This window comes from Erigeron canadensis, chromosome 1 (assembly GCF_010389155.1).
Source record: "Erigeron canadensis isolate Cc75 chromosome 1, C_canadensis_v1, whole genome shotgun sequence".
In the NCBI taxonomy this organism is placed as follows: Eukaryota; Viridiplantae; Streptophyta; class Magnoliopsida; order Asterales; family Asteraceae; genus Erigeron; species Erigeron canadensis.
The window spans coordinates 38,842,835-38,964,939 of record NC_057761.1 but is presented as its reverse complement, the minus strand read 5'-3'; the positions used below and the strand labels follow the sequence as shown (position 1 = coordinate 38,964,939).

The 122,105-nt window shown below is 33.0% G+C and overlaps 14 protein-coding genes, 3 non-coding genes and 2 pseudogenes across 27 annotated transcripts; 7 read left to right on the top strand and 12 right to left on the bottom strand.

The window, feature by feature from the left end:
• Positions 1 to 823: 823 nt before the first annotated feature.
• Positions 824 to 4,591, bottom strand: LOC122585616 (putative U-box domain-containing protein 42). The gene is made up of 4 exons (XM_043757738.1): positions 4,346 to 4,591; positions 2,996 to 3,997; positions 2,602 to 2,911; positions 824 to 2,524 (listed from the first exon to the last, which is right to left on the bottom strand). The coding sequence occupies exons 1-4, from the start codon at positions 4,397 to 4,399 to the stop codon at positions 945 to 947; spliced, it is 2,946 nt and encodes a 981-aa protein (XP_043613673.1). The 5' UTR covers positions 4,400 to 4,591; the 3' UTR covers positions 824 to 944.
• A 4,511-nt stretch (positions 4,592 to 9,102) lies between these two features.
• LOC122610382 (amino acid transporter AVT6A-like) lies at positions 9,103 to 11,398 on the top strand. The gene is made up of 5 exons (XM_043783377.1): positions 9,103 to 9,667; positions 10,003 to 10,155; positions 10,264 to 10,467; positions 10,548 to 11,016; positions 11,100 to 11,398. The coding sequence occupies exons 1-5, from the start codon at positions 9,202 to 9,204 to the stop codon at positions 11,236 to 11,238; spliced, it is 1,431 nt and encodes a 476-aa protein (XP_043639312.1). The 5' UTR covers positions 9,103 to 9,201; the 3' UTR covers positions 11,239 to 11,398.
• A 1,184-nt stretch (positions 11,399 to 12,582) lies between these two features.
• On the bottom strand, positions 12,583 to 19,471 carry LOC122584108 (DNA-directed RNA polymerase 1, mitochondrial-like). The gene is made up of 18 exons (XM_043756406.1): positions 18,612 to 19,471; positions 17,997 to 18,212; positions 17,787 to 17,914; positions 17,634 to 17,700; positions 17,502 to 17,560; positions 16,530 to 16,647; positions 16,006 to 16,119; positions 15,763 to 15,894; positions 15,260 to 15,676; positions 15,084 to 15,134; positions 14,846 to 14,916; positions 14,393 to 14,477; positions 14,138 to 14,290; positions 13,949 to 14,023; positions 13,786 to 13,875; positions 13,538 to 13,700; positions 13,343 to 13,446; positions 12,583 to 13,244 (listed from the first exon to the last, which is right to left on the bottom strand). The coding sequence occupies exons 1-18, from the start codon at positions 19,386 to 19,388 to the stop codon at positions 13,134 to 13,136; spliced, it is 2,931 nt and encodes a 976-aa protein (XP_043612341.1). The 5' UTR covers positions 19,389 to 19,471; the 3' UTR covers positions 12,583 to 13,133.
• A 1,946-nt stretch (positions 19,472 to 21,417) lies between these two features.
• LOC122597459 (putative pentatricopeptide repeat-containing protein At1g13630) lies at positions 21,418 to 26,285 on the bottom strand. Of its 2 annotated transcripts, XM_043770051.1 has the most exons (5): positions 25,825 to 26,285; positions 23,402 to 25,352; positions 23,104 to 23,302; positions 21,956 to 22,016; positions 21,418 to 21,823 (listed from the first exon to the last, which is right to left on the bottom strand). In XM_043770051.1, the coding sequence occupies exons 1-5, from the start codon at positions 26,216 to 26,218 to the stop codon at positions 21,783 to 21,785; spliced, it is 2,646 nt and encodes an 881-aa protein (XP_043625986.1). In that variant the 5' UTR covers positions 26,219 to 26,285; the 3' UTR covers positions 21,418 to 21,782. The 2 variants fall into 2 exon arrangements, with proteins under 2 accessions (XP_043625986.1, XP_043625992.1); XM_043770057.1 differs by lacking the exon at positions 21,956 to 22,016.
• A 2,944-nt stretch (positions 26,286 to 29,229) lies between these two features.
• Positions 29,230 to 32,181, bottom strand: LOC122605107 (phosphatidylinositol 4-kinase gamma 7-like). The gene is made up of 2 exons (XM_043777991.1): positions 31,993 to 32,181; positions 29,230 to 31,471 (listed from the first exon to the last, which is right to left on the bottom strand). Exon 2 carries the CDS (start codon positions 31,259 to 31,261, stop codon positions 29,426 to 29,428), a length of 1,836 nt encoding a protein of 611 aa, XP_043633926.1. The 5' UTR covers positions 31,262 to 31,471; positions 31,993 to 32,181; the 3' UTR covers positions 29,230 to 29,425.
• A 7,519-nt stretch (positions 32,182 to 39,700) lies between these two features.
• LOC122592044 lies at positions 39,701 to 40,913 on the bottom strand (annotated as a pseudogene).
• An 18,206-nt stretch (positions 40,914 to 59,119) lies between these two features.
• On the top strand, positions 59,120 to 63,283 carry LOC122609289 (annotated as a pseudogene).
• A 968-nt stretch (positions 63,284 to 64,251) lies between these two features.
• TRNAM-CAU lies at positions 64,252 to 64,337 on the top strand. The gene is given in 2 exon segments: positions 64,252 to 64,289; positions 64,302 to 64,337. It is a non-coding gene; the product is annotated as a tRNA-Met (tRNA).
• Positions 64,338 to 68,814: 4,477 nt separating this feature from the next.
• Positions 68,815 to 74,856, top strand: LOC122597473 (ABC transporter F family member 4-like). Of its 9 annotated transcripts, none has more exons than XR_006323436.1 (6): positions 68,815 to 69,011; positions 69,389 to 71,578; positions 73,721 to 73,819; positions 73,956 to 74,046; positions 74,275 to 74,335; positions 74,679 to 74,856. XR_006323436.1 is itself a non-coding variant. In XM_043770086.1 (3 exons), the coding sequence occupies exon 2, from the start codon at positions 69,409 to 69,411 to the stop codon at positions 71,572 to 71,574; it is 2,166 nt and encodes a 721-aa protein (XP_043626021.1). In that variant the 5' UTR covers positions 68,815 to 69,011; positions 69,389 to 69,408; the 3' UTR covers positions 71,575 to 71,578; positions 73,956 to 74,271. The 9 variants fall into 9 exon arrangements, 3 of the variants coding, with proteins under 3 accessions (XP_043626021.1, XP_043626027.1, XP_043626001.1); XR_006323433.1 differs by having other exon boundaries at positions 74,634 to 74,856; XR_006323438.1 differs by lacking the exon at positions 74,275 to 74,335.
• A 1,647-nt stretch (positions 74,857 to 76,503) lies between these two features.
• LOC122592033 (receptor-like protein EIX2) lies at positions 76,504 to 78,019 on the top strand. The gene is made up of 2 exons (XM_043764249.1): positions 76,504 to 77,885; positions 77,932 to 78,019. Exons 1-2 carry the CDS (start codon positions 76,504 to 76,506, stop codon positions 78,017 to 78,019), a joined length of 1,470 nt encoding a protein of 489 aa, XP_043620184.1.
• A 1-nt stretch (position 78,020) lies between these two features.
• Positions 78,021 to 80,173, top strand: LOC122597505 (receptor-like protein EIX2). The gene is made up of 2 exons (XM_043770097.1): positions 78,021 to 79,663; positions 79,906 to 80,173. Exon 1 carries the CDS (start codon positions 78,160 to 78,162, stop codon positions 79,657 to 79,659), a length of 1,500 nt encoding a protein of 499 aa, XP_043626032.1. The 5' UTR covers positions 78,021 to 78,159; the 3' UTR covers positions 79,660 to 79,663; positions 79,906 to 80,173.
• Positions 80,174 to 81,366: 1,193 nt separating this feature from the next.
• On the bottom strand, positions 81,367 to 85,267 carry LOC122579362. The gene is made up of 6 exons (XM_043751531.1): positions 84,765 to 85,267; positions 82,661 to 82,758; positions 82,174 to 82,271; positions 81,888 to 82,078; positions 81,746 to 81,807; positions 81,367 to 81,594 (listed from the first exon to the last, which is right to left on the bottom strand). The coding sequence occupies exons 1-6, from the start codon at positions 85,054 to 85,056 to the stop codon at positions 81,574 to 81,576; spliced, it is 762 nt and encodes a 253-aa protein (XP_043607466.1). The 5' UTR covers positions 85,057 to 85,267; the 3' UTR covers positions 81,367 to 81,573.
• A 1,671-nt stretch (positions 85,268 to 86,938) lies between these two features.
• Positions 86,939 to 88,601, bottom strand: LOC122584681 (mediator of RNA polymerase II transcription subunit 20a-like). Its single transcript, XM_043756726.1, has 5 exons — positions 88,479 to 88,601; positions 88,189 to 88,331; positions 87,896 to 88,074; positions 87,541 to 87,633; positions 86,939 to 87,315 (listed from the first exon to the last, which is right to left on the bottom strand). The coding sequence occupies exons 1-5, from the start codon at positions 88,490 to 88,492 to the stop codon at positions 87,082 to 87,084; spliced, it is 663 nt and encodes a 220-aa protein (XP_043612661.1). The 5' UTR covers positions 88,493 to 88,601; the 3' UTR covers positions 86,939 to 87,081.
• Positions 88,602 to 91,223: 2,622 nt separating this feature from the next.
• LOC122586211 lies at positions 91,224 to 91,385 on the bottom strand. The gene has a single exon (XR_006321917.1). It is a non-coding gene; the product is annotated as a U1 spliceosomal RNA (small nuclear RNA).
• Positions 91,386 to 92,092: 707 nt separating this feature from the next.
• Positions 92,093 to 93,296, bottom strand: LOC122597931. The gene is made up of 4 exons (XM_043770527.1): positions 93,188 to 93,296; positions 93,046 to 93,101; positions 92,780 to 92,840; positions 92,093 to 92,314 (listed from the first exon to the last, which is right to left on the bottom strand). The coding sequence occupies exons 1-4, from the start codon at positions 93,294 to 93,296 to the stop codon at positions 92,172 to 92,174; spliced, it is 369 nt and encodes a 122-aa protein (XP_043626462.1). The 3' UTR covers positions 92,093 to 92,171.
• Positions 93,297 to 94,933: 1,637 nt separating this feature from the next.
• On the bottom strand, positions 94,934 to 99,889 carry LOC122582421. The gene is made up of 5 exons (XM_043754812.1): positions 99,669 to 99,889; positions 98,522 to 98,613; positions 96,839 to 97,947; positions 95,352 to 95,719; positions 94,934 to 95,261 (listed from the first exon to the last, which is right to left on the bottom strand). The coding sequence occupies exons 2-5, from the start codon at positions 98,538 to 98,540 to the stop codon at positions 95,153 to 95,155; spliced, it is 1,605 nt and encodes a 534-aa protein (XP_043610747.1). The 5' UTR covers positions 98,541 to 98,613; positions 99,669 to 99,889; the 3' UTR covers positions 94,934 to 95,152.
• Positions 99,890 to 106,530: 6,641 nt separating this feature from the next.
• On the bottom strand, positions 106,531 to 110,747 carry LOC122579014 (D-aminoacyl-tRNA deacylase). Its single transcript, XM_043751096.1, has 9 exons — positions 110,488 to 110,747; positions 109,467 to 109,647; positions 108,766 to 108,908; positions 108,442 to 108,505; positions 108,156 to 108,208; positions 107,502 to 107,557; positions 107,254 to 107,328; positions 106,911 to 107,099; positions 106,531 to 106,832 (listed from the first exon to the last, which is right to left on the bottom strand). Exons 1-9 carry the CDS (start codon positions 110,587 to 110,589, stop codon positions 106,745 to 106,747), a joined length of 951 nt encoding a protein of 316 aa, XP_043607031.1. The 5' UTR covers positions 110,590 to 110,747; the 3' UTR covers positions 106,531 to 106,744.
• Positions 110,748 to 112,792: 2,045 nt separating this feature from the next.
• LOC122584945 (translin-associated protein X) lies at positions 112,793 to 116,090 on the top strand. 2 transcript variants are annotated; one of them, XR_006321620.1, is made up of 9 exons: positions 112,793 to 112,964; positions 113,122 to 113,255; positions 114,357 to 114,436; positions 114,528 to 114,669; positions 114,756 to 114,905; positions 115,014 to 115,215; positions 115,385 to 115,486; positions 115,572 to 115,641; positions 115,802 to 116,090. XR_006321620.1 is itself a non-coding variant. In XM_043757034.1 (8 exons), exons 1-7 carry the CDS (start codon positions 112,868 to 112,870, stop codon positions 115,480 to 115,482), a joined length of 903 nt encoding a protein of 300 aa, XP_043612969.1. In that variant the 5' UTR covers positions 112,793 to 112,867; the 3' UTR covers positions 115,483 to 115,486; positions 115,572 to 115,796. The 2 variants fall into 2 exon arrangements, 1 of the variants encoding a protein (XP_043612969.1); XM_043757034.1 differs by lacking the exon at positions 115,802 to 116,090 and having other exon boundaries at positions 115,572 to 115,796.
• Positions 116,091 to 120,639: 4,549 nt separating this feature from the next.
• TRNAR-UCG lies at positions 120,640 to 120,713 on the bottom strand. The gene has a single exon. It is a non-coding gene; the product is annotated as a tRNA-Arg (tRNA).
• Positions 120,714 to 122,105: the final 1,392 nt, after the last annotated feature.

The window sequence follows — 122,105 nt, the reverse complement described above, 5'->3', positions numbered from 1 at the left end:
AATTGCGCTCATGTCATCTGCATTCATTATCTTCAAAGTTGGAACATCATCCCAACCATCATCTAACAGTTTCGGAAGAAGTTTTTGTAGAGACCCAGTTCCCACAAAATCTTCCATTGAGAAAGAAGCCATATTTCGGAGCAAAAAAAGATCAGAAATGAACTTTTGTTGTATCTGATTTGCTCAAATAAATAAGCTTATAAATTTTAGTTAATAGTATCTAGACACCTAATTACATTACATATCACTTGGAAACAGCCACCAACTCCTGTCACCTTGACAATATCAATGGTTGTTTGGTTAAACAATATCTTATGGATGAAAAAGACTTGATCTTTTAATAAACCATACGTTTCTTTGTTGAATACGTCAAGCTTGACTAGTTAAAACCCTCTACATATTATATTGTAGATGTGCCTGCATCTATTTGATTGAAGTAGCTTTTCCATTTTATATTCCATCTCAAAACCACTTGGCAAGTATTATGTACTCATTAGGTATGTTGTAATTCTTGATGTTGGTCATCAGGCTAATATTATCAATAGTATACACCGATAATGGAATCTAAATTTTGTGTGACAAGCCAAAACTCCCAATGCCTGTTTGGTTTATGCTGCCGGCCAATTAGACAAAATATTATAAATTTTAACACATATCTGTGTTTAGATGGCCGGCACTAGAAGGTAGGATGCTGACAGTTTCTGCACTCTGCTTGTTACTTCATGAAATCGAAAGAATGACTTTGTTGGTTTTAGAAATTGATCTGTAACAGGCTATCACAAGCTATTGTGTGCCAGCGAACAATATTGCTTATTTACTTGGAGAAATTAAAAATGTGTATTCATATAGATAATCCAATATAGTTTATATGATTATCAGACTTAGAAACTAATCTGCTGCTGTATACTATGTACAAAGTATATAAAACTGCATACTTGCTAGTATTACTCAAACTTAGGCATATTATTCAAGTGCCTCAAGATTTTCTCAGCCATCAACCTGGTGTCACCATTACCGTAATGCAAAACGTTGATTAATGTCGCACGCAAGAATCTGTCTTGTGATATTTCTGAGTTCGAATTATCATCACCTTCCTTAAGCAACTTATCTAACATCCAGAATGTTTTTCGCCTCAAAGATTCATCTTTATGCTCTTTCACCACATTCAGAACATGCTGTATGGCCTTTTCTTGGATCAAAATACTCACACTTGTGCCCAAATCGACTCTTTCATCTAACAACGTGCATATTGCCGATAATGCAGCCTCCACCACTTCAATATTCTTATGTTCAAAGCAAGTCAACAGCTTTTTGACTGCTTTTGCTTCAAGCAAACAAAAGGTCTCTTGAGAAGAGCATACTCCTTTATGAAGTTGGCATAGTGGTATGACTTCAAGATCTCTTGAATCAAATGAGAAACACTTTAGCAAATATAAGAACTTTCTGACCCTGAGTTTCTTTATTTTTTTAATTGGTGCGGGTTTGGATAAAATAACTGTTTTTAATGACAAATTTTCTAACCCTTTTGCCGAGAGCTTCTGAATTTCGTCGCTAAATGTGTTCATAAGCAATTCGGTGAACACATTTGTGAAAGTGAAGTTCTTTGCTAGAATCAAAAAGTGGTTTTCGTAGAGTGTTGCAGTGAACCGAACAAGAATACCCACAAGTCCTTCCAGATAAACAATTCCATATTTGCTCATTCTCATGCCAGACCTCTGAATTTGATCGATCTTTTTCAGAATTAAAGGAACTGTATGATATAGAGCTAAATTAAGTGAAATATTTTCATGGGGAAGTTTGGCCAGGAAATTGACAGAAACTGCTTGTTTTTCAGTTGGTGGTGTCATTTCCGGAAGCTCTTTTAGCAATGCTTGAGGTTGGCCTCTAGTTTTGCATAGTTTATCTGCCAATATTTGGCCAAGAAACGGTGAAAGAGCTATAGAAAACATGATCGAAACCACCTGTAGTTCCTCATTTGGGTTGTTCAAAAGCTCGATAATGTTTGCACAGGCATCATTCTCTTTTACCACCGATACGATAATCGTAGATGTTTTCAGGAATTTCATGAGGCATAAAAGGATTCTCACAAAGTTTATGTTCATCTCATCTGGCATTGAATTCCCAACCCTTTTGACAATGTTGTATATAATGTAATCCAAGGACATCTTGTGATCAACTTGGAGGTCATTTAACTCAACAGATCCTGATTCAAGTATGTTTGCAAGTATACCTGCAGCTTCTGCCTTTGAATTCATTGGTTCATCGTAGATCGTTCGTTTGAACACTTCATTGAGCATTTTACCAATGGCCCCCGTTTTCACAAGAATCTTTCCATTTTCGTGGTGAGATGAGATTTGCTTCAATGCTGTAAATGCGACATTTCTTGCCAGAGAGTTTCCATGAAACACCATTTGAAGCAAGGCAGGTGAAGCCGTCTCTGCGACATAGTTTTTAATCTCATGATCATTTCCAAGAAAAATTTCTCCAATGTAATCTGCCATCTCCATCTTCATATCTTCATTACCTGTTTGATTTAATGTATTATGAGATCATTTTTACAAATTGTGTTACCAATTAAAGTTTTGTCTTAATAGTTTATACCTTCAAGAAAGTGATGCAATAGAGGCTGCCAATATCCATTTTCTGCCATGATCTTGATGTTATCTGGCGATCTCTCTAAGTTTTTCAAGATATAATCGACTTTTTCTACCAAAAATTCATTATTCGATTGTTTGTACTTTAGAGTAACCAGCATCAGAACTCCACCACTAACAGAACCAATTTGATCACAAAAAACCTTACTTTTTGAAAGCTCAACTAGAAGAAGCAAAGCCGAACGCCAAATGCATTCATCTTTACTCGATAAAATTCGTATAATTTCATATAAGTCCACTTTCCTGACAATCATTTCCTGCAAAACAGATAAAGTTTTTCTTCAAATCTTATACAGTTAAACAGTCTATTAACAAGTTCAAAATTTGAGATAAAAATATACCTTTCCTTCGTTTTCATCATCATTCTCAGTCAACTGTCTTAGTAATTCAAGAGTTTCAAAAATCAAATCTTTATCTTGATGCTTCAATATTTCTCCAAGAAGTGGTATGACACCGATTGTACGTATCTCCACCACATTATACTGCCTTTTTCTGCATAAATTTTGCAAATTGTGCAGTGCCTCACGAATCATGGGCTTATTACTGGTTAAAGACAGAGCTGATACTGCAGCCTTTATACTTGCTTGTTCATTTCTTTCCTCCCAATGCTTGATCGTTTCCAACAGAGCGATATTTCTGTTGAAAACTTGATTTGTTATCTTCATGCCTGTCTTCGGGCAAATGATATCAGCAGGATTGCTAAACTTCTTGAACCAGTTTGTTATTGCAACCCTTTCGTATGTGACACCTGTTTCTATTGTGACCGGATCCTCCATAATCTTATTTGTCAATGGACAAAAGAAGGTTTCATATAATGGTTCTGTATATGAACCCAAATCTGGAAAACTCATCACAAGGGGTGTTTCTGATTCATCATCTGTGGAGCTTTCAAAATCATTAATCGTGTAAAGATCGTTCTCCTTATGATCATAATGAATGCCACTGGTTTCAAAACAAAACCCATTGATGTCTTGTACTATGGACTGAACGGCATAATGGAAATAGCGCCCTGATGATGATCTCATCGAGTTTAGTACTTCACCCATGTGTTTGACTACCCTTTCAAGCTGATTTGTGATGCGTTCGACTTCTAAATTTTTGTTGCAGTTTGACAGTAGGTGTTTTGCTATGTATATGCATTCTGAGAGTGCCAGTAAAATCTCTGCTGCATTTTTTGGTTTATTTTCCGACGATTCCAATTCCACGATGACTGAAAAAACACGGTAAAAATAGCATCCTATTGTGATGAAGTTATCGTTTTCTGTCACAGTTGATAGTTTCATGATCTCTGAAATAACCAGTAGCAAGGACTTCACATCAGTGGTATCTGACATCTTGTTGACCTTAAACAAATTAATCAAAAAAGGAGAAATACATCCTTAGTTAGCTCACTATAAAAGTTATATCGACAGGCCCTACTTCTTATCAACGAATTAATTACAGTTTTGTTACATGCAGTTTTTACTTTTTAGTAGTGTCACTATTAATTAGTCGTGATCAAGAAAACATATGGTGGTCAACTAGCCTATATGTGATGAAGAATCATTTACCTACAAATGAAATACTAGTACTATAAAACAAATATTGTAAGTTGATCAAAATATTTATCTTTTTGTGGCTCTAAGTGAAAATATTGTTAGAAAATGGATGAATACGATATAAAAATAGAGGCAGGAACGAAAGAATCATACCGAAGAAAACCAATCAGAGCTGCTACTACTCGACATAGTGTTTTCTTTCTTCATATGCAGAAACTTCTGAGCACCACCGCCTGTCGAATTTTGTAACTTTGTGTTGAAACTTATGTAACTTAAAGACGATCATAAACATGGTCATAACGACCATAGAGCTGCGTTAGTCACCTGTAATATGTTTTATTAACCACAACACTATGCTTGAAGTTGATGTATACTATATATAACTATAAATAAATATAAGTTTCTGATGTCATGTGAGTGTGATCCTTCACCAGTTTTGGGTATAGATTGAACCAGTAAAACTTGCTGCATATTGAATGGGTCAATTTGTGGTTCTTTATTATTTATCCATACACATCACTGAGTAATGCCATAAATTTGAAAGTCCCAGAAGATTGACTATTTATGTTTTTTGTCAAGTGACATATGCTGACTTTGGGTGCACAAGCTCTTCATAGCTTTTCAACTTTTCATTCATGTTTACAAGTATAATGTCGTTATGGACATCAATTACTAATTATGGTATGATCATTATATATACATGTAATTTATTATTGACATGAACTGATGAAAGTAACATCCATGGAAAAAACATGTTTTGTAAAAAAGCTCTACAAAGGATACCTCCTGATCTACATGGAGAAAATCGAGCCCTTGATTTTAACAAATAACTCGAACGAAAAAGATTGTTATTAGCCAAAGATTGACCCTTCCTGGCTATGCACCTTGAATCAAACACCATATGTGGGTAGGTAAAAAAAACACAATAATTTTAATCCTATATATCTACATGACTTGGCAGATGAACCTTTTCCATTGAATTAAATCCATTTCATTTCTCACCAACTAGAGTTTCATATATGGCCATCATTCAAATGTAGTAATTATGTTAGAAAGCTAGTATAAATTTCTAATATATAATAATAAATTGTATATTGAAGCGTTGTTAGTCAAGTAAGGTTATAAATGCATAGAAATGCAAGTTAGACTTGAAAGTGTACTCGACTAACAACGGGTAACCGGGTGTTGGACGCTAAAGAAAAGACTAGAAATTGTACTAAGTTTGACTAGATATTATATCATCCTCGTACAATACAAGGAGGTTCGGAAACATGACCACAAGGTGTTTTCGGTAAATTTTGGAGCTGGAGTTATACTCCATATTTTTTTCTATGTGACTTGTTATCTTTTGGGCTTAATCAATTGGACAATTTGGTTCAATTATGGGCTTAAAATTGTAAGTTGGGATATGGCTAGGCCTACCTTGTAAGTTATATTTTTAATTTTCCTCCCACCGATCCACCATGTCTTTTTTTAGGACTTTTGTTAATTAATCCTGGAACCTGCTTGCTAACCAAAATTGCCTACCCAGATTTACAGGAAACAGTCTCATTATATTTTTCAAACGTCAAATAATCATAATTTTTTAGAATAGAAAAAAAAATTAATGAAAAAATTATTTTACGTGTATTTTAAAAAAGTTATTTTATGTGTACTTTAATTAATTTATTATTATTATTTTTTTTTGGTAAGATATGTTTTGAAGTTTTATATATAACCAAAGTATAAAAAATACAAGTTATATATATACTTAAAAAAAAAAATGAGTTAATTAAATAAACAGAAAGTTGTACCAGATAAGATAGGTATTAATTACGATGTAAGCTAGGGTTATATTGGGAATGTATAACTAAATATAGATATATCAAATCTTAAAAATAGAAACATAAGATAATATAAAATATGCTAAGATCATGGGTTTAACATAGTTAAATTTGTTAATATTTACGAAATATCATTTAAATTACAGAAATATAAAAGCTCCAATCCAGATTTTTCATGGCTAAGCCACATTTACTACTCGTACTATTCAGTCTATGATCTGACCTTGTTAAAGTCAAATAAAATCAACCTATAGCACATCACCTCGAAGAAGCGGAGAATACATTCAAGTTTGTCCCCATTTACCAACAAAAAATTTATTATAAAAAAAAAAAAAAAAATCATTTAAACCTGTTTCTAAAATAAGTATGAAGTATGAACCAGAAAGTTTCGGACCCCGCGTTGCGGGACCTCAATTGTCTTGTTACAATGGCTACGTTATTTTAGTATATTTGGGTTAAATCTTCAATCGCTTGATTAAAAATCAATATTTCATAAATGTGTTTATTTAAAAATTCGCAATAAACCAAAAAGTAAACATGTAGTAGAAACTCGAACAGGATATGATACGGCAAAAACATCAATATAGAAGTCCACAAGTCAATCGGATACAAATGTAGCAAAATGCAAGTAAAATGTAAAAAGTCAGGGTTATATATGTAAAATATAGATAATTAAAAATGTAAAATGTAAAAAGTTAAAAAAAAAAAAAAACTAAAAAATGAGGGTGGAGGACTTGAACCCATGCCATTTACAAGTTAAGTTACACCTAAATCCAGGTGATTTAGCTCAATCTTTTGTTTATTATTTCATTTATCAAATATATATCTCTGATTTTTGTTGTACAGAAAAAGCCAAAAAATATTTATTTATTTTGACTTTAGTGATATTCTAATATACTCTTATTCTAATATATGAGTATATGACTAGTCATAAGAAAAAACTAATTAATATTAGTTTTAGCATTAGTAGGCCCTATCATCTGTTGTAGCGACTCGCAACAGCTAAAATATATAGTTGCTTTGAGAAATTGACAATAGGACGAAACTCGACGCCGTACCTAGCTTCTTCTTCTCTTTACCTGTATAATAAAATAATAATTACTTTATTCAACTCACCAAGTGTTATCGAGAAAAAATTATGATCATAATCATTATTGTATTTGTACTGTAGCATGTTTGTGGTAAACATAGAAAATCAGGAATACGATGAACCATATCAATTGTAGTTGTCTTTAATATACTACTAGAAAATTTTGGTTGCGGGGTTTCAATTCATTTGTTGAAACGGTTCGTTATTTTAGTATATATGTCTTGAACTTTCGACAGTTTAATAGAAATAATTTTGTCATTAATATGTTTGTTTTAAAAGTATGCAAGAAAACAAAATGTAACCCGTAGTAGAAACCTGAACGGGATGTGATATGACAAAAATATTAATAATTTAATATATTAATTCAGATATCAGGTGGATGCGATATAGCAAAATGCAAGTAGTGGTACGGGGTGTATCACAATAAGGTTGAATGACAATTAAAAAGTGTGGAAAAAACAAAAGAAGTAACCCGTAAAAAAAAAATCCGAAAAGGAAAAACAAAACTAAAAAAGAAAAAGACGTGACAAAATCCGAACAGGATGCAATGTGGCAAAATCCAAACTATATGAAACGTGCGATGTGTCACTTTATAGCCGATGCGACGTGTCAAGTTTTAATAAGCATGGTGACTATTGATAACCATGCCAAAAAAAAACGAAAGAAAAAACTCAAAATGGGATCCGTAATGTCAGAATCTAAATAGTGATGTGGGGTATATGATGAACCAATAAAAGAGATCATATAAGCAAAAAAAAGGTATCAAAAAACCAAAAGATAAATAACCTTAACAAAAATAGAAATAACAAAGGAAAAATTAAATTTTGTGTAAAAGTTTTCAATATATTAATTCAGAACACAAAAGCCAAAAAACTATGATGAACACCAAGAAAAAACCCCAAACGGGATCCAAAATGACAAAATCTAAATAGTGATGGGGGGTATACGATGAACCAATAGAAAGAAAACACAAAAGCAAAAAAACTATGTAATAAACCAACAAAAATCGAAAGAAAAATAACCTTAACGGGATCCGATATAGCAAAATCCGAAAAAACGCGGAGTATAGGTAGACCAATAGAAAGAAAACACAAAAGCAAAAAAAAATATTTAGGAAACCAAGAAAAACCGAACAAAAAATAACCTTAACGGAATCTGATATGACAAAATCTAAAAAAAACGCAAGATACAAACGAGACCAATAGAAGAGCGCCCCACCCTCGCCATTAATGACATAGTAATACGTTGTAAATATGTGGATTTGTATGAATTTGTTGTAGTTGTCTTTTTCTAGTTACTTTACCATCTCTCTTTTTCTTTTCGTTCTAGAAGATGGTGATATTCTTTTTATATTATACACAACTCTTTAGGAATATAAATTTTGTAAAAAAGTTTTAAGTTTACATGCTAAAAATAAACACTTATTTTGTGATAAATAAACGCAATTAAAAAAATCCTACAACTTAAAAATGAAAAAAAAAAGAAAATACGACTTTTACAATGTGAGTAATAAGTAAATAAAGTTTCCGCTTCATTACAGAAAACTTTTCCTACAAAAAATCTATCTTCAATTATTTTATTATATCATAATCATAATAATTCGAGTAATAAAAAGAATAGGAAAATGATTAATGAGACTAATTTGTATGCTTAAAGATAGACTTAAAAAGGAGATCAAACCATGTGGCAAGATCAAAGATAGAGATAATGAAAGAGAATTAATGAAAAACGTGTCATGTGATATATGAAATAGACATATTTTTAAGCATATGAATTAGGTATATGTATCATTATCCAAAAGAATAACATTTGCTGACCATTCACGTCTCTAAAACGACTTTTCTCGTGTGTACCAATGGCCCACTCTTCGATAAGAATGCTGACTATGCACATCCAATAATTCATTCATTCATTCTCTTGTGTTTTTTAATTTTTTTTCAAAAATATATATAGAGATTATTTTTTATTAATAATTATTTTATCATAGATTTGTTTTCGATTCCGACACGCACTTCAATCCTTTCCTACATTTCACCAACCATATAACAAGCTAGCCCAAAAACGTTTTGTACATTTATTTCAAACAAAAAGAAACCATGACAATCTTAGCAGCAGAAACTAAGAAACAACACAAAAACACATCATCAAGAAATAAACACAAAAAGAAAGACAGCACCCATGTATCAGTTTCAGTTAACGAAAAAACCCCTTTAGTTTCAAAGAATTACAAAAAAGGTGGCCATAATAATAATGAGTTCAACAATGCATCGATGTCGGGTGCGGTTATGAACCTTTCGACAACGATCATAGGGGCCGGTATCATGGCGTTACCGGCTACTATGAAAGTGTTGGGACTAGGTGTCGGTATAGTTGTGATTGTACTTGTTGCGATATTATCGGAATCAACGGTTAGGATATTGTTGAAGTATAGCAAACAAGGAGGTGCAGAATCTTATGGTGGGTTGATGGGGGATGCATTTGGTGATGTTGGAAAAAAAGTGTTGCAAGGTTGTGTGGTGGTTAATAATATTGGTGTTCTTGTTATCTATATGATTATTATTGGTAAGTTAGTTTACTTCTTTTCTTTTTTAGTTTTTTAGTTACTGTATTCTTTTTAATTTTTTTGGATATGTATAGATATGTCACTTTATTTTATTTTAATAGAGAGTTAGAATAAATGTTATTTGAATATTAAAGTATTATATGTCACCAGTATGCGTATCAATTTGATTTTATAAATTACTATATACATGTTCCATTTTGATAATCTTAACATATAAATTTCACATTTTGCTCAAATGGTACATTTTTGGCCCAAAAAGTTGATGTGCGTAATTATTCAATGTTTGGATTTTTTTGATGGTTGGATTTGTGTTTTTTGGAGTTGGGATTTTTAGGTGATGTAGTTGCGGGATCAACTTCAAATGGGGTGCACCACCCTGGTCTATTGGAAGGCTGGTTTGGACCACACTGGTGGACTGGTAGAGTCTTTGTGCTTCTAGTCACAACACTTGGTGTGTTTGTTCCGTTAGCATCCCTCAAGCGTATGGGTATGTAGCACGTTATTTTTACTTCTTAAACACACGCATATCAATCAGTCTCTTATAATTGCATCATTTTTAGTTAGATGATAGATTTGCCAATATGATGATTTGCAGATTCACTAAGCGTTACATCCAGTTTAGCCGTCGCACTAGCTGTAGTTTTCCTTATAATCACTGCAGGAATCGCCATCTATAAGATCGTAGATGGTAGTCTCCCAATGCCAAGATTACTTCCAGATGTTACAGATATTAACTCTGTTTGGAACCTATTCACTGCAGTCCCTGTTCTTGTGACTGCTTATATATGCCATTTTAACGGTATGCCTAAGTACCAAATTATACATAAATTTAGTTAGTTTCTTGATAGTTAATAGCTTAACTTTTTATTTCATGGGCAGTGCATACTATTCGCAACGAGCTTGAAAACCCTTCACTTATTGAACCAATTGTACAGATTTCATTGGTTTTATGTACATTTGTGTACATAATGGTTAGTTTCTTTGGTTTTGTACTCTTTGGTGACTCTACGATGGGTGATATATTGTCAAACTTTGATTCTGATTTGGGTGTTCCTTTTAGTGTTCAACTCAATGACATAGTTCGTGTCAGCTACGCCCTGCATCTTATGCTAGTTTTCCCTCTTGTATTTTATGCTCTACGTCTTAACACAGACGGCCTGTTCTTTGAATCATCCGGGCTGCCTTTGGAATTAGACAACAAGCGGTTTGCTATTGTTAGTGTAGGTCTTCTTTCGGTTATATACTTGGGTGCTAATTTTGTCCCAAGTGCCTGGGATGCTTTCCAGTTTACAGGAGCAACTGCTGCTGTTTGCATTGGGTTCATTTTTCCTGCTTCTATTGCTATAAGGTTTGTAGCCATTATTCTTTACAGATTAGTGTACCCTGTGGTTGAATATATGTTTAATTGGTCTGTTTTTGTGTGTTTGTTAGGGATGTTCATGGGATTGCAACGAAAAGCGATAAAATGTTGGCTGTTTTGATGATTGGTTTGGCTGTGTTTGCAAATGTTGTGGCTATATATAGTGATGCATATGCCTTATTCAAAAAAAACCCTTCTACGCGTGCTTGATTTTGTGATGGCACGAGACAAATCAACTCGGGTTTCTTTGGTCAAACCGAGCCAAATTTTGTATAAAATGATTGTGTTTGATGGTGTATGTGGAAGTGTATAAGAACTCATTTGAAAGGAGAATTTGTAATAATATTGTCGTACTATGATATTGTTGTCAGACTGAAAGCTTACACCCGTGTACAATGAGATGAGTATTAGATTCTTATCAAAGTTCATTTAAGTCGGCTAGCCATCGCAATCTTCTTATTACGGCGACGACCCCCCCCCCCAAAACAAAACAAGAAAAAAAATCCTGCTCAAATTTAGATGGCTATGGATGAGTGCTAACATGTTTACTAAACGGGTCATATATAGGTTAACACAAATGAGACATTTGTAGAATGATACTAGTGAATAGAAATAGAGAGAAAGAGAATAGGCTAAAAAGAATGAAACCCATTCTCTTGTTTGAAGCCAACAAAGAATTGACATGAGATATATGAAGGAGAATGAATCTCCATTTTGCTACTTGTATCACTTGAAGAATAAATGAATAAATACAACAAACAGGTTTTATCTAAAGCATTCATTTGATTATACTAGATACCCAATATTAGTTTATATGGTTTCACAAAAATTAGCACAAAAAAGTAAATTAAATATTAATAAAACATAAAAAGAAAAACATTGAAATAAACAAATTCCAGATCTAGCGAGATTGAAAGTTCAAATCAAAACACATATATATATATATAACACACACACACATATATATATATATATATCAAATAAACTTACTAAATAAAATAAATGAAGAAATAGAGATACTTGAAAGAAGGAAATCATCGACGACGGAGTATAAAGCTTTAGTTTGGTTAAATTTTGCAAAAAAAAAAAAAAGATTTGTAAAAATTAATGATTATAGTGAAAGCTATAACGACTTCTTGAAAAGCAGGCTTTTAGTCGGAAACATGAGGAAAGTTTATGAAAGTTGCTTCTTTGATTCCATTCTACTCCATTCTTTACTTTTTGTGAGGAATTAAAAGTAGGGAAAGAGAATGCTACATTGACCAATCTTTTCCATTCCTCAACAAACAAGGGAAATGATTCTCATTCCTTTTCTCTCTTTCTCATTCTCTCCTACCAAACACCCCCTTAATACATGGGTTGGGTTTCCTAACCCGTCACAACCTTGTTTTAAAAACTAGCAAAAAAAAGTTGACTTCTTGAATATACCATAACAGTTTTACCATTTCTTTTGTTTTCTGAATAACAGGTAGACAACTATATTGAAAACATATGGTGATATGTACACCAGAAACAATAGTATCAACACCACAACTGTACAACTGCACACAAGAATGCATGTAATGGATCATGAATTAAGCAAAATGCCGACAGGGCGACTGATACAAAAGTTTCTTTCCTATAGTTAAAGAATGCTAGCTCCTCCAAGAGCAAACTACACTCGAAAAGTCAACTATAACGGTATTGCTCAGGAAGGATCTACCCTTGGAAATACTATAACCTCCTATCTCCTTATTGGCTCATACCACTAGATGAACAATGGGACTAAGACCAAAAAAAACTAAAACTAGAGTCCCAAATAAATAGAAATTGTGTATAAATTAGTTACAACTACAAGCTTCAATGCACTAATGACTTGGACTTGCTCTTCGCTAGAATTCAAGTCGATTGTATTGGGTTGTTAGGAGCATAACCTCGAGTAGTTCCTTCATTTGATATGCTTAAAACGCACAAGATGTCACCAAATTTACAGAGGTGCGTGTTGAGAAGGCAGACCCAAAAGGGCACGAAACTGTGATTCTGAGAGTGTCGGCTGCCACTCTACTAGCTACCGCAAAGCCGATCATAACAACAAATGGAGGCAGCCATGAAGAATGTGGCTAGTCTCAATTGAAGAAATATGGGGACTTTAAAACCTCCTTAAGGTCAAAATCTCCTCTCTCTGGCAATGGAGGAAATTCCAACTTTGGGAATGACTTTTGGAAGCTCTCCAACAGCTGTGACAAAACCAAATCCTTACAACATGCTAAACGAATATATGCAAATAACAAAATGGGACAGCAATAGAGCTAGGTAATTAAACCTACGCACTTACATTTTCTAAAATTGGTGCCTCATAAAGTTCAACAAATTTTTCTCTAAGAATCTTGTTCATCTCATCAACATCACACGCATGTGTCCAAAATGAATCGTGCACGCCTGCAACAAGATATTTATATAGCATAAGGACTTAAGGAGCCATATTTTTGATAGATATGTAATGTGCAGCAAAAGACAAACACTAGTCAACCTGCAAAACTTAAGCCAGCCTCTTTACAGGCAAGGGCCGTCATCATCATATGGGACCCATCAAGTGAATGCACAAAATTAGGAGGAAAAGCCGTTCTTTGACGCTTAACCATGACCTTATCAGTTTCTCTTTGCAGTGTCAAAACTTGAAGAGATGTCTTAATCTGCATTTCAAAGAATGGAAACCTTGGTCAAAATTATAATCCCTAGAAAGCCAAATCATGAAAGTTTTGACTTTGAGAAACTCACAAGGTGCCTTCCTAATTTACGGTAGGGCTGAACAACAGGAAGTCCAAGAGGAGTAGTCCATTGTACAGGATTGTTTTTCATAGCTATAACCTGTAGAACATATATTAGACTCCGTAGATGAAAAAGATAATAAAACACAACATGAACTTTGGCTAAGATATACCTTTGCACAATCACCAAGCCAGCTCATAATACTTCGTGCAGCTTCAAACATCTCCCCCAAAGCAGTTAGCGTGGTCTACAAAACCATGAGTATGATTAAATATAGACTGAAGTTATCCCGTGGTATTTCCGTTATGTTATAGGTCATGTACCTAGAAGAATATAATGGATTGTGTCCATATTGACTTACTTTTGCAGCATAACAAGAAGCAGCAAACAACTCTCCATCATCTTCGATGGCACAACGTTCCTTTAATCTCCTCTTGATTTGGTCACGAGCACCAATATATGTGACACCATACACTGAGGTCATCACTGTTTGCTTAACCAACTTCCTGTCAACCTAAGCATGGCCGTCATTAAAATAACATGTTACAAAATATGTATTACCATCAAACGCACATTTTAATTGATAACTGTATTAAAAAATGAAAAAAAGAACTACCTGGTCTACTAGCAAGCGTGCATGCTTAGCATTTGGGTCAGTTGTGGGATCTCCCTCTGCATCTCTCCGCATAATCTCAATCACTCTGATTGCAGCAAGATTTTAAATATTAACATCAACTTTCAGAGTTAAAGATATTTAATCTGTTAATCATGAGACATAACATGGTTGGACTTAAAGTGGCATACATTCCATTACTTTCTGATATAGTGTACATACAGCTGGTATCATATCAGCAACCCATGCCACACACTTCACATTGTATAGACATGTGTTTGACCCCTCATTGATCCATGTAATGTTAGATTGTATATTTAGGTTCATATTTCAGTATTTTCTACATATATTGTATTGTCGTTCAACTGAATGACAGATAACAATCTGCTTTTTCACTCTCAAAAATAATTCTAAACTTCAGCTAATGTAAATGTACAACATTTTAATTGAATAAACCTGGCAGCAATCCCAGAGTAGACATCGGCTGGCTTTTCTCCCTCAACCAGATTGACAGCAGCTGCTCCCAACTAAATATGTGCGAGAACATTTAATAAATGCATAGTAAATTACTTATCAGCAAAAAAGCCAATAAACACTAACAAAGTGTATATATATAGGTAATATTTTTTTAAACTATTATCAATTTACTATCTTGGAGTGGACTAGAGGAAATGTAAACGTGAGTGAAGACTACCTTGTCCCTTCCAAGTGCAGCATAGTGTTGTAATCCATTGCACGAACCATCCTACATAATTGTTTTAAAAAAATATACCTCCGACTTATTAAATTTGAAATATATATTACAGGGCCCGATTTCTAGATATCCTTTTGTAAGATATAAAAATTATTATAAGTAGCTTAAACTATTACCTGATGGATAGGTGTATGGGATATGGTAGTCTCGGGAGAGGAACTTCTTAATGCTTCAGCAAGGTTCATGCATGTGGCCAAGCATTGAAATGGATCCTCTGCCCGCAACCACCATCGTTTACCTTCAAGAGGTCGATCTGAAGAATCAAAAATATCATCCAAGTGTTTCTGGGTGAACGCCACTCGACCCTCATAAGATAACTTATCTACACCACCACCATATACATTTGCTAAATGTATCTTCAGCCATCTTAATCCGGACTCCCCAAGTGGCCGGCCCTCAGCAAACTCAAGAATACCTCGACATAAATCAGACCCTAAATGATTTAAATAGGGGTGCATAGGGTATGCACGACCACGAAAATCAAGATTGTGGGGGTAGTAAAATCCTTCCTCATCTTTCACTTTTCTAGCAACCTGGTATTATATAGAAGTAATGAAGTATTAGAATGTAAAGTATTTGAAATATTTTCTTCATACAGAAAATAGAAGTGAACACTTACAGCAAGTTTGAGTTCAATATCACATCGCTGTGAATGCCGCTCCCTGTTTTCCTTTCTAGCAGTTTTAACTTTCCATTTCCATTTTTTAATTTCGGTTTCATCATCTGTATCCGGTTCTTCAGGTAGAGGAACCTGTGTATTTAAAATACTACTCATAAAGCAAACTAGTAACATAAAACAAGTTGAGAAAAATATAGACATTCACTCCTTATTCCTTAAATTGCACTTTAAGATATAACTCACATCATCACGGTCAACCAAGTCGGCTAGACGCCCTCCACTAGCCCAAATTCTGTCTACAACGCCAAGGACTTTTCTGTTCACCCTCCATTTTGTAGCACCGAGTGTATTAAGCGCCTGAATAAAAAAACTCAGTATGAAAAACTGGAAGTATAGAAAGAAAGAGAAAAGATAATCTTAACAGTCATTGCAATATCTTTTCTTGTTGGATACAAAATTGTGATTAGGTGTGGCAAACTTGACCCTCATATTTTAATGGTCAATTTGAGTGATTATTAACAACACGTTAAGAAGGGATAAGCAAGAAGCTTAGCTGAACTCAAAATTAGGTCAAAGGAACCCAAAGTGTAATTGTAACTTCTAATAAATGAACCTCCTAAAAGATTTTATTCAGAGTATTACTATGATTATATTCTATAATCATATTCGACGTCTGGGAAAATAGCATATTAGAACCTTGCCATTTTGACCCATTACCTAACCTGCCCATTTTGTAAACTAAAAAATAATATAGAAAGCTTGCGTACCCCAAAAACAGGATCCAATTGCCTCTTTGGAGTCTGCTTAACTACATCACGTTGTTGTTTTGCTCCATGTGTGCGCATTATATAAGAGGGTAGAAACAAGTAGCCTCCTCTATTATAGCTGCCCCAAAATAAAAAATCAACTAAAAGTCACAACTCACAAAAGTTAACTATTCTATGACAGCCATCAACTTGATTACAATAGTCATGATACAAGAAATATAAACCTTAAATATTATAAAGTTAAATAAGTTCTAGAAACTGATTTCATGGGATAACCTACCACACTTTTCTTTAGACAGATTAAATTGTTGATCAGAATATCATCATTTAATACCCTAAATCACAAAATATTAGGGTGTTTGGATGTGCATTTCGAACTAACCTGAATATACAAGATTTCACTCCTGATTGACTGAGTTGCACACTTGCTTCAAGACTTCAATATAACTGCTTAACTAAGGATAAACTTGTTTAACCTATCTACTACTTCTTTTAACCTAAATTAAACTGCTTAGCTAAGAATAATATATAACTAGAAAGTACCTATTTACCCCTTGTATTAACCAAAAATGTGAGAGACTCTTACTCTCATTTTACAGGTTGTCTCTCTTTTCTTATTTGACCAGGCATACTCTATAATATGTAAACATTACTCTATGTATTCACTTAGTCATAACCTCATAATACAGACCTTCAATAAACAATTTTTGTTAGCTTCTACACCCTGTTTTGTTACAGATGATCATCTTATTCTGATTATTCAATATCACATAATCTCTTTCACAATGTGCATCCAAGCACCTTCTAAATTTGGAAAAACATAAATGAACATGGTTCCAAATACTTAAATCTTTGTTTCTTACTAATGCACAATGAGAAACCAAAGTAAACAAAACTATAGGAAGGAAAGAAAACCCATCCAAGTTTATCGAAAAACAAACTTTGCGATAAAATTAAACCCGAAATGCATACCCAGTCCAATTAACAGGCGGAATTAGCATCGGCATATATGGAATCACCATGTGCATAGCCTGATTTTAAGATACAAATTAGAAAATAAGAAATAAGTAAACAAATATATAAATATGGAAGTTTATTACTTACACTTTTCTCAAGACCTTTTCTAACTAGTGGATCACACTCGATAACTCCATATCTTCTGCTGCCTCTCCTGTAATTACACAAGACTGATGATCAACAAAAGGAAATTAGAATTATCACAGTTATGTCACTAAGCATAAACGAGGCCATACTTACGGGGTTTCCACAGTTTTGAGAGTATGCACAAATGCAGGCCGTATATCAGGTGGACAATCTTCATATTGGTCAACAGGAGGTTGTATATAAGCAGTTTCCATTAACAACTGGATTAAACGAGAACCAACCTGGAAAAACAGAAATTAACTATCTTTAAATCATGATAATGTGATTTTTTGTTGAAAAAGGTCACGCTTTTGCTTTACAAACCTTAACTTGTGCATCTTGTCCCCATGGCTTCATATCATCTTGTTGTTTCACGATATGCCTTACTTGCTGCAACTTTTTCTTTTTGACTAAAACATTCACCTTTTTCCTCAATTTCTGCATCTGTTGCTCACTATTAGCAGCTTCAGAATCATCATCGGGGCTCTCGTTTAAAGAAGCTTTTCGCTTAGATTTCTCCATGAATCTATGTATTCTTGCCTGATTGTCAGAATATATTGATACTTAAGTCCTTGTGTTTTCTTTTAAAATTGATAATTGTTGTGTTTTCTTTTAAAGTTGACGATTAGTGTGTTTTGAAAGATCATCAGTTCAAGAATTTCAGTAGAACGAAACTGATTCTTATCAAATATCAATCTAGGGGTCAAATAATAAATTTTGATTATATTAGAAGTAGCTGCAACAAAACTTATTCTGATAATAATCTAATTATTCAGGGGTCATTTTACTTCTAAATGCTTAGATGACCAAAATTAGAACACTTCGACAGCTGATTACTTAAATATCGCAAATTAAACTAAACACACCCAAACACTATTTCCTGATGCAATGCCAAACTAGCTATAACGAATTAAACAAAAAAGTATGAACATGACTAACCTCATGCTCAACGGCTTCACCGATATGTAAAGCAGCCTGAACCACTCTAGCACCACCCTGACCACCACCAGTCATCAACAAACTCATCAACTTATGCATCGTAATAATCGTCATCATATCAGCAGGCAGCTGATCAAACTGTGGAGCATAAGCCCCTCTATTTTTCCCTTCCTTACACAAATCCTGCTCAGCCGCAATCACATTCTTCAACGGCTCAAACCAACCAAGAAACAACGATTTCACATAAGGCAAATTCGGAGCCAGTTTCTGCTCACACATATCCACTAATAACTCCTGATACTCTTTCGCAGCGTTCTCCCACGCTTCCGTTTCTATCTTAACCTGTCGTCTCCTAAGCGCAATGTACTTCCCTTGACCAATCCCATTAACCATTTTCAACTGTTTCCTATGATCCAAACCATTCGACCTCGATTTCCTTTCAACTGACTTAATCTCTTTATTCAAACTATCCACCATTTGGCGAATCTCATCACTATCTTCTTCTTCAGTAGACACAGTCTCTTCAGCTGCAGCAGCTGAACTACTAGCATAACCCTTACACCACCCATTCCGAAAACCGGATGAAACCCTTGAATTTCCACAATCATAGCCAATACGCAAAATCAAATTTTGACATATACCCTTTTCTCTAAATGATGAATCTTGATATGGGTAATTCTCAAAAGGTCTAATTTTTGTAAGAATTTTCGTTTCTTTAAAATTAGATAATGCTTTAAGCTTCTTGAAAGAAGCTTTGTTACATATGTTTCTCCACATGCTAAAGTGGAGAGATTTATTGAAATTTTGAAAGAATACAACAAAGACGATTCAGTTATATGATCAGTGAATTATAGATGTACAGAATCAGGATTAGGGTTTTGTGAAGAATAAGCCGCCTTAAACCCTTAGTCTTAATTTTGGATTTTGGTCTATGCTTGCACCAAAAGATATTTTATTCATTAAATCTTTTTTTTTTTACCTTTTATTAAAAGCACCTATAATTTCATGTAAATTTTTTCGGTAAAAAAATATTTTTAAGGTATAGACTTTACATTACTTGTTTTTAGCCGTAGCCATACTTCAAACTTCAAAGTCGTCGTATAATACTACTCCGTATAATATAGCACTGAACACCCTAAAGACTAAAGTACATATGATTAAATGATTAAACCCCTTGGATATCATATACAAAGCACATAATTTAACACATCATACAGTATATAATAGTTTTGAAGCATGTTTAGGTAATATTTTAGAACCAGACTAAACATCGAATTATAATTGAATATGCAAAACCGGCTTAACCTTTTTGGTTGTTTTAGACGACACTAATATCTGGGGCCTTTATTTGAAGTCCGTGACAAATAATCTTCTCTGTTATCAGATATTGGGATCGGAAAATAAATAAAAACGCTTATAAATGAGAGGTTTAAAAATTTTATATTCCATTTCTTAAAATAAGTCTTTTAACTTCTAGCCCAAAAGGTAGACATAAGACTAAAACTGAAATTACCCATACTTGAGGCCCTTAACATATGGATGCCTTAGGCAGCCAGCTAATCAATTGAAACATTGAGCCAATCATGTGAACATGTTGGACTTGACAAGAATAATCAGACACTTTATTTTATACTTTTAAATTTTTATAAGTTTGATGACTTCATGTGTTAAATTAGCGATATATTATCAACAAAAATAGACAAAAAAAAGCCGGTGGCACTTAACTCCTTATTTTGTATGTCATCAGTTCCACTCCATCTGGATTCATTTTATTTTAATTACTTAATTTATAGAAAAAGAACATGTGTGTAAAAACATTTCATTGGTTTGAAACGGGTACAAAAAACCAATGACCCACTTGGTCTTAGTTCGAACAATCTTGTCGGTCGAGCCAGTTATTAAAACCATGGCTTTGGGTATGTCATTTTTTTTATCAACAACACTTTGACAGTAGATATGGTATGGTTCATTATAAATTATGAATGTAGTGTGATTTTATAAAAGTTATACAAGTTTAATATAACATGGTGTCTCTCCATTTATCAGCGTAATGTGACAGAGTAGATGGGGGTGGTGGTAGCAGCGTCGTAGATTGTGGTATGGTGGTCGCGGTTTTATGGTGGTGGTAATGTAGAAATATAATAGTGTTTTTTGTTTGAAACGGATTTATGTTTAAGCATAGACAATTGTAGAAGGGTAACTTTGGTATGTCATTATTGACTTGTTAAGAATAAATAGTTGTAGAAAGATAGAATCATACGAGTAATATTTAAATAAAAATTCATTTTTAACATTGGCCCACTCCTTGTGTGAATTAAGATAAATTTATGCATTTCTGTAAAAATGTCTCTCTAAACATCAGATGAAGATTACTAATCTCCAATGATAAGGGACATTTAAAGGCTGATCTCCTAATGGCACATTTAAGATAGTCTTAGTTTTAGTCGACTCCCCTACCAACATCTAAAGGTTGTTATTAGACAAGCATAGCACATGCTTTGTTCCACACCCGTTTAGGTTTGTGTTTCTTTCTCTGACAACTCGAGTGCGCTAGGAGGTGTGGTGTGACCACATTGCAATTTCAAGGATAAACCAGGTAATGATGATCACATACATAGAAGATTAGAACCGAAGAACCCTTCTACTTTGCATAGCTTTTAATTCTTCACCATATCCTTTCTTTTTAAAGAAAGGATTCTTCATATTCACAATACGAATGATGCATAACTGCATTTGCTCATGGTGTATTCTTTCGACAACCCTTAACAGCAGCAGTAACAACCACCAACAGCTAACGCACATAATATATACTTCGAAATATACATTTTTCACCAATTAGATAATCATAGTTCAGTAATCAGTACTACACATCTCTTTCTTGTTCTTTTCAAACTATACATCTCTTTAAGTATCACACTACTACACATCTCTTTCTTGTTCTTTTGAAACTATACATCTCTTAAGTATCATACTATCTAAATCAACATTTCTTTGGCTCTGTCTCTTCTCCTTCTACTGGGAGAATGATACAAAGAATTTTCTGGCAACATTGGCAACATTCTTCTATCTTCACCCCGTCATCTTTTCAACAAAATCTCAATACTGGCAAAACTTCTTTTGGTGAAGTTGTAAGGGTTAACTCATTTGGAAGAAGACATCATACCCCACAGGTCATTGATTTCCATCATTCTCAAAACAGTTGTTTGTTTGTTCTGCAAAAAAAAAAAAAAAAAAAAAAAAAAAAGACCAGCAAAACCAATTTGATCAGTATGTATGAAAGATATACAAACTTAAAAAGTTTAAATAGGCAAAAAAGAAAAAAACAAAAGTTGGATATAACATACCGCTTTCGGTGTCTATATTCCTAGGGTTCAGTGATTTCCATCTTTCCTCTTTTCTTCTCTCCTATGATTTTAATTTTCAATTTAGATTTTGATGTTGCTCTAGTAGAAAAATATAATACTAGAGATCTATAAAATGAACATAGAAGTTTAATGACTACAAAGCATATGATCATTATTGATCAGGTGTATCACATAAGTGTATCACTCAACTCATGCACCTGATGAGGTAACACTAGTTTATATAGGTATTTTGTGAGACAAGTTAAGCTGTGTGTTACTATACATATGGATCCTGAATATGGAAATAATAGTGTTGTGTGATTTCTGTCTTAAATCTTTTGATACTTATTTGCTATATAGTACACACTTATATGAATACATATAATAATGTTGTTGCTTAACTATTTCAATTTGCTAATTATATATGATGCAGCAAGCTATATAGTACACTTTATATGATAAAATTGTTCACCTATAAACCTTTGTTTTATGAATAAAAGTTATTTTGATATTAAGTATTATTTATACTTCGATAACAATAGCCATTAAAAGGACCTAATACAACTTTAGAGAAAAAGTTATGGATTTCCTTCTGTTATTTTTGGATAAAACAAAAACTCCATTTCTGATATTTTTATAATAATAATAATAATTTTGTTTCTGCTCATTTATATTTCAGTCACTACAGTCAGTATTGTTGCTTCACCATGTGCCTGCTTGCTGCAACTTTTCTTTTTTTAAGTTAACTTTTTTAACTTTGCTCAGTGTCTACATCTGTTAACTTCTGAACAACATCAGAGCTCTCCTTTGATGTAGCCTTCTAATTAAATTTCTCCATAACTATTGCCTAATTATTAAAAAAATTACTGATACATAAGGCCTTGGATGTCCCTTGCAAGTGATTATCTAATATTTGCACTGATAATCAGTTTCTACTATTTTGGGTATAAAGAAAAAGTGATTCTGACATCAATATAATTGGGTCATTTTACATGTAAGTCCTTAATAATCCGAACTTATCAAACGCTCAAAGCAGCTGATTATTCAAGCAAATCAAAACGCTATTCTGATTCTGACTAATCCATATCAGATAATCATTTCGAACACAATGCCAAATACGGTAAAGATAAACGTATGGGATAACTAACCTCATGCTCAATGACTTCACCAATATGTAGAGTCGCCTGAAGTCCTGAACTACCATGGCACCTCCTTGACCACTTCTGTTCATTAGCAAACCCCTTGTACATTAGCAGTCCATATAAACCTTCGTCCATTTGCCAGCTTGATTGGTATTTTTGCCAATAAATCACCAAGGGCAGTAACCCTTTATAAGCAAGATCTTTCCTAAATTAGATTCAATAAGCATCCAATAAGCCACATTTGACCATATTAGGGAGTAACTCATGTATAGTATGTACATCACCCACAAGTCGCAAAGCATACATCATCACTGTATAAATATCACGGTCAGGAAGAATGCCATCAAAAAGCATCATACTGAAAAAAACCTTTGCTTCGTTTGTTAAAGATCTTTTGCACAATCTATTAATAAAAGCACTGTAGTCTCTGATTGTTACTTGGAATCCCATCGTGACCATATCAGAAAACACGGCCATTGCTCGAGTTGCATCACCCTTTACACAATGTGCTTTTATAAGTATTGTATAAGCAGTTTTCTTTAATACAAAATTATGCTCCCGCAGATATAAATACAGCTTATCAGCATCCTGTACATCACCATATACACATAAACCATTAATAAGAATATTATATGTAACTGCATCAGGCTTCAAATCACGCGATACCATTTCATCATGTAATTCAAACACTTGTGTAAATTTACGTGCTTTGCAGAAACGTTGAATGAGGATATTGTATAAAACTACATCAGGATACAAACCCTTTGAAAACATGCTATCAAGTTCTAGCATTGCTTTTTGAAGATTCCATTGCTTACAAAGACCCTTTATAATTACAGTATATGTGACATGTGTTGGTTCTATACCACTAGCTTCCATTTCCTCCTTCAACGCAAACATTGATTTTATCTTTCCCTCTTCACATAAGAAATTCATAAGAGTAGTGTATGTTATAACGGTAGGAGCTAATCCATGATCCCTAATGTTATCAAATGACCTCTTGGCCTCGGTTAGTTGTCTAGCTTTGTAGAACCCGTATATTAAAGAATTAAATGTGACAACCGTTGGATCGATCCCTTTATCTTTGATCTGATTAAATAACTCTACACTTTCAAATGTCATCCCGAGTTTTGCATACTTGTTGATCATAATATTGTAAAGAACAATATCTGGACTCTCATCACTGCTAGTTAGCATATCAAAATACGTCCTTGCCTCCGATAGTGTTTGGTTCTCACAAAGACCCAACAAAATCGCTCGGTGAGTAAAAATAATCGGAAAGATTTTCTTGCTGCACAATTCCGTGTATAGTTGAATTGCCTTTTGTATGTTGCCTTGTTTGCAGAGACCATGAATGATGATAGAATAAACAACATCATCAGATTTTAAACCAACTATTTCCATCTCATAAAGCAATAATAAAGCTTCGTCTACACGCTCACTCGTGCATAAACTGCTAACCAAAACACTATAGGAGATATAATTTAACTGATACCCACGAGAAATCATCTCGTCCCGCAAACGGAGGCTTTCATCCACTTTGCCAGCCTGGCAATTCCCACATATCAGTAACGTATATGTGATACTATCAGGATTCAAGCCTTTTATAAGCATCTTCTGAATTGAATCTAATGCCCCATTAATCATACCAAGTACACGAAAACCTTTAGAGATTGTGTTGTATGTTACTGTATCAGGCTTGATTCCATGTTTGTCCATGTCAAATGTTAACTTCAATGCATCTTCAATAGAACCCGCTAAACACAAACCATTAATAAGAATATTATAGCTATATGCATCGGGATGTACTCCAAATTTCAACATCAAACAGAAAATGGATTGAGCAATATCTACAAATCCCATTTTAGAGAAACTCGACATGATGGTATTAAATGACGCAACCTGATCAGTTCCATGAAGACGGGTAACTGCTTCTTGGATCATAGACTGCTTACACAAACCATCGATTAGAATGGAATTTGTTTGTTTGCTTTCATGGATTCCACTTTCCTTGATATCATTGTACACATCCCACATAATACCAGAGTGCCTTAAATTGTATAATAAGCTGTTGTACGTTAATATCGAAGGTTGAAAATTTAAATCTTTCATCTTTGCTATAACAAAAAGGGCATCGTAAACCATCTCAGATCTAGAGTAACCAAATGCCAGCATGTCCCAAACGATTTCATTCGCCTCCCAACCCTTGAAATTCATGGACAGAAACTCGCAAAGAGATGGCCCAGAGCCAGAGCCTATCACAGTAGATACATACATACATGTATAAGGATACCATATAACAAGTGTTCATGCTATATATTAAAGACAAGATTTTGACAAGTTATTCAATAACGGCTAAACAGATGACATAACCAACGAGGCTTAACTATTATTTAGCGCTAATGTCATAAATTAGAAAGAATATGAAAAAACTTCTGTACCAATATAGTCATTAAACTTAGTATAACTTTCCATTTATCATCATTTTTCAATTGTATAACGACAAACATGGAACATCTGAGAAAGCACATTGCTAATTTATGACGTCAAAAACACAAAAGCATAGAACTTTTACTATAATTCATGATGAGTTGGCCCGATAATTAGTACAATGACCAATGTATAATACCAAGTTAAGTACTTCACTCTAAAAGCAACTTCTCTTAACTTGCAAGCTCTTCCTAAATTTCTATATATATGTATATATATACAACATCATAAAGCTACCTTCTTCCTGAAGCATTTGCAGAAAAATCGACCGCAACAACTTCAACCGTCGTTGACCAGCCAAAACATGAGCAACAACAAAGTAACAAGCTTTCGAATGCCGAAACCCATACTCATTCTTCAACAACTCGACAGCAGAATCCGGGTCACTCGTTCTCAAATACCCGATAACTTCATCGGCCCGACTACAACTCAAACCCAAATGGGTCAAATCTTTTTCAAAAAAAGGTGGGATCTTTGGAGAAACGATTGCGGGATCTTCTAAAGGAAGGGGTTGGGATGAAATTAATGATGTGGGGTTTGTTAAAATTAGGGGTTTTTTAGGGTTTAATTGTGTGAATGGATGGTGAAGAAATGATCGAAATCGGTGTCTGATAATGCTGCGATTGAGCATTAATTTTATTGATTGATTGGTGTGATTTTATTTGGTGAATTGCATTACTGAATTGCATTAATTTTATTTGGTGTGAATTGGGGTTTTTAAGAGGGTTTAAGCTTTTTGTGTCTAAACTAAACTATTTTTTTATTTTTGAAAATCCTAAACTCAACTACGAAAGTCAAATACTTGTATTTCTTGGGCATTACTGTTGGGTCAAATAATTTGATTGGGCTTCATTTATGTTGGGCCTATTTAAAATAGCAAAGGTTGATAAATCAATCCTTAATGAGTTAATCTTGAATATTAAATCATGGTGGTTCAAGCAAAGTGAAAGAAAATAATAATAATAATAATAAATTTGGAAATCAAACTCAAAACATCCAGGGGATTGATTTTACTAAGTTAGCAAAAGGATGCTTATGATATTTTAGAGACCAAATAATATTACTATAAAAACAAAAAAGTAAAATATATAGGGAAAAAAATGATTTTTTTGGAGTTAACTCAAGCCATTATATACTATTGAACCATGATCGATGAGTCGCATCTAAACGAGTCAAGCTACTTGTGAGTTATTTGGGCTGAACTCGTTAAAAGCTTAAATCAAGTTGATCTTAAACTAGCTCAAACACCAAAATCATGTAACTTTGCAAGTGTAAAAAAAAGACATAAAAGAGTCTTTGTTTATCAAGAACATAATGAAACACGTATCACTGCCAAAGGACATTTCGTCAAATTTTAGTTTCTGGTTATAGTCTTGTAGAAGTGAATATTTTTGTTAACAAAAGTTAGAAGGAAAAAAAAAAAAAGGTAACCTTATTTGAATGCTTAAAACTTAAAGTAAAATTGCAATGACATTGTTTAAGCAATTTTCTCTCGTAAGTAACTTTTGCCTAGCATGACCTTAACTATCATGAAGGGATGTATTATTTGATGTCATGGCATTGAATTATTGACAATGATATCAGGATTTAGACAGAAGTAGATGACCTGATATGAAATAATATAATCAAGATAATGCCCCACACTATTTGCTAATGTCATATTCGGTCCCTCATATCATTTTCACTTGAATTTTAAGTGAAGCCCCACCTGTTAGGAAATGGCGAAATGTAACCTGACCACCCCTACCAAGTTGCACACTTGCACTAAAATACAAAAGCATGGCATTTAAAGATTAGACTGCCACCCAATAAACCCATATTTTCTGATACATATATCAATTTACATATCTAAACCTTCTTTCACAAAATATGCATCAAGTATTTCAAACATGATAACTTGATCATATCATCTACTATTTCAATAGTTTATGAATGAATGTACATATTGTGGAACAATATAACTAATAGGAAGATTTTAAATCCTTTTAGTTAATTGTACGATTTAGTTCCAAATGACCCAAAAATCCATGACCATTTGGTCAACTTAGCAACACCATACATATATGATTATGATTATGATGTGTTTTTTGGCTTTAAATGTGGTAATATGTACTCGAGGGGTCAAGCCAAATTACTTATGTTTATCCAATATCCAACGTAGACTTGACTGTATATAATCACCAATCCACCAACCCATTTCTTGTTAACAACATTTCTTCAACAAATATGTCACCATTTCAACGATAATACATATATATAGAGTATAATGGAATCCTTTCTTCAACAAATATGTCACTATTTCAACGATAATACATATACATAGAGTATAATAATTATATTGTTTAATTACATAATTTCAAAACTCGTAACTACATTAATAATACAAATTGGTCAATTCGGAATAAGAAATCAAAAGAAAGAACATTCTAGTGTACATATAGTTCGGCTGATGTGCTAGAATACAATATGGTCAATGGACCTTATATAAGCTGTTAATATTTATCAAAGTGTAATCTGCTTTAATCCTTGTTTTTGGTTAAAGAGTTACCAGAATTTAAAGTGGCAGCTTTTATTTTACCTTACAGAGATATAAGAAACTATAAACATTGAATTTTGTTGCATGTAATTGTTAATTAAAAAATAACCTGCTAATGACTAGGTGATTGTTCTTTACCACAATTATTCATCTTCCTGAAGGATTGTAAGATTTAGGCGTTTCTAAAAATCGAGAATATGATCAATCTCAGTCAAAGGAAGCCCATTCAGTTACCTATATCTACGTAACGAATCAAGACTAAAAACAATGGACACCTTATAAGTTCAAGATCTTGGTTTGTCTCAAGAGTGAAAGCAAAATGCCGGCTTCCCATTATAATTGAAAAGCGCCGTTTCATGTCATTGTATGTTTCCATTAGAATCTGTAGTGTTGATACACTATTATGTGACAGTTTTCACTACTTCATGTATGTTTGTCAAAAGTTACTGGACCTAAAGTCAAAACAAAAGAAAGAAGTTGAAGTTTTCTTAGAAATATGGCCACCTTTCCACTGTTTTAAGTGCAGCTTATGCATGATGAGATACGATTGTAGCATATTGTTAATTTGTTTTATGATGATATTCGCTATGACCTACATATTGGTTTGATTCATAAAGAAGGATGAAACATCCATACACCCAACTTTGAAGCTATTATTTATAGTTAGTTTGTTGCACTTTTAGGAGTCAAAGTAAAATCACTAAGGACCACAATAATTCTGTTAGGTTTCTCTTTACAGCTGACTACTAAAGAATATTAGGTTAAAATAAAGAAGAACACGTTACACTTGAAGCACACACTCATGGTTTTAATCAAAACCATCCATGTGCTTCATTATATATATTTGCCTGCCGAATCTATATGTATCTCATCTCATCATATTCCTTCTTTTCCCATTACTTAAGACACTTGTAATCCATCCAAAGGTAGATACACGATTAATTACATCGCATCTATCTCATACCATGTCTCTGGCAGAATTGGGTATCGTCGTTGTCTTTGTTTAGAATTTTGTACCTAAAGAACAACCTTAAAAAACGAGTTCGATTCTTTTTGGAACACAAGTATTGTTTAAGAAAGAAAGGCACCAAGACAAAAGTTTCAAATATTTACAATCTTAAACTAATACTTTCATTCTCTAAACTTTTTTTTCTTTCTTTTTGCATACATTACAAGTTATTTATGTAACACGGCCAAAAGGACTGAAACAAATAAAGAAAAACAGCCAGATCGAGCCTAAACGCTAAACACTAAATACCAAGTCAAACTCATACAACCAGTAAACATGATTAACCTAACCTCTCAAAACTGACAAGAAGTCCCCAGCCTCTGCCTCTGCCTCTGACCAGTGCCACCGGACTTACGCTGCACGAAAGCAGGGTGCAACAGATCCTGAAACTTCTCTAAAAACAAGCCCCATTCTTCGTCGTTCATGTCTGCCACCTTCACAAAGCTTTCACTTGTCGGAAGCTGCTCGCCTGCACTTCTGTGCCCAGCAGACGAGTCGCCTAGACTTAAGTTTTTCTTGAGTGACATTGATATATTCGACACAGAAGGTATATTTCCAAGTGTAGGATACACTATGTCTTCTGTTTCGCTTTCTTCCTCTTCGTTTTCTTCTTCTTCTTCAAGTTTAGAAAGCGGGTTTCTCCCCATCCCAAAGTGAAATGGAAAAATCGGGTTTGGGGAACTTTGAGAATCATCACAGTCGATTTGAAACTGGAAACCGTCTTCCTGCATTTCTCTTTTAGGAGATAACGCAAATATTTCTCTTTCCCTCTCAGCTACAATCCGCCTTGCTTCTATGCACAAAACCTCGAGCTCACTGGGTTCCTCTTCACCACGCCTAAACTCACGGGTCATCATCTCACCAATCTCAGCTAGACACAGCCCAAAACAAGCAGCTTCTTTAAGGAAATTAGTGCAGAGGGTCAGAACACGTAGACAGGCTTCACGAATCATGGGAAGCTCCTCTCTTAGCATCTCTGAGTCATGACTCGGGTCAAGTGCTTTAATGTACTCAAGCTCATCTTCTGAAAATGGAATTGAAGCTTGTGGCCAATGGATCCACTCAAAATATGGATCCTCTAAGCTTTCTGGCAGGCACAGGCCATGGTCAATGGGAACAAGTTCAAACTGTTGACCAAATTTGCCATCATTATTAAGCTTCTTGACAAGCAGATTCCCGCCATGCCGATCAGTGTTAAAGATCCTTATATCTAATATACCAATACGATGAACAGAAGAGACCGGGAAACTTGATGTTCCATGGTCACTAGCATCAAAATCATGAGGGATAAACTGTTGAAATGAAGCAATCTTGCTAAAACTTTTATTCTTCTTATTGTTATTCCCACTTACACCATCATTAACATTAAAAATAGAGTGTGTAATCTTGACTAGTGCAGTAGAAGGTACATTAGCAAAATGGTCATGATCAAGAAGGTAAGCAGCCACTTCACGAAAGCCCGTTTCACCAACACGAACCGATCTCTTTAACCCTGGTTGCCCAAGAGTTTTACCCACAAACCCTTTCGGGTTATTAGGGGCAAAAGGCTCCTCATCAGTCGGTTTCACAATTGCCACACTTTCTCCTCTACTGTTTCTAAAATAATAAGCACCTCCAAGCCCACCATGAACTTGGATCGGGTCAACACCTGCCTTCAAAGCCATCACAATCTCGTCAACTAGCTCTTTTGTTGTTGAAAATCTTTTCGAATGCCCCAAGATCTCAATAGGCCCGCTACGATCTCTCTTTTGTATATCCCTCCCAGAAGGCGACAAACAAGGAGTCGAAGAGCTTCTATGCATAAGGTTTCGTGTCAACAATAAAGGGGAATGGTTACGAATAGCACTAAGATCATTCTTCAACACCATATCACCAAATGTCAAAGAACTCTCTTCAGTCGAAACATTAAGAGCAATCTGTAACCTTCGTTTAACCATATGCGCATTATCATTTCGATCCAAATCCATTCCCAAAACACACCCGCTTTCAGTTTGAACAAAAACCCGTCTTCTCCCTGTTTTAACCCCTTCCATCCTCTCATTCCCATGATACTCCCTCCCAACAGGACTCTTAAAAACCGCTGCAGCCATTTGCGTTTGAACCGGGCTGCTGTCTATGTTACGAGACATACACCGGCTAATGAAATGGCTAAGAAAGACAACCAAATCTTTCTCTTTTCACACTTCAAAAGTGAGCCAAACTCAAAAGCTGGTTCCAAAGATTTTGTATTGTATGGTTCAAACACAATCATCAAAGAAATTAATTTTGATCACCACCCATCTGATCTATATATATATTTATATCTGTATATATATCTAATCAGTCCACTTTTCCTTAATCTGTACACAATAACATCCACACACACACAAAAAAAAAAACATACATCAATTAATCATTCCAAATATTAATAATGCCAATCCAACTGGTAAACTTTGTCCTCTAGCATAAAAAAAGCAAATTATCTAATAAACTAGACTAAGTTATATATACCCACAAATATTGATCAAGTAAATATAAAATGATAACAATAGATCTTACGTTAACATTTTTTGGGTTAGCAGTTAAAAATCCGTACATCTGAGTAAAAAAAAAACATATATTAAGTTGCAATATCAGCAAGACTTAAAGTAACTGTAACTGAGTATAGAAAAACATAAGTTTACAAAAAAAAAAATATGGAAGATTAACAATAACATGTTAAAACAGGTCAACATATTAACAGTGAAAGAAACTTAGGATAATGGTTACTTTATACAAACATAAATAAATTTGTAACAAGGTTTGAGATCCATAATAAACATGAACATTTATAATGAAGTAAAATGATAATAAATATATTAAAATATATACAAAAACTCACCAGATCTGGCTAATATAATCACTTTTAAATGAGGAAGAGAGAAAACATGAATGAAAAAAAGGGTTTTGTTACTGTTTAGTGAAAGATTTGTATATATAGTAATTAAAACCCTTTTTTACTTGTTAATCAAGTAGAGTCACACAGTGCGTGTGTGTGTTCTCTCTCTAGAATGTTATATCTTTGGTTTAGCTCAGTTTTCTCTTACTATATCTCAAGGTGTATCTATATATCTATATAGAGGGGAGGGGAGGGCGGTCATACGTGAATGGTGAATGGGGTACAAAATTCCTTGTTTTTACTTCGGATTACGAGGAGTAAAAAACCTTATTAAAGTCGCCTTTTACTATAAATAAATTGCATTGACATGGTTTTCAATGTTAAGTTTAAATTTTGTAATAAAAGTTGCTTGTTTCATTTCATTTTTAAAAAAATTACATAGGAAAAAAAAAAGTTGAATATGCAAAATAAGTTATAGAAAAAAAATAATTTTTGTTAGGCCTTAGGCTGTAAATAAAAATTAATTTGATACATTAAAATTTGTAATTTAAGAAATGGTTCTTAATATATAATGTGTAACTATTTAAACACTTAATAAGTTGTTAGTGACAACTTTTAGAACAGTCATTATAACTTTCTTAAAAATAATTCGTATACAACACATTTTTGTTATAACGTCATTAAAACGGATAATTGCTTGAGGATCAATGTGAAGACATAAAGCTTTTTTTTTTACTGAACATGGTTGCCGAGTCTTGAGTCTTGTGAGGTTTTCCCATTAAGATTAATAGAATAATGGTGTATGATTTTATTGTATTTTAATAGAAAAAATAATATAAGCTTTAACAATGACTATATATAGAACACCCTAACACAATGTAAACAATGGAGACAAGATTTAAACACGGTAAAACTAGTAGGCAAAAGTCTATTCAAGTAGGCTCATCTTCATGTATTTTACGAGTGAGAGCACATACTCATAAGTGAATAAATTAAATTAGATTTTCCATGTTTTATATTATTCGAAATTAAGTAAGTCGATATTTGTCGACAAGATATTCTATACTATAAGGGGCTTCTCAGTACCAGAGTGCCACATTGGCAAAAAGCACTCTAATGACTAAAGTCCCCAAAACATACTCAATGCAAAAGACTAGTCTTGTACCCAACTATATATATATATAACTCATCCCTGAAAGGATTAGTCATCCTCGGACTAGTGAAGGACTAGTTCAACCCAAATGGTGTGGATATGTCATTGGGACTGTAAAATATTATTAGCTAAATTGTAATACATGTAGGATTAGTTTTAGATTAGGATATGGGTTTTATGTAAACTGATTTTTAGGTAATACTTGGAGTCCAAGTTTAAAGCTAAAACCGGGTAGTTTTCATATCCTAGACAAACATAAACTAGGTAACTTAATTATATAGAATTAGGAAACCTAAGATGTCCCCCTTCTCTATATATAGAGGAGGGGGGAGGCTGATTTGAGATAACCCCAATCATTACAATGTAAGCCGAAAATCACTTGGTTAATAAACAAGACTAGTTTTCGGGAATCTTTTTCTTCTTGGTTTTCTTTGTAGTTTGATTTGCTTTAAGGTTTGTTGGTTTTTTTATCCAACAACTGGTATCAGAGCCTCGTTACGTTGGTTTCTTGAAGCTAGATCGACTCAAAGGTAGACAATCCCTACAATTTGTATTCTCTTGTTTTGGTTCGTCGGTTTCTGCGCAGCTGCGGGAAAATCGCTTTTGCGACTTCGTTAACCGTTGGATCGCTATAAATTTTTAATTGGAGGTTGAAGATCCATAGATCTAGATTCTGACCGGAGGGATTTTCGATCGGAAGTTCTAAGAGAGAGATACAAGCTATCGAAGTTGCTGTCCAGAATCTGTGAATTTTAGTTTAAAGCAGATTTTTGTCAAGGGTTTGAAGGCTTATGTTTGTCGGGGGTTTTTGCAAGATTCTTGGGTTTATCAAGGTTGTTATTGCAAAGGTTTAGTACGACAAGGTTCAAGCTTCAAACGGATTTGATAGGTGAAACTTCAAGCTTCAAAAATATGGGTTTGAGAATTTGGTATATAATCCATCTTGAAGGTGATTTTCAAGGTTTTAATTGATTGTAGAGTTCTTGGTTTCTTGAAGGTGTTTGTGGGGAGTTGTTAACTTGATCCGCAAAGTACAAGAAGGTGATTGGGGTGCTTGTATAATCGTTTTTAGGGTTTTCTAAAGGTATACGATTTACAAGGATACTGTGAGGATGCTAGACGACATGTTACAGGTGATCAAGAGTTTCTTGGTTGTGATAATAAGAACTCTAGAGAAAAACAATGTGTATACATTGGATGGTAAGGCACTAGCGTTTGGTGTACATGTGAATGATACAAGAGTTCAGAGTGTGCGCGGTAACAAACGTGTTCAGCTTGAGGTGGAGCTGCCCGAGGTTGACCATGGGTTGAATCATGATCAAGAAGTGGTAGGGTCGAGCAAAAGGCATCTCAAGGTCGTCGGAATCAACTTGTTTTGAATAGATGAGGAAAGCAAGTGGTGACGTTTACACGGTCGGGGAAAACAAGTATTGATGTAGCAGCTTGTGACGTAGGAAAAACAGAAGGTGTGCGCAAGGAGAAGACTTCTAGGGATAAACACAAAGATACAAAGACTACATTGGACTTGATTGGAAGTGGATGGAAAGACAAGGGACAAGACTTGAAGAAAGGCATCTATGGGAAACAATCAAGGGAAGCTAGACGTGTAGACGGGATGGGTGTGACTGGAAGGTTTTTTCCAGGGTCCAAGGGCTCGTGTTTGTCGAAGATGCGAGGTATTGGAGTCACTTGTAGCTACACGGAATTTTACTAATAAGGTGGAGATTGTAAAATATTATTAGCTAAATTGTAATACATGTAGGATTAGTTTTAGATTAGGATATGGGTTTTATGTAAACTGGTTTTTAGGTAATAGGAGTCCAAATTTAAAGCTAAAACCGGGTAGTTTCCATATCCTAGACAAACATAAACTATGTAACTTAATTATATAGAATTAGGAAACCTAGGATGTCCCCCTTCATTACAATGTAAGCCGAAAATCACTTGGTTAATAAACAAGACTAGTTTTCGGGAATCTTTTTCTTCTTGGTTTTCTTTGTAGTTTGATTTGCTTTAAGGTTTGTTGGTTTTATTTCCAACAGGGACAAGGACGAGTGATGAACGAATAAAGAACGAAGGTATTGGGGAGCTTCTAACCGATTGCAATATGACCCAATAATATTAGGATGCGTTTGAGTAAAAAGGAACTCATATTTAAAAACATGAATCCTTTTACCTATTTAAGATACTTTTAACTTTCACTAAAGCATCAAACAATATATATTTGTTGGTATCTCTTTTATTATACCTTTTTACCGAAATTATAGATATTTATGTTTCTTTTTCTAGTTTGGTAATATGCTTTATCTTTTATCTTAGACGTAAGCTCGTGTTTTCTAAGGGAAAACAAGAATATGAGTATCTAAAAAGAAGAGAAAGAAAAGTAATGTTGACATGTTTATTAAACAAATACTTAACTATGGTAACTAAATATTATATAAAGATCTACGGTTACTATTATTTATGTATAAATTTATTAAAGATTAAAGATTAAAATACTAAAGAAAGATTTTTTTAAAAAAACAATATTAATGATGGATCCCGAATCGCTAATATAATACTAGGTTTAATATATATTAAATAAAATGTTTTAAAGTATTTTATTTGTATCTACGATTGTTTATATCGTCCGGCTTAATTTTACTTGGATATTTGGTTAGAAGGGTCTGGAAGAAGGAGAATCAGCCGTTGGATCAGAAAAGAGATGGTTTGATAGATAGATTTGAAAATGACGTGGCCAAGTCAACTCTCAATAGCAGAACACCAAATGTTTGTGTTGCATAGGTTTTGTGCCCACCACTCGTATTATGTGACTTTTACTACGAGTACATGATTTTGACCACTCTGGTTTAACCAAATATGATATTCCATTATACTCGTATCTATATCATAAATATGGTTAATTAAACAAAGTAATTAAACATATTTATCTGTTGTATATTTTAATTAAATTAGTTACATTATACATTAATAAAATAATTAATCTACTACATCAAAATTATACGTGGCGCCGTACGTTCACATACAATTATATACAATATACATATATACTTCATGCATAATGTTCATACACATAATTCCTTCACAAGTGAAAATATCTTTCAACCTTTTACTATTTCAAGTAAAGATCATATCTAACACATGGATCACAAGTTGCGAATGATGAACTAACAAACTTTTCTAACCTTTTTGTAAGTTAGATCTTTATATACAGGGATTAGTTTCCTGAAATGTAACTATCTTTGACCGAATGTCTATAGTAGGAAAAAACTAAAGTTATGTGTATTGTATGTAAGCAACTTGAAAAAATGTTTATTGTATGTAAGAAAACATACGTGGCAACCATATACAGGTGCCACTTGTCAGATTGTAATTAGTTGAAACGAAATTCTTACATACAATAAACATTATTTCAAAGTTGTTTTCATACAATACACACAACTTTAGTTATTTCCTACTATAGACATTCGTTCAAAGTTTCTTACATTCGAGGGAACTAATCCCTTATATATATATTTAAAGTCATCCATCCTGCTTTACACTATAGTTTGTATATACACATATATATATAATCTAAATTGTTGTTACTAGCTTGTAATTATTGATGATATCGACGTTTAATTATAGGAAGGACACCAAGGAAAGACATGAATTGAGAACAATTCGATCCAATAGTTTGTGTTGTACACTTTTGAACGAAGTTTGGCAATGTTAATATTTTGAGAAAGTTCCGTTTTTTATTCTCATTAACATTTAATTCCATGCACATTGCAAACGTTTATATGCTATCGTCGCAGTTGTTTCTTTATAGATACGTATGGTTTGGGAACATGTTGAAACTATGGCCCCAATAGATGGATATACAATTGTAATGTACTTAATTATATACGTCTCATCATAATCATGGATTCATGGTATCAAAGATATTCTTTTTAATTAGTAGATCAAAACATTGTGTAACAATAATATATAGGCCAATATCAAGTTGATTAACACGAATATATCCTTAGTAGATCAAAACATTATTATCACCTAATTAAGTACCGATCTAGCTCTATAACTATAACTTGTTCTAAGTTGATTAATTAAGGGGAATGCATGCATGCGAGACTAGCTAACATTATTGTAGGTACGTGATACATCGATCCTGATATCTTTTGGGAAGTCGTGTAACATTATTATTATTTGGTCACTGACGAGTACCATTTAGCGTTGTATAAAAAATATATATATACATAAAGTGACATAGTCGTTAAAAATAATAGTAAAATGTTTAGTCAATATATAGATCTTTAATTAATAAGTGATGAGAAAACAGTCTTAAGATAACAAGAGTTAAGTTTTAAGTTCTATTAATTATATAATATAATGAAAGGGACATGACTTTGAAATTACTACAATAATAATCATGATTTAGTTTAAGCACTGGGGATTACATTAATCACAAGTAGGAATAAAATAGTACTGTAATAATCAAGGGATCATGCAGCAGCAGTAGATTATGGTTGTTTCTAGTCCCCATTCTTATCCAAAAGAATCATAAATTAGTTGAAAACATTTTCACATGACATAGTTGTTATTATCTTAATTTTAGGACGCATGCAGATCTATCAGAAGTAGTTCATGTATATTACATGTTGATATATAGGATTATTTAGCTATGATCCCGTATTACTTTGCATTCTAAAAGCTAGACAATTAATTAATTAATTAATTAATGTCTTGAGTGTGAACCAAAAAAGTTGTCAAAATGGTCACCACAATAACCCCTGAGGGCTGTCGCCCGGCCTGTTATATTATATATAGACTTGGACAAGGTTGCAGAACTCGTACATACCTATGATACTAGCTAATCCTTAATTTTTATCAGGCTAATTGAAATCAAATGCAGTTTAGCAAACATGGGTTATTGGGTTTGGCAATCTATGATCTTGAGATCGAGCAATTAATTAAGTGCATCTTCATGTTCAAAGTTATATCATATACTAGTATTCAAAGTTTGACCATTGACCACACATGCACTTAAATGAGTTAAATTCACCCTCACGTGAATCCTGTCAATTTTTATGTTTCTTAGTTATAAAAAAGATACGATCAGAATAATTCTGAATTTCTGAGTAACGAGATTTAGTACCCGCGGCGGTGAGATGGTGGGATAATAGGTCATAAAGTGTGATCGCCAAAGGCCTAAATCGTACGGGTTCTGCTCTCAGATTTAAAAATTCGTCGAAAGTATATCGAATGACATCTCTAATGAAAGAGCATGAAATTTTAAGAACACCCATATAATTTTTATAATTTATCGATGTACAGTTTGTGAGATAAAAGATTTTGAATGAATTGGAAGAGTAAATGATTTATGGAGGAGAAAAAAAAATGATTGGTTGAGATTTGAGGAGAGAGAAAAGATGTTTAGTAATATAGAATTGATAGAAGAGGTATTTTGGGAAAGTAAATGTTGAAACTTAAAATTTTAGACAGGGGAATCTGCTTTATAATATAGTATACATATAGATAATTGTTTAATCTTAATTAATTTTCTACGGAATTCACATTACATTATACGAGTAAGTTATAGTTTTTTTTTTTACTTTTGGTCCGGTTGTAAAAATGATATATACTTCCAAAACAAGATTAATCAATCTCCAGTTTACTTTTAATCATCTAAATGATAATGTTGATGAAGTTAACATGGTTAGTGGATGCATTTAGATCATGGGCGGTTCAATCTTTAAGGGTGACATGTTTGTAGATTTTTTTTAATCATTATGGCAATTTTTGTTGATACTGACTCGATTAAAACAATATATAGTCTGCTACTCTGATTGGCATTTATTATTGTATAATGATTAAAACGAGTTTAAAAAAAATTAAATTAATAATTAAACTTGTTATTTTTTTATACAATTTCTTTTACTTATAAAATACGTGATTATTAGAAGAAAATGTTCTTTTAAGGTGCATGTTCTTGTTATTCTGATAGATTATATTGTAAGCAACATTTTACTAATTACCTAAGTTTTGTCTTCAACCGATAAACAATAAATAGTGAATGAATAAAGGTTTTTTTTTTTTTTAATTTGGGAATGACAAGTTATCTTTCTTAGTTTCCTCAAATGTATGTGGCATATAACCAGAATATCTTTATGATAACCGTCTCCGACTCTCTGTGTTGGGCTGTTGTAGTGTTGGCCATCAATCTCAAGATGTTTACAAAAGAAGATTTTAAATATACAATATAAGATATCGATGTTGCGACTAATTGCAAGGAAACAAAACACTTCACTGCATTCTCGAGTTTAATTTAAAGGAAAAGAAAGGAGAAAATTGGATAGGGAAAGAAAAGAAAGAAAACTATATATCAAAAAGGCATTCTCGAGTTGAATGAAAAATTAAAGAAAAGAAAAGAAAATATAGAGTTACTTACGTTCTCGAGTTAGAAAGAAAGGAAAAAAAAAAAATTATAAATTTAAATAAAATGGAAGCCACTAATAAACACAATATGCTCTTTTGAAGCTAGATAAGCAATTAAACATATATCATGGTCACTTTTTCCAATTAAGCTTGTAAAACTGTGCAAAGAAATCATAAAGCCAATATCTAAAAAGTTAAGAATCTTAAAAAAAAAAATTCATGATGAGTCGGTATTGCCTTTTTTTTTTACTTACAGTCCAGAGGGTACATGAACCACAAGTTTCCTAATGAACTTTTGTTTCAACATATGGAGGCACTAGAGATGATTTGCAGGCAAAAGTTTTGAAGTAGATCCAACTTAAAAATTGCCAAAGTGTTCTATGAGACTAAGATTGTTCTCGTTTTCTATATACTAGCAGGTACCACTAAATAAAAATAAATGATTAATTATGTTATATAATTCATAGATACTCTAAATAAAGATAAAACCTGTGTATTTTCTCGAATAGCTTGAGCTACATCCTTAATGGAAGTCATAACCTGACCCTCAAATTCTTCCTCTTCTTCCACTTTTCTTTTCTTTTTACTTTTTGCTTTTGTTTTCGTCGGAAGCTTCTCTTGAGAAGGTGTTGTGGTTGTTGCAACATGAATATCATCTACAATAGGAGTCTCCAAAACAATCTCATCGGCTGCTAACAAGTGATCAACCTCTTCGATTGTTTCTACTCTTTTCCCGTTGTTCATCTTATTTTTCCTTTCTTTTGCAATCATAGCAGATGAATCTGTTGCTCTATCTTCCGCAAACAAATATAACAATTCTTCATAATGACATATTTGCTTATTTTTCCACTTGCAGCTTGAGGCTTTTCCTGTTACATATTAATAAATAAAAATCATTTTAGATTGATAAACATATGAAGGAACTATATGAAAGAAAACAAACAAAAGTTATACTTATATAAACAAAAGATAGATGTATTAGTATTATAAACAAAATTACAGCTCTTACTTTTATCAGTGTTTCCCAAACTTCTTCTTCGGCCTCGATCAAGTTTGTCTCAGAGTTCCATGCAAAGCCACTTAACATAACTCCACGAAACAGATCATAGCATTGGGAAAAATGGAGTTTTAGAGTTTTGAGTCGGTTCATTAAATGTTCTTTTGTAAACTCCCTTTGAAGATGTTCCCTTAGATAGTTCACCATATTACTATACGCCTTTGAAGTGAATGTTCCACCAACTCTATTCCCACCATCATATTCCTTTCTCATAGCTTCAATGAACACCTCATCCATCCTAGAAGTCCATTGAATCCTCTCTTCCTTCACGCTAGATCCATCATCAACTTTTTTCACCATTGTAAATCTCTGTAAAAACCAACAGTATAAAACTTAATTAGTTAGTCTAACTATACAGAAACACTCATTAATATACTAAACCTATAAAAAAAACACAAACAATTATAATGCAAGTTTTTGACCAATCCATCCAAACATCTACCATTTATGCATAATAGAACTTATTCATAAACTAATAAGGTTCAAACTACAAATACATCAGAAATATTAAACAACTAACTAGACATATTAAATACATCGGAAATATTAAACAGCTAACTAGACATATTGATTTCATTGTTTGGGTCCGACATATATTCGTTCCACATTTCATTTGCTATTGAATTTCTTAACTTGTCTCCACTTTCGTCTACTTCTCTTGGAGCATGAGGTTCCTCGTCTTGTGTTTCTCTTAATATCTTGCGTGCCACTTTTTCTTCAAGTTCTTTGTTACAATCTACTTCTTGTAAAAAGTTGTGTAAAACACAACACGCCAAAAATATGTCAGATTGTACATCAGGTGAGTAGAAAGACTCATTTGAACTTTTGAGTATTGCAAATTTTTTCTTCAAGACACCAAATGCCCGTTCGATGGAGTTCCGTAACGATGCATGACGAAGGTTAAACAACTCACGTTTATTTCGAGGACCACGAGCAGAGTACTCCTTCAAATGATATCTAACACCTCTATAAGGTGCTACGAGGGTGCTTCTATGAGGCAAACCACCATCAACCAAATGAAACTTACCTATAAACATAGTATAATCAGTATCATGATAGATAATTGTTAATCCAACAAAGGTTAGTTTAAGATAATACCGTTAGGAATAACTAACTTATCATCTCTAGTGAGTGCATCTTTTATTATTCTCGAATCAGAAGCTGTTCCTTCCCAACCACTCAAAACATATGTGAACTTTAAATCAAACGTACACACGCACAATGCATTAATCGTTGGATATCCCTTACGACCACGATATCTAGGTGCATCTTTATTAGTCACTCTCACACGAACATGTGTTCCATCGATTGCCCCAATACAATCCTTGAAAAACGGATAAAATCTCTTTTTTTTCTTGAATCTCTTTTGGAACTATATCACCAGTCGGTTGTTTAATATATTGATCTTCTAATAATAATATTGCATTCAAAACTCTATGAAAATGCCTATTTGTGGCAGATTCTGATCGACGATATAACCAAGAGACGGCGCTAGTTCTCATATCATGTCCTACCAAATGTAAAAGTCTAACAACTTGTTCTTCGACACACATACGTTGAGTTGCTTTAAGACCACATTCATTCTTCAACTTTTCACACAATATAATGAAAGTATTCTCACTCATTCGGATAAGTTTACGACATTTTCCACTTGTGGCGAGATTGTGCAATATCTCTTGCCGCACTTTTTGATCATGCAACATCATCTTTGGATCAATTAAACGTTTTCTAATACGTCTCCTACGATGTATAATGAGAGCCGCCACTAAACAAACCAAGTTAATTGCAGCTAAATGTTGAGTCCCTAGATATCTCGGTCCATCCATGGCAAGTCTATCTATGTATCTGAATGATTTTAGGATTAATTTACAACATTATATAAGTTTACAACAAATAGACCTTTATCAGATTATACAACTAAACCACGTGTTCTTGCTTCTCAAATTATACAAGTATAGTTTAATTCTTACAATATAGACCATTAACAAGGCCAATACATAGTTCTGTCTGTAAGGAAAATGGCTAACTTTACATCACGAAGAAAGATTTAAGCTTATTTTCACATGTATCTTTCTACAGTTCACATTATCCAACTAAAATCCATAATAACTCGTGTCTAATGCTATGACTTGCAAGAATAAATTTCAGTTAGCCTCTTACTTCACAAACTATCTGATTAGTAGAAGCTTTCAAACAATAAGCATATATCAAATAAGTATATAATAGGTGTATATTAGATTTGGTTCAAACAAACAAAATTTGTTAACTAACAACAAAGAAACTGATATATATATATATATATATATATATATATATATATATATATATATATATATATATATATATATATATATATATATATATAGAGGAAAGTTAGTTTGAGAACCCTTCAAAAAAAAGAACGCGAGAACCAATCCTGGCCATTGATTTTGATCTTGATGATATTTAATTTTCTCTCTCCTCATTTTCACCCAATTCATTCAAATGGTTTTATCTCACAAACCGTACATCGTTAAACGAAAAAAAAAGCATGGGTAGTCTTAAAATTTCGTGCTCTTTCATTAGAGATGCGACTTGATATACTTTTGACAAACTTTTAAATTTCGATTTTTTTTTAATTTTTTTTTAGCGATAATCCTACACATGTGTAGGATGTATATCTTACACATGTGTAGGACGTCCTACACATGTGTAGGTATGTCCTACACATGTGCAGGTAAAAAAAACAATTCGAAAAAAAAAAAAATTTTGAAATTTAAAAGTTTGTCAAAAGTATATCAAGTCGCATCTCTAATGAAAGATGACGAAATTTTAAGACTACCCATGTTTTTTTTTTCGTCTAACGATGCACGGTTTGTGAGATAAAACGTTTTGAAAAATTTGGATGAAAATGATGAGAGAGAAAAAAGGAGATGAGATGTGTGGCCCAGATTGGTTCTCGCGTTCTTTTTTTTTTTATGGTTCTCAAAATAACCCACCCCTATATATATATGCTTTATGGATAGTGATCAGTTAACAAACATGGGCAACACAATAACAAATTTATATGAAAATTATTTGTAATTAAATAAAATCAAAGTAACATGTATATATAGATATATATAGATAACTAGATATATAAAATATGTTGGCTGAAAGTGTATACCTTTATTAAACAATAGGCTGTAAGGGTCGATCCACCTGATGAAACCTAAATCCCCTGTACCCAAAAAAAATAAATAAATAAAATCACAAATCTAAGAATTCCAAAGATCAAAAATCAAGAATGCAATATCCAATAAACAAAAGAACAAGATTAATCTCACTGTTAAAATATTATAAATAAAAACATACCTGATAAAAGTGGCAATTTATGGAAGCGGAGAAATTATGAAGAGGATACTGTGGAGATCATTGAGGAGAGATATATATAGAGAGAAGATTATGGCGGGATTACTGAGAGGATTATGGCGGGATTATTGAGAGGATTATGGCGGGCTTTTGGTGTAGTGGGTAGGGGAAGAACCGTGTGTTTGAATGGGTAGATTAGTCATTTTTTATTGGCATAGACATTTTTCCTTCACAATCTGGCCAATTATGGCTGAAAAGTTTTGGAAAAAAAAAGCCTCATTTTTTCCTTTCTTCCCCTTTTTATTCTTTCACAAAAAAACCCAAAAATGCAAAATTAAAAGATTTTTTTGTCCTCTCTTTTTTTACCCCTTAAAAAAAAACTCAATAATGCACTTTTAACCACCTAGCTATAAGGATATCTTACTTTGTACATCAAATAATGACATGAATGTCAACCTCCACATACAAGCTGCGCCAGAGATAATTAATGTGAAACTCTATATATATCATGAACATCATATTCAAAAAGAAAAAAATAATTATGGTTTGATAAATAATTTGACCATTGTGTGAATAATCAACCGTATATACAATGAATGAACGAATTTCGTTATAACATGGAATTAATAAACATGTTCAAGAACTAATCATCACAATTATTTCCTATGGAGCTAGCCACATTTTCTAGAGCAACGTTGCAGTACGTGACAATATCATCCCGAACCTTAAACAAGTAGGTGTTTAGCCGGCGACAAACAGGCCTCGGTACATGACTTCGACACAATGGACATGTAGAATTGTCTTTTAACCATGACTCAATGCAGCAACGATGAAATTGCACTCCATGGTCGCAATTTGGCAACATTTTAGACCCATCCTCTTCGGATGCTACTTCGCAAAGGCACACTATACAATCAAATATGTTCTCACCATCAGCACAGTTTTCGGTATCTCTTTTGTCTTCTATAGTCGTTGTGTTGCCATGAAGGTTGATTAACATTTTTGATGTTGCACATGATAACCAACTCGAGTGTTTTTGTTCTGCCATTGATATTAATCAACCTGCTTGCACTTTTTTCAATTAACGGTCACTGTTTTTTTGTTGTGAGAATAAGATGTTCACGTCGTATGGGTATATATATGTAAGTATTATAATAATAGTGAGTGTGACAAAATATGGGCTCTTCAAGTGTTGATTTTGATAGCAAGTGCATCTTCAATATTCAAAATTCTACCCAGGATTATTCAAAGTACGACCTTTGACCAAACTTGCTTTTATTAAATCCACCCAAAAATGAAAACTCATATTTTCTAATTACTGCAATCTTTGATTTTAATTACTATTGATTAATATATATTGTACGAGAGGGTATCCGTACAATGCGAAGGCGATGACGGTGACGGGTGGTGCCAGTGTGGTATCATTAACGGTGTAGTTATTAACGTAAAAGTAATTGATGTAAATGTTAGTGTAGTTTTTATTTTTTAATTTGTCAAGGATATATATGTTGTAAATTATTTCATTAAAAGTTTTATAGGTATATTATGTGTTAATATTAAATTAGTGAATAAATAAGAGAAGTAACTTGGATAGATTTGGTTGGAAAATATTTTAGAGACATTTTGGTAGATGTAATATGTGGGTTGCAATGTTTTAAAAAATCAAAGGTATTTTGGGTTTCTTAAAGATAAAGTGTTAAAAAAAGGAGGAGGAGTAATTTGTTTATAAAGCAATAAAGATAAACAAACATTGTAGAAGTAGAACAAGATTATTTTTTTCTATAAATTGTATTTACATCTTGATAATACATAAATATACTAGATTATTAACCTGCGTAATACGCGGGAGAACACATAAAAAATATAAAAAGTATATTAATGTGAAATCAGGAATCCACCCGATCATCTATGTGATTACTAAAAGAGGAGGTTGGGGGTACTTAAACATCTCTCTAGGCCTAAAAAGAACTTTCTCCTTTTTTTTCTACGTTTTTTTATATTTTTTTAGTAAAATAAACTATTATGTTTAAAACTCTATCATAAATTTTTTCTATCAATATAAATCTTTTAAATTTTAATGATATATAATATTCTTTAAAACTCTTAATAAATTATTATATGTACAACCTAATTTTTTATTAATCATTCTCGTTCATATTATTCATCTTCATCCTAACTTTAATAGACAAATCAAGTTCAGGAAATTTCACAAAAAAACAAAAAAAAAACATATGGTTTTTTTATATTCCATTAACTTTATTTTTGATATTTTGTTCGTGTTTATTTATCATTTGATTAATTGGTATGTTATAATTATTTTTCATCTATTTTAATTTAGTTTGTTGTTAATTGTAGTTTGATTATAACTTCTTCTTCTACTACAAAAGGGTTTAATCTTTTAAATTTGTTTTGTTCATGCTTTGTTATTTTTCACATGTTTTGTTAATTAATATTTTGATATTTACCTATGATATATATATTGAGACTATCCGTTCATCGAACAAGACTGGATCTATACTATAACTAAAAGAGGATATTGAGGGTACATTTGACACCTCTTAAACCTCTTTTTAGGCATAAAACTCTAACTTAATTACTCTAGAACTCTCTTCTTTTTTCCTAGATTTTTTTATTTTTTATTAAATTGATAACTATATTTAAAACTCTATTATAAATCTTTTTATATCAATACAAATCTTTTTAAATTTTAAAGATATATAATATCCTTAAAACTCTCCTAATAATTTATTATATATACAATCAAATCTTTTATTAATCATTCTCATTAATATTATTGAAGTTCATGAAATTTCTCAAAATATATATATATATATATATAAGGGTTTTTTTTATATCTTTTTAATTTTATTTTTGGTATTTTTTTCCGTGTTTAATTATTATTTGATTAATTACTATGTTATTGTTACTACAAAAATGTTTATTCTCTTAAATTTATTTTGTTATTTTTCACATGTTTTGTTAATTAATATTTTGATATTTACCTTTGATATATATCTTTTGAGACTATCCGTCTATCGGACAATATAGAAAAACAAACTAGATTAATCGGTGGATTTATCCCACATGTTTTAGACTAAACTAGATTATTGTCTCGCGTAATACGCGAGAGAACATATTTAACTAATGATATTATTATCGTTTCATAATTTCATAAATTGACAAATATGGGTAGATTAATTAGTATCATGATGCAAAAGATGTAAATTAGTACTTGCAAAATGAGTTAATTTACAAATAAACAAAGTTTCATTGAAGACTATTGTATTTATAATCAAAGTTAAGATAAATATATATAATTTCATGATTTTATGTTTTTATAAACAATTAGTAAAACTTAAAATGAATATATCAAGTGATAATTTAAAATTCAAAAATAACCAACTTCATTTAGTTGAAAATAATTAAGAACTAAATATAGATTCTTTTTCTTTTTGAGTCGTGTAACTAATTAGACATTTTTACAATATTTTATGTAGTTTAATTCTTAAACAAATACACACATAAAGAAAAATTAACAAAATAAAAAATAATCTTATATAAAATATATGAGCATCATATAGTAATATCTAACCATTACACTTACATCAAATATTTAATTGATTACCACTCAGGCGAACTTGTATATACATATTTTGTGAACAGATATATCATCTTTTTAAAAAGTACTAAATGTATGTTAATTTCCCAATTAGAATTACATATATGTTTCCCCTATATCTAATAATATAGTTTTTTTAAAAAAAAATTCTTAATATTTAAGTCTCAAAAGTCTACTATTTGTTTTTATGGTTACTTTTTAAAGAATTTTTAAAAGTAATTTTACATCGATATACTGAAATTTCTAAATCATGTACTTATAGTTAATTTATTTGAATTTTTGAATTTTGAATGGTACAAATAATTGTGTGGAAATTTTCTTTTAACATATCACATAATTATCAAAGATTTCATTTTAAGTTATACAAATAAACTTTTACACTACATTCTTGAGTTAATTTTTATATGGGAAGAAAAAGAAAAGAAAGAGAAATTAAAGCCTTTTGCATTTTTGAGTTTTTTACGTAAAGAAAAGAATGGAGAATAAAGGGAATTTTGAGGGGTTTTGGCTCAAACACTATGTTATCTAGTTTGGTTTATAAAAGAAAAGAAATAATTGAAAGTTATATTATCTTCCTCTCAAACCATCCTATAAATAGGGAGAAAATGTTTTAGACAAAATCAACTAATAAATCACTCAACTTCTTTTCATTTCACTTCCCTTCCACCCTTAAATTAAACTAAAGAACACAACTTGTTTTGTAATCATTTGCTTTCCTTTCTTTTCATTCCATAAAAAAACTCAAGAACACAGTGAAAATCTTTCCACCCAAATTTGGTCAGATTGTGTAGGAGACAAACATTTTGTTTAATGTAATTACCATCATGCCCTTTTACACCTAAGAATCCAGTTACTTCGCAAATATTGTTACTCAACATGTCTCTCCACCGTTCATATCTACTATGCCATACATGAGGGACTATTAATTGTATAAACTAATGTTAACATTGTGATAGTGGAATTTTTAATATTATGTAACAAATATTAAATTAATTGTAATTAAACTAATGACTCTTTTACCATGTATTAAATATATATATATATATATTTAAAACGGCTAGAACTTTTTTTCGTAACAGATTTAATTTTTATGAAATCATGTTTTGAAACTTCCAATTTATATTTATATTTATGTAAGATAATAAAGTATAAGATATCAAACGGGTTACACATATTTTACTTTAAATAAAAAGGTATCTTTGTAAATTGTATTGTTATATATTTTTTCTTTCAAACTCAAACATGCAAATAACACTTTACTTTCCTTTTGATTCTTGGGTTTTCAATTTAACTCAAAAATGACTTTTACTTCTTAAATTTGTTTTTCTTTTTATCTCTTTTCTAATCTTTTCATTTCTTATCTATATAATATAACTCGAGAATAGAGTGTTGGATATATATATATTAAGAGTTAAATCCTGAAATGTTCTTAGACTATATTATTTTAATATCCATAAATATTAATATATTTATTATAAAAGTTACATTTGGTTAAATAAAAAGGTGTTTAAGATTGACAATGTGAATTTTTATATAGACAAAGCGTAACTAATTGTATTATAATAAAAGTTACATCTGGTGAACTAAAAAGGAGTTTGGGAGTTGGGATTGCATATTGAAAAAGTTTATTTGATTACTGTGTTTAAAAAAAATTGATTATCTGATTTTTCGTATAGAAAAAATTTAGTTTTGAAAAAGTAAGTTAATGTATGATTTTTCAATATGCAAGTTTTATTGGCAAAATCTATTTTAAAGACGCAATTCCAAAAACCCACTAAATAACTATTAGTTATGTTATATTGAAAACTAATGTTTATACCGTGTATTGGTATAAATATATGATATAATCGTAATCAACGTTGTTTATTGTCTTCGTCGCATCTTGTGGGTACGCATCTAATTTTATATTTTAATATAGAACCTTATACAATTGTTGTATAGTTTTCGTTTAGATGCATTATTGTTTTAACAAAGTTTTATCAAAAATCATTGAGCTATTTGTAAAGGTTTTTAATTAATGTTGTACACACTCATGGTCATATCTTGTGAAATAAAAAGGGATTAATCACGGGAAGACCAACGTACTTTCCCATTTGTACACGGTTGTCCATTATACTTCTTTATTGATAAGGTTTACTCACATACTTTTCTTTTTTGTACACGGTTGACCAATATTACCGACTATCACAGGTAAACCGGTCAACTTTGGGTCAACCGTGTACAAAAAAAAAGTATGTGGGTAAACCTTATCAATAAAAAAGTATAATGAGCAACCGTGTACAAATGGGAAAGTACGTCGGTCTTCTCATGATTAATCCAATTTTAATCGACGTTCGTAAACATGTACTTTTTAATCAACACAACTATATATTATATTGTCAATTGTTTCCTTACATTTTATCTTCATAATTATGTTCATATTATAACTATACTCTTACACACAACTCAACATCGTTCTAATATAGATCATTTTTAAACCACATGTTAAAAATGAAAATAATATAATTCATCTCGGACGTACAACGCACGGGTCTTAAGACCTCGTTACAAAGAAAAAACAAGTTTTGAGGTCGGGCACCAACATTCATTGTTATTGGGTTGCAATGATATGCAACATCCACAACGTCAAAATGTTCAAAATTTTTGTATTTTGGGTTTCGTATGAAATATTTGGTTGTTATTCATTTTTTAGTAAGAAAGATTCGCATGTATTAAGTATGCGGGATCATCCATAAGATATTTTTTTTAGCCATACATCACTGCTTATTTTTTTTATTAATCACGAAAAGACCATCGTACTTTTCCATTTGTACACGGTTGCCCATCATACATTTTATCGATGAAGTTTACCCACATACTTTTTTTTTGTACACGGTTGACCCAAAGTTAACCGGTTTACCTGTGATAGTCGGTAATATTGGTCAACCGTGTACAAAAAAGAAAAGTATGTGTGTAAACCTCATCAATAAAAAAGTATAATGGGCAACCGTGTACAAATGAGAAAGTACGTTGGTCTTCCCGTGATTAATCCCAAATAAAAAAAAGTTATATAATATTTAATCAATTGATGGATCACATATGATATAATATTTATTGAACAAACATATTTTCTCTCTTTATGCATAGGTAGATTCTAAAAATAGTAGATCCAAAATACATATATATATATATAAATATAAATATAAAAATAATCCACGTTTGAAATCTTGAATAATTTGTAAAATAATAAATATAATATCACAATTGTGAAAGAGATGAAGAATCCGAAAAATGATCTATATCTATGTATATTATTATTGTTATGTTATGTTATTATTTATGATATATTATATTAATTAAAAATGGTATATTTTGACAAGACATATAAAGTATAAGTATTAATATCGTCATTTTACAAAGATGAAATAGTTAAATTTGATCTAATGGTTGTAAATCAAAGTTGAAAGTCATCTAAGGGTCTTTGTTTGTTTAGGATTGAATTAAGGATCTTGTTATATATATATTGGTAGATCCTCTTAAAATAAGAAAGGTAATATAAATGTAGGACATGTTATAACAAAATATATTAAATAAATGAGTTTTACTAATAAAACTGTAATTAACGTGCATAGCGTACTAATTTGTATTTTTATTGTTGAAATTCTTTTAAATGTCTTTCTCATGTATTGAACTCGAAACCTTTAACATGTAAAGTTGGTACTCAACCACTGAGCTATGAAGGGAAATACAATTTGTATTTTTTTTATTATCAATTTAAAGTAGTGATCAGTTTTTGATATAAAAGATGCAAGTTTTTTCTCTTTATCTTTAAGGGAATGATTAGAAAATTTTCAAATAATATTAAATAATATTTTTGTTATTAGTGGTTCTTGCTAGTTGCTACCAACATGTGTTTGGTTTAAGATCATTTTTAACCTTTCACTCTCTATATTTACACTTTTTCATGTTACATCAATATCACATTCTCGTCATCATCAATTTCTCATTTTTTCCTTAAACATTCACTTTCAAATTAGAAAAATTATTGATCCAATTATTAATACAATACCTCACAATATACCCTAATAACCAATCAAAATAAAACAAAGACGAAGGGTCCATATCTAAACCTTCACCTACGTGATCCCAAGACCATTCGAAAACGTTCACCCTTTTCACCTACACTTTTTCTTGCCACATCAGCATCACCTTCTTACCACTCTTTCACCTTTTCATTTTTCCATTAACCATTTACCTAGTATTTGGATCTCACACTTATTTAATTAAAAGCACAATACATTTAAACTAACAATAACATATTTCATTAATATATAAAATAAAACACATATATTAGAAAAACATTAATAAAAAATACATAATGTATTGTGAAATAACTATAATAGCATATATTATTTATTCGAATATATAGTAAAAGAAATAAGAGAATGAAAGAATTATTTTCATTGATCTGATATTCAATATTGAATCATTATATATTAGCTGCATAATATTAATTAAGTTAATACATAAACAAATGGATTTCTATATGTGATATTTAATATTGTATCATTATACGAGATGAGTACCCGTGCAATGCGGCGGCGGTGGTGGCAACGGGTGGTGCTAGTGGTAGTGGTGGTAACGCTGTGATTATTAATCTAAAAGTAATTGACGTAAATGATAGTGTAGTTATTTTATGGTTAAAAGATGTATCTTTTATAAATAACTTTATTAAGAATATATAGAGATATTAGGTGGAAATATTTAAATTCATTAATAAAGAAGATAGATAGTTTTGATAAATATGGATGTAAAATGTTTTAGGGATATATTGAGTAGATTTAGTGTGAGAGTTAGAAATGTGTTGAAAGTTAAGGATATTTTGGGTATTTTAAAGGTAGAGAGTTGAAAAGGAAGAGGGTAGTTTGTTTATTAATATAGCTAAACGGGTACCCGCGCGATGAGGCGGTACCTTTGAAAAGGTGATGATTAATTATATCACCTAACCGATTGTAGAGTTCATAAGGAATGGTGATTTGTGGTGGTGGTGTTAAACAGAGAGAGCGAGAGAGAGATGAAACCAATTTTTTTGTAGGTTGATGGTGGTTGTCGTCGAAATAAAATTAATTTTTATATTAGGCTTCCGGCGAGAGCAAGAGAATAAGAGATTAGGAATTAGGGATAGACATTGGGAAATACATGGAAGGGTAGAACAAGAAAATCACTTAAAATATTGGAAAGGATATTTGTGTGTAGGAGGGTACAATAGGTATTTCAAAGGTAGATTAGTTGGAAAAAAATAGGCAGTTTGCTTTAATATAGAGTATAGATATAGATAGATATCAGCTCCATAATATTAGTAAAGTTAATACCGACACTAACAAATATTAGCACTCCCGTGCAATGCGGCGGGTCGTAGTGGCGACGGTGTAGTGGTGGGGCGATGGTGGAGGCAGTGTCGAGTGGTATAAGTTATTGATGTAAAAGTAATTGATGTAAAAGGTTAAAGTAAATATTTTAAAATATAAATAATTGATAGTATAATTTAATTATTAAGTTAAGTGAGTAATGTAAATAAAAATGTTTTAAAGAGTACTATGTGTAAATATTACACAAGTTTCAACATTTCCATAAATAAGAAGTTATTCATTTTATAATATATTATAGATTATAGATATAGAAGATAGAAATATGTGATATTCAATATTAAAACGTTACATGCCAGCTATATAAGATTAGTAAAGTTAATATGATAAATAAATGGATAAAAATACAATTGGTCATCAGTTAATGGTTAATCAATTGTAGTTTAGCTTAATGTTTTTTAAAAAAGTAGAACAATCAAGAAAAATAAAAGGAAAAAAGAAAATATAGGTGAGAAACTAATAAATATAGTACTAAGTAGGCAAAGGATATAGAGGGTGTTTGGGAATGCGTTTTGAAGTGATTATCTGATTATTACGTTCGTAAAACGCAAATAATCTAAAAAAGTGTTTGTGTGAAAAAGTGATTATCTACTATGAAAATGCAGTTTTGAAGAAGCATGTACCTATCTGCTTTTTCAAAACGCAGTTTTGAAAACGCATAATTTATTTTAAAAACACAAAATCTGTTTTATAATCACAATAACAAACACCCTCATAGAATGAGACTTAAAAAAAAAAGAAAATTACATTTTTGGTACCTCAACTTGGTAACTTTTGCACTTTTAGTCTCCAACTCAAAAAATAGCAGTTTTCATACTTAAAGTTTTGTGTTTTTTTCACTTTTGGTACCACGTTCATACGACATTAATTTTTGCCGTTAACTTCCTCACGTGACAAACACGTGAGGGGTATTTTAGTCTTTTGAACCCATTTCTTTTGAGAAAGTTACACTTTTAATACCTCAAGTTGTTAATTTTTTCATTTTTGGTATCTCAAGTAGACAACATATTTTTATTACACTCTTCAATTTTCATCTCACATATTAACATCTGTCAAACAACACACTTAAAAATCAACACACATGATATTTATTATTTATTATTTTTTTACTTTTTTTTATGGCTCTTAAAAAAACACCCAATATTGTGTATACATTCTTGAAATATTATATGTTGTTGGTGTAATTACAGGTGATGGTGGAGGAACTGAATGCATTGGTAGATCGATGGCCGGTAAAAACTCATGTCGTCGGAAAACGCACCCACCATCAATCTCTTTTCTTTATATTATTGAACACCCTCTCACCCCTAAATTACCCCCTTCTTCGATCGGAAACGAAACTTGTGCGGAATATGCTACAAACGAGATCTGAGCGGAATCTGTTACAGATGAATATATTTGCTACAAACGAGATTAGATCGGAATCTCTAGCTAAGGCGGAGGTCGTGGTGCCTGATGGGGAGGGAGATAGTCGGCAACCCTTTTTGGTGGTATATGATTCATATAAGAGATTTGAACTTATTTATGCATGTTTATGTATTGGGTTTGGTATGCTATAGAGATATAGGTATACATGGATATATGGATGATCGCAATGTGTGTTGATTTTTGAGTTTGTGTTGTTTGATAGATGCTAATATGTGAGATGGAAATTGGAGAGTGTATTAAAAATATGTTGTCTACTTGAGGTATCAAAAGTGAAAAAATTGACAACTTGAGGTGTTAAAAGTGTAATTTTTCAAAAAGATGGGGTTTAAAAGACTAAAATACCCCTCATGTGTTTGTCACGTGAGGGAGTTAACAGTAAAAATTAACGCCATATGAACGTGGTACCAAAAGTGAAAAAAACACGAAACTTTAGGTACGAAAACTGCTATTTTCTGAGTTGGAGACTAAAAGTGTAAAAGTTGCCAATTTGAGGTACCAAAAATGTAATTTTCTCAAAAAAAGAGTCTACTCCATAAAAAGGTAACCTATTTACACGAAATTCCTATTAAAGGTAACCTATTTTGTTTTCGTCTATTTAAAGGATTCTATTTTCAAAAAATTCCTAATAAAGGGTATATCATTAGTTTTTGACAGACGGAGCTCGTTAAGTGTTACGTCACCGATGCCACGCCATCAGTTTTGATGAAGTGGCACTTGACTTTGACCGGCCTAATTTCGATACCGACTCATACAGTTTTGATGAAGTGGCACTTGACTTTGACCGGCCTAATTTCGATACCGACTCACATATATATATATATATATATATATATATATATATATATATATATATATATGAGTCGGTATCGAAATTAGGCCGGTCAAAGTCAAGTGCCACTTCATCAAAACTAACTGATGGCGTGGCATCGGTGACGTGACACTTAACGAGCTCCGTCTGTCAAAAACTAACGATATTCCCTTTATTAGGAATTTTTTAAAAACAAGATACTTTAAATAGACGAAAACAAAGTAGGTTATCTTTAATAGGAATTTCATGTAAATAGGTTACTTTTTTATGTAATTTTCTCAAAAAAAAAAGTAAGTTTTTTTTATTTCTAAATAAAGAAATATGAGATTTTGTTTGCTTTCTGTGTTTTGTTCTTCAACCCATGTGTTTAACAAAACAACAAAACGAATATAACAAGAACGAGAGAGAAAAATAGCTGGTGAAACATTTCACCGTTTGATTTCACCGACCACCTTACTGTTTGCTAGCTTTCGCCTCTTTTTCACCGACCTCATTTCACCCATCCTTACAAATGGTCGATCAATTAACTTTCATTCTTCACTTGGCATTTTCACTTTAGCCCATTGTTAAGGAGAGGGTGAAATAGGTAAGTGAAGAGAAGTGACGAGTAAGTGAATAGATCAAAGGTAAGTGAAAGAAGAGGTTAAAAGGAACGTGAAAGGGAGATAGGTGAACCATTCACCTAAAGTAAAAAAGTATGTATGAGTCTATTTTTATTTGTTTTATTTTGTATGTTTTATTTTGATTGACTTAACCATTTATCTAGCTTGCTTCACCCTTCTTTCACACATCATGCATGTTAACCAACCTGGTCTAAAAATATAACAGTGATTCGTTAACAAAATGATAGGATGAGTTATTACACCGAAAAGAAGAAGTTTGGTTGTTGCTCTACGTATGTTTTTGGTTTATAAGTCAGCCTTTCAAGTTTTTACCCTTTAAAAAGCACTTTAAATTAATTACACTTGAATCATATAATTTGTTTAGTGAAAGTTAAATTTTGATGAAGTATTAGATTCTTATTCTCACTAATGACATTCTAAGAGATCATTACAATAAATGTAACCAAAATCTAACAAATGTATTGAACAAAAATGATTTTACTGTCCATTTATAAGTGGTCAATGAATGAAATAATCAAAACATAAAATTAACATGTTCATGACTATTCGCAATCTCCAATGGACTTAGCCACATTTTCGAGTGCAATTTGGCAGTATGAGACGATGTCATCTCGAAGCTTAGACAATTGTAGGTATAGTCGGCGATGAACAGGCCTCGGCACATGACTCCGACACAATGGACACGTGGAATGGTCCTTTAACCACGTCTCAATGCACCCTCGATGGAATTGAACTCCATGGTCGCAATGGGGTAACATTTTGGACCCATCCTCTTCAGGTGCGACGTCGCAAAGACACACTATACAATCAAATATGTTCTCACCACCGGCATGATCACAATGATCACCCTCACTCTTGACTTCTTGTTGGGCTGGCACCATTAATTGTACGTAATAACACTGTTGGAATCGTGAGGATTTCTTGTTTAGGGGTATATATGTTATCTTCAACTAGATGTTTTTCGTTTGGGTGTGTATGAATGAATGGTGAAGTCTAATTAAGTTATATATATATATATATGGTGTATTATATTACAAGTGTTAAGTATATAGGAGTGTGACAAATTATAGGTTCTTTAAAGTATTAATGATAGTGATTGTTTGTTCATGTTCAAAGTACTTTTATTCAAAGTTTTGAAATTGACCAAACTAAATTCTTACTTAAATCCTTCCACACAATTGACTGATTGAGTACTTATTTGCTATAACTCAACAGTACTTGATTCAGTATTAACTGAAAGAAACTCGATTTAATAAATTTGACATAAAAAAAGAAATTCGATTTAATAAATTTGACATAAAAAAATAAAACATTCAATTTAATTATCTAGGACTAAACGATTATTTGATCTAAAAATTTATGTTAATTAACAAACTTATTTTTTATGTTTAAATAATAAATATGTATATACGTACATAAATAGTTTTTTTGTAACCTATGAAGCAGTTCTAGACTACTAGTCATATCCATACATTAATGTTAAAGATTTTTTGTTAATATGCATGAAAAGATAATATCTTATCTAAAAAAAACCTATTATTTGAGTTTAATGAAAAAATTAATATTCTTTTATACACATTAATAAAAGTAACCTTCAAGTTGTCATTAACAATTTTTTTTTTTAATTATCATATATGTAAGTTTCATCAAATGAATTCACCTAGGATATTAAAATTTTATTACTGACGTTACTTTTTATCATTAGTTTTGTTTTTTTTTTATCAATACTTTAATTAATTAATGAAATAGTTCTCTAAATAATCGACAGATACAAAACCCGGGTTTCTGATTGAATGAGCAAAGCTATCATCATGTGGGTAAAATTCACAGATGGTCACTATTTCAGACATTGAAAGCTATTAAATATTAAACATCTATCCCATGAGTAAAACCTAAATATCTTCCAATTATAGATCATCGGTAATAAAATGGAGGGTTTAACCAAGTAGACCATTTTAATTGAATCATATTATTTGCATTTTTCTCTTACATTTTAATCTTTTTAACTTATACGAGTATAATTTTTTTCATTTTTTACTTTTTATTTTCAATTATAATCTTAACCTTATACTGATACGAGAGCAAGTACCCGCGCGTTGCGGCGGTGAGATAGTGAGGGTGATAGGTCATAGAGTATGCTAAGTCATAGGAGGTGATATGTCATAAAGTGTCATAGCCAAATGTCTTAGTCGTACGGGCTCCGGCCTCGGATTTAAAAATTCGTCGAAAGTATATCGAATGACATCTTTAATGAAAGAGCATGGAGTTTTAAGAACACCCATATAACTTTTATAATTTATCGATGTACGATTTTTGAAATAAAAGATTTTGAAAGAATTGAATTAGAAGAATAAAATGATTTATGGAGGAGTGAGAAAGTTGTAAGCATTGATGTATGGTACATTATGTATTATCATGTGTACATTGTTGAAATTGAAAGTTGAAAATTGAAACCTTATTTGCTTTATCTATACTATATTATAAAAAGAATAACACTCTTTATTTTTGGTAATGTTGAAAATATGTAATATTTTCACTTAACACCCCTTAAAATGCTTTCACATACACAATCCCTTAACATTAATGATTAATTTACACTATCAATCCTTTTATCACTTCAAATATGTCCATTAACCTTTTACATCAATTATATAAACAACTCAACGCCGCTCCACCACCAAAAGTTGCCCAACCATCACACCGTCTCCATTACGGCCATTGCCGCATCGCGCGAGCATCGTGCTAGTAATATAGTATAAATATTAATTATTTGTTCAACTTTTTGAACCTTTTGTACTTTTAATTTCAACATAAATCTTTTTATCATTTTTAAGCTTGATAGATTCTCTTAAATTATCATCCGAGTAATTCTTTTAATGCATATTATTTCATGTCAAATGTAATTTTTAAATTTTTTTTTTCTAATCTTATCTTTTAATTGTGTTATGCGTGATGATTATAATTTTAGAAAGAATTTTTTTAAAAAAAAATTGATTTGAAAGATTAATATTTGTTTTTAAGTAGAAAAAAAAAGATAGAAAATAATGGAAAAGTAAAAAAAGGAAAAAAGAAAAGGGAGGGGTAAGGCAGCTCATGGGAAGCACGTGAAGGAGAGGTGTTCTTTCCCTAACCCTGCCCGTGAAGTTAGTTGTGACACGTCACCATCACCTGCCGCCGGCGTTTATCTCAATTCCGAGATCCCCACATCAATCTATCTCTCTTTCTTTCCGTCGTAAGTCCCCCCTTTTCCACACATCAATAATATAATTATTATTATATTTATTAATTTTTTAAAGAAAAATCAATAAATGAAATCTTCATCATCATCATCAAAAAAAGGTCGAAATAATAATAATAATAATAATAATAATAATAATAATAATAATAATCAGGAAACCGATTTTGATAATAACCCATCTTCCAATACTTCTAAAGGTCTGACCTTTATTGCATATAAATTGTTACCATTTAATTTCTTTGATATATTTTTTTTCTTATTTATTTATTAAAATTGGGATATTATTTGAACTGGGCAGAAATGAAGAACAATAGTAATAATGATAAGCTTGATGCAACTAGGTCTAAACATTCTGTTACTGAACAGCGTCGCAGGAGCAAGATTAATGAAAGGTTTGTTTTTTTTCTTTCTTACTTTCATTGTTTAGATTTTGTGTGGTTATGTTAGTATATTATGCTTGGCATTAGATTTTTGTGTTTTCTAAGAGGATGATAAGTTTTTCGTGATCGAAAAAAGTAAAGTATAGGTATCTCCCAATGCCGTCTTCCACGGGTTTTGGGTCCCAATACCGTTTTCGACGTTGTATGGGGGAGGTTAATATGTAAACAGCCTTACCCCTACTAAAGGTAAAGAGGCTGCTTCCAAGTTCTACCAAAGGTAGAAAAGGACCTCCAGCCTTGCTGGGCATGAGGATCGAACCCATGACCTCTGTTTCCAGAGACAAGGGCTCCAACCACTGATTCAACCCAGTTGGTTTTTCGTGATTATCTTAGGGTCATTTTACATGCAAATCCCCTAGAATTTTCAGACAGTTTGGGAGTTTGTATTTTAAGTGTGTATTCGTGTTTTTTGTACGCCTAAACGCAGTTTGAAGTGTCTTGTCATTAGGTGCGTTTTAGCTTATATTGAGTGAAAAGTGCACTTATTAGCCCGGTGAGTGCCGCTCATTTTGAACTATAACTTTTAAGCCACAAGCACTAATAAATGTGCACTTTCAAACACTATCTGAGTATTCGATTATCATAGTAGAAACACGTCCAAGCAGTGTCGTCTGTACCCCGTGAGTTTTCGACTTTGCATGTAAAAGAAATACGTAATATCTTTATATAGTGTATAAGAGAGTTAAATTCTCATTTTCGACTTTTTTTGTTTGCCGATGCTTGTTGTATTATATTTTGGGAGTTAATGATATATCATGTTAGTATATTTGAAAGATTAATTGGTAATTTTTCATAGTATATATTGAAATGTTGGAGACTTGTTATTAAGGGTCTACGAAGAATAAGAAAGCTTTTCAGGAACCATTCCTACTAGCATTATACCAATCTGTTTGACTTACAAAGAGCATGTAAATAGCTATACTTTATGAATATAAATTAGCTTTTACATGCTAATTCATTTAGGATTTTAAAGTTGACTGTGATATTACAAAATCAATCTTTTGATGCTTGAGTGTGGTTTTAAGTTATCTCTTAATCCCCATTGGAAAGGAAGACATAATTTGTGATCCTGACTTTTGTTCATTATTAGATTTCAGATATTGAGGGATTTGATACCCAACAGTGAACAAAAGAGAGATACTGCATCGTTTCTACTTGAGGTAAATCATCAAAACTGAAATTGTTTATGTTTTTTTGAACATCTTATAAACCGAAGTTTTTTATGTTATTTTGAACTTTTTTTAAAGCTTTTGAAGGATGAAATTTAGCTGATCAATGGCATCTCTTTGTAGGTGATAGAATATGTTCAATACTTACAAGAAAGAGTACAAAAGTACGAGGGATCATACCAAGGTTGGAGTTCAGAGCCTACAAAGTTAATGCCATGGGTAATGACTTCATTATTTGCCTGTTTGGCTCTACGTTTTCGGTTTTTGATGTCTGGGTAAACAGATTCTGTATCTGATTATCCGATGATAAATAATTAAATTTGTATAATCATTTTCATATCCGCTGCCAAAATAAAACTTAATTTCTAAGTTATGCTAATATTGGCTATCTACCCATTTTAATTTAATACCTAGTGATATTCAGTAGAATATGTTCAGTAGCTACGTATAAAGACTCGTTTTTCATAAAATGTCATTTTTTGTCATTTTATCTGCTATTGATCTGTTCATTACAACTTAAAGCAGCAAAAGCACCTTCAAACTTTATCTTTCACAACCAGTTCTGCTACGGCTGATCTCCAATACTAGCATCACATAATCGTTTTAAAAATGCACATCCAAACACCTTTCAAGTTCTTACCATTTGCTGCAATTGAAGATGATATATCATATAATCGCAGTCATAGCTTAAAGTCCTAAAAGATTGTGACATATTTCCATGATAACTCACTAACTTCTCATGTCTTCTCTTCCCCTAGAGAAACAGTCATTGGAGAGTACCAACTGTGGGGCATCCTCCTGCCATAAGGAATGATTCTGGACCTGCCCCATCTTTTCCTGTTAGATTTGATGAGAACGTTTCAATTCCCCCGGCCATCAACACAGCCCCACAAAATCCTGCTCGTTCCGACCATAGTGCAGATGTGAACTGTAATTTGATAGATTCTCAGCCTGTGCAAGGAAGCATACCTGTCCCTATTCAACAAGCTGATGGTACATTTCCCCATCCTACCCTTCAGGGGTCGTTCTGTAATGTCAATTTACAGTCAACCGATATCCCTGCTGATGGTGATGGAGATCAGCAAGAGGAGCTAACAGTTGAAGGGGGCACAATTAGCATTTCGAGTGTTTACTCTCAAGGGTGAGTATCAAATCAACTTTCTGACGTTAGAGGTGACAATTTGACCCGTCTACTTTGAATGGGTTGGTTTGGGGTGATTGTAATCTCAAACAGGTCATTTAAAATTTTTAGCTAAAAAGAGAAGAGGTTGAATGTCACCTAAAGTGTTGAATCGCTTAATCTAATTGGTAATTATCAGTTTACTTTGTTAAAAAAGTTGTTTATGCAGTTATATCAATTGTTTATCAAAAATTCTAAGGCGTCTTCACTGTTTACCAGTGAAATCAGCCTTGCCCTTTTTGACCAGTAACTAAAATAGGACTCGTTTTGATCTTAACTAGGTTTGACATGTTACTGAACATCCCAACCCGCACCTTGCCACCTCATATATATGGCGTCTGTTTTCTCTGTGATTGACTTGGGTTTTATATTATTAACAGCTACTGAATATCTATCAGTAAAAAACAGAATGCAATATCAGAGTGAAAATATCATTGCTCTTTTTCGGTGCCTTGTTATGTTGATTCTGTGTTCGTTTTTTTTTAAACCCATGGATTTCAGTTATCATTTACTTTGATTAAACCTCTAGTTTGTTTCATGATTTCTAAATTTTTGACCTTAAATAATTTACCAAACTTAGTATTTATACATCATGATCATTCCTATTTGTACCTTTGGAATTACAGGCTGTTGAATTCTCTTACACAAGCACTACAGAACTCGGGTGTCGATTTGACGCAGGCCACGATCTCCGTTCAGGTTGATCTTGGGAAACGAGCAAATAGAGGTCCGTCATCTGGCGCATCCACTGCAAAGGTACAACACTTCTTATTTTATGTGTTGCAAACTTGTAAATCTGGTTCAAAAGTCAGAACTATGTTGGTATCTTCTATGTTATTCTCATTGCCTGTGTCAACTAAATTGATTTCAAGAAATTTAGCTAAACAAGTTCTTAACTACATATTAGACAGGAATATGCTATGAAATGCATGTTTGGTCTTTAAGAGGTTTATAAGTACTGTTTGATTTGTGTTCAGGATCATGAGAATCCTCATTCTAGCAATCAGCCTGTGGGTCAGTCCCAAGATTTTAGTAACGGAGAAAACTCGGATCAAGGTCATAAAAGACAAAAGACGTGATAATGGTAGGAGGGGTGCTGCGCGTCAAGCGCAAATACTTAGCCTGTTAAGTATGGTGGGGAGTTTTATACCTGAAAGACCAGACAAAATTGTACATGTGTTGTTTCGTTGTTGGCAACCCAAGAAATCTGTGTTCCTATTCTAAACGGAGTTGTATTGTGGTTTCTGCTTGTCATTGGTGGTGGTGGATACCGTTATCTTTGGCTTTGTGTTAGTCGTTTTTTGATAAATAATCAAATTTATAATTATGATTATAGTTAACTTGTAAGTTTAGGGTATTGAGGTTTGTTTTTATTGTGGTTGAAGCTGGAACCCATATGGGAAATGATATAGAAATACAATTTTATTTCATCTTTTTATTGTCTTTGTGGTGCGGTTTTATATTGTACGGCCCTTGTTGCCTGATTAAGGAGAATGCTTGATCTTTTCTTCTTGGAAATGAATTGCATTTCCGATGCATTATAGGGGACATGGTGGGTGTGTTTGTCAAAGAGGGTTTTTATGAAGATTTTGATGCTTAAGCCTTTGTTTTGAAAAAGCAGTACTATTATCGAAAAAAGGAGTCTTGTTTGTGGATCTAGGGTATCTAACCAGTGTTGGAAAACAATCCCAACTTTCAACCAAATCTATAATCTATCAGCTCAAGCGAACGACCCGTCATTCCCAGAAGGTGGCTTTGACGTAACCCAAAGGTGAAGTTATGGAACTATCGAAGTTTGCGTGTGTTTTGGATAACAGCGTGTTTCTACTTTTACCTAGTGAATGGTTAGATTTGCGAAGGCTAATATGAGTTTAAAAACTAGATATTTGTAAGAATTTAAATTAACCATGGTGTTATACTTAAAATTCTTCAAAGAAGAAATACATGACTGTGTACGTTAACCTGATTGTGTATGTCAAAATGAAAAAAGGCATTATTACCTATAATAACTAGATATTTGTAAGACTTTAAATTAACTATGGTTTTATACTTAAATTCTTCAAAGAGGAAATACAACGGGTTAATCAAGATATTGCAATAATGTCTTTATTCATTTTGACGTACATAATGATGTCGATTGATCTAGTTATAATTCATGAGAAAACCACTATTAATTGTTGGCCATGCCAAATTTATGTATTGAATTATCAATTTAAAAAAGGTGGCTTTGACGTAACCCAAAGGTGAAGTTATGGAACTATCGAAGTTTACGTGTGTTTTGGATAACAGCGTGTTTCTACTTTAACCCAGTGAATGGTTAGATTTGCAAAGGTTAATATGAGTTTAAATGAAAATGATACCAGTTTATATACGTTTAAGATTAATGATTATACAACATGGGGTGGTGGCGCAGTTGGCTAGCGCGTAGGTCTCATAGCATTCTGAGTGATCCTGAGGTCGAGAGTTCGAGCCTCTCTCACCCCAATTCTTTTTTCTTTTATTTTTTCTTTCATATTTTTTTGGCAATTATTTTTCTCTTCATTCGGTTTTTCTATATGCTTTTTCTTTTTACATAGCATATGTATACATGATGAAAACCATTACATATGTGTACAATACCGATATTTTATGACGGGTATATTTAGGGATGTCGTCTACACGTTTTTGGCTTGACCATATTATTTTGGTTTTTTGTTATTTCTAAATGTTCGTTCACTTTTTTAAGTATACATTTTCTTTCGTATATTGGTTGTTTGTTTATCTATACCATTTATTCTTGCTGCATATTCCGTGATGAAACCATTAGATATATGGCATTAGCGTTAATTTGACTTACGTATATTAGGGATGTATCGTGTGCACATTTTATTAAAGCAGCATGGTTGGATCAGTGATAAACACCTTGGCCTCTGGAGACAGAAGTCATGGGTTCGATCCTCATCCTATGCAAAGGTTGGAAGGCCTTTTCTACCATTCAGGTAGAAATGGAATCAGCCTTTATTCTTAGGTAGGTAAAGTCTGCCTACATCTTAACCTCCCTCATACACCGTCGTGCACGGAAGTTTTTTCGTGTGCACATTTTATGGCCTGATAGTCATTGAGCCTATCGGCACCAATGACTAAAAAATATTGAAACTATTTTGATGATTCAATAATTCGTTGTAAATTCTAGTCTCATGATAAATATTATACAAAAAAAGAAAAATGCTTACATATATATCTAAGCCACTTTCAATCTTTATACAGCGTTGTTACGTTGTTTCTCCTTATTCTGTAGACTAGTACATGTTACGTAATGTCATATGTTTTGAGATAATGCATCTTTTAAGAATAAATACTATAATTTCGAAAGTTTATGTACAGAAAGTTTATGTACGAAAGTTTCCTAGGTAAACATTTTGGGGGTGACTTAGAAAATGGTTAAAAAAGGAACAAAGATACCCTTGTAATGCAATGTATTACCGAGTCAAAAAGACTTGTCTTCTGTGAGTAATCTCAACAGTAAAACCTCCTCCGTTTAAATGATTACATGTCTTTTAACCGGATAATGCACAACCAAAATTACAAATTTTACAAGATTAGTTAATAATTTAGGGAAGCTAATCAATCAAATCAAACAGAGAAGTTTGGGCGTGAAACCCTGCAGTCAAGTAAGAAGCATTATGATCCATGTCAAATTAGTCATCAAGCAATTATATGTGATGGACCCAAACAAGATGTGGCCACTAGCTCTTGAAAGACGTGGAGCTATACATGACTCTAATTATGTCTTCTGCCATTAACTTCGTTGTGGGCTCAGCCCACTTGATGATGAGTTCTACTCCATTTACAACTTATAAGAGAAGATCAATAGAAAATATCACATGATCTATGCTTTATATCATTCATATCCCCACAGCTAGCTAGTTACTCTATCTTAATTACTCCAAAATGGAAACCACTTTTCTTGTCATTTTTACATTTTTCTTGTTCTCTTGCAAACATTTGTGCTAGAAACAGCACCATGATCATGATCTCTTCAAACGTTACATGTATCGAGAGAGAACATGAATCACTTCTTATATTCAGACAAAGACTTGCAGATGAATCAAATCGTCTGTCAACATGGACCGGAGTGTAGTGTTGTAAATGATACAGAGTTGGATCTGCGATCATGTGTGAAACGTGATCTACGAAGTCCATCTTATTTCGTGGGCCAAAATCTGCCACGATTTCATGGCTTTAGTAGCAACTTAGTGTCGAACAAATTTGAGGGACCGTTCATTTCTTTCTCATCGTTTGAGGATCTCAAAGATAACTTATTCATGAGAGATGTTCCTCAAACTGATGAAATGAACCCAAGTCTAGCCCTTATTAATCTCTCAAAAAACCGTTTCATAGGAAGTGTTCCAGTAGACTTATGCAAGGTGCTTATTATCAGAGTTTTGATTTTATCCCAAAATAAGTTGTCCGGTAGGCTTCCTCGATGTTTAATGCACTTGAATAATTTGAAAGTGATGGATCTTTCAAATAAACAAGTGCTATCTCAAGTTCAATGGGTTCCCTTAAAAATATCCGGTCATTGCACTTGCACAAACAGATTTGCAAAGGATCTGGTCACCATGGATTTGGGGAACATTTAAGTCACCATGTATTTTGTACCTTAATATCTTGATTCTGCAATCAAATAAGTTACGGACAAAAATATCTACACAGAAGACAAAGCCATTAAAAGTCTTATTGTCTTTTGTCCAGGTGCAAGCCAGAAACTTGTTTCTCTAGCATTTTCAGCTGGATTAACAAAGTTTATTTATTCTTTTCCTAATTTGTTAGAAATTAGCTTATTACCAGAAGAAATGAAGAAAGCCATAAAAAATTTTTGGAAGAAGGTTGCAGCAGCTAGAGATGCAAATATCTTTATTAAGTGTAACTCTACACTACCAAATTGATACCAAGGAAAGTTCTTCCAAACCATATAATCCATCGTCGGTTCGGGAATTCAAGTGGAATAATTGGCTAATGGTATCAGTTCTATTAAATCTTATACTTCTAAGGAGTAGTTTTTGTGTTGTGGTATACTAACACGGTACTCGCATAATATGGTAGTGGTCATAGTGGCAACGATGTGGTGGTGGGGGTGACTGTTGGTGGTGGATGCAGTGTCGAGTGCCGGTAATAATTGATGTAAAAGTGATTGATGTAAAAAGTTAATGGAGATATTTTAAAAGATAAAGCACTGATTGTGTAACTTAATCATTAAGTTAGGGTATTTTAGATAATTTTCCTATATAACTTTCAACTCAATCTTACTTCTGTTAAAAAAAAACCATGTATTTTATAATTTATTTAAAACTAATGACATGAAATTCTTTATAATTTATCTGTTATTTCATTCATTGTAATTTGGGTAAATGATTAGTACAACATGCTACTCGTGTTAGGTACAGTTAGATGAAATTTCTTTTTCTTCAACAAAATAAATTGAAAACGCCATGCCCAAGTTATATTTATAATATACTTAAGTTTATAAGTTTCAATAAGACAATATTTATAGTCCTCGGTTAACTATACCATTCATTAACCTCGATTAAATAAGTAAACCTTCATTTTAACTACGGTTACATATATTCCTCACTCAAATAAATATCCGTAAGTCCTCAACCAGTCAACCCCCAAAATTTTTTATTTTTCAATCCCCACATCAAATTCTTTCCTTTCAGGTAAGTATATATATTAGTTATATACCAGATTGGTGTCCGGGCAATGCAACGACGGTGACGGTGTAGTTATTAACGTAAAAGTAATTTCATTACGGTCGGAGATGTGATGAATTTTTTCGGTGGGATGTGAAAGGGGTATGAGGGGACGAATTGTGAGTTAAGGTTTTTGCTATGTGTTTCCGTGTGAGGGAGAGATAGAGACTGAATTTTTTTAAGGGCATTTTAATCACAGTCTGTAAAATGAAGATAAGAATATATTAAGATGGAGGGTAAATTAGACATATCAAAATCTTAAATTTAAAGGAGGGAGGTTCAGTTTCTTTTATGAGGGGTATAGATAGATATTTTTAAGAGTTATCGACACAAATCGTCCTTGTGGTTTACCCAAATAGTTATGTTTCATCTCTAAAGATCAAAAACCTTAAAGACAGTTCTTTAAGGAGGTTGAAAGTTTAATAACACCAAAAAGATTACGAGTAATTAATATGTAATATCAATGATAAGTTGGTGTAGTGGTTTGGAGTTCCCTTGGTCACCTATAGGTCTCAGGTTCGAATCTCCATTTTATCAACTTTGAGATATAGGTAGTCCTTTTATGAGGGTTTGACTTGAGTATACCCAGGTTCAAGTCTGAGGAGACAAGGTTGACCCCTATTAATGGTCGTGCATTCGGGCGGATTAGTTGGTTTTTTGTCCACATTGGGGATATGAAATAGACATTTCTACTTCGAGGGAGCTCTCTAGCGCGAACCCGGTTAAAACAACATATGTTAGATCTCTCGCTGTCGAATCGCGACACGAAGTTTCAAGCGAAATTCATCTTTCAAAAAAATAAAATAAATTAATATGTAATAAAATCAAAATTAATTTATTTTCCAACATGAAATGTATAACACTTTTTCAGTATTCAAATTTAAAGCTAAAGGTTTCTTTTACATCATCATTAAATGTCAATCACCTTTAGTTTTGTCTTTTATGTAAAAACTATAACTATCCATGTATTGTATTGGTACATTTCTAATCACATAAAATAAGATGAAATCTAAATATTGATACTTTTATGTCTTAAAAAACAAACAAATGCTTGTGAAATAATTTAATTAATTATTAATCTTTAAGTTTTGGGCATAAAATAGATACATATTGCCATATTTTGAGTTTGGGCTTACACAAGATATGTTGCCACAATTTGGGCCTGGGCTCATACAATCACATTATTATTCTCATTCGGTTATTTTCTAGGATTAGGTACCAGCGTTCGTTGCAGCCGCTTTACACCATACGAGAAACGGATTGATTTCTGTACACACACACACACACATACATATAGATTATATAGATACAGATTCGTTGAGCTTGTGGTAATCAACAAGGAATCGGATTTCTATTCGAAAGGGATATCTGTTCGAAAATTGGTTGCTTTGTCGTGGTAATCAACAAAGGAGGTTGCTTGAAACTTGTAGGTGTTCTTTGCTTTTACTTTCCTTATTATTTTCATTGATTATTACTCGTATTATTTATTTACTTTACTTTAGTTTTTGATTCGATTGAGATGAGATTTTGGTAACAGTTTTGACACGAAGTTGCACCGTGCTCTGATCCAGTTTTCTTGAATTCTTTATATAATTCGCATTAATGATTTATATGATTTTTTGTTTTTGGGTATTAATTGTTATATAATTGGGTCAAGTATTTTAGATTAAAGTTTCAATCTTGATGGTTTAAGTTAAGTATGTTAATATTATTATGGGTATGAGGGACACTTGTTATCTAGTTTAAAACTTTAGATACGAGTAATAAGTTGAAGTTTTCTTATACAAATATTGTTTTTTTTAGATCTAGGATTGTAATAAGCGATGGGTAAGAAGAAACCGGAAGACGGTGTAAGTAAAGTAGGTAATAAAGAAGGAAAAAAGGAGAAGTTATCTGTTTCAGCTATGCTTGCAAGTATGGACCAGAAACCTGATAAGGCGAAGAAAGCAACTTCATCGAGCTCTACGGCTCGTAATACCAAACTGAAAGCGCCTGCTAAGGTGCAGGGGTATACAGACATTGATCTTCCTCCGTCGGATGACGAAGAAGATGATGTGGAGTCTGAAGAGGAGGAGATTGAAAAGGGTGGGGTAAGGAAGCCGAGTAGGAAAGAGAGGGCTAGTGATAGGAATCTTGAGATATCGGTAACGGATAAGGAGATAAAGAAACGGGAGAAGAAGGATATGATTGCTGCGCAGGCGGTTGAGCTGGCTAAGCAAGAGGCGATGAGAGATGACCATGATGCGTTCACGGTTGTGATTGGAAGTCGGGCTGCGGTTCTTGATGGTCAAGATGAAGCTGATGCAAATGTGAAAGATATTACGGTGGATAATTTTTCAGTTTCAGCACGTGGAAAAGAGTTGTTGAAGAATGCTTCTGTGAAGATTTCTCATGGGAAGAGGTATGGGTTAGTGGGACCTAATGGGAAGGGAAAGTCGACGTTGTTGAAGCTTCTTGCTTGGAGGAAGATTCCCGTGCCTAAAAATATAGATGTTCTTTTGGTGGAGCAAGAAATAGTTGGTGATGACAGAACGGCCCTTGAAGCTGTTGTGTCTGCAAATGTAGAGCTTGTTGAGCTACGACAAGAAGTGGCATCGTTGCTGGAAGCTCCTGAAGCCGAAAGTGGAAATGAAGTTGAAGATGGTGGTGATTCGGGAGAGAAACTAGCTGAGTTATATGAAAAGTTGCAGATTATGGGCTCAGATGCTGCTGAAGCCCAAGCTTCGAAGATTCTTGCTGGGTTGGGTTTTACAAAAGTTATGCAGACCCGTGCGACAAGGTCGTTTAGTGGTGGGTGGAGGATGAGAATTTCATTGGCCCGGGCCCTTTTCATCCAACCGACTCTTCTATTGTTAGATGAACCGACCAATCATCTTGATCTTAGAGCTGTTCTTTGGTTAGAGGAATACTTATGCAGATGGAAGAAAACACTTGTTGTTGTCTCACATGACAGAGACTTCTTGAACACTGTCTGCAATGAAATAATTCATCTACATGATTTAAAACTTCATTTATATCGTGGAAATTTTGATGATTTTGAAAGTGGGTACGAGCAACGTCGCAAAGAAATGAATAAAAAGTTTGAAACTTTTGACAAACAGGTGAAAGCTGCAAAGAGGGCTGGGAACCAAAAACAACAAGAGAAAGTCAAAGAAAAAGCAAAGTTTGCTGTTAAAGAACAAAAGAAAAAATCAAAGGGAAAAGCTGACGAAGAAGAGGAGATACCTGAGGCCCCTCAGAGATGGAGAGATTATACGGTTACATTCCATTTTCCCGAGCCTACTGAATTGACACCACCATTGTTACAGCTTGTTGACGTTAGTTTTAGCTATCCAGAAAGAGAGGACTTTAAGTTATCTGAAGTAGATGTCGGGATTGATATGGGTACACGTGTTGCTATTGTGGGGCCCAATGGAGCTGGAAAATCGACATTATTGAACCTTCTCGCCGGAGACTTAAATCCAACAGAGGGTGAAGTACGAAGGAGTCAAAAGTTGAGAATTGGGCGGTATTCCCAACATTTTGTTGACCTTTTGACTATGGGTGAAACACCTGTTCAGTATCTTCTTCGTCTTCATCCAGATCAAGAAGGTTTCAGTAAGCAAGAAGCTGTTAGGGCTAAACTTGGTAAATTCGGGCTTCCGAGCCATAATCACCTGACCCCAATTGCTAAGTTATCTGGAGGACAAAAAGCCCGTGTGGTTTTCACTTCAATTTCCATGTCCAGACCACACATTTTATTGCTGGATGAACCCACAAATCATTTAGATATGCAGAGTATTGATGCACTTGCAGACGCACTTGATGAATTTACTGGTGGCGTTGTTCTTGTGAGTCATGATTCTAGGCTAATATCGCGTGTTTGTGCTGATGAAGAGAAAAGTGAAATATGGGAGGTGGATGATGGAGTGGTGCTGGCATATGATGGTTCTTTTGAAGATTATAAGCAGGAGCTCCAGAAGAAAATCAGAGATGAGGTCGACGAATGATGTGGTATGTGTCTTATGTATTGATTGCTTTTACTGGATTATGATATTCCTTTTTAAACATAGTTATACTGTATTACATGAGAATAAATTTTATTGGCTATATTGTTTCTTTTCATAGTCTTGGGTTGGGGTTGAATTGTGATATGTATCAGATGGATAAACAAATCAAGAACAAGCCGAAGGACCATAATTAAATAGATTAGGTTATGTTGTCTTTCTTAATGTTGGCCATCAGAACTAAATTCTCAATAGTATGTGCTGAGACGGGCCAAAACTCCCAATGCCTCTTGGAGTCTTGGGTATGCTACCAGCCAAATAGACAAAATATTATAAATTTTAATACATATCTGTGTTTGGATGGCCTGCACTAGAAGGTAGGATACTGACAATTTCTGCACTCTTTTGTTTGTTACTTCTTGGAATCCAACGAATGATTTTGTTGGTTTAAGAAATTGATCAGTAATAGGCATTCATAAGCTATTTTGTGCCAGCCAACAATATTGTATTTTTACTTGCAGCAATTAGAAATGTGTATCCATACAGATAATTTAATAGGTTATATGGTTCTCAAACTTACAGCTTATATGCTGCTATGTCCTATGTACAAAGTATGTCTGCATAATAAACTATCTAGTATTACTCAAAGTTAGGATATAACTATATAAGTGCCCCAAGATTTTCTCAACCATCAACCTGATGTCACTATTGCTGCAATGCAAAACATTGCTTAATGTCACGCAAGAATCTGTCTTGTGGTATTTCTGAGATCGGATTATCATTACTTTTCATTAGCAACTTGAGATCGGATTATCATCACCTTTCATGCAACTTATCTAATATCCAGAATGTTTTTCGCCTTAATGCTCAGTTCTCGAGTTCAATTTTTAAAGAAAGGAGAAGAGAAGAAGAGAGATGAATGGAAGAGAAGGGGTGGATTTTCCATCGTTCCCAATCATCCCAAAAATGGGATGAAAGTTTCTTGGCTAAAATCTATTGTATTCTCCTTCTAAATCTTTTCCTTTCTTTTCTCTTCTTCTCTTAAATAAAACTTAAGAACACAACTATTTTTAAGATCCTTCACAATCTTTTCCATTCCTTCCAACAAAAAACTCGAGAACTGAGTGTAAAGATTCATTTTATGCTCTTTCACCACAATTAGAACTTGTTGTATGCCTTTTCTTGGATCAAAATACTGACACTTGTGTCCAATTCGACTCTTTCATCCAAAAACATGCATATGGCCGATAATGCAGCCTCCACTTCAATGTTCTTATGGAGTTATGGTCAAATCAAGTAAACAGCTTTTTAACTGCTTTTGCTTCAAGCAAACAAATGGTCTCTTGAGAAGAGCATGCTTCTTCATGAAGCTGGCACAGTGGCATGACTTAAGATTTCATATCTCTAGCCAACTTTCCTGCAAGAGATCTTTTCTTAACATTAAACGTATTGTTATTTGTTACTAGAGAGAAAAGATATCTCCAACCATTTATTTGTTCTCAACGCTTCCCAATGTCCAGAAATTAGTCACTTCAACAGCCTTCGATGGGTATCCAGAATACAAACGAGATGGATGTTTGTTGTCCCAACCATCCTTTTAGTCCCAAGCTTGCGAAAGAAGGGGATAATTTTTTTGTATAATTACAATATAACAAAGTTTTTCTATTTGTTAATATCTAGATGTAGTGCTTCTTCCCCTCTGATACCTATTGGTTAGGATTGACTAGTACCGAAACTATAGATATAACCTTTCGCCAAATATAAGAACTCTCTGAACCCGAGTTTTTTAAATGGTGTGGGTTTGGATAAAGTAACTTTCTGAACCACAAATTCTCTAACCCTTTTGCTGAGAACTTCTGAGTTCCGCTTTAAATGTTCATAAGCAGTTCTGTGAACACATTTGTGAAACTAAAGTTCTTTGCTAGAATCAGAAAGTGGTTTTCGTAGAGTGTTGCAGTGAACCAAACAAGAATACCAACAAGTCCTTCCAGATAAGCACTTCCATGCTTTGCTCATTCTCATGCCAGAATTCTGAATTTGATCGATTTTATGCAAAATTTAGAGTGACTATGATATAGACCTAAATTTAGTGAAATATTTTCATGGGGAAATTTTGCCAAGAAATTGACAGAATCTACTTGTTTTTCAGTCGGTGTTGTTTCTCGAAGCTCTTTTAACAATGCTGTAAATGCAACATTTCTTGCCACAGAGTTTCATGAAACACCATTTGAATTTTGAAGTAAAGCAGGTGAATCTGTGACATAGTTTTTAATCTCATGATCATTTCCCAGAAAAATTCCTCCAATGTAACCTGCCATCTCCATCTCTACATTACTTGTTTGATTTTATATATTTTGAGATCATTTTTACCAATTGTATTACAGATTAAAGTTGTCTTAAAAGTTAATACTTCAAGAAAGTGATGCAATAGAGGCTGCCAATATCCATTTTCTGCCATGATCTTGATGTTATCTGGTAATCTGCCCAAGTTAATTATGATATATTTGACTTTCTTTACCAAAAGTTCATTAATGGATTGTTTGACAATAGGTGTTTTGCTATGCATTTGCATTCTGAGAGTGATAATAAGATCTCTGCTGCCTTTTTTGGTTTATTTTCTAACGATTCCAATTCCTATATGACTGAAGAAACACAGTAAAAATACCATTCTATTGTGATGAAGTTATTGTTTTTTTGTTACAGTTGATAGTCTCATAGCATTTGAAATAACGAGTAGCAAGGAATTCACATCAGTGGTATACTGGTATCTGAAATCTTATTCGTCCTCAGCAAATTAAATAAAGAAAAAATAAAATATATCCTTAGTTAGCTCACTATAACGAATTTATAGTTTTGTTACGCGGTTTTCTAGTAGTGTCGGGATTATTTAATTTGATCAACATAACATAAGGTGGTCAACTAGCCTGTTTATGAAGAATCAGTTTTACATCAACTATTACTCGATCAAACTCGTTTGTCCGTTTGTCTTTCTTGGTCTGATTCTAACATTTAATATTACCCGAAGCTGCAAATAACCTGTCGCACTCAATGGTTGTGGCTAGGGGATGCATGGGCTTGATTCCTAGACCTTGTGTTGTTTATGGCAGGACCATTGGCTATGCGACGACTATTAGTAAGAAAGAAGGGTCAAATAGTTGAACTAGTCAACAGTAATTTCTATGTTGCTCTATACTTTTGGTGTTCTACATGATGTAATTGTGTTTTATCTAAACCAAATTCAAGATTACCTCCGTTTTATTGTCCAGGCACCTGTTTTGTTTTGTATTTTGCTGATTCCATTCACTTCCAATAGAACGTCGTTTGGTTAAACTATGGGAAATGATATTCGTACCATGACTTTTGATGGATGTACCACAACGTAAAAGTTTTACAGCTGACTGTATAAACCTGTATTACACAGTTGTGGTAAATCTATCAAAATAAGTGGTACTAATATCACTTCCCATAAACTATAGCCCAACCAATAACTATTCAAGTCTTTTGTGCCGATTATGTTTATGTTGGTAAGAGCCTTGCGGGTCTGAAACTTCCATAGATTCTTGAGCCCTCATATAACTAACTCGTAACTGATATAAAGAAGCCAACAGACACTTAACACACTAGCTACAACATGTTTAGTCAAGCAGACTTTGGCGTGTTCGAAAAGCTACAATATAGTGGTGTCTAATTGTCTATGACCAAACCCACCCATGATGACACCAAAGTCATAACTCCTTTTCAACACATGGGCCAACCAACAGTACTCTTAGTATTTAAGTCAGTCATAGTCATCATAGATCAACAAACTTGACCAAGTCTGATTCGAGACTCTCATTACTAACTTACAACCAGGACGGCAGGACCAATTAACCAGTGTATGCACCGGTCTGAGTTTGCGCAGAACCTTTTTATGCGCGGACCTAGTCCATCGAGGAGCACTTATTAAAAGAAAAAAAAAAGTGATCATTTAGTAAAGCATTTTAGATTTATTATTTTTTTTTATTCAAGGTTTTCACTTTAGGTTAATTTTTTATATTGTTTGTAACCAAGTAACCAACCTTTCATAAGTTAAACTAAACGTACTACAGTTGATGATGGAAGGTTACGAGCAAAAACTTGCCGTAAGCAAGTTAAACGTTGACTACAATAGTAAATTGACATAAAGTCAAGTCTCCCAACCCGTCCATAACTCTACATAGAATTTTGATGAGCCATTCTAGACTCCGAGTCTTCAGTAAAGTCTTAAACTAACTGTAATCGAAGACCTCGATTTCCACCGTCCATTTATTTGATCAAATCATTAATTTTTACTTCTATTTGATTTCTTTACAAGTAATTATTTGAAAGGCAGGAATTATTTGATCACTTAATATACTTTTCAACTTTTTTTTTTTTTTTCTTTTTCTTTCTTTTTTTTTTTCTTTTCAGTTTTTAATTCCGGCTTGCTTTAAAATTTTGTTAATCGTACAGCATTCTAACGTTTACTGATTTAAAATTCAATTTTTGTGTTAAAGTTATGTGATATTACATTATTACCTTACGAATTTTATTTGCCCAAAAAAGAAAAGAAAAGGTTGACGAAAGTGAAAAAATAATATTATGAGTTTTAATGGTTGTAAATCATATAATGTTTATGTTTTAAAACTTTTGTGATACAATATCAAATAATGAATTGGATTTTATAATAATAGAATTATTACCTAAGGACTTTTGACCGATTTACTAGTCTATCTACGGTTAAATTTATTGTGGTATTCTAGATTATGGACTTTCCACGATTTTTCTTTTATTTACATAAATTTATATTTTATAATTTTTTTATTTACATTATTATTTAAGAAAAAGATTACAGGACATGTTATATATATGTCTACATTCCATGCATGCAGCTTAATTGTGGCTTTAATTATATTCTATATATCTTACCCCAAAATGGAAACCACATTTCTTGTCATGTTTACTTTCATGTTCTTGCAAACATTTGGTAGTAGTAACAGACACATGATGATGACTTCATCAAACGTTACATGTTTTGAAAGAGAGCGAGAATCCTTGCTTATATTCAAACGAAGTCTCACTGACAGATTAAACCGTCTGTCTACATGGACCGGAGTCGAATGTTGCGAGTGGCAAGGGGTCGAGTGTGATGTACTAAATGGTCATGTTGTGAAACTTGATCTTCGAAATCCAGCATCTTTCACATACAAGACCTTTTACAACGGCAACTCGCTAGGAGGTGAGTTAAGTGATTCATTACTGAATTTGACGCATTTGCTTTACCTAGATCTGAGCTTGAATAATTTCTCGGGACGTATTCCTGAATTCTTAGGGTCATTTAAACGCTTGGATTATCTTAATCTCTCACATTCTGGTTTTAGCGGTGTAGTCCCTCCTCATCTCAGAAATCTATCAAGTTTACAATATCTTGATCTTGCTAATGATAACTTGATGATCAAGGATGATTTGAGGTGGGTGTCTTCACTATCGTCATTAAAACACTTGGACTTATCAGGGATAAGCATTGGTAACCATACTGATTGGTTCCATCCAGTTAACATGTTACCTTATTTGCTTACCTTGAACTTGGCCTCGTGTCATATAAGTATCCCTTCCATAAAATTTATCAACTTAACGTCTCTCATTTCACTCGATCTCTCTTTAAATTACATCAATTCTACCATCCCTGTGTGGCTATCGAACCTTACTAGCCTCATGCATCTAAATCTTCATGGTAATTCTTTTCATGATCAAATTCCTGATTTTCTTGGAACGTTGAGCTCTCTTACTTCCATCAACCTTTCGAAAAATCTCTTTGATACTTCAATTCCAGAATTGTTTTGGAATTTGAGCAGCCTCGTCCGTTTGGATCTTAGTCAGAATATGTTCCATGGTTCGATTCCTCAAAATGTGAACCTATGCATCTTGACTGTTCTCAATTTGTGGCAGAATAAATTTTCTGGAGAGCTTTCAAGTTTTATTGGGAACTTGTCAGATTGCATGCTAACTAGTTTAAAGTATCTTAACCTTGAGTGGAACGACTTCAATGGAAGCATGCCGAATAAGTTTGGAGAGTTCAAGAAACTTGAACAACTTCTCCTTTCAGCAAATGAATTATCAGGTCCCGTACCTCCATCACTTGGTGGCCTATCGTCTCTTAGACATCTAAAAGTTAATAGCAATCAGCTTAGTGGGAGTATACCGGCAAGCTTAGGATCACTTTCGAGGTTAGAAACGCTAGATCTTAATAGTAATCAGTTGAGTGGTAGCATACCTGCAAGCTTAGGAAACCTATTGAGGCTAGAAAAGCTTGATCTGTATAATAATCAATTAAGTGGGAACATTCCCACGAGTCTTGGGCAGCTTGCAAACCTCAAAAGCCTGGATGTCTCTGACAACTCTTTGGTCGGGGTTCTTTCTGAAACTCACTTCACAAAACTTAAGAATCTAACCATCTTGTGGTTGTCTTATAACTCATTATCATTGAACTTCACCTCTCGTTGGACTCCTCCCTTCCAATTGCATGAACTTTATGCAGATTCCTGCAACGTTGGACCTGCTTTTCCAAAATTGCTTCGAACATCCACAAATATGCGGTATCTATATCTTTCTAATGCGGGTATTAGTGATACAATACCGCAGTGGTTTGAGAGCATCTCCTCTCATATTAGTTACATGGATTTGTCATACAACCAGATCGGTGGAAGTCTGCCACGATTTGATGGCTATAGTAGCAACTTAGAAGCCAGGTACCTGATCCTGAACACAAACAAATTTGAGGGATCTTTTGCTTCATTCCCTGCAAATGTAAAGGTGTTAGATCTATCTGATAACTTACTCTCAGGACTTGTTCCACACACCGATGAAACGATGAACCCACGTTTAGAATCTGTGAATCTTTCAAAAAACCGTTTTACAGGAAGCTTTCCTGTGCACTTTTGCAAGATTCTTAGTCTTGGAGTTCTAGATTTATCACACAATAAGTTTTCTGGGGGTCTTCCTGGATGCTTAGGGAACTTAAATTATTTACGGGTGTTAGATCTTACAAATAACACCCTAACGGGTACTATTCCGAAATCATTGGGAAATCTAAAAGATCTGTGGTCATTGCACTTGGCCAACAACATATTTGTGGGGTATCTTCCAGAATCTTTACAAAGTTTAATAGGGTTGGTTACCATGGATTTAGGGAATAATCTATTTGATGGTAGTATTCCTCTATGGATAGGAGAAAAGCTGTTGAATCTTAGAATCTTGAATATGCAATCAAATAAGTTTACAGGAAAGATTCCGCTCCAACTTTGTCAACTAAACACGCTTCAACACTTAAACTTGGCACATAACAAGATATTTGGGACGATTCCTCTTTGCTTTAAAAATTTAAGTGGCATGATCATGGATGAGGAAGACATCTACAACAGTGGAACAGGAAACTATGAAGAAAATATTTTGGCTTCGACGAAGGGAATTCAGTTGATGTACACGACAACGTTACAATATCTTACATCCTTAGACCTCTCAAGCAACAACATTAGTGGGGAAATTCCAGATGTTTTGATGGATCTTGTGGGATTGAAGAATTTGAATCTTTCTCGAAACTTGCTACAAGGACAAATCCCAACAAAGATCGGAAATCTAAAGAAAATAGAATCATTAGATTTGTCATTGAACAGCTTGAGTGGTCCAATTCCTCCTACTTTGACAAACTTGAACTTTCTAAGTGCCTTGAACCTGTCGTTCAACAACTTATCTGGTGCAATCCCGGTTGGGAATCAGATCCAGACTCTAGACGATCCATCTATATACGAAGGAAACAACGGGCTATGTGGGCCACCAGTATCAAGGAGATGCAAAGAAAATGATGCAACCGATGTGGTTGGAGACGATAAAGGTCATGATGATACTCCAGACTTGTGGTTTTATATTGGCATGGGCTCAGGTTTTGTTGTTGGAACCATGGGACTAATTGGTAGCTTATACTTCACCATAACTTGGAGGGTTGCTTACTTTAATATTCTTGAAAGTGTTTATGATTGGTTTATGGTATCAATTCTATTGACTTTTGGTCGCTTAAGGAGGGAATTCTTCTAGTAAGGTATATTATATATATATATTGGATTTACAGATAGCAAATTTGAATGATTATCAAAATTTACACACTATAAAACACTTGCATCCCCGGTAACCCGAGCAAGGAAAACCTCATCTGTCCTCATTTTTTATAAATCTAGAGTAATATACATTGGTTAAAAGTGATCACTGAAAGACTTTTGAGCTGGATTTTACGTTAATACAACATATAGTGACTTGGTTGTTGACATTTTAAAATATCTGCAGGTACCCTTGTACTATGGAAGTGTTTGATGATCGGGTCGGTCAAAGATGATAAAGTTTTGTGGTTACAAAATAAAGATAATAAAGGTACACTGCAACCATGTTTCGAAGATTTTAGGAGGCTGCATTTCATAGACGAAAATAGGTTGCATATGTTGTTTTAATTCTGTATTTTCAAGCAATTTGATCTCAGTTTTGTTTGTAACAGAGTTATGTGCTCCATAGCATTATAAATTACAAAAGGGGTTAAAAGGAGCTTTACAAATTACAAAAGGGGGAACATATGTTGTCGCCTCCCGCTATTGCATGCATAAATTATATTATATTATATACTCTAATAATTGAATAGCATATGAATAGTAGCTCACCGTTGAGCTACTATCCATATTATATACTATAATAATTGAATAGCATGTGAATAGTAACTCGTCTACGTGGCGAGCTACTATTCGTCCATATTACAACCCGAACTATTATTCGGATTTTGCCAAATCGTATCCGGTTCGGATTTTTTAATATGAGTTAATTCTTGGCTTTTTCCACATGTTTTTCCATTCGGGTTTTCAAATAATTATATTGAAAACGTTTATTTATTTATTTATTTTTGTAACAATATTCATATTTTACCACATTAGATCTCTTTCAAGTTTAAAAGTATAGGTTACTACTTAGTTTCATACATTTTTTAAACTTTTGGCCTTTCAAATAATATATTAAAACTACTTTTTTTTTTAATTATATTTTTTTTTAACAATATTCAGATTTTACCATATTAGATCTCTTTGATGTTTAAAACTACGAGTTACTTCTTGGTTTCTTACACATTTTTTTGGGGGGTTTAAAATAATATATCAAAACTACTATTTTTGCTATTGCCTTTGAAAAAATATCATTTCATATGTCAAATATTTTAACAAACATATATAGCGATACATCATCAATAACAAAACATAATTGTTTTCAGGTTTCCAAACAATATATTAAAAACTTTTATTAATTTTTTTTGGTATTGTCTTTGAATAAGTATATACTTTATATGTCAAATTTTTTAGAAACATAAATCATCAATAACAAAACCAATCGAACTAATTGAAACTACGCAACACACGGACGGAATTTATAGTGGTTTTGCCTTTAAAAAAATATATTAAATATATATTTGATATGATAAACTTTTAAACAAACCTATCAATGACAAAATATTTGTTCATTAAACACAAATATACTAAATAACACAATTGTTTCAACACGACACTTAATGCCCCGCAATGCGGGGCCAGAAATTCCTAGTTATTACTAATAGATAACCTATATTGCATATAGATGTCATTTTCCACTTCGTGTTGCCTTACATACATATATAAGCTCTGCCATTTAGAAACCAAATAAAACCAAGGTTATAATTTAGCATGATGACTTAATGTTGCCTGATAATTGAATGAAACTAATTAAACTTCCTGCAAGTATGATGTAAGAAATTTTATACTAGAAATCATGTTCTTTTTTCTATTAGAAATCCGTATTTAACATCATTGAAGAACATAATAGAACAAACAGATTAAAAAACATCTTGCAGTCGGTCTACTTCTCATTGCCACATACCATATAAACAAAATTACAAATTAATACAGTATCTCCCTCCTGCCCTTGTCGTGCCCCTGGTCCTTTTAGTTACTTTTCATCTTCTATTTCCTGCAAGTATATAGTGAACCATCACCACTACCCGACTTATTATTTCTCAAGATATTCTTTGTCCCAGATATTGCAGCCTTGTTTTTCAGTATGTTTTAATATGACAAAAGAAAATTTAGATGGAAGTACCGCGAAAAGAGTTTATACTTACAGAATTTTCAATCTTGTCGAAATCATCCTCGTCATCATCAAAACCATCATTATTATCGTCATCTAAAATTTAACAAAATGAAGATCAAGACAAATGGAGTGCGGATAATAAAGTAATGCAACATAATTTACTAAAAATTTACCTGGATGACCATCACTGTCATCAAGATCTCCCAAAAGATAGGAATCCAAGTCCTGTTCAGATGTAGAGGTCTTGCTTTTAAGCTCTGCCCCGGTCACTTCCGGTCCAACAGCTAGAGTTTGATTGGATTTTTCATTATCTGTTTGTGATATTTGTTTTAGTTTGCTCTCTTCTATGAATTTCCTTTCATAACTGTATGTATGGACAAGAAAGGATTTCAATGGTAATCGTAAAATAATTTAAACTGAATATAGAAGTGGAAATTCCATGATAAGGCAGTCACATACGGTGATACATGAGTGCTCACAAGTGTAAAATATATCCTCCAAAATCTCCCATCTTTCATGTGCCTTGGGCATAATTCGTATCTCAACTTAGACACTTCCTAAGAAATCATCATCAATATAACTTATAAATAAATAAAAAGGGTAAATGGGTGGGAACCCTCTGGTCCCATGTACCATTTTGGTACTCTGAGCACACACCGCATAGAACTCATGCCCGGTAAGTCACCATTCTCACACATGGGATCACAAGATATAGTTTCTCCACTTGCCCTTGGCAAGTTTTGAACCTGTGACCTCTAGCCTTTATCTGTGGGCCCATGTGGTCACATGATGGCGGTACCACTGGGGTTTCACCTTGGTAACTTATAAATATGCATAGCTGAGAAACTGAAAAAATGAAGGTCCAAAACTACTGAGCTAGATATAATAACACTATAACAGTCACATATTCGATTGTGTTTCTCAAGAACTTGAATGGTGTTAATACCTTGATGGATGTGAGGACAAGATTTGCATGTTTCTGCTGCCATTCTGAAAGATCTTGCCTTACATTCGAGACAGTAGCCACCTCAGACGCCAAATCATCTAAGGTGCAAGAGAAACAGGGTTGGTTTTCAAAACAGTATATTTGACTATTTGTAGATTAACAAAATAGAGATGAGTTGTGAAAAACTTTGAAGCGCACCATATCTCTCTACATTTTCAAACTTGTAGTTTATTAGCCCTCAAGATAGACAAATCAGACCACTACACACACATTGATCCATCAAACTGAATCATAAATGTTGGAATATACACCATACACGGCTAGCCACACATGTTAACAAACTTTTTGGAGAGTATCAGAACATACATTATCCTAACAGTTAAACAAATGGATTGATCAAATTATCAGACTGTCTTTTTGATATCTTCTTGATTAATTCTAATACACAATTCAACATTTTTCTTACATTCCAAATGTTTGGTCATTTGTCTCAAAATATCTATCGATGACCCAATATCACAATCAGATCTTATCAATTTTGTGATCATAACAACCCATTTTTACATGCACCAATCAGATCATCCTAGTATAGTAGTATGTTGTTGGTGATCACTGTTCCATTCGAACCGCGTAGGTCACACAAAAAACATGTTCCTTTAACCTAAGACAATGGAGAAGATGCAAATCTTTTGTTGTTTAATAATGTCTTTGCAAAGTATTGAAAGTGCGGTCCACAATAACAATACTTTTATACACGTTGGACCAAATTGATGAAAATCATTCTGTTTATACGTGATTTGTGTCACTTAGTTTAGTACAATTACTGATGAAACAAACACATCATATGACATGTTGGTTACAATTAGGGACTACTTGACCAATATTCAAGAGAGAAAAAAGAAGACGTCGGTACAATTCCTTATGGGAATATGGGGCTAAACGAATTTTGTCACTATGTGCACTATGTGAGATGCAACATATGAGACGGTCTTAAGCAGCAATTACTACTAAATCAGCTTCGTTGCATGCCTAGTGCAAAAAACTAAGTTTATTTAAACAGTTGAATAAATCAAAACTTGATAACCAATTTAAAGGAGCAACAATCAATAATGTACCAAGTCGGTATATATGGCATCACAAGCATTTCAAAGAGTAATACAATGTAAAGGTTGTTAGGCTAAGGGGAGCGGGGCTTCCTCACAAGCGGGGGACTTGCACCATGTCACATAAGAGGAAGCCCACTCAAAATGTGGGAGTGGGGCTACTCGTGTGGGTGAGGGGACTTTGGACATGTGTAAAAATATCATTGCTTGGAAGTATAAAAAAGTGGAGAAGTAAGGCAGAAACAGAGAGAGCAGGTGGTGTTCTAATGGGGTCACACAGGCCATTTTTTTTCTCGGGGTCGCCTAGTGTGTGTGTGTTGGGGTGGGGGGGAGGGGTCATGCCCTGCGATCCAATGGCAATTTGGGTGTGGGTCACCTAAGAGAAGGCTCCACTCCCTTCAGACTTGGAAGATAGTTAGAAGATTAAGTCGGTTACATAAGCGAGCTGAAGATACAGATGTATCCATATTAGTCTTTTAACTTCATTCATTAAATATTCCCAAATCTATCCCATTTCCATTTTGTCTTAACAATTTGACATATGAAAGAAGAATCAAGATAATGCTTCCAGAACTTTGAAAGACTGAAAAACCTCATAAAGGACTGTTGTAACAATCTATCTTTTTCCGTTTTGGTTAAGCAGCCATCAAGGCAGAAGGTGCAAATCGACATGAGATCTATATAGTTTAGCATCTCAATTATAGCCTTATGATTATTAATAACACAAGTAGTCACAGTGTCAGTAACACGTACTTGTAACTAGTACAACTAAACTCCATTGATTCCAAATCTTATTGTACCAGACGTATCCAAATCTCATGGCAGAATGCTATTACGACGGTCCGTAAAACATGCTTTTGACAAGGCAGACATTAATCAATCAAAAGCATCATATCACACACACACAACAATTAGGATATTAGTTGAATGGAACAAAAAAAAGAAAAAGTGGATGATGCAATCACAAAATGTATATATAATTGATGATGTAACAGAGTCACCTGGAAAGGGGAAGCTTTGAAAGGTAGACAGAGTGAGTCCTTTAACAAAGTCTCTGAGATCCTCCGTGATCCCAAGACGCTCCTCTTCTTTTTCGGATGATTCCGGGTTAGAAACGGAGGAGAGTGAAAGCAGAGCAGCAGATTTCTTTGAAGCTTCGGCGGCAATGTCTTTAGATCGCTTGGCGGTTTCCGTAACGATATCGGCGATTTTTAAGTTGGTTAAGGTTAGGGATTGAGATCTTTTTGTTGCCTCTTCTGCTATTGATTTTGCTTTTTCCCAAAACCTTTCCATTTTCTTTTTCTCTCAATCACTCACTCACTCACTCTGTGTGCGTGTGAATGAAGTCAAGTCAGTGAGTAGAGTGTAGAAAGGAGGACAATGGAGTGTAGAATGGTGTGTCCAGTCCAGGAGGTGAGGTAATGTGTTATTTATTGGTGGAATGGTCTACTCAGTTGACCGGCTACATAGCAAAGGGAATTTTGCTTTAAAAAGTCCTTTTGAATTTTTGCTATGAATGAATTATGTTTGGCAATGCCGTCAGGTTCTGAGTGGATAGTCACAAACCTTAATTCGAACCCCATAAAAAAAATATGATACCTGAACTTGATCCAATACCAATTGGATATGTTATCGAGGACCCATTGGCCATTGGGATAAAATTACCCGATAAGAATAGCTATTTTTTAAGAATAATTACTAAAATTTGTATGATTTGATAAAAGATACTATTGGCGCTTTGGAAGATGGATAAGCAAGTTATGCAATATAGATATAAAATTAGTTGATGTTAGTGTGAAACATTGTATTGTCCTAGGTGGAATATTGATTCAAGACTATAAGGGCGCGTTTGGTTCGCGAAATGTTTTTGGAAGGAATGAAATCTTTCAAAGGAATTGGAATCTGAAGGAATGGAATTTGACGGAATGTTTTTGATTTTTTGAAGATTCAAGTGACGGACAGAATGAGATTCCTTCTCCCATCCCCAAGGAATGGAGATTCTATCAAATGAGGGAATGTTAACATTCCAACGGAATGTGATTCCTCCATCTTTAACCAACCAAACACACTAAGGAATGGAATTCAATTCCAATTCCATCAGATTCCATCAAATTCTGTGAACCAAACGCGACCTAAGTATATAGGTATAGGCATTGATATCGAGTCGGGTCAAAGTAGACATGTCTCAGTCACTTTGCCCTGAACGAATTCAAGTATCGGATATTCTCATCGGGTTCCAGGTTGCCCTATCAGGTCGGGTGTTTTTTTGCCATCCCTTATTACATTAGACTGTATCATTCTAGTCGCTCATAATCTCATACTATGAAGAGTTATTATTTTTCTCGCTTTAATGTCCTCGTAACCTATTACATTATTTACCATACAAGGGGAAGATAAAGATCGTAGAAAACAATGTTGTAGATACCGGTTTTTAAGTTTTACAAGGAGGTACCCGGTACCGGTATCGATATTACCAGTTTTACCGGTCGGTATTACCGATAGAATAATTTATTATATATATATATACACATATATATGGTAATAAAATTGTTACAACGTAATACAAATAGTCAAAATACAAATATAATCCACTAAAAAATAATACTAAATAGATATATCATAACAAAGTATAAATTTTAAAGTTCACATACAACAAAAAATAACATTAAGGTATAATAAAATTAATTAAAAAATTTTTAAAAAAATACCGGTTTTACTAGACCGGTAATACCGGACAAAACTAGAAAATACCGGCGGTGGACGTCCAATCGGTATCCGGGTAGTACTGGCTTTAAAACATTGGTTGAAAATGAATGCAACCATGGATCACATGGATCACAGCTATGAATGGAAACAGGGCACTTACAGCTTTGTTTCCTAAAATATAATCATGTTTCTTTCTACAACTATATATGACATCAATTGTTAATGTAGGTGGTTGAGGACCAACAAATTGTCTGACAATTTGCAAAATATAACTAAAGGAAACCCCTGATCAATGTTAAAAGACCATACATACATTTCTGGCAAATAAAAGGCTTACGGGTTTCAAATTTAGGACATAAGAAAGTCATACATGCAGTGCTCCCTAGTCCCGTCACTGGAAATCAATCATAGTCATTGACAACTATAACATCAATGGTTGGTTGTTTTTAGGATCAACAATCAGAACTGCTTGATAAAAAAATTTCAAACTTTCAGCTTATAACAAGATCAGTTTACAAATCACAAGAGCCTAACCCGGTTTGATTTTACAAACTCAAATGCATGACCAAACAACTTTAACCGTTTTTGTTGCTTTGAAGATCTGAAATCCTTCTAGTTTCTAACGGATTGAGCGGTAGCTATCATCTGAAGCATAATTGTGGCATACTGAACAGCAGTGTGTTGCATGGTGTATTGCCCCGAGAGCCCAAACTCCCCAAAGTTCGGTTCCATGTGTACAAAATGACCTGGTAATCGTCTTTTAGACAGAGCTTCTAGCCATATGTCAAAGAACTCGGCCATGATTTTTTGAGACTTCTCCCATGTAGAAATGGGTTTATACTCCATCTGCACGGTAATGAACACCCATTATTATACTTAGTCACAAGAATCTATATATATATATATATATATATATAAAGATTTAAGCATCCATAAACTTTGTTCTGTTCTCTTGAATGATTAATCCAAAAAAACTAAATCATCAACAAAAGAAAACTAAACGATTAATCCAAAAAAACTAAATCATCAACGAAAGAAAACTAAAAGCTGGAACAAGTGGTTAATTATTACCTCCATAACAATTCCCCTTAGATTTTCAGAGTGAACTATGGAAGTAACTTTACCGACCCTCAACTGGAAATCGCCAAGCTGATATTGAAATCCCTAAAATTACAAAAAATATAACATTATGTAAGTAAGACATACGGTAGTGAGGTTTTGTTATAAGTTGCGTCACAGATAAACCGTGTTTGATCCCCTGCAGTGTTTAAAATAATATGAACAAAATGCCTTTTTCCTAATAAACATTAATAAATTCTATGGCTACATGACATCACGAAGACACGAACACAATATTTTACAGCAGGAGTAAATACAGGCAACAAAGATATCAAGGATTAGAAACATGATCCAAAAGATTGCTGACCTCAAAATTGAGAGCGACTCGAGTTTTGTAAGACTGGAGTTTCTCCATGATAGTCTGGATAGTGGAATCAGCTTCAACAACTAAACGTTGCCCTCGTAAAACAAGGTAGTACTTGTTGGGCTGTTCAGGTAGTGATATTCCTAGAAAGTCACGCGGAAACTCTGACGCATTTCCTTGCTCTAATAAACACACACAAGACTCATAATTAACATTCAGGTACATGTAAAACTTAATTAAATTTGTATAAAATGCTACATAGTTGGTAATTGAAATCAATGGGGGTAACTGTAAACCTTTGATAACGGGACGGTAAAAACTGAGGGTGGCTTTCCATTTGCCTTCCTTGACACCGTTGATGCTCTCCACACACTGTGATACCTCTGCAAGTATTTGACTGTTGACTGTATGTCCCGCATTTGGCTGCCAGTGCAATACCCTGTCCAGATTTTATTACAATTATATAATAATAATAATAAATTCTCAAACATTGTTTGTATATATACTCCCTATAATATATAACTCTCAAGCAAGCAAAAAAAATATATATATGTAGATTTAGGGGAAGGAGAAGAATTAGTAGTACCATTTAATAGGCATGGTTTTTGGGACGATAATCGACTGTCTGTCTTGTCTGTGTGTGTGTGATTGAAGTTGAATCAATCCCAATTTTCAATTGGACCCTAATTTCTTCCCCAGGACCCGGTGGACTGTTTTTAACTTAGCTGCATTTTTATAAAGGAGTTAGAAATGATTAAATTATGTTAAGTAAATAACCTAAAGATCCTCTTAATTATGAGATGATTACATGTGGAAAAACTAAGGGAAAAAATTAAGAAAGAGAATGAGTGGATAACACATGTCACCTTCTATTAGTTTTAAGAGAAATTTTAAGTTATTTTTTAGGTGGATTGATCATTTTCCAAAACTTGTTTTGATGGAGAGACCTAATTTATAGGGCTACAAATTAGCCTAACCAATAAAATATTGCCACATGTTAATGTTATTATGACTAAAAGTTTTAGTTAAATCTGTTCCGATTTTACCCCAATTAATTTATGAAAAGTTGTTCATTTTAATTTTATAATTATTTTGTAACAACTCATTGTCCACGCTTTGTCCACGGTAACTTGTAGCGTGAACAAATGAGGTATTACAAAATAATTATGAAAGTTCACACTAAAAAGTGAGATTTTTTAGTTCTACACACTTTTTAGTGTGGAAAAATTTCTACACACTTTTATTTCTACTTATTTTTACACGCATAAAAGTGTGACAAATTTTTTTAATTTGTTCACACTAAATAAAAGTGTTGATAAATGTTATATTATTTGTAGTGGAAGAAAGAAAAAGAAGAGAAAGGAGAGAGGTAACGTTCGGATTTGGTGGGCCCCGCATGACTTTTTTATTTTTTTTATAATTAAAGCATGTAACGGTTGAATAGTATCGAGATGGAACCGGGGACCGTGGTCTCCATGCCGGTCATCACCCAACCGGTACCGGTACCACGGGGCGGTGTTCCCTTAGGTACCGGTATGGTCACCGTTCCACTCCGTCCACCCTAATAGGCCATGTAACCAAAATAAAAGATAGAATATAAATAACTAAATATACAGACCTCATCATATCCAAATTAACATATGATCAGACATTCAGACGACATCAAATTGGTTCCATTTTATTGTATAATTAGAAATTAGAACATATGCAACCAAAAACTAAATTTAAATCATAAACAAAAGAATAAATCAACATGCTGTTTATTTTACGACAACTTCTATATATTACTAGCTTGATTATATATTTTATTGGAATCAACAGGGTTAGAAGAAAGCTTAAGATAAAATAGAGATATAGCATAAAAAAATCTAATTTGGGTATCCGTAAGTTAATAAATATATTAGTAATTACATTAGTAAATTTTAAGGGTATTTTAGTCATAATATAAAATTATAAATGAACTTTAAAATTTTAATTACAGGTGGCATATTTATTGTTGGATATTTTAGTGTAATTAGGTTAACTTGTTTGATCAGTATTGTCATAATAATACATCATATAGGATTGGTGGTGCGGTCCTAAGGTATGGGGGTACGGGGGCAGCGCCCCTGAGAGCGGGGTCCAAGGGGCGGCAGCCCCTGGCGGGGTCCAAGGGGCAGAGCCCTTGGCTGGGGTCGAGCTTGAGGGACTAAAATTAAATTTTCGGAACTTAAATTTTCGGAACTTGAAGGACTAAAAATGGCAATTTCGAAACCTTGCAATAACTGCCGTTTTTGTTGATAAAACAAAATCCCGTAACACATTCTGATCATTCTTTTTCTTCTTCTTTTCTGGTTCTTTCTCTCAAATACATACACACAGAAAATTCTTAATCTTTGATTGTATCCGGTTGAATAGTTTGGGTGAACCGCCAAATTGATTCAATCTAAAAGCGATCACGTGCCTTCAAAGATTGTTTATATCCGGTTATCTGTTTGTTATCTCGACCCCAACATTTATTTTGTTAGGTTAAAGTTTAGATCATTTAATTAGGTCTCTTAATCATTAGTGAAACTTAAAACAGGTTAGACTTTTTCCCTGAATTGTTCAGTCAGCTTCATAATATAGGCTTTGTTGATAGATTGATATTCGAATGGGCTTAACTTATGTTGGGCCTATTAAATTTGCAACGTTGATGAATCAAACCTTAATCTGGAATATTAGATCAAGGTGGTTCAAGCAAAATGAAAGAAAATAATAATAATATTTTTGGAAATCAAACTCAAAAGATAAAGCCTGGGGTTTAATGTGTGCTATATTAGTTTCTGAAGTTTCAATCATCTAATGGAAAACCCTATAGTATGTTAAATGATCATGGTGAAGACAATCAGCCGTTTGATCTATGCGGTTTGGATATTCGAAACAATAACTAGCTACCCATTCATTCTCTCACGTTTTCTGCATCTCTGTCTCATTGCAAGCTTATGCGAGTTGCACTTTTTATGTTTAGAAACAAATAACTGGATGGTGTTCGATATTTACAACCAAATCTAATGTATGCTACAGATAAAAATACGTTTCAAGTATCAGATGGCTCATATGATCATTTAACGCATGTTCCTGATCCAAAGTGAAGTTTGGGTTAAAATGTGGACAATGCTTTTGAGCCTTGATCACACACAATTCCATTTAAAAGACAAAAGTTACTTTAAACCGAGTAACTTAGAATGTCAGATCAAATGTTAAGATGAATAGTCATAAAAGAAACTCAGATTTACAGATCGAGTATTTGCAACTAATAACAAAAGATACTACTAGGATACATAAAGAAATGATTAAACTGAGAGTTTAGGCAGGGGCCGCGCGAACGCAGGCCCCCGCTGCCACAAATTATGACGTAGGCTCGATCACTTGGACCGACCTTAGGCGGGCACCCCTCCTGAAGTGCAATGGAGGTCACCAACCTAGGCCATGGACCTTCTTGATCATCCATTGACCCCGTCCAGGTAAGTGAGTTCTCCATTCCCCTCTCTCCCTATTTATATTACACACCCCACTTGAAATCTTTCTTTTTCTCTCGATGTGGGATAATGCTCCTATTTTCAAAACTCTATAATCTGACTATTTACTTCATTTTTTCCTGTAAACAATTAAACATTATTATTACTTTATCTTATTTAGCTATATATTGACATATTACAAATTACAAGACAGTTTCAACTTTATATTATATTTTACCCAGTTTCTAGTCATGTAAAGAATACAACTAAAAAGTGAAAAACAATACAACTTGAAAGAAAGGCGAACGTTGATTTGTTGTTATTTAGAAAGTTTAAGCTTTGTGGAAAAGGTTGCAAAGTGATGGACATGGAATTATATTTGCTCGCTATCTTTTCTTTCCCTTCACCTAACATATATTATGCACGTGTTCGAAAGTGTACGTATGAATGTTCTGAAGCATATTTGCTTACAAATATTTTCATGTATAAATAAAATACATACCTCCGTCCCATTTTAATTGTCACGTTAATCAACTTTGACCGTAAATAACTTTGTTTGTTTCATGTAATATTTGGTATAAAATATATGAATGGATTGAGTTTTTAATGTACTTTTCGTCCATATAAGTTTCATCAATTAACATATAGTACAAACAAAGTTATTTACGGTCAAAGTTAATCAACGTGACAATTAAAATGGGACGGTGAGTAATAGATAAGGTTAAAATAACAATATAAATTCCTTAAAATGGTCAAAGAACAATATATATGGTTACATACATAAGATTGTGTTGACATAATTATGGGGAATTAGTGGTTTTAGAGGAGTTGTTATGAATAGGGCGGCGTCTTCTCACGGAAGAATAATCCATGTTAGTGAATTGAGTCGGGTCGGATCCCTTTTCACCAAAAACTACTTCATTTCTCCTTACTTGAGTTCCACCTACACATAGAAAAAGATATACCGGCTATTATATATGTAGATGTTTGTAAATTGGTTATAAGTATTTTTCTTGTAGAACTATTAGAATATTAACGCGAAACATATAAAAAATAAATAATTTTTTTATTCATTAACCTGATTAAATTTTAAAGGTCGGTTGTTATAAAACAAATTTTATCATATAATAAATCATATATATGATAAAGACGACACATGACAGTTTGTGTATCAAAATTTCTATATGCATGTTCACCCAAAACCATCATATGTTTCGTCGGCTCAATCTTTCACATATTTTTTACCATGAGAACCTATGCTCGATATATCAGACTACAATAAGTTTGATCATAATTTTAATCAACGTAATCTTTCAACAAAAAAAAAAAATGAAGAAATTTACCTCTTGAATGACACACATGAGTGTGTAGGATCAAACTTTAAAGTATCATGTAGAAATTAAATTACCTAATAGAGCTGCCTTTTGGTTATTGTAGAGCACCAAATCTTGATCTTCATATTCTTTAACCTGATAAATTAAACATAGCACTAAACTTCATAGTCTTCTAAAAAACATACAAATTAACCACTAACATTTGAATCTTTCCCCGCCCCATACGCTGCTAATGGCGAGATTGGGTACTGTTGATGATGTTGATTTGAATCTTTCCCTATACTCACTACATATCTTGGAATAAAAAATATGGTCAATTAAGACTTATAAAATAAGTTACCATTTTTTTGAGCAACAACTTTCTCGAAAACATAGTAGAAGAAACCGGTTCGTAATCTGCAAAAAGTGTAACATGCCATTGTTAGTTGCTAACCATGCATCATGATACATGAAAGGTAGAGGATGATGAGGTGAAGATATACCTAACTCATGGAAAGCTTTCATATGATGACTATGAAAAAAAGCAGCATTAGTTGTCATCAAAAGGGAAAACCGAATGCACAACAACATTATCTTCATGGCAATAATCATCTCCAAGCTTAGACCAAGTAATAGCAATGTAGCATATGTGATATATAGATAGATGTAGGTTATGTTGAAAAAAGGTAGTGTTGGTCAACTGAACTAAGTAGACATGATTCTAAATAAGTGTGTGTATGAAAGGGAAAGGATACACAAAGCATAATATGGAGAGTTTTAAAAATATAAAAGTGCATAGATATCCTAATTAGTTTGCATCTTTGGTAAGGCTTAAAACCTACATGTGTTCTCTACTTTTTAGAGTCATTCTCAAGCTTGAGATATCTAAAGTTTTGTGATACATATAAAGAACCGTTTTACATGAAAGCTAAAGACGACAAGAAAAAAAAAATCGGTGGATTAAATCCTACATTGAAGAGACTAGAAGGCTGTCAACACTAGTCTGGTCACTTTATCACCATATTTATTGGGACCATTTGATGTTATCAAATACAAACACACATCTCTATCACAGCTCCATATTTCTGAAATTTTGTTACATGTGTTCAAAAGCTCATTTCATACTTTACTTAATTAGTTATTTGACTAACTATTTTTAAGTCTCCTGCTACTGAAATATTGATCAAATGTATACTAATACATGTTTCAAAAAAAAAAAAAATGTATACTAATACAATTAAACAAACTTAGTGGGCAAAGATCACCATAAGGCGAACGAAGACCTAGCGTGAAGGATGGTTTCAACAGAGTGCATATGCTCGTATCAAAATCGAATCGGTTGTATAGGAAATTCTAACACGGTTTCTTGGTCAAACTGATCTTGATTTAATTTGTTTTTCCATGTGGTGTGAACATCTAAAAATGTAAAACTTTTGGGTACTAATTTGCACAAAAAGGTAGAGATGTACATATGTAGTAGAACATGGACAAGAATGTGTTCATTGTTGAGTCACAACGCATCTTTCACATCCATCCGCCTTAATACAAGCTTTGTCTGGTCTACTTTAGAGACGAGGACAGAAAGGTAGTTGTGATGTACCCCTTGCCTCTTCTTGTATTTTATTTTATATGTAATTAACACTAGTCTTTGTCAAACATAATAGTGGCCACCTGAGTTACTAGTTTAGATCTACCCATCCTATGACTGATAATCTCAGAAAGTAAAGAGATACACAGATTAGACAGTAGAAGACCGAAAGAATTAGGTGTACTTAATTAAGATTATTCAAATACAAACTAAAAATTTCTAGCATCTTGTTAGGAATTTTTTTAAATATATTTCTGTTGTTCTAAAAAAATCTAACTACAATATGGGACAACTGATTTTCTTTGTGTGTTTATTATAATATTGTTTTGTATGCAGTATTTCGTAACCATATTTTAGACGTAAATTACTAATAAAATTTAAATTAAAAAAAAAAAGTGGTTGCTGGTTCAACTTGACCTGACCCTACGCTTATGTCATGTATTAAACGATGGCACTTTAACCTGATTACTTGAACTCGTTTTAACAAGCTACTAAACTCTTGGTCCGCCCACTTGCCATGACCAACAACAGCAACTCAGGCACGACAGTTTGTAATATACACTTGGGGCAATGGTTAATATTAAATGTTCTGATGGATTAATGGCTAACATGTTTAACACAGGAAGATACAAGATGGTTTTAATCTCAACTCACGTTAGTATATATAGAAAAAGTACTCCCCAATAAATCAAATGATAATGTTAGTAATGAAAATGAGCGAGAAAACAATATAAAAAAGCCATACTTCAACCTCAATCGCAACCCCGGCTCAAACTTTAGCTAAAAAAACAAGTCTGCTTTGTGAATATATCCCATACTACTGTAAATTCTTTGATTTGTATGTATATGACATCCTATAAATTAACAAAGACACATCAATTCAGAATCTACAGCATAGAAGCCCGTGCCTCCATCCACGAGACTTTCGTAGACGCCTCCTATCAGCTTTTGCCATTCTTACAGGACTGCTGTTCCATTCATTCGGCAATCTGCATAGATAAACGAAAATGATGTCACATATAATTATAAGCAAAATGGTGAATCGCGGGGGAAAAAGAAATTGTGGTGTTCATTATTACATTGGAAAGGCAAAGGATCGCGTGCTAGTTGTGCTGCTATCTGATCGATGAGAGATGTTTCCGGAATGCGCTATAGGCCCAGAGTAAGTTATTAGTCCTGACACAGGACCAGCAACAGAAAAACTCGACTCTCCTTGACCATGGTGCACCAGGTTAACCAATGCAGCATTATCTGAATCCAGATCATGGAGCTTAGGTGCACCATCTGACTCTCTGGAATGTCCATTAACACATTCAAGATTCTCAACCTTATGGAAACTACTGCTCAATTCTGGTTTACCATCGATAAGATCCAAACATTTGTTTCCGTCATCCATTGTGATGTCATTTGATATATTGGTACTCTTACAGATTTCTTCTGTGGGACTCTGCAATTAGAAATATAGCTATCAGACCCAAACTATATATTAAAGGTGGCAATTGCCACTTCACACTCATGAAGTTATGAATGGGTCGACTTGAATTATGTATTAGCCCTGAAAGATTCAATGGGTCGAACAAAATTGTGCAAAAAAAAATGGTTTAATTCTCTCAAAGTGTATTTTGAATGCATATAACCTACCAGATCACATTATTGAAGGAAAAAAAATTTGGGTATCGTTGTAATAATACAAGTCGTAATCAAATATCCACCACTCATTACTATTTTCAAAACTGTTCTTAAATTATGAATTATAAAATAAAATGTTTGGGGTTCCATCTTCTTATATTAGCTAATTTCTTACTAGCATTTTTCAAATAAAATTTTAATGCCATTAGAAAAAAGAAAAAAGTTTGGGGTTCTCACTACCAGTTTCCACACTAGAAATTACTTTGACCCACCAGACTTGCAAATCCATCTCCACTTAAAAAAGCAGTTAATACAGGCTGATTGAGCAAACATACAGACAATATTTGTTTCATACACAAGATATGCACAAAAATAATGGTTATTTTTCCAATTATGTAACCAAGAATGCAAGATATGCATACAGTTCAGACTATATATTCATATCGTACTTTTCTCTCAAAATACATTGCTTTTTCCAGGTACAGCCTCACTGGTAGGGAATCAGTCGATTCTTATTCTCAAAAAACATAAGAGACTCTCATGAGAAGCAATATAACTAAGCAACCAAGCTAATGGTAGCAAGCTGGCAAGTTTGACCAACTTACTAACGAATAGATCGAGGTAGATAAAGTTCATCACTCACAGGTTAAACAAGGCTCTCTCAAAGCTCCCAAAGTGTATTTCTAGTATATAAAACCTTCTAAAACATTTTATGCAATACATTAGATTGTTACTGAAATACGGAGTAAAATATATTTGAAATCATATTAGACTCGCCAAAGGTACTTGAATATAAAATTTTAATATTTCTAGACAAAAAGTATCTCGTAATTGCAACTTGCATAAAAAATGTTCCTTTTGACCTATTACCCAAACCGTTTAACCAGTTCATTTGAACACTTCTAAACTGAACCTTGATATGGTTAGAAATAGTGACCTGACGAGACTGTTGACGAATGGCCTCAAGGAGGGATTTAAGGGAAGGTAGTGGTCGCTCCTGTTGCAAGTAGACGCTATTGGAAACAACTTGCTCTGTAGAGGCATTATCCAATAAATCACCACTTGATTTAACGTCTGGACCATGACTTTCAGCGGCCTTTGGGGGAGCATCAGATTCTGGTGAAAAATTTAACTTTTCAGGTGCACATGTGGAAGTTCCATCCTCATTGTCACTGTCATCTTTAGACATATTTTTTAACTCGTTTGGAACTACAGAATCACTAACTTCTTCACTAATCCCACATTCCTTGGCAGCAGCATCTTCATAATCTTTTACTGGTATTAAATTTAAATTATGATTTTGAAAATCCATATCAGTACTTATGTTCTTCGCATTACCACAGTCGTTGATACGCCCAGCAGCGATCAAATCACTATCTTCATAATCTTTGTCTGGTATTGAATTCTGCAAATCTTCATTTTGAATATCCGTGTCAGTAATCATATTACGTTGATCACTGACAGGCAACGGCACAGTTAAATCAGCATCAATTTTTGTCTCAGAGAATACATCAGAATTCTTTTCAATCAATTTATCCTGAATGCCTTCAAAATTCATACAATCATAAGTAGGTTCCACGATAGGCAAATCCCTATCAATTTTCCCATTGGTTCCAGAACATAATTTAGATTCCATGTAATAATCTTCCGTGGGTGAAAATATCAACCGTTCATGCTTCAGAATCTCATTATTGTTCTCATCAAACATAACACTTTCTCCGTCAGGTATTCCCTCATCCATACATATATCTTTAACATGAAACACACCCTCTTTGTAACATACTAACAACTCGGGCAATTCACATTCCATCACATTTTTATCAGTGTAAAGTTCTGTTTCTTTCACGCAAAATTCTGAAGGAACATTACATGGTGCTAGAGAATTTCTAAACTTGTCGCCTTCACAATTATTGATCAAACCATCCTTTATATGGGAATGTTCAAGTTCTTGATCATTCCAGAAATTGACTTTTTCATTCTCTTCGTCCGATAAGAAAGGGTTTGTATACCTTTTAGGGCTCTCTTTCATAGCTTCCTTCAGTTCATCTGTGTCAAAATTACTGTTGTCAGATTCAAATCAGGGATAGTATAGAGTACACACTCACACTTAGAAAGTACAAATATAAAAGCAAAATCATCGTAAGATTTTCAAAACAGAACACCATCATAATTCTGTCAATCAATAGTTCATAAAGCAATGCAACAATGACATAACTAGTGTATATATCATGGCGGTTTCCGAAAAGTCTTTTCCCGTTTTTTGGTAGTGGTTTTTTTTCCATTCTCTTAGATTTTTTTTCCATTCTCTTAGATGAGAGCCGATCTACTTTACCTATGGAATTTGGTATCTTCTTGTCTAAACCCAGGAAATAAATTATAAGGTACTATCTTATATATAGAGAGAGAGGTTCTGGTTCAAATAAAACAAGTATTAAAGTAAAACATCATAATCTTCGTGCATAGTTATAAATCTTAACACATTAGTTTTATCATGATTCAATGGTTAATATCTTATCCTATTTGCCTTACTTTAATCTTTGTTTTACAATAACCAACCCCGATATATATATCTAGAAATAGTACATAAATTGCGGAACAAATGGAGGCATAACGACCGTACCAGATTTCATTATTCTCATTCGACGGAAATGTATGAAGGACTCTCAAGAGCTGTGGCGCATACATTAGCTACCATGCAAAACAATACACAACCTACCAAAACAAAATACAAATGTAACATATATAATTATCATGTGAACTGTTATATCAAAAAAAAAAAAGAAGACAAAGCATACAACAAACAAATAAGAATCAAATCCAAAATAAGTGAATATGAATAAAACCACATGTCACGGTCAAACTATATGTCAAAGACAAATTATATCATAATGAAAACAAAAAATACATCTGCTATATCTGAAATTACCAACCATGCCAAAAAAAATTATATTGTCACTAGTTACATATAATACACAAAAGCCAAATATAATCCAATAAATTTTTCACCAGAAACAAAAACTTCTAAAGATAAAAAAAAAAATACAGAGGAAAATTCCACTAGCATAGAACACCTAATAAATAAATAAATTAAAATAGTAAAAAAACTTTTTGATAAAAATAATCATCAGATTTGTTCTGTTCTGTGCTTCTTTTTTGTCAGTTACCTTATTAGTCTGCCCATTTGTTTTAATACAAATACTTTACAATCTCCTCACAAGGTTTTTTTTATAAACCCTATACTGATACAAATTCTGTATAGATCCTAACAAATTCCCACTTTCTACCTACACATCTAAATATATATATATATACAATATATATAGATACAGATATGCAATATATACAACTATTCTAATAAAAATTGTTTAAAATATAAGCAGAATACCTGCATACAGATCCGACTTTTACGGCAAACAACAGATACAGAGTAATGAAAATAGCACAAACAAAGATGAACAAGAGCTACTACAAAAATTTTTTAAAAAAATGTCTACTTTTTGAAGGAAAAAAAAACTAAATTTTGTATTGTTATTGTTATATTATATGTTATATGTTAATATAGAGTGCATTTAATATGCAAGGCTATATACTGTGAAAATATATACATATAGATACATACATGAAATGAAGAAGATATTTGCAATAAATATACACACAGATACTGTAAATATTAAATAAAAATAAATATGTTTGGTAAGGAGTAGTACTACATTAGTAATTAGATAGAAAGATTTGTGAGATCCTATAGAGATTTATAAAAAGGTTACCTTGAAAAAGTTTTGAGACTGTTGACCGGAGGGGGGATAGTGGCCGGAAAAAGGTTGTCGGAAAAGTGGAGAGAGAGAGAGAGAGAGAGAGAGAGAGAGAGAGAGAGAGAGAGAGAGAGATGCGGTTAAGAACAGCGAGGCAGAGGGCAGAGACAGGGGCAGATTTGTATGTGTGATTGTGTGAAGAGAGTGGAAAGTGGAAACAACTCATCACCTGTCAAGGATTGAAATGGAAATGGAAATAGAAATAAAAACGGAAATGGGATCTAGATTTTTTTTTTTTAAAATTGCAATTTTTTATGGTCCAAACCGAGAAAACCGAAAAACCGGATCGATTTTGGACCGAAACCGAGTAGAACCGAGATCATCGGTCCGGTCCACGGTTCCTTAATTTCATGTCATTCGGTCCTCGGTCCGGTCCATGTTTAAACCAAGAAAACCTTCTGTTTGACCGAACCGAGGTATATGTTGCCTATAATTCAAAATTTCAAATATTCAATATAAGTTTAAGCAGGGATTTTGAGACTTTTTAATTGTGACAAGTATTTTTCTTATTAATTGGTGTTTTTGAGACTTTATTTGCTACTGAGATTGACACTTTCTGTACTATTGAGCTTAATCTTATTTTTTGAAGCATTTTTGTTATTGTGAATGCAAATTATGAATGCATAAATGTTAGCTTGTACTCAGCTCTGGTACTGTACTGTGTATGATTGTATCAAATTATATAGAAATTGTTGGTCTGATCTAAAGTTAAAGTTTAAAATGGACCTGTATGGATTTGGGTACAAGTGGTTCAACTTGTAGAAGCTTGTAATGTATTAATATTATATCAAAACTCCAAAAGTCATTGTCCATATTTTTGTGTTGCATACTTGCTTCACTGCAATCTGTATTAGTACACTAGTACATTGGGCATTTTGCTATATGGCTTGGATTTTGACTTCTTGTTAAAACTCAAAAACATATATGTATGATATATCCCATATAAATATTTCTAGATAAGCAACTTGCTTGCATTATTATTCATGAACAACAAAAACTCAAAGAGTATGGCTGAAATCAAACAAACATGACTAAAAATAAAGCCCAACACTTGGTATTCAGTCCAACCTTTTAGACCCGGAAACCGAATATAAATCGAGCATGGACCGAACCGAAGACATCGGTCCGGTCCTCGGTTCTAAATTTCTGAACAAACGGTCCTCGGTTCGGTCTTGTACAAGTCCAATTCGGTCCGGTTCTTGGACCGTGAACACCCCTAATATTTAGTACTCCGTATTTGTTTTTTTTATTATTATTTTACTTTTCTATAAACTTTAAAGAATATTTTATATAGCTACATTATAAACTTGTTGGTTAGGGTATCTTCTATATGACTATATTGTAACACCCCAATAATTTTAAGATAAATAAATTAACCCCTTTTTATAGTTTTGACTTTAAATTAGTTTCCTAGTATTTTATTTTTGAATATGGGGTTAATTTAGTTGGAACTTTAACGGATAGCGGGTAAAAATACCCACAAAAGTTAGTCAAGGGCGTGGCACTCATAGGAAGTGCCAGCCATTTCCTTTTTCCACTTCTCACATTTTCACTCTTGTTAATCATCATTCCTCCATGCAACTTCATCTCAATTCTTCCAAAATCAAAGACTAATTCTTTCAATCCAAGAATAAAAATCATAATAATAATCATCACCATCAAATAATCTCCATTCAATAATTGAAAAGTTATGGTTTGTGGGTATTGTGGTGGTGGCCGAATTTCAAAGAGAAAAGAAAGGAAGAAGAATTTCCAACTTAAGTCTTGCATTAACTTATTGTTTATTGAGGTATTGAATTCCCCTAATTTAGTTTTCATCTTTCTTTTGAAATTAGGGTTCATGGAGTGAACCAATTTGGGGGTTTTTGCTAGAAGATGAATTATGGTTAATTTCTCCCAATTCCTTAGTTAACCTAGTTGTCATTGAGTTATATGATGTGTTTGATTATGAAATTGATAAGTTCAAAGTAATAATTTGAGTTTCTAAGAAAAGATAAAAATTTTGCTAGTTATTGTAATGTGGTTGAAAAAGGTAAGATGAACTACCTAATATAGTTGTTAAAGGTGAAAGTAACTCAATGACAAATGGGTTGGGTTTTGGGTTTGGAAAAGGCTAGTAAATGAGAATTTGGTAATTTTGAGCAACTGGATGAAATTGCCACATGTTGGTGGTAAAATGAGATTTTTAGCAAAATGATTGATAATTGAAATTGATGAGTTAGAAAGATTGAGCTTTGTTAAGTGAAACTTGATTTTAAGCCAACTCAGGGAAATTGAGTTTGGGTGAATAGGAATGCTAGTGAATCGTTAGTTTGGCTAAGTGAGTTAGCCAAGATTGTGAATAAAGTCTTATGTGCATATTGTATTGAATTGATAGGTTGAAAGCTTTGCACTTGTTGTTGATTGTTGATTGTTGATAGTCGCGGAGGAGGTGAGTTCTCTTGCATACCTTTATGTATACGTTGGGTCAATCGACCACATCATGTTGAAGCCTTTTGTCCATGTGTGGTGTTGACCACATCATGTTGAAATTTATTTATCCATGTGTGGTGATTGATTCGGCGTAGGCCCATATGGGGCATAGTGTTTATGAGGCCTAAGAATCCCAATAGTTAATCATGTTGATGATTGTTTAGCGTATATGGATCCATGTATGTTTTGTTAGCGCAAAAGTGAGTATGCAAATGATGATATGACGGTATCATTGGCTACATGCGATAGTCTTTTGTGTTTTTGCCCTCCTTCGTATGTATAATTGTATGCAAGTCTATTCACTAAGCATTCACTTACGTTTTAGTTGTTTATCATTTTATAGGTGGTTCCGGAAGAAGGAACTAGGTGTTATTGATTTGAAGTTGTTGACTTGAAGTGTTAGTGACTTGAAGGTATTTGGTCATCCGTAGAAGAATGACATTTGGTTAGAAACCTAGTTAATTCCCTCTCAAACTCTTGGCTCTTGATATATGTGTCTTTCGAATGAGAATGTTGTGTATGATGCATTTTAAGTCTTGAAGTCTTGACTATTATGGTGAATTGAAGTATAAATCATTTTGGAGTCAACTTGGTCATTTCGTCACTTTGGGTAAATGCGGGCGAGTGACCCGCTTGTTTGTTTTAATGTAAATTTCAATGGTTAAAGTTTCGAATGTAGTAATTATGTTGTAAATTATGTCATGTGAAGGTTTGAAATTAGATTTGATGTGTGATAGAACTTGTGTCTGAGTTTGGAAAAGGTTGCAAATTGAGTTAATAGTCAAATTTGATGTTTTGTGTGTGCAGTAAGAGTACAGACGCAGACACGGCTGACCGTGCTCAGCGTCTGCAGTATTTCCTCTTGGTGTTCAGTTTCTGAGAGCACGGACGCAAAGCACGGTCGACCGTGCTTGCGGTCGCAGTTTCTCTGTCTTCGAGCAAAATTTTTTCGAGTTTCATCCGATGTTTTCAAGGTCTGAAATTTATAGGATATGTTTATTATAACATATTAAGGTGTTCTAATTTGTTAGATTTTGAATTTGAACATTTTGAGTTTTTCACCTTATTTTGTCTAAAAATTTTCTAAGTACGGATTGGTCAAATAAAGTCAACTTGTATAAAAAAAAATGGTCGAGTCGAGTTGAGTTCTTTCATATATGTACTATGTAGTCCTTAGAGGTGAGTTTTTCCCCAAGGTCTCGAGTTCGAGTCTTGGGTTTCTCATCTCAATTCCATGAGTAAGGGATTGAAAGTCCAGCAATTCGCTGGTTAAAATTGTCTCCATAATGTCTAAATCGAAACTAACTTAAAAAATATATATATTTGTCGTTAGCAATATTTATATTTCATTATAAAACATTTACCATATATTTTAAAGACACTTTAAAATGGCAAGTTATTAATTGTAATTATATCAATTAATTAATTTATATATACAATAAAAATATACTCGTAATATTTTACCATCATCACTGGTTAGAGGTGGTTGACGATTACGAATGACAATGAGTCGAGTTCGAGATAGGTAGTGCTTAACCCGAACCCATACCTGATAAGAAATATACATGAACCCGACCCGGTACCCATTGGAGATAAAATTCTGTCCAAAACCGAACCCCAGCCCAATAAGGATAGTTATTTATCAAGAATAATTTTCAAAATTAATATGATTTGATAAACAATACTATTTGTTGTTCATGTTTTGAGAAAGTGAGGTGATATCTGTACCACAAAACTTGACTTTTCTACCACAAATATGCATCACTGACTTGTACAGTTAGTTATAAAACTTATAAATTGTGGTAGATGAATCAAAACTAGTGGTACATTTATCATTTCCCTTTGAGAAATTGATATGCAAGTTGTAGAATATAGATACAAAATTAGTTGATATTAATGTGGAAGATTGTGAATATACATTTAAAAAAAATAAAAAACAGATATTTTATAATATAATATAGATAACTAAACATTTTTTAATCTATAGTTATACCTTCAAAAATTTATGATTTTTTATGATTAAAACTTAACTCAATTCTATAATAGAACCTGGCAATATTTTATTGTTAGAAGCCATATATTATCACACATTTTTTGAAGTATGATTCTAATTTGACAATAACAAATCAATTTTGAGATATTAGATGTATGTAATTTTGATAAAAAGAATAAAAGTTTTATCATTTTCTTGTCATTTCAAAATAATGTTTGACTAGAAGGATTTGTTTTTGTAAGTGTGGAGGTGAAGGATTTAACTCTTAAGTTTTGAGTTTAAAACTAAACATCGACGCTAATTATTAATCTACAAGTAACAATGTAAATTGTCTTGATTTCATTTTTAATGATGTAATGACTTTATACCGTTTTAGTTTTATCTTTTGTCAACCGATAATAAAAGTTGTTAAAAAAATATTAATCCGTAAAAACTAGCGTAAAAACAAAAATAATTCGTTAAAAAGAAGTACTAAAAACCAATGAGTTGGTGGCTCATTGGTAAAGTTTTTGACTTTGCGAAAATCCATCGTGGTTCAAATCTCACTTCCTATATTTGTAGGAGTAGATTATTAAGGGGGTTTTCGAGAGTCCTTGATTTTATTCCAAGCATGCGTGATTTGAGTTCTACATACTGCCCAATCATATCTTATTGTGATATTTCAAATGATAATTAACTAACTCGTTGGAAACCTTTAAAAAAAAAAAAACTAACTCATTGGAAAAAAAAAAAATTTTTTTTAAAATTGCTAGAAAATTTCAAGCAAATATACTGTATTTTATGAATGGATTTTGTTTGTGGGGACAGCTGTTGCAAAGAGAAGCGGGACCTACTTTCCCACCATCACTGCCCACCAATGAGTAAATTGATGGTGTAGTTTGGTGGTAAATGTTTACTTTTTTTTATTGAGGACCATGCTACATGCCTACATGTAAAGTATCAATCATAAGATTTACCTTTATATCAAAATTATCTATACAATTTATATAAACAAACTATCTCCTAAAAATTTAACACTCTACTTTTAAAATCTCTAATTTACCCTTTTAATTTATACTATCATCAAACACTTCATCCCTGAAATTTCAAAACTACCCTTAAAAAAAAATCTTACACGTGTCCTTCCCTTCCCTTCCCTGAAGTTGCTCACATAGTATACCAAAATAACACACATACGTTACTGAATTTATTAATCAATCAACATAAAAAAACGTTCGCTCTAAAAAACGACGACGGTTTGCACTTTCAGCCGGACTAAGAAACACTTTAGTTGAATCATACATTCACGTAATAACACGGTACCGCTACTTAACCAACGTTTTTTCCAATGTCCCGCTGCATCGCGCGGGTACAAGGCTAGTTTTTACTAAACAGTCTTTTATACCTTGTTCCAATAAAATTAGCTAGCCATCGTAACATTGAATCCATTCGATCATGCTGTTAATCCATTTATGTATTTTATGCCAATTGAAAAATATTTTTTTTATGTTTAACTACTTTGGTTAGGATTTCAACATGAAGAAGAAAAATCTCACCCACTGTCTTGACCTTAAGAATAAAGCACCATAGTTTTCTCATTTTCTCATTCATTTGGACTTTAAAGAAAAGGAAATGGTCCCTCAACTTGTGACATATGAAGTTTTTTTTTGTTAAATCTTTGAAATTATTTGTCTTTTATGTTAAGCTATCTTCATTTTTAAAGTTATGTATTGCATAAACCGTAAGTTTATTAGGCAAAGTCAAAGGCATTAACGGCCGTCCATTTCATGGATGGACGTGTACACTAAAGACAACCCTTACAAACAGTTAACTTTATAAAGCCAGAAGAATACACACCACAGATTCAAAGTTTAAAAACATTTACATTCCAATACAATGTCATCAAGGCACTTTGGCACAACATCGCACAAGCCACAATATACCTTATCCAAGGTTGAAAATTGAAATAAACTATAAACTAGTATGTGTGTGTATATAAGAAAGAGTTTAATGCATGCATATAATTTTTTATGTATTTTTTGATTTGTCTCCATTAAATTATTATTTTTATCTCTTAAAGTCATCGAAAATTTTCAAATGTAGTATCTCTTTAACATTATTTAAACCTTAAAAAATGTTTTCCTCGCAAAATGACCTAGTACAACATATTTTAAAGATTAATTGATCTCGAATAGACAAAAGAAAAAGAAGAAAGAACTTAGATGATCATGAAGAAACAAATCAAAACAATAAAAATATGGTGTTGACACATATCATGATCGATGACAGTTTTACACGGAGAATTTGCATAAAGTTAATGTTTATTCCTCTTTTAATTTTAACCATTGATCATGCCATATGTAACACTAAAAGTTTAAGCATATTTGTAGACCTACCAAATTATCCACATTTATCATTTTTGTTTAGTAATACATCCATATAGCTGAGGTTATTTTAAGAAGCTATACAAACAAAACATGTGCCAAAGCCAAAATCTGATACATAAGTTATTATCTCAAAAACGTACAAGAATCAGAGGCTGCAAATAGATCAAAAAATAACTACCACGGGCTGCGCAATAATGAGATCAGTAAAAATCACCCGGCTTGCCGATTTTAATATTCTGTTCACTTAAATACTCTGTAATTGCTTTCTTCTGCCAGCCCTTAAAACTCCTGCCAATTAAACGGGTAATTTTAGATTTCATTTTATTTTGGCAACAATGGGTTAGTGATTATAAGAGGCAAGTTTACTTTTGATCAAGATGAGCAATAATTTCTCCACCAGGAAAACCTTCAACTGTGGCATCGTATGCTTCTTTGATTGCATGCTTCCAAGTACCTCCGATATCTTTTGAGTTGTTTACACCTCTTGATTGATCAGGATCTTCCATTGGCAAAGAATATCCAGACAGCAAGTGGCCAACCCACACATTACCTTTCCTAAACATTGTTTTCAAAATCAACTGATTGTGTTGTATACTATTGTGTGTGTGTATAGCTGTATATATATAGCATAATAGCAACAATCATGAAAATAAATTTAATACCAGCATAAAACTCCGTATAATTTGACTAACATGTGAGAGTAACTTACAGGACTATGTCCATGTGGCGGGGTACGTAATGGCCACCCCCTAAACCGAGAAGGACTTTGTTGTTACCCGACGTACTGGAACATAAAAACGTAGAATAATATAGTTAGGTATGTGACAGTTTGATAACGATTCTTAGTTCTCGTACTCCCGATACCAAATAGGCTTTGAGTTTGAGCTATTATACTTAATTAATTCAAACATACACATGATTTTGAGCATTTATATGATTTCAAGATTTTGATGGTACCTGTTCCAGTTTCCAATAGGCTCACCTCCCCCTATTCCGAGTCCTTCCCAAACTAACTGCAAATATGGAAAAAGAAAAAGAAAAGTTTCAAAGAAAATAGGATGATGCATTATTATAATCTTTTAGGAATAGTTTATTACTACTGTATTTTATTTCCTTTTGAAGTTGTATTAAACTTTTAATGTTATATGATCTCATATGACCGAAGCTTAGGCTCAAGTAGTCAAGTTTATACACACCCTAATGAGCTGAGACAAAGCTTGAGCTTAACAGGCCCATAAGATCCCGTTCATTCAAGTTAATCGAAGACCCAAGCCTTAGGCATGTGAGACTGCCAAGTCATGAGCTAAATCCAAGCCTAAATGGTTTATGAATTCTGAAATGCTGGGCCTCAAGCTAAGATGGTCATGCGTGGCCCAGCTTGAAAACAACCCTGATCTTCATTGTTATCTTAATGATTGGAATTTCACAACTTTATATGGAATGAAGAAAGATATTATAAACTTGAGCACACCCGTAATCTTTTTTGTAATCTTAAAAGATTGTTAGACTTCATTAACTATCTTTAAAAAGAATGTAGGGGTGAGTAATATAATTTTGAGCAATGCAAGTATGCAACTGATCTTAATACTATGTCAAAAAGATGCACTGAACCTGAGCAACGACTTGAGCAGCATCTTGCCTCGTCCAGCATTCCGTTGTGCTACCTATACATTCCAACAGATCATTCACACATGATTGGAATATTGAGATGTAAATTACGGTTTCAGAATGAGTCATAGCTGAACACCATGAAAATCAGATCAGAAACATTTCAAGATGCAAAAAGAAGGGGCTGAGCCAGAAGATGCAAAGACAAGTAAAAGATACATGTGCAGCTAAACATTCCATGATCTAGATAAATTACCGCAATGTAAAATAGAAAGCCTGAGATATCTACCTATCTCCACAAACATTGTTGGCTTGTTTGTAATTGGACCGTGATGAGTAGCCTCCAAGGTAATCTACATCAGACCCATTCCACAATGGTTAGTACAAGGCATGATTTGGTACAATATATGAAATGAGTAGTGGCGTATATTGATCAACAATGTCAAGAAATCTTGTTGCAGTTGCAAATAAGAATAATGCTACTCGTATTTTCCAACGATGCAGAAAATCATAAGTTGGCATGAAGTAAGAAATTATTCAATTGACTCGGTGACTGAAAATAAGAAGATAAGATATTACTACTTTCTTGCTAGAATATGAAATTTAAGAGTACCTCAAACTCAGGAACCAAGCTATGAGATTTGGCTAATTTCTTTAAAAGTATCAACCAAGATGTCATCCGAGGACTAGGAACCGCAGCCCACCCAGGCTTCCCTCCTTGTGGTGGAACATCTCCTTCTTTCAAATGTGGCACACCTAACCAAATGTATATCCACAATTTAAGAGCCTTAAATTCCCATATATATTTTCAGAAAAAAACTCTGCTAAGTTGCAAACAGGTGGAATAGACCATTAGATGTCTGGAGCTAAATTTGAATTTTGATTATCTGCCAACTGTTATTCAGGACACATATAGACGCTTTCTAGTGTTTTGGTATATTAAAGAGGTGTCAGGGATTGCATTGTCAAAACAAACTTTGAGTTTTTGAAACAACTTTTGGAAAAACAATTCAACTATTTTCTATCTATGAGAACGCAGATAATCACTTTTCCAAAACAACTTACATGATTATTTGCATTTTGCAAACATGAGAATCATAGAATCCCTGCAAAATGCGCCAACACCCTCTAGAAGTGATTGTGCTATATTCGATATTTTGGTGGATAAATAATTAACTTAATGTAGCGGGGTATCAAAGTGACCCACGACCAAAACCTATTCTAAACCTCACATCATCACAAAACACAATAGCAAAGAAAGTAAAAGCGGCTTGAACATCATATAACATTAACAAGCATAAACAAGTAATATACCGATAGGATGGATAGTGAGAGCAGGTCGATTAGTAACAGCCGTATGTTTGCTAAGAAAAACAATCTCATGAACAACTTCGCCAGTAACCTCTTCCCATCTATTATCCAAATGATCTTCTTCAACTATCCCTTTATCATGCTCCAATAATCTCACTTCTCCATTCACCTTACTCCTAATCCCCTAACCAAAAAAAAAAAGAGACAAATTATTTATTCGGGGTTTTGCTATTACCAGTCGGTAATAAGTATTTACATGAATAACAAAGTCGTGCATATAGCTAAATAAAAAGTTCTCATTTTTTTTATGCACGTAAGTGAGATAGCAAGATCATTTGTCACATCAGAGCAACCTCACACCGAAAACTAAACCTCACAATAGCCTACATAATAATTCAATATACCCACATTATACGAATAAAAACTGTAAAAAATTGAAAAAATAATTAGGAAAAGACAACCACAGTGAACCACGTTGGGTCTGTAGTGGTTCTACCATTAAAACAATTAACTAAATATAACATATTGTTACATACTCTAATGGCTGTCACTAGCAGAAATTTTATCTATGCTATATTATAAAACAGATTCCTTTTAGATTTTCAACATTGAATTGAAATTTTCAATATTGATTTTAAGTACATCCCCAAAATACCCCTCTCATCTATTCTATATTTATCTAAAATAACCATAATACCCTTTCTCTCTCCTCAAATCTCAACCAAATCATCTTTTTTTTCTCTCCTTCATAAATCATTTATTCCTCCAATTCATTCAAAATCTTTTATCTCAAAAATCATACGTCGATAAATTGTATGGGTGTTCTTAAAATTTCATGCTCTTTTATTAGAGATGTCATTCGATATACTTTCGACGAATTTTAAATCCGATGGCGGAGGCCGTAGGCATTTGACCTAGCTATCACCCCACCGTCTCACCGCCGCAACGCGGATACTTACTCTCGTCATAAAAGTATAAATAATATAAAAAACAAAAAAACATGTTTATTAATAATTATTGATACCTGAAAAGATACGCCAGGGTTCCAATTGCCCATGGCGGTAAGTGCTGATGCCGGTCCATATGACGCCGGATCGGTGGTTGTTGCCACCACCAGCGTCACCATTTTTTTTTTTATGTTGGAAATTTGGAATGACGCTTGATTTTAGAGTTTGATTGATAAATCTGGGGGTTAGTTTGAGGGTGAAAACTATTGGCGGGGTTTAATCAAGGGGTTTCTTTGGAGGCGATTTCCCTATTACTCGTAATAAAAAAAGCAAGCTAAACGAAGACCAACTTTCATTAATTAGTTACACTTAGTCATAAAATTTAATGATGAATTTTTAATATAAAAATATATAATTTTTTTATACACATTAAACGAATAAAGGGCAAATTAGTTGGACACTTAACATTTTTCTTTAGAGGTACATTACTTAATTGTATCCTTAATATTTTCTTTTAAATAAAGGCAAACTTCATAACTTTCCTAGAGATAGTTTATCAATGCTATATTCAAAATGAAAAATAAAAAAAAGTAAAAGAATAATGCAAATACATTTGGCTTAAAATCAAAAAAGAAAGATTAAAAATAAAATAACTTTTTTAAAATTTTTATTAAAGGAGAAAAGATAGAGTAGAATAATGCAATAAACTTGGTTTAAAATATTTCCTCTCATTTTTCGAATGATTTAAAAAGAAAAAAGGAAGATATATTACGCTTCTTCCATTCATTTCTCCCTAACAATGCATAAATATTACTTTATTAAAAACCAACTATAATAGAGAATATCGTTAATCTATTAGGCATTTGTTAACCATTCGTTAAATACTAACTTGATTTGTACATGTATCGTTAAGTTGATTTAAAAACGCATTTGCAACTCAAAACGTTTTATGCTAAGTTCAAAACTAATAAACTTTAAGACGTATGGGAATGAGACACCATTAAGAGTGTTTGTAATGGTTCACGCCACCACACTTGGTAGTGTGACACATCAGTATCACACAATACCAAACAAAAACCATTCAGCAACCACACCATATCTGTAACAATAATCATACAACACATACTTTATTTAACATATAACACTTACAAAAGAAGAATAATGAAAGGGCCCATCATAAATTCATAACTTCCACCTAAAAAAGACTTTGAGGGTGTAATAGCTCCACAGTCCACACCATGTGGTCGATGTCTTAACTTCCACAACACCCACACACTCCTCCATTACAATTGCTCTAAGGTGTCTTTTTTACATATCGCCTCTTTTACCACCATGAACACCCCCTTCTCCATGACAAACTTGAATGAATTTTTGCTTTGGACGTTTTTTAAGGTTTATCCAACTTTAGACACAAATCACCATATAAGTAGTTGTTGATACCTCTTTTGACTACTTATTTGCCACCTTATGGAAGTTCCCCCACCTTTAAAGGTAAAAGAAAGAAATTGTCTAGTGTTGCTTTTCGTGGGTTTTGAGCCCCAATACCTCGATGGTGTATGGGGGATGTTAAGATGTAGGCAAACCTTACATCTACCTAAGTAGAGAGACTGCTTCCATTTACTACCTAAATGGTAAAAAAGATTGAACTCATAATCTCTGTTTCCAAAGGCTAGGGTGTTTACCATTATCTTCAAAGGTACTTACATTCTAAGATTTTTGATGGGATTCTTTTTAAATAATGATACGTCACATGAGGAAAGTCTCCTTTTGGGGATTGTCGACCTTTTTTTAGGTATTTAATATTTTATCTATCTGACTTGCCAAAATATATATTTAGGTTTTAATTAAAATAAAATAAGTATTAAACCTAAAAAAAAAACCAAGAGGTTTTTATTCACTGAAAATCACCGTGCATCAATATATATACTTGTGTTTCCTGGACCATTATCGTGAATCTTCGTGCATTTCTTTCATTACGATTCAATGATCAAAAATTTATCCTATTTGATTTACTTTAATATTTGTTTTACAATAACCAATTTCCATATATGTAATAAAAAACTGAAATATGATGATGAAGAAACTTCAAAGTGCTTATTTCTCTTAAAACATATATTTATATACGATTTTTTAAGCCTAAATTATCTAATTACTATAAACTTTTAATCCTTGCTCTAATACTTTTTTCATTTCTTGACCTTGATTAGTTAATTTCAATCCTGAGTCCAGCAGATCAACAAATTTTATATTAATTATTCATCGCTCATTTTAATTACTTAAAAATATAATAACATTTTCATATCCATTGTTTTTTATTCCATCCATCTATAATAAAAGGGCTCAAAACTAGTTTTTACTTATATACTTTTGCGAAAAAAGTAGAGTTTTCATGCCCAAAAGTAAATGGTGTGGGTATTGGGTGGGGTTTTAGCAAAACATTAAACTGCAGACTATCTGATGATGTTGTTGCACCGGTCCTTAATATTACACAGAAGAAACTTTTTGTATTTCATGGCATCATCTGCAGCTCCAAATTCTCACCACATCCGTAAACGTAAGTAGTACCAATACCAATACTAGAATTATTAATTAATATTATTATTACTATTAATTCCGTAAACCCTAATATAATAAATATTTATTTCTTTCTTTCTGCTCAATAAACCCCTAATTCTTTCTTTTTACCTCAATCATACATTATCTATTTACAGTTACAGAAACAACAATGCAAGACAGCAGGGGTAAAAAAGCTAGGTCAATATCTACTGAAGCAGCTTCTTTTTCACCCTCTTCTTCTTCAATGAAAGAGTCTTTCTCACAATACGCTGAATACCTCAATAAATTCGTACCTTTCTAACCTTTTTTATTTTTATTTTTCATCTGCTTAATTTTTTAAATATATACAGTTCCATGTTATATGCATCCAGCTAGTCATTTTATTTCTTGTTACATTTGTGATACCAATCTTGATTGAAAGCGCCATAGGGGCCGATTTATTAGGGCAAATCGTGTAACATTATAGTTAAAAGGTACATGGAGATTGTATTTGAACTTGCGATTTTCGCTTTATGTTGTATTATCATCTAAAACTAGGCTACCGTTGCGGCGATTAATTGGTTTAAAGTTCCTACATTTTTTAATTTAGGCTTTTAATTGGAGCCTCGTGACTTGGAATAATTTTTTTAGGAGGGACAATTTTACATATTTCTGCCAAATCCTTCTATTATTAAGTACGGCTGGTACCATTTCGATGTGTTCTTCTTTTGAAAGGCAGAGCGAATAAATGGCTAACACCACCAACTTTGGTACGCCCATGTGTAAATGGGTATAGCGTTGCTAAGACCCCCTCACCACATTTGCATGTGGCAGGATTCGAACCCTTGACCACCTAGAAAGAAACCACAAAGTGGAAAACTCCCTAACCACTGGGCTATCACCCCAATGGCTCTTAAATCTATATATACGATTATAATTTCATATGACCTCTAGTATCCGTGACCACGTATAGTAATAATAATAATGACTGTCAACTAGCAGTGTTTCTTAGCGAGGCAGATTTGTTTAACTTAATATTGTTAATGTTTTTGGTGTTTCAAGTATATGTCTGATTATCACTTAACCTTTTTGTTAACTCTTGATGTAATGTGGGTTACACGTAAAGGGAGATATTGGAACTAAGAAACATCGCTTGAGATGAATTTAAAAAGCATAGCGTAGTTAATTATAAGCATTGATCAAGAGAGTGTGGAGCAGTCGTATACAGAGCGAAATACATGTGTATTGTAAGTAGTTGGAACATAGCTAAGACATGATTTTTAATACATTTATATTAATTTGTTTTCATTTGTTATTAATATCTTATGTATATACATGTCTCTTTTTTTTTTCTTAACTCATTACATTTTTCAGCTTATATAACTTTCCATCTACTTTGTACTTATTGTAGAACGACAAGAGGGAACGTCTAGTGAAAGCTAGTCGTGATATTACCATCAATAGCAAAAAGGTTATATTTCAAGTGCACAGGTGATTTACCATTTTTGATACTTGAAGCAATTTTAGTTTCTATTTTCCTTGTTTTTACGTTTCTTATTTAATGTTTATCATCATCAAACAGAATCAGCAAAAACAACAAAGAGGAGGTCTTGGAGAAGGCAGAAAAAGATCTTTCTGCTGTTAAAGATCAGTATATAGCCCGGCTAGTAAATGAATTGCAAGGGAGTGATTATTGGAAGCTAAGGCGTGCATACTCTCCTGGGGTTGCCTCTTTGTTCACTTTTTACCTGATCGGCATTAATAACATTACTAATTTACTTGTTAGTTTATTAACTCCTACACTTTCCAGATACAAGAATATATTGAAGCTGCAACGTTATGTAAGTTTTGCACTACTGGTGCTTTGTTGAATCTTGAAGAGATAAACGCCATCTTGTTACCGCTAAGTGATCCTTCTTTGGAGCCATTTCAAATAAATATCCTTGACTATATATTGGGTGTAAGTTATGTTGCATTGCTATTATCTAACTTGGAGAGTGCTATCTACAAATTAATGATTATTTTTATTTTATTTTTTCGAATGTAATATGTTATTTTTATGGTTTAGCTTGCTGATCTGACTGGAGAGTTGATGAGGTTGGCAATTGGTCGGATATCAGATGGGGAACTTGCATATGCAGAAAAGATATGCAGATTCGTGCGTGAAATTTATAGAGAACTTACACTTGTTGCTCCTAAAATGGATGATAGTTTAGATATGAAAACAAAGATGGATGTCATGCTTCAGAGTGTAATGAAAATAGAAAATGGTATGATTGTATCAAAGAAAACTGATCTGTTGCACCATTTTGTGTATTTGTTAATTGTTATATGTAAAGAATATAAGTTGACGTGAGGGGTTTCTGTAGTATAAGCTATTTGGATGTTATTTAATCATGTTTCTGTTGTCCATAACTCAGAGTTACCTTGTTTCTGCAGCTTGCTACAGTGTTCATGTGAGAGGGTCCGAATATATCCCCCTAATTGGAACAAATGATACAAGCTATGCCTCATTGGGAATGTCCGAGTTTGACTAATGAAGTAATTTTTCATTTTGTGAAATACCCTTTTTTGCTGAATGTGATACAAGATGTCTTGGCCTTACATTGTAATTCGTCTTGTGCAGTTCTATGTGAATCAATCTTTTTGACGAGTCTTGTGCATCTCCATCAAGTTGACTTGTTGTTTTAACAATGGTAAGATCAGAATATGTATTGGGATTTTTTTTGACGAGTTTAGCTCCTTTTTATTACATTGGCAGAAGGGTTGTGTGAGTCGATATTTTTGAGTTCTAAACCATGTAATCTCAGTCCAGCTGTTAATTGCATATTCTGCTACTTTGGTTAATTTCTGCAGTGGTCTTCAGTAGATATGCTAGTGCGTTGTGTTTCTACTGATAATGTTTCATGCTTAGATTATACAACTAGAAATGGCAAGGTGGACGTGTTGGCTGGCTTGATTTACATCTGAAATAGGTTCAGGTTGAAATGGTTTCTTTTAGGGTTAAAAGAAACTGGATTGTGCTGTGTTGAACCAATAGCAGTGTTTTTCTTGTTACCCGAATAAATATAAATAGGTAATACGTTAAATGAATGGTGTATACGAATAGTTATATATATCTCTGAATAAGCAATTTATGGGGTTTTATGCCCTGAAGTAAATTTTGGGTGATTTTTAACCCATTCGACACATCTAACATCTCCTAACTCGTTTGACCAGTTCAGCTAATTCTATGTGAATGAACTGAAAATTGCTATCTGACCTTTGCTGCCAAAATGCAACCTTAACTAGCTAGCAAGGTTGTATTGTCCAGAATGTATTTTTGGGGTACTGCATTGTGCTGATCATTTCCGGAACATTGGCTTTAGTGCCTTGTTGATTGTACACAATTCAATTCTAGGAGCATAGTTTAAGCAAAGTAACAAAGTTGTTTGATGGCTATTTCACAATTCATATGTATGATCTAATCTTTTAATTGTCTAAGAATTTTGTTTTGTTTATAAAGAAATAAACTTCTAATAATCAGTAAATTTGTTTTGACGTCAAAATAATAGAATATGGTGATAAAAATGAAGTGTAGCTCAACTGATCCATAACAGCTGGGTACATAGCAAATAACACAAGGGTTCGGGCTTGAGCCGAACATCCCCTTAGCAACAACCGCCTAGTGGGTCAGGTCTGTCGGGCTTGAGTCGCTGGTTAATAAACTCCTGCAAATAAGTTAATTGGGCTGGCCCAGTATTTTCTTGGTCATTTAAATTTTAATTTTCATTTTTCATATCACTTGTGCCGTTGTGCTTCTTGTTCTATTGTGCTTAATATTCATCTAATAATACTTTTAAGAAATATTTTAAATGTAAATAAAAAATATTTGGATTCATTGATTAGTTTGAATTTTCCTAGAGTTGGTACATGCAACATGGGTCGAAACTGAACAAGTTATATTCTTTATCAATTTGTGTGTCTCAAGTATCTTTACAAATTTGGTTTTCAAGTGTTTTGTTGATGTGCTTATTTCATATTAAGTTCGTGACTTTACACATATAATTTGCCTTCGGTGTTCAGTGTCTACATACTCTTGTTAATTTCTTAAATCTATAGTTTAGTTTCACATTTCAATTTCAGCTTATAATATACGTGCACAACAACGTTGATATGTGATACATTTTAAACCGGTTAAAATTTCATTCATATTACCAGGCTAGCACTATACCAATACTAAAGTAGTTCATACAAGTCAAGGTTATGATCATTGGCAAGATCTTCGTCAACAACGTGGCCACAATAGAGAGTAAGAGGAACTGATCCTAGAAAGAAAATAGATAATTTCATATTTAGTCACTAACTAAATGGGTAGGGTTAACGTGAGAATCACAAATATGGAAAAAACCGTGAGAATCACTAGTTTCTCTCCCTCTTTTTTCATTTTTGTGTGGTTTTTTATTTTTATTTTTTGTTTCTTATTTTCTTTTAACAAAAACTCATTCCAAAAAAAAAAATTAAAAAAAAAAATTTTTTTTTGTAAAAAATTATATGGGTTACATGTTAAGAAAACGTATGGATACGGTACGGGCGTTGCCCTACATCCATTCTAAAGGGGGTGTCACCGGACGCATATGGGAATGGTATGGATTTGATGGGCGGCAATCCAAGAGAAGATGACAGTTGTTACGGTACGGGCTTTGCCCTTAATGTTAAAGGCAAAACCTTTAGAGATGATTTTTCAATGGTTTTCACCATATATGTGGTTCTCCTTTGATCCCTTCACCTAACTTTATATAATAGATATTTGAAAAAGTTATAGTTATGCATGGCCCTCCCAAAATGTGAACTTTGGTTACTCATTATATCGCCTATTTAAACCATTTGCTATGGCTTATTTTCGTCTTAAAGGATTAGATCCCTAATTAAAATGGTTGTTCTAAGCATTAAGCATATCTATATGGTGGTGGGTTGTTGGCCGGCAAATTTAGGGTCAACTGAATAATGATAATACGTGGAAAAAGAAGGGCTACAAAAAATTGGGTTGGAGAAAATGTGGTCATGAAACAATGCACATAGATAACAAGTACATAATGGTACAGACATTAATAGCCTGACCTGTTACATTATTAATCCGTAGTTGTAACTAATTATTAGTCATAAATAAAAAAAAGTCTACTGTCAAGAATCAAAGCCTGCTGTTTGGGCCTTACTTTTTAAGCCATTCCAAAAGAAAAAAAAAAGTCTTTGAAATCCCAAAGGGTGATACATATTTGCCATTACATCTTGAAGCGTACGTTAATGTGGTTATGATCTTGGGTTGTTTAGTGAAACGAAAAAGACGAACATATGCCTTGTACATATGCAATTTTAGGTCTTAATATTTGTTTATTTATTCGGCTAAAGTTAGATGAACAAATATTAACAAGCTCTATTCATGTTCACAATCTAACACTTATTAATATATTGGGTAAAAATTTCAAACTTTCTAATTATTATATCTAATAGTCAATTTTTATTTTGGGGGTTTATTTCTAACCTGTGCCCACAAAGACATATATTAAAATTCATATTAGTAGAAAAATTTAATATGTCATCTAATGCATATTTGTGATTTTCATAATTGAAATTTAAATAAGATAGATTAACATAAAGAATTGAGTTAATTGTAACATGAAAAGTTTGATTGAATATATAAAATAAATATTAATTATGATTTAAGATGTATGGGTCAAATTGTCTTTTTGCATATTCAAATTGAGCAATTTTTTTTAACGAGTTAGAAGTTAACATTTGAAACACGACAGTGACATCAAATTCGGTAATATACGGTGTTCGAACCATGCATGCCTAGGATGAAACCTAGTACTCTCGAACCCCCTCACCCCCCCACCCCACCCCAACATTCCATTCCTGAAAATTTAGAAAGTGAGATTCGAACCCTGATTGAATTTTTTTTCAAAATCTAAGACCTTACTAATGGATCACCAACCCATTAACAAATTAAGTAACTTTTAACTTAAAGAGAAGAAATTTTAATAAGTAGTATAGATTAGATTATTTAGTGGGGATCTACGAGAATGTAGGGTTTGGGAAAAAAGGAAAAATAGAAGGCTCTTAAACGTATTGTAATGGTGGCATGTTGGTGTATTTTGGAAAGTTAAGAACGACCGAAGATTTTCATACGCTAGTGTCGACATCGAGAACATTATGCAGAATACTAAATCGTTGACTTTTCCTATACCGTAGGAAAGAATGAAAACATTAATTGGATCGATTGGTATAGATTAAAGTTATTCTAATTGTTGTATGTAAGTTGGGATTTGTATCATCATTTTAGTGGATACATTTGTAAATGAAGTTAAGTGGTATAGATATATTTCTAACCTTTATTATAAGTTCCATGAAAGTACAATAAACTTCAATTTTAAGCATGCAATAATTAAACACGGATGCAAATCAAATACTCAATGGTTTTGATACTGATAAGTACATGTGATCTTTGGTACGGCTAGCTAGCTATTGCTCTCTTAATGATATCTTCGAAGCAGAATAGTAGGCGTCACTTTGGAGAATTAACAAACTAATCATGGATAAGTGTTACTTTGGAGAATTAACAAACTAATCATGGATAAGTGTTACTTTAGCTAATGCAATATTTCGGATAGCTATCGAACAAAGTACACATAAAAATGACCTTAGCCAAGTTTGAGAAGACGTTTAAAGAAAGTAGTATATATCTAAAAATTTTTATAGGAAAAAAAAAAAGCAAATGTCCAAACTAATTATATTATTTATTATTTATATATATATAATCGAATGGGGTATTGACACGTATGCGAAAGCCATATTCTGGACCCATAACAATATAACATGTAGGATCTCTGTTCCTTGGCGCCAAGTCACGTGAGTGCGGTCGGGTTTTCCCAAAACCCGAAACAGTAATTTATGGGTCTTTTTCAACTGTTCCTCATTTGTTTAATGTATTGGACGGTGTGCGGTCAAAAACCCCCCACATTGACTATCAGTCTATCCATCTATCATAGTATAGCTGGTAAATACTCGATATTAATTTGTTTATTTTAACAACTATAAGTCTACACATCGATCTCATCACTCTACACTCAACAACTTAGGGATAACTGTAAGTTATATAGTAATTAACAAATGTAAATTTGTTTTATAAGAGGGAAATGATTAATCTTTTTAAAAGAGCGATCTAAAAATCATTCTAATTATCAGGGACAAAATTAAAAAAAAGAATTAGTGGATACCACATGTCACTTTCAAATTAAAACTTTACTTATAAAGTTGAGAGCATCTCAATCATTAAATTGAAATTAAAGGTCAAGATTCAAATAATCCAAATCAAATGTTAAGATTCAAAACTCAAATTTGAATTTTGATCTTTGATTTCAATCTAATGGTTGATTTCAAGTAAGTGTGGCAAACTTTTTAATCTTTTTAACTTAGTATTTTATCAAGTCATTCACAAGTCTACAATTCCTTTAAGTTAGGCAAAAACCACAAATTTCACCAAGCAAAACAACATCATTTCAATACTCAGTCCTAATTACTTACATGTCTAATGAAGAATGTCATGTTGAATGTGGAATTTCCATGGGCTTAAACAAGATATACATAAGAATAACTTACTTGAAAGCTGCAAGAGATTTAAAGACAGTCCATAGCAGATAAAAAGAAATAGCAAACGACCACAGTGGGAGTCGAACCCACGACCTTCTGATCCGAAGTCAGACGCGCTAATCCACTGCGCTATGCGGTCATTTCATGTTAGCCCTTTCTTATTATACGATTTAATAAATAAAGTTATGCTGCTCATTCCATATGTTTTTATACCTTAGAAAATTACCGTTGTTGGATGAAACTTTCCATAACAGGCTAAACTACAGGTACTCGCATTATTTTTGATTGAAGAAATGCTTTCATGTAGCATAATATATCTAGTACGTACCAGCTTTTAGGGTGATAACTGATAACTTAAAAGTTTCTTAGATAATTAAAGTCTCGAAACATGCTATGTAATTTACAATCTAACTTTAATTAGAGAGTGTTTGATATTTTGTTTTGAGGTGATGTTATTTAATACTTGAGTAGCACTGGATTGTGCCCCAATATCTAGTAATATAAAACTACAAGATCATCATGTTTTCTTTTAGACAAGAGCACAACTACAAAATCATCATACTACACGTTATGCATCATATAATAACTTTCGTATTTGAATTCGAGTCTGTAATCAAGAAATGTATAATAACACAATCGCTATAAGATTATATATGAATATTTGTATCTCGATTTCTAGGATATCGACAGTTTCCCACTTTTATTCATTTCTTTCACTTTCAATATTGACTTTTTTGAGCAAAGAAATAATCTTGACTAATGAATGCATTATTTCTTAAAACATGGATTTACTAAAGCATGGGTCCATAAGGGACAACCATTCCACATTAGGAAAGGTTGCGACTTGTTCTTACATTTTGTTGATTCTTTTGACAATCCATTTGGGTTTACTTTCCAAAACTAGAAACTGGTCAGGCCTATTGCTAGCTAACAAAAAAACATAAGCAAAAATGGCTAGACAGACAAATTCCAGGATATTAGAAATGTTTTTATATGGTTGATATATATGGTGTTGTTAGTTTGTGCCTACACTTCAAGAGGCAAAATGAAGTGCATATCTAATGGTGGATGAGGTTAATTGGCTGACTTAGCCATTCATTCATATGGCCAAAACAAAACAAAACAATCATTGGTGGAATTCACACACCAACTACCACCCATTGTATTATTAATTTATTTGATTTATGTCTAGAATTGAGTCTATCTTCGTACGGATAAATGGAAAACATGATTCGTAATTAATGGGCTTTTGGTGTGTTGGGAGAAAAAAATTTCTTTTTTTTTTTTTTTTTGTCATTTTGTTTTACAAGTTTTATTAATATCTAAAATACTTTTGTTTAATTTCGTGTATAGTCGTGTACAAATACATTGTCGAAGTATTTTTTTATTCATATATTGGATTTTATTATTAACGAGTACTTTTTCAGTTTCATGATAAACTTTTACAATTACTTTAATTGATTGTATTGAAATAAATGTTAATTCTTAGGTTTTACCCAGTTAAAAATACTCATAAATAGTAAATATGACT

Coding starts and splice junctions, on each gene's coding strand:
- LOC122585616 (XM_043757738.1), bottom strand. CDS start 4,399: ATGAAGAAAGAAAACACTATGTCGAGTAGTAGCAGCTCTGATTGGTTT. Junction 2,912..2,995: donor ATGATGAAAACGAAGGAAAG/GTATATTTTTAT, acceptor TCTGTTTTGCAG/GAAATGATTGTCAGGAAAGT. Junction 2,525..2,601: donor ATTGCATCACTTTCTTGAAG/GTATAAACTATT, acceptor TAAATCAAACAG/GTAATGAAGATATGAAGATG.
- LOC122610382 (XM_043783377.1), top strand. CDS start 9,202: ATGACAATCTTAGCAGCAGAAACTAAGAAACAACACAAAAACACATCA. Junction 9,668..10,002: donor TATCTATATGATTATTATTG/GTAAGTTAGTTT, acceptor TGGGATTTTTAG/GTGATGTAGTTGCGGGATCA. Junction 11,017..11,099: donor CCTGCTTCTATTGCTATAAG/GTTTGTAGCCAT, acceptor TGTGTTTGTTAG/GGATGTTCATGGGATTGCAA.
- LOC122584108 (XM_043756406.1), bottom strand. CDS start 19,388: ATGTGGAGAAACATATGTAACAAAGCTTCTTTCAAGAAGCTTAAAGCA. Junction 17,915..17,996: donor GACAAGATGCACAAGTTAAG/GTTTGTAAAGCA, acceptor CTGTTTTTCCAG/GTTGGTTCTCGTTTAATCCA. Junction 17,701..17,786: donor CTCAAAACTGTGGAAACCCC/GTAAGTATGGCC, acceptor GTGTAATTACAG/GAGAGGCAGCAGAAGATATG.
- LOC122597459 (XM_043770051.1), bottom strand. CDS start 26,218: ATGCTCAATCGCAGCATTATCAGACACCGATTTCGATCATTTCTTCAC. Junction 25,353..25,824: donor GCAAATGCTTCAGGAAGAAG/GTAGCTTTATGA, acceptor CTACTGTGATAG/GCTCTGGCTCTGGGCCATCT. Junction 22,017..23,103: donor GTGAAGTCATTGAGCATGAG/GTTAGTTATCCC, acceptor TTAAAATCATAG/GAGAGAAGAAAAGAGGAAAG.
- LOC122605107 (XM_043777991.1), bottom strand. CDS start 31,261: ATGTCTCGTAACATAGACAGCAGCCCGGTTCAAACGCAAATGGCTGCA.
- LOC122597473 (XM_043770086.1), top strand. CDS start 69,409: ATGGGTAAGAAGAAACCGGAAGACGGTGTAAGTAAAGTAGGTAATAAA.
- LOC122592033 (XM_043764249.1), top strand. CDS start 76,504: ATGGAAACCACATTTCTTGTCATGTTTACTTTCATGTTCTTGCAAACA. Junction 77,886..77,931: donor AGGCTAGAAAAGCTTGATCT/GTATAATAATCA, acceptor AGTCTTGGGCAG/CTTGCAAACCTCAAAAGCCT.
- LOC122597505 (XM_043770097.1), top strand. CDS start 78,160: ATGCGGTATCTATATCTTTCTAATGCGGGTATTAGTGATACAATACCG.
- LOC122579362 (XM_043751531.1), bottom strand. CDS start 85,056: ATGGAAAGGTTTTGGGAAAAAGCAAAATCAATAGCAGAAGAGGCAACA. Junction 82,079..82,173: donor GTGAGCACTCATGTATCACC/GTATGTGACTGC, acceptor CCATACATACAG/TTATGAAAGGAAATTCATAG. Junction 81,595..81,745: donor TCGACAAGATTGAAAATTCT/GTAAGTATAAAC, acceptor ATATACTTGCAG/GAAATAGAAGATGAAAAGTA.
- LOC122584681 (XM_043756726.1), bottom strand. Junction 87,634..87,895: donor GAGTCGCTCTCAATTTTGAG/GTCAGCAATCTT, acceptor TTGTAATTTTAG/GGATTTCAATATCAGCTTGG. Junction 87,316..87,540: donor TAAGGGGAATTGTTATGGAG/GTAATAATTAAC, acceptor ATTACCGTGCAG/ATGGAGTATAAACCCATTTC.
- LOC122597931 (XM_043770527.1), bottom strand. CDS start 93,296: ATGATTATTGCCATGAAGATAATGTTGTTGTGCATTCGGTTTTCCCTT. Junction 92,841..93,045: donor AGTTGTTGCTCAAAAAAATG/GTAACTTATTTT, acceptor TTAATTTATCAG/GTTAAAGAATATGAAGATCA. Junction 92,315..92,779: donor CCAAAAGGCAGCTCTATTAG/GTAATTTAATTT, acceptor TTCTATGTGTAG/GTGGAACTCAAGTAAGGAGA.
- LOC122582421 (XM_043754812.1), bottom strand. Junction 95,720..96,838: donor TTCGTCAACAGTCTCGTCAG/GTCACTATTTCT, acceptor TTCTAATTGCAG/AGTCCCACAGAAGAAATCTG. Junction 95,262..95,351: donor CGATCCTTTGCCTTTCCAAT/GTAATAATGAAC, acceptor TTATCTATGCAG/ATTGCCGAATGAATGGAACA.
- LOC122579014 (XM_043751096.1), bottom strand. CDS start 110,589: ATGGTGACGCTGGTGGTGGCAACAACCACCGATCCGGCGTCATATGGA. Junction 107,329..107,501: donor CCTATTGGAAACTGGAACAG/GTACCATCAAAA, acceptor TTTATGTTCCAG/TACGTCGGGTAACAACAAAG. Junction 107,100..107,253: donor CGCCACATGGACATAGTCCT/GTAAGTTACTCT, acceptor AACAATGTTTAG/GAAAGGTAATGTGTGGGTTG.
- LOC122584945 (XM_043757034.1), top strand. CDS start 112,868: ATGATGTTGTTGCACCGGTCCTTAATATTACACAGAAGAAACTTTTTG. Junction 113,256..114,356: donor CTGAATACCTCAATAAATTC/GTACCTTTCTAA, acceptor TACTTATTGTAG/AACGACAAGAGGGAACGTCT. Junction 114,670..114,755: donor GGCGTGCATACTCTCCTGGG/GTTGCCTCTTTG, acceptor TACACTTTCCAG/ATACAAGAATATATTGAAGC.